This window comes from Nylanderia fulva, unplaced genomic scaffold, assembly GCF_048542155.1.
Source record: "Nylanderia fulva isolate GAGA-0341 unplaced genomic scaffold, ASM4854215v1 Scaffold184, whole genome shotgun sequence".
Classification (NCBI taxonomy): domain Eukaryota; kingdom Metazoa; phylum Arthropoda; class Insecta; order Hymenoptera; family Formicidae; genus Nylanderia; species Nylanderia fulva.
In genome coordinates this window covers 31704-175882 of record NW_028190097.1, presented here as the reverse complement: position 1 = coordinate 175882, position 144179 = coordinate 31704, and the positions used below count along the sequence as shown (strand labels likewise).

Genomic DNA, 144179 nt, shown 5'->3' with positions numbered 1-144179 from the left:
TTAAGTGAAATATTCCCATGTGATATATTTGACACATTATTATCAAGTGCATTACTATTATTACTATTTTCAGGTATACTGTTAAGTGAAATATTCTTATGTGTTATGTTGGGTTTCTTATCACAAATTTGAAGTGTTTTACAAACAGTTAGTGCAATTCTACAATAAAATTGGCGCTTACCTACAACAGGTTTCAACTTATACTTAATTTTTGCAGGCATTTTCTTTGTTTATTTTCTTCATACGATCTTGAGCATGCTTTAGCCAAACCTTTATTGCATCTTCTATTTCTTTATCGGTTGAATTGGCAACGCTTCTCTTGACTGCACCTAAGAAATATCAAGTTTCCGTAAAATTTAAATCATATTATAAATAACATTAGGATTAAAAATATCTCTATTAAATTAAATGAGTTTATTTCAAATTAAAATGTAGAATTATTAAGATTTAAATCAGTTACAATAAAGAAAATTTTTAGCAATAAAGTTCTAATTATAAATTTGTTTAAAAGTAGATTTAGATGTAATTTTATATATAAATTTATAAATTTAATTTTATTTAAGTTATATACAAATTACCTGTCATTCTTATTAATTAAAATTGATAGAACTTATATAAGGTAAATTACATCAAACTAAAGAAAAAACCAAATCCCCATCTATGCACACATACAAAAAAAAAACTTACCAACAATTAAATTTTTCAGGGATAAATCTGAGAAAGCTCTTTTCTGTGAACGTTTGCCGTAATAATTAAAATTTATTGCCACAGCATCAATCAAAATGTATTTTAAAATTCTATTTGTTTTGTTTGGTATATGATTCCCACCTAGATTAGACAAATATGCTGACTGAAAAGAAATTCAATTATCTTTATGCTATGATATTAAATACTATGGTATTAAATGCTATTATGTGTATACATACCAAAGCTATATTATCATCATTATTTGTTTTCAAGTAAACATCTAACTGATCTAATTCCTCAACTGTTTTCAATGGAAATGCAAATGGTATATCAGGCAATCCAGTTACATTGTTTACATTTATTGTTTTTTGTCTGTTCATCCATCGCAATATTTCATCATTCTGTTCCTTGACAGTACCTATCAGGGAAACAAGTTTTTCTGAAAAATATTTCATTATAAAAACTATTGACATTTTATCTACTTTTACAAATAAGCTTTTTAAACCAAAATTATTCGCCGTATGAATAAATTGACGATGTAAACGTGGAGTTGTTGAAATGTTATTATTTAGAGATGAATTACTTGCAGTACTTGCTACATTGGGGCTTATATTTTCACTTATATTGTAAGTACTCGGTAAAGGTGAATTAGAACAGGCCAAAGTAAAATCTGAAAGTAAATGTAACAAATATTTATTTCTTTAAGGTTATATAAAACAATAAAACAAACATTTGAATATATATAAAATAAGTAGATATTTTTTTCTAAATGTTTAGAAACATTAAAACTTTTTTGTTTTACTAGAAGTAGTCTGGGTAATTGTTTTTCTTGTTGTTCCTCTTGTTCATTATCTGACGATGAATATATTCTTTTATTAGGTATCCTTTTCCGTTTCTTACATATACTTTTGTTTTCTCCTTCACTTTCCAAATTTGATCTAACTTCTGACTCTTTTAATTTCTCTCTTGCTTTTACAAGATCATCTACAATTTAGAAAAAATGTAGAATAAATAAATATATATATATATATATATATATGTAGAATAAACAAATAAATATGAAAAATCTAATTTACCACTTCTGTAAAAAATACGCAAAATACTGTACAGTGTCCATTTTTCAGTATCAACCATCTTCCCTGTTCTCAAAGCTTTATCAAATATATTTTGATCTTTATAAGGAGGCCAAAAAATTTCCTTTTTCAAAGGTGTGAGCCATACACTGTTAACAGCAGCTACACCACCGCTGTGTTTCTGATCAAATTCTACAACAACATAAGCCATACTTATTTTTGAATTATTTCGCCTGTAAAGACAAAGAATAATATAATGTATATGTATATATATATATATATATATATTTATGTATTATAAGATTAAAGAAATAAGAAATTAGATAATAATTTATGTAGAATTGTAGGTTAGACTTTAATATCACAATTTGTGCATTAATATATGCACGCGTCTGCATATTAAAAACTAACCTTTTCACGCACAGAAATGATACCAATAATAAAATGATACCAATAATAAAATTCTATAATTTATATAGAAACAAATTTGTATTAAACAGTTTTATATGCAAAGGCACAAAGGTGAAAGTAAGTATACTCACCGATGATAAGTACGATCTCAAAACAAAAAGCAAATCCTTAATAATAATGGACGAAGAACCTTATCCTATTAATAACAGTGCACATGTAAGAAAAATAAGTAAGTTTGATTTGGCTAAATTATATTTTCTCCTTATTTTGTGTTTAAAAAACACAGATACAAAACTTTCAACCAGAATTACTTTTATTGCGCACGTAGTTACATTTCTCACTTTCCCGCTATTACCACAGTGTATACTGTAGGTTTGTTCGCGTCGCATGCCCCAACTTGCTTCTTTTTACTTTAATTACAATCTTCTTCAGTGTTACATAAATTATCAAGTCATATCTTAAACGCTATTACATTACATTAATATCCTATCAAATTAATAATGTTAGAAATGTGTCACGTGTCGCAATGTGTTATGTCTGATATTTCGTCTTTTGTTTAGAGATCGCTCTTAAGCTATAAAATGCTTCCCGTGAAACTTCTTTGTTTTTTTGCGAGAAATGGTTCATAACAATATGCACTGCGTACAATCAAGTCAATTAATAATCGGTCACAATTTATAAAATCTTACGTAATTGTTCAGCTTACTTTTAAATCTCTTTGTGCTGATTTCACGTTTTTTTTTTAAAATTTTTTATATAAAAACTTTATAACTGTTAGTTTGATAAAATATCTCATTTCCAACTGTATCAAGTCAACAAGCTAAGAGTGTTTATATATATTAAGTTATTATGTAAAAAATGTTGATGTCTTATTTGTCTTTTTAGTAATCTATCGTCTGTTTGTTAATATGTTTAAAACATCAAAATAAGCCTCACTGAGCAGCTCGGTATCATTGTTGGAATTAAGGCCATTTTTTGCTTTTTGATATGTAACATCTCAGAGACAAGTCTCTTATGATAATTACTTTCCTTGTCTAAAATCTTTACATTATTCCAATCAATATTATGGTGTTCTTTTACTATGTGTTCCAAAATTACCGAAAGCTTTGTCAAGTCTAATTTAATATTATTTCTATGTTCCTTCAACCGAGTATGTAATTGTCTCTTTGTTTGGCCTACATATGAGGCGTTGCAATTTTTGCAGCCGATCTTATACATAACGTTTAAATGAAATAAAGGTTGTTCATTTTTATCTTTTTGTGTCCTAATGATTTTGTCTAGTTAGTAGTATATGAACCACTATAGGCCGTCAAAACAAACCCCCACTCCTCGGCCGGCCCTCTGCTGTGCCAGACGGTTTTTTATGGTGACCTCAGCTGTGCCTGACGGTTTTTTATGGTGACCACTGCTGTGCCAGACGGTTTTTTATGGTGTGTCAGACAATGGCACCTGTTGTGGGAGTCGGTGACCCAGTTACAGGTGTCAAAACTCAGTCCGGACACGTGGTCCTGCTGTGACAGGTGTCAAAACTCAGACCAGACACGTGGTTATGACGTCTGAGGGGGTGTGGCTAGACAGAATTTTGTGATCGAAGATTGGTCTATTTTTAATAGACCAGAGCCGAGAGCATTAGTCTTCGGCGTCTGATAGGCTCTACCTATACATGCCGGCACTCCGATTGGGTGATTTTTATTTTGGAAGGGTAGAAGGAGAGTAGGTGGGTTTTGAAAAAAGCCGACAAAATGGCGAGTCGTGGTATACCGAGGCTACGTGAAGGGCGACTATGCAGCTCGCTCTTCGAACTCTCTTACGCGAGGAAGAGAGGAAGGGTCGTCGGAGTGACAGCGATGAAAAAGATTAGCAAAAAAAAATACAGACTCGCACGGATAGCTTACTAGGCGTAACAAAGGAAACAAAGGAAACAAAGAAAACAAGATATACAAAAATTACAAACGCATCAGTAAAAATAATAAGGGGGTTCTAACCCAGGTCCTCTGAGGGGGGTGCGGGGCGGGGGGGTTTTCGGTGGCGAGAGGGTATGACGTCACGCGGGCGGGGGGTCTTATCAGCAGATAAGTGGCTGATATGTTTATAAACAAAAGATAAACATTTTAGCGATATTTATTAAAAGATAAGATAAACATTCCAGCAATATCTATTACAAAAGGACTGCCGCTGCCGACAATCAGGGTGAGGGGGGGGGGGGTTGCGTTTCTTCTCCTCATACGTTATCTGTATATTTTTAAGAAATATAATCAAATTTTAAGAAGGGCCACCGCTTGGCATGCGCCGACAATCAAGGGGATTGCGTTTCTTCCCCCATACGTTATCTGTATATTTCTAAGAAATATAATTAAATTCTAAGAAGGGCTGCCGCTTGGATCCGAGCGCCGACAATCAAGGGGTTGATACATGATCTATACGTTATCTGTATAATTCTAAAAAATATCAGCGGGTAAAGTTTCAGGGCGAACAAGTTGCTGCCTGCAACTTCGCCGCTTGCGACCTCGCTGCCTGCAACCTCGCCGCTTGCGGCCTCGCTGCCTGCGACATGTTTTTGCATGGGATTGCATATCACCCTTGCGGTACCTCCCCAATAAGCGGCGGTTCTTTATTGTTTATCTTAGGAAGAAATACCAGCGCCGATAACCAGCGGCTGCAGGAATTTATAAACAAAACAAGCGCCGAAAATTTACAAGTGGGGTACAGCCTGTGGAGAGCGGGGCTGTCTCTGCAATTATAAAGTTTTGAACGGTCATCAACAAAGTGTCGGGACATTGCAACAAAAATGGTAGTGCTTTTTAAGTGCAAAAATATTAATTAATAGTGGAGGAAAAAATATATTAATATTAATATTTTTTTGTAGTTTGCCCTGTGTATTATTTGTTGTTGTTGGGTGATCAAGGACCTGGTGTACGATACATTAAGGGATGCAGAATGGGAGAATTATTCGGATGATGACTTTGAAGAATGGATAGGGGATGACGAATGGGACGGTAAGAATAAAATTTATAATATTGTATTATATTTTTAAATGAATAATTGTTATGTTTACGTTCCAATAATGGTTCCAGATATGTGTGATTGGGATTGGGACCCATATTTAAGAGACGATGACGGCGATTTATATGATTGGGGTCTGGTGTGGCTGTTCGAGCCGGATCCTGTACCTGTGTATGAAAATTGGGACGGTAAGAATAAAATTTATAATATTGTATTATATATTTAAATTAATAATTGTTATATTTTTAAATTAATAATTGTTATGTTTACAGATAAACCATACGTTCCAATAATGGTTCCAGAGATGTTCGATTGGGACGCATTTTTAAGAGGCGACGATGAGGCCGACCTGCTCGATTGGGGTCTGGTGCAGCTTTTCACTCTACCAGACCCGTACGATGTTAGGCCTCAGCTTACACCGCCGCCACACCGCCGCCGTCACCGCCGCCGTCACCGCCGCCGTCACCGCCGCAATCACCGCCGCAATCACCGTCGCAATCACCGTCGCCACCCCAATCGTCCATGATGTAAATTATTTTATTTTATATATATATATTTTATAAATTAAACTTCGGCTCGTATACAATTAAAATATGTGATATAATAAAAGGCCAACTTAACGAGCTTATATGATATTAATTGAAAAATTTTTTTTATTAATTTACGTCATAATATACAAAAGTTAAGATAAACGTTTCGACTGTACGACAGTCTTTTTCAATATCCTGCTAATATGTCAAAAAATTAATTTAGTCATATCGACCTTATTATAAATACAACATTTATGAGATTATCATATGACGAACGCAGTACAAAATTCATGTATGTTGGCATGAGTTAGAGCGTCAGATTTATGTATGTCATGCTGTTATATTATGTAACGACATTTTTTGTCACGAACATAACACTTTTTTTAAAAAATTATTTCTTTTTACTTAACATAATCACAATGTGTACTTTTTTAAAAAACAAATCGATATCTGTCCACAGATATCGATATCTGTTCACAGATATCGATTTGTTTTTTAAAAAAGTACACATTGTGATTATGTTAAGTAAAAAGAAATAATTTTTTAAAAAAAGTGTTATGTTCGTGACAAAAAATGTCGTTACATAATATAACAACATGACATACATAAATCTGACGCTCTAACTCATGCCAACATACATGAATTTTGTACTGCGTTCGTCATATAATAATCTCATAAATGTTGTATTTATAATAAGGTCGATATGACTAAATTAATTTTTTGACATATTAGCAGGATATTGAAAAAGACTGTCGTACAGTCGAAACGTTTATCTTAACTTTTGTATATTATGACGTAAATTAATAAAAAAAATTTTTCAATTAATATCATATAAGCTCGTTAAGTTGGCCTTTTATTATATCACATATTTTATTTTTTATTTTTTATTTATATCCTTATTTTTATATTTTTATATTTTTATATTTTTTAATTTTTTATTTTACATATATTATTTTTTATTTTTATATTTACACACACACAGTAGAGAGGGTTTAGAGTCAATAAATACAGCGGAAGTGACGAACCGTGGGGTCCTTATCTCTACTGTAACACATGCACAAGTACACGCACGCACACACACGCACATACACATACACATGAGGTGTAAATCCGACCGGCAACCTCCACGTGGTACACCTTGGGTAACACCAATGCCGGCAGTAATGTAAAAATTATGAATAAAATATATTTATTATACAAAAATATTTATTATTAAAAAAAAATGTTTCCCTTCTTCGATATCCTTATAGAAAAATAAGCGGTAATGTATAAAAAAAAATAAGTGTATAAAAAAATAAGTATAAAAATTAATGAATAAAATATATATTTATTCAACAAAAATATTTAATAATTTGAAAAAAAATGTTTCCCTCCTTCGCATCTCTCTCTCGCGTCTTAATTCGCCGTCTCTCTCTCGCCGCAGGCCCGAGCCGAATCTCTCTCGCCGCTTAATCCAGGCGTGGATCCCGAGCCGCCGAATCTCTCTCTCTCGCCGCAGGCCCGAGCCACCACATCCGTTTTCTCTCTCGCGCGCTGTCTCTTTCTTTTCTAGTGGTTGCTCTCTCGCAAAGTATGTAACGGGTGACACGCAAATAAAGTACACCATGATATACATATAAGTATTTATTTGTCTTATATTTAATACATAATTATATATAAAATTTTATTACATATTAAAAACTAAAGCCACCAACTCGCAATCGACAAGTTGGTGCATGTTGAAGGCGTTGCTAGCGCGTATTGCATTCGACAATTCTCTCGCATTCGTTACAGTGGATGCAATATTGGAGAATTGCGTATATTTGAAATCGACCGTTGCGATGAGCCTCGTCAATCGATCAAACATTATTTCGATGCATAAATCGAGCTCGAACATACGACGTAACGTCGATTTGATCATCATCATGCGCACGTCCGCTGATTCGAGACTTATGAGCTTGGTGTCGTTTATCTTGTGAAATCGCACTGTTAGCGGCCTGACACTTATGAAATTATACACATCGTTGTTGGGAGAGTCATTGTTCAGATAATTTTGAATAGCGTGACGTTGCTCGTAGAGTCCTTTCCACGTTTCGAGAGATAGTACTAGCTGTTTTCCTCGATGATCTCTTATGGCGATCTCCACGTAACTCGGTGGATCCACTCTGATGCCGATTTCGAGGAATTTGAATTCCGTGGTCGTCAATGCGTATCGTCTTCCTAGTATACGAACCGCACGAGACTCCAGCGAAACGCTGTAAAATTAGGAAAAAAAAATTAAAACTAAATTAGGAAAAAAGATATTATAACTCATAAAAAAATATAAAAATAGAAAATAGAAAAATATAAAATATAAAATATATAAAATTGATATAAAATAGAAAAAGTTATACTTACTCGTCGCATTTCTTCTCGCACGTTTCATCACGTCTCGGCATGTAGTAATTCATGCTGCTGCTTTTTTTGGTGCAGAATATTTTTCTCGAGGGTATTAAAAAGTGAACCACCAGTCAGAACAATCGACGAAAAACTGATCGTATAAAAGTACTAATAATCGAGTAACACTCATTTTTAAAATATTAGGAGAAGGGGTAAATCAAATTCCTAGAAATATATATCTGTAGGGAGAATAAAGAGAAATATTTAAAAGTAGTGGGGATAAACAATTAAATATTAAGAGAAAGGAATTCTTAGAAATATATATCTGGAGAGGAACAAAGAGAGTTATGTTTGCGCGAACGCGAGAAGGAGAGCGCGTATTAGAAGGCCGATAGAAATCATTCACTCTTTAATAATTAACACAGAATTTACTTTCACAATTTAACGATACAGTAATTTTACAAAGTTCCAATAGATAAGCCGAGATCGATTTCCAAGTGAGTGTGCGGTAATAATTGCGGTAATAATTGCGGTAATTTATAAGCGGTTTAATAGCGGTTGTACGTACTGAGACTCGAGAGACTAGCCGCCCAATTTTGGTGGGCGCTTCTTTTATCGGTGCGGTACTGAAGCCCCACTAATTTTTACTCCACCAATTAATTTCGGTTATTTAAAAATGTTCGAAGGTGACGCGAGGGCGCCTGTCTTTATTGGAGGCCCCGTAATTTACGCGAAACAAGCACGCACCTGACATGCGCGAAATGCTCGATAGCGAGATCGATTGGCTTTCGGAAGCCACGTGATCGAACGGCGCATGTCTATTACATTGATAATCAATGCGGTGATCGTTGCTTTCGGTTAAGCAATGTTGTTGTTATTGACAGCTTGTTAAAAATAATCCTGATTTATCGCCTACTTGTTTATATCGGGCGAGCCTTTTTTCCGCGGTTTTTTCGCATATTCATCGGAAGAAAATATCGATTTTTAGACAGAAAAATACAGACTGAAATAATTATATTAATTTCTTCTCAATTTCGAACATCCCGCCCGCTTTGTCACCCGCTGACAATAAGTCGCTATGAATGTTCGATCGCGATTGATAGTGGGGTAGGCGCGCGCCGGCGCGGCGAGATACACGTGATTATCGCGTGGAATGTCGCTCGATCAGCTGAAACGATGAACACGTGTTGACAGTGTGGTGCGATCAGCTGAGAATAGTGACACGCGGTTTCGATGTGAAATAACGCGTGTGAATGTGAACAGTGGTTACAGTGCGTATGTGATGTGTCGTGTATTTCTGTCTATGCGTTGCGTGTCGTTACGTCCGTTGTGAAGTCGGGAAGTAAAACGATTTTTACGAGCGGACGCACGAGCTCGGAGGTCGCGGTTCGAACGGTGACCACGCGTACGATCCCGTCGTCGCCGGGATGCAGTTTTGTGATCCGGGCGAGAGGCCATCGGTTTGGAGGCGAAATCTCAGAGCGCACAAGGCAGAGTGCTCCGATGTGAGGTGTGGTATCGACCTTCAACCATTTAGGTCGTGAGATGAGTCCATGGATGTACTCTCCCGACCATCTTTGCCAAAAGTGATCTCGCATCGCCTGGAGATGATGCCATCGTGATGCTGCGGATCCACTGGTGTCCTCCTGTACTGGCTCCGGGATGGCGAGAAGCGGCGCGCCGATCAGGAAGTGGCCCGGAGTCAGTGCTGTAATATCGTCTGGATCGTCAGAGAGTGCCTGTAATGGACGAGAATTTAAACAGGCCTCAATTTGTGTGAGGAGAGTGGTCAGTTCCTCAAAGGTGAGAGTGGTTTCACCTATCACCCTCCGCAAGTGATACTTAGCGGATTTGACGGCTGCCTCCCACAATCCGCCGAAGTGCGGAGCTGCTGGTGGATTAAAGTGCCACCGTATGCCATGTTCAGCAGCTACGCGTGCGATTCCACGACCCTCTGTGGATGCAGCGACGAAGAGTTCCCGTAAAGTGCGGTCAGCCCCGATGAAGGTCGTTCCACAGTCGCTATATATGTCCGTACAGAGACCTCGACGTGAGACAAAGCGACGTAAAGCGGCGATGAAGGCCTCTGAAGAGTAATCCGAGACAAGTTCGAGGTGGATGGCTCTGGACCAAAAACAGATGAATACTGCGATATAGCCCTTATAGGCGCGGTGTCCTCGTCCCTTGCTCGTTCGGATGAGGATGGGTCCTGCATAGTCCACTCCGGTGCGCAGAAATGGCCGAGTCGGAGTGACCCGATCGCGGGGTAGATTACCCATCGGTGGCTGCAGCGTCGTTGCTCGCCATCTTGTGCAGGTGATGCAGCGATGTAGTTGCTGTTTCACAACTGTGCGTCCTCGTGGAATCCAGAAGCGCAGTCGAAGCAGCCCCAGAGTAAGTTGCACTTTGCCATGCAGCGTCCGACGGTGACAGGATTCCACCAGCAGACGAGTCAGCCACGACGAGGTTGGAATGATCATCGGGTGCCTCTCATCTTGTGTCAGCAGGGCGTGCTTAAGCCGACCTCCCACTCTCAGAACACCATGGTCGTCGAGGAACGGAGTCAGCTTGACTAATGGGCTGCGTGGTGCGACGGAGCGTCCAGCTGCGACTGCGGTGATCTCGTCCGTGAAGTGCAGTGTCTGCACTTCTCGAAGCCAGCGAAAGAGTGCCATGTCGAGTTCCTCAGGACTCAACGTTAGTCCAGCGGTGTGAGTCGGCTCAGAAGCGCGCAGCCAGCGACGGCACCATGCGGATATCCGTAGCAGGCGATGCAGAGATGAGAAGCGGAGCAGGATTTCTGGCTCGACGATGACCCGGTTGACAGTCATCAGGCTCGTGGCTTTCCTTTCTGGCACGTCGTCTCCTCGGATCTCCATCACGGAATTTGGCCAGGCCGATTCGTGCTGTGACAACCAGGTAGGTCCTGTCCACCATAAAGCGTGATTGATTAGTTCGCTTGGATTAATACCCCTTGATGCACAGTCCGCAGGGTTGTCGCGACCAGCTACGTGTCTCCATTGTGCATTAGGCAGCTGCGTCTGGATGTGAGCGACTCGATTGGCGACGAAAGTCTTCCAGCGTGAGGAGTGACCGCGAATCCATTGGAGGGTCACTGTTGAATCTGACCATAAGTACGTGTCTGATGTTGCCAGGTCGAGCGTTTGTTTGACATGTCGCGTCAAATTGGTGAGTAGCGTGGCGGCGCACAACTCCAGCCTCGGCAAGGTCACTTGTTTGACGGGTGCTACCTTGCTTTTGGCCATCAATAACCTTACTGACGTTTCGTTCCTTTCAGTGATGCGGATGTATACTGCGGCTGCATATCCTCGTTCGGATGCATCGGCGAAGCCATGAAGCTGCAGCGAGGCCTTATCTGCTCCGGTCCCGAGCCAGCGTTTTATTCGCACCTGATCTAGAAGATGGAGTTCTTCTAGAAGACGTTGCCACTCTCGAGCGTCGGATGGCGGCAGCGGGGTGTCCCAGTCCAATCCTTGCAGCCACGTGGATTGAATGAGAATTTTTGCTCGAATCACGACTGGAGCGAGCCACCCCATTGGATCGAAAAGCCGTGCGGTTTCGGATAAAACCGTTCTCTTCGTGTGGTTGATGGCAGCGTGCGGATGAAACACGAAAGAGAACTGGTCGTGTTGCGGGTGCCAGCGGAGTCCTAGCGTGGAGTGACTCTCTCCTTCCCAAGCTGGCGGCAATTGCTGCAAACGATGATCGCTTGGTACTCCAGTCAGGATCCTCTCGTCGTTGGCTGCCCACTTCTTCAACGGAAATCCGCCCGCCAAGCAGAGGTTGCGAATTTCCATCTGGAGTGCGATCGCATCGTTCAGCGTATTTGAGCCGGTGACCACATCGTCGACATAACAATCTCGACGCAGAGCTACGGCGCCACGAGGAAACTGCTCTTCTTCGTCCGTTGCGAGCTGACGGAGTGTCCGTATGGCGAGAAACGGAGCACACGCCAGACCGTAGGTGACCGTTCTCAGCTGGTACTCTCGCACTTCATCATCAGTTGAATGACGCCACAGGATCGTTTGGAATCTGCAGTCATCCGGATGCACGAGTATCTGCCGATACATTTTCTCTATATCAGCAATGAAGACATACTGGTGTTGACGCCATCGGAGTAGTACGTCAGGAAGAGCTGGCAGAAGATTTGCTCCAGTCATGAGGTGTGCGTTTAAAGAGTCTCCAGTTCGCGTTCGCTGCGACCCATTGAACACGACCCTCAGCTTCGTCGTGGCACTGGACTCCTTGAGTACTCCATGATGTGGTAAGTACGTTGACTGATTGCTCGTTGTGGAGCATGTCACCAGCGTCATATGTTTCAGGTCTTCGTATTCTGTCATGAAGCTGCGATACAGATTGCCGAATCGAGGGTCCTGGACGCATCGCCTCTCCATCGTTGTGAGAAGCCGCTCGGCTGGTTTGCGGGTTTCGCGGAGTGCAGTGATTGGTGAGGAGAACGGCAGCTTCACCACGTATCGTCCTGAAGAGGTGCGAGTGTGCGTGTGCACGAAGAAGTCCTCGCATTGCTGCTCTTCGGCGGAGAGTGTCGTGACTGCGTTGGGCTCCCGTTCCTGTTCCCAGAACTGCTGCACCAGCTCGAATAGCTCGTGATCGGCAGTGCACTGGAATGTGCGACGGTGCTCTTCTGCGGATGCGACGCCGGAGCCTCCAGAGAGGATCCATCCTAGCGATGTCTTCTGCGCGATTGGCATCTGAGGTCCACCCTTGCGTAGACCCTCTTCAAGAATTAAGGAGCACACCTCCGCTCCCAGGAGTAGCTCGGCTGGATCGTTCTCGCGAAATTGAGGATCCGCCAGTTGGAGTCCTCGAATATGCGGCCAATCTTCTGGTGTGCTGGACGTGGAGCCTTGAAGAAGTGACAGGCGTGGCAGTATGAACGCAATCACGGAGAGCCGGGCGTTCGTGATGTCCGAAGTGAGGTGCAGCGTGACCTTGCCACGCGTTGATCCTGGTCGTGCGCCTCCGATCCCAAAGATGGCCATGTCGGTGCGTGATCGAGGCAGGTTCAGTCGTTGCACCAGTGCTTCAGAAACGATCGACACCTCTGATCCCTGATCGATCAGTGCTCGGACGTCGTGCGGTGCTCCATGGCGATCGGCTACGTTCACCCGAGCAGTGGCGAGGAGTACAGCCTTCTGCTCCTTGGCTTTGTGCAGTGCGGCGAGTGAAGTGGCTTCTGGTGTGTGTGCGGTGACTGTGCTGTATGCGTCGTGCAGTGAAGTGTGATGACGTGCCTTGCATGTGTAGCAGTTCTTCTTCGACTGACATTTTGTAAGTTAATGATTTCCGAGGCAGTTGAAACACAGTCTGTGCGTCTCAATGAAGGCCTTTCGATCTGTCGCGGATTTCGTCTTAAATTCGCGACACGTCATCAGATGGTGCTTCTCATGGCACAGTGCGCATTGTGGAAGGTCAGTTCCGTGCTTCGCAACGTGTGTCTTCGCCGTTCGTGAAGACTCTCCGAAGTTCTTCTTGAGAGTCTTCGGATGCACGGCGTTGAGTGTGAACATCCGTCGCGTCATGAACTCCAAAAGTGTTTCGTGCGATGGTGACTTGTTGGAGTCGGATATGGAATTTTCCCATTCCATTCGAGTGTGTGCGTCGAATTGCTCGATGATAAGATAGTTTAGGAGGTCCATTCCATGAGATTCAATGGGACGACCTATACTCTCCTGTGCGTTGACGACTGTGACGGCAGCGTTGTGGATGCGATGCAGTTCGTCAGCAGTTCCGTTCTTCATTCTCGGCACGGCGGTGAATGCGGCGAAGTTGCATCGGATGAGTTCTCTCTCATTTTCGTAGTGTTTGCACAGTATCGTCCATGCACGTTCGTAGTTGTCTCCTGTCACCGGTAATGAACTTATCAATTTTTCAGCCTGTCCGTTCAAACTCGACCGAAGATGATGCAGGCGTTCGATCTTAGAGATGGTGGCGTTATCACCGACGACAGACAGGAAGAGATCTCGGAAGGTTGGCCACTCGGAGTAAGCTCCCGAAAACTGCGGAATCCTGACTCGAGGTAATGCGGTTCGAGGAGCGGCTTCGTTTAGCTTGACGGTGTCCGAGGCTGACCGAATGCGTTCAGCGTAGCCGTCCAGGATGCTCCTTTGCTGTACGTACGTATTTTCAGTCAAATCATGGAGTCCTGAAGTAACGTAATCACTTTCTCTGAACTTATCTTTCAAGGCAATACGCAGCTGATCGTGCTGGATGACGAACTTATCCCAGGCTTGATCAAGAAGTCTGATGCGGGTAGTTACGGCACTGGATGTGATGTTAGGAGCGCCCATCTTCTTCAGGTATTCGACCGAGCGTGAGATTCGAACTTGGATCTCACGCTGACTATCTAATAATATAGCGGCATCCATGATGTGACACTTACAGTATTTCTTTTCAGGCACTTCACTCTCGTCTTCAAGAATGTTCACACGCGTGCCGGCGCGACGAACTGATAAAATATCCGGCTCGAAGGACCAAAATGTTATGTTTGCGCGAACGCGAGAAGGAGAGCGCGTATTAGAAGGCCGATAGAAATCATTCACTCTTTAATAATTAACACAGAATTTACTTTCACAATTTAACGATACAGTAATTTTACAAAGTTCCAATAGATAAGCCGAGATCGATTTCCAAGTGAGTGTGCGGTAATAATTGCGGTAATAATTGCGGTAATTTATAAGCGGTTTAATAGCGGTTGTACGTACTGAGACTCGAGAGACTAGCCGCCCAATTTTGGTGGGCGCTTCTTTTATCGGTGCGGTACTGAAGCCCCACTAATTTTTACTCCACCAATTAATTTCGGTTATTTAAAAATGTTCGAAGGTGACGCGAGGGCGCCTGTCTTTATTGGAGGCCCCGTAATTTACGCGAAACAAGCACGCACCTGACATGCGCGAAATGCTCGATAGCGAGATCGATTGGCTTTCGGAAGCCACGTGATCGAACGGCGCATGTCTATTACATTGATAATCAATGCGGTGATCGTTGCTTTCGGTTAAGCAATGTTGTTGTTATTGACAGCTTGTTAAAAATAATCCTGATTTATCGCCTACTTGTTTATATCGGGCGAGCCTTTTTTCCGCGGTTTTTTCGCATATTCATCGGAAGAAAATATCGATTTTTAGACAGAAAAATACAGACTGAAATAATTATATTAATTTCTTCTCAATTTCGAACAAAGAGAAATATTTAAAATATTAGGAGAAGGGGTAAAACAAATTCTTAGAAATATATATCTGGTGAGGGAGAGAAATAACAAAGAAAATAGTATGTAAACAATATGTTTATTCAAAAAACGGATGATCGTCGGATCCAAGCCTGGATTCTGCGGCCGACCACCAATTAAATAATTTAAATACATTTTGTAACGCGCAATTTTTTACATGTTTATTACACCGTAGAGTATATGTGAGATCTAACTTATTTAATGCAGGTACATCTTCATATATGGCATCCAAGGTCTCAATGGTGAAACCGCTGCTCGCATCGTCCATTATTTCGGCCAGCCATTCTCGCTTTTCGAGTCCTTTTACATACACGAGAGAGAACTCTTCATCGTCTTCTTGCTCATTTATGCCAACGATAGCTGCCGTAATCAAGCGCTGAGCCATGCCGTATGGAACATTTCCATCATCCCATTGTAAGCTGTGATGATGTTGAGTTAGCCACGAGGCCTGACGCCTTTCCGACTTTATGGCACAGGGCATGCGAAGAAATAATGCGACAGGATATATCCTCTTCTCAGGATTGCCGCTTTTTTCACAATAAATCGTTTATTCAGGATAAATCCTTGCAGATCGACAAACGTTGGTGCAGACATGATCTCTTCGATGTGAGTCAGTCGAGAGGTATTACGATACTCTTCAGACATCTCACATCATCTTGATTATGTATCCTCCTCCCCCTCTTTCACACGCGTATTTGTGTAAACATTTTTTAGGTGATTTTGCGCACAACGTTGGTCAACGGGTTGTACTGGATCACACAATCGTGTATAATGAGGCAGTACGCAGTGGTATTATTAGGCACGTTTTCCTTACACTCAAATTCCAATCTCACATCCACTGTTGCGCTCTTGATCGATTCGTTTTGTCGAGAACAATCGATAATCACAAACGGACCGTTTTGTAAAAACCGTGTGATGGTGAGATTGGGCTCGAGGTATTCGTATCCGTAATAGTTCTTGCAGAAACGTGTGTAGGTGTCGTACAGAATTGACCATCTGTTTTTATCAAAATTCAGATTCATGTCGTCGTACGGATAACTTTCCGAGTTCAGAAAGTTTCACGTTGGTTAATTTACAGTCGTCGAATCGACTGATATCCTCGGACATGACATTTTTACGCCCTGTCTGCAGAGCAAAAATTACATATCGCGGCTTCTCCAGTTGAGTTGCGGTCTTAATGGCCCACGAATGCTTGGTCGTACGCTGCAATAGCGGAAATTCGTATAGATCCCACGAGCGGAAACCCATGCTAAGGTAATGTCCGCTTTCCAGAGCGCGCAGCATCGACAGCTTCTTAATCTCGCTCAACAACACGTGTGGCATTCGCCATTGTATCTTGAATATGTTGATCACAGGCTCCAGTGCAGAATTTCCATACAGACAATTATTGTCGTTGCGCGATCGTATTAAGATCAACTTATGACGCGCATTAATCACGACTCGTTTGTAGTCATCACAAAATCTCAGCAACATGTAGAGCGGTACGCAGAAATTGAAGTGCCTACTCGCAGAAATCGGATCACTCCAGCCAGCGTTACTCATAACCATGCTTCTATCGAATGATATCGTTACATAGTTTTTGAGCAAACTTGTTATTCCTACATTTCTGTTGCGATCAATCTCCACACCATCGAGCTCATAGCGAATTTTGTCAAACATAAATGCGACACAATTATTTCCCAGTGTCACATTGGATCCCTCAATTGGATGGTTTATCTTTAGTTCTCCCTCGATATATAAGAAACTCTCGTACGGCAATGTATACAAATTCTGTTGTTGTATAGGTATTCTTATCTCATCGCTGTGTCTAAATGTTGTGTTGGCAAACGGGTTGTATGTGTGAGTCTCAATCTTGACGATGCGATCGTCAAAGACTGGCTCTTCCTCGATGTTGAAAATCTCAGTCATTGTTCAGATGGCACGCACCGCAAATCCCAAAGATTGTAAAAACGCAACGTTTGACGAAGTGAGTCTCTTCTTCGTGGTTGATTTGATATTAGCGAATGATGTTGCTGCTAGCCTGATTGTGTTTTTTGTGTCTTTTTTCAACACAAGCATCCCGTCGCACAAGGTGTTGCTGTCGCTCGCCGTCGTACGTGCAATCTAACTGTTATCTCTTCGCCTCGAAAATCGAGCAATCGTCCTTTCTGGTCGACAACGCGTAACACTAAATCAGTAATGCTCCGTACGAAGACCGGCAGGTAAATGATCTGCGCCGGCGTTTCCGATATCTTATATCCAGGTGGTACTCTCGGTGAAAATTCATGTACCGTGTGAACGAGCTTACCGTTGCTGTATGCACCCGCGGTCACGTTACACTCTATGCGGATAATGTTCACGTTGATAATATTAATCGGCATATCCGATTCGTACCATTTTCGTGGTTGCAGTATACGATTCGAGAATCCCAGCAGCAATCCAATGTTGTTGGGCATACTAAAATTTATTCTGTATGCACATTTAATCTCGTTTTTCATCGTATTATAATTAGCGCGGAGCACGATTGGGTAATCTTCATCGTCGACACCTTTATCACTAACAGCATTATGTTTTCGAGAAAGTGCGCGTTTCAAAAATTCATGTATCGCTTGCAGCTCGTACGATTTCTCGGGAATCGTAATTTCCGCGTCGTCTTTGCCGTAGTAAAATTTATTATTTGAGGAATTCACATTTGATATAGTGTGATAAGTTTCAAAGTCTGCCAGACCGAGCTCGTAGTCCGCATCGCTCAAATCTATGGGGGAAAAGTAGGTCGCCGCGAGGACACTACTCTTCCCAGTCAATGTTAGTGTTAGCGACATGTTGACAAAACTGAGTTAAATAACGCAATGTCAGTCTTTAAATTTGCGGCAAGAATTTAACCTCTCGGAGAAACTGCAAGCACAACTGTCCGCAGATACTCTGATCATACGTTTGATAAGAGGTGTAATTGTATTCCAATTTCGGCACATTTAAATATCGCACCAATTTTTCGGGTGGTCGAAGATTGCCAAAACTGTCGAAATAGATTGCGCGATTTCCTCTTTTTGCATACGCCACCCAATGAGTGTCAGGACCGTCTGTACTGTCTAGATTAACGATACCACTCTCATTTTCTCGCGCGCCATTTATCGGTAAATTATTGCGCATAAATACATCTCTAAAGTATGGAATGTGCATACGTTTTGCAAGTTGTAGCAATTGCACATTTGTAGTTACACCTTTCGGCATTTTTAACGTTTTTTTGACGTTTTTTTTTTCCTCGCTCCTCGTCCATATTTGTAAGGAGCGAGATACAGTCCGCGGCCTTCCATGGCGCGATTGTGGCGTAGTATCTCTTGCAACTGACGTTGCGCGGCTTTTCTGTTGTTTACCGCTTTTGCTACGCCAGCCGCTCCGCCAACTAGAGATCCGAGCGCGCCCAGCATTGGTAAAATCGGCAAAAATCCGCCTCGTTTCGCTGCCGAAAGTACTCTCCTCTTCGTTTTCTTCTTTTTCGTTTTCAAGCCCATACCGAGCTTCGTCTTGGCCTTCATCGCTGTCCAGACAACTGTGGCCGCGGCTCTCTCATCGAGTCTTTCGCGACGATGCGAGTTTTCGCTTTCTCGGCGAGTACCTTATCCGCCGCGTATCTCTCGGTGAGTTCGCTGCTCCGAGAGTACGCTATATCGTATTCACGGCACGCCGCGTCCAATGGGTTGACACTTTGATCACCTCTAGCCAATCGCTTTTCCAAACGAGTTCCCGGGCCGCAAAATTGATAGCCGGGAATATGAAGCTCGACCGGAAGTGCGTTTATCGCACGATTTAATAGACCTGTGCCTATTTTCGTTGACATCCGCTGCAATCTCTAGACATTACTGAGCAAAACGCGAGTCCGGGCAGCTATAAATAGGCGGACGTTGAAAGTCAAATCGGGAGTGAGAAAATGAAATTCGTGCAACAATCTCTGACGATACGAGTGATGAATTACGACGACAGAGTACGCTGCAGCGTGAACGAAGGTGTGCGCAAACACGGTACGATGCTACCGACAACTATACGCGCGATCGTTTGCGGCCCCTCAAACTGCGGTAAAACCAACGTGTTTATAAGCCTGCTGGAAAGTCCGCACGGTGTGCATGTCGAGAACGTGTACGTGTACTCTAAATCGCTGCAACAGCCGAAATATCGCTATTTGGAAAATTTATTGACGCCGATTGACGAAATCGGCTACTTTACATTCTCCAATAACAGTGACGTCATTCCACCGAGCAAGGCATATCCAAATTCAATTTTTGTTTTTGATGACGTGGCATGCGACAAGCAAGATACGATAAAAGAGTACTTCTCAATGGGGCGCCACTCGAACATCGACTGCTTCTATCTCTGTCAAACATACGCGAGAATACCGAAACATCTTATACGCGACAACGCGAACCTGCTAATCCTGTTTAAACAGGACGCCACCAATTTGAAGCACGTGTACAACGATCACGTGAATACCGACATGTTGTATGAGGATTTCAGTGAATTATGTCGTACTTGTTGGCAGCAAAAGTATGGATTTCTAGTGATAGACAAGGACAGCTCGCTTTCGAACGGGCGATACAGAAAAGGATTTAACGAGTTCGCGATACCGCAGAGCCATTAGTCGTCGCCAACAATCCTCCCGGTCGAGAGAAACTCTAGAGAGTGCTGCCGACATGGCTGATAATATTCGCGAGCGTGAAAAGGTTGCCATGGAGATTGCGAAGACGGCTGAATCGATCCGCAAGAAACACCGCGCTCTGAAGACCGGAAAGATCGATGATGATATTGCTGTCGAGACTCACTTTAAACCTATTATCGAGCCGCTACAAAAGACTGTCGACAACGCGACGATTTTGGTGAAAAACGAGCCTAACACCGACGACGACAACGACAACGGTGTGAAGATTGAGACATGGTATGAGAGGAAGACACCGAAAAAGAGAAAACATAAAACCATCAAGCGATATAAAGAGGAGGAGACATTGAAAAAAAGAAAATATGATATGTCGAAACCATTGGACGTTTCATTGCCGACAACATCTACACCGAAAAACGCACAACCTGTGATACCCAAAACACTCGTAGACGAAAATGTTTTCGAAATCACGCGTAACCCGCCCGAAATATCCCTTCGACACTGGTTAAGATCGTCGGAAGGTCTACAAATGATGCGAAAGGATTGGGGGCCATTAGGACAAAAGTACATGGACGCTCTCCTCGGTGCTGATGAGAAGAAAGAAATTGATAATGTATACGGAGTCTATTTCGACGAGAATAAAATGCTCATCGGAAACAAGCGATTCGCGATTGACAAAGATGACAATATAATCATAGGCGACACGCGGTACATTGGAACGCCCGGATTGTACGAATTGATCTTCAAGAAAAAACCTAATTACCAGGAGGATGATTTGCAAAAATACAAACATACGAGGTGTGTTCAAAAAGTATCGCGAATTTTGAATTTCCGCGGGTTACGTATATTCGATTTTCGATTTTTTTGTGGCGTTATGTTGGTACTCATGTTTCTCATTTATGCCGATAAGTACGGCCATTTTGAATGTTCAGTTAATTTTTGACAGCTGCTTTGCTTGCACGTGTTTTGGCTCGTCTTCGATTTTTGCCTATTCCAAAAAATGGATCAAAGAATCTGTATCAAATTTTGTGTGAAAAACAAAATTAAGTGCGCGGACGCATTCCGAATGTTGACTGTGGCATATGGTGAAGCTACTTTAGACCGAAGCAACGTTTATCGGTGGTATAAAATGTTTTCCGAGGGCCGAGAAGATGTGAACGACGAAGAGCGTGCCGGACGCCCGAGCACGTCAACAACAGACGAAAACATTGATGAAGTGAAGAAAATAGTATTGGTCAATCGTCGAATCACCGTTAGAGAAGTTGCTGAGGACCTAAACATATCGATTGGCTCGTGCCATTCGATTTTTACCAATGATTTGGGCATGACACGGGTCGCCGCGAAATTCGTACCAAAATTGCTCAATTTCGACCAAAAACAGCATCGCATTAACATTGCTCAGGAGATGTTGGACACTGTCCGCGACTACCCAAATTTGCTCCAGAGGGTCATAACTGGTGACGAATCATGGGTTCACAACACACAAAATTTGATACAGATTCTTTGATCCATTTTTTGGAATAGGCAAAAATCGAAGACGAGCCAAAACACGTGCAAGCAAAGCAGCTGTCAAAAATTAACTGAACATTCAAAATGGCCGTACTTGTCGGCATAAATGAGAAACATGAGTATCAACATAACGCCACAAAAAAATCGAAAATCGAATATACGTAACCCGCGGAAATTCAAAATTCGCGATACTTTTTAAACACACCTCGTATATTATTGGCGACAAATGCGCATAAACGCAATTTTGATGTGCAAGGCCGTGTGAAGAGTAGCAAGGAGGACAAGTACAAATATATAATCGCACCGTTGACGCGGGTGGAATCAAACGACCCAAAATCTGGCATGGGAATGCCTCGCGCTATGACGCTAACCAACAATAAGATTGATTACGTGCACTGGGACGACCCCAACGAGCTAGTGGATCGCCTACGATTGCTCGATGCTTCGCACCAAGCTGGCAACAACGCGCATGACAACGAGATCTTGTCGATTATCGAGGAACTGCGGGAAGCGGGCATTATTATAAATTAAACAAGGGTCCCGATAATCTATTCAGTTCATCGTGTGACACTTTACAAAGCATTGAAAAAATGTCTATCAATAAATTTGGATTATTCGAGAGGAGAAATGATGCAACCCCTGGCACAAACGATCAATGGTATAGATTGATTAGAAAATGCGTGCGCAAAAACGCTCTGCATCGCGTCGCTACAGATTATGACGCGAGATCGCGCAAGATTCGCCGTGTAGCGCAACCTGAGGCGGATACCGATGTCGTCAACAAATTGTACCTGGAAGAGTGCTTTAAAACATTGATGATCCAACAGAAAGAGTCAGATGAGAAGCTGGCTGCGTTAGAGAAGGATGTACGAGCGTTGGAAACTGCGATAAAAGAGCTTCTGCGTGCGCCAAACACTACCTCAGACACAGGCCTCTAATGAGCGGTTGGCTCAGAAACGTCTAGAAGGAATTCTCGAGTGGTTGCAAACAGTTGTTGAACAGCTACGAAGGATTATCAGCGTGCTACCAAACAACAATGAATGGCATCAGTGACCGACCTGGAAGCAGCAGTGAACGACCTAGAAACGGTGGTAGACGCAACCGCTACGATCGAGGTTACGAACATGTCAAGCAAGGCTGCGAACGAGGCTACGAACAAGTCCTTAAAGGTTACATACAAGGCTATCAACAACTCAGTAAGGGCTGCGAACGGGCCAAGGCGGGCTACGAACGGATCAGAAACGACTTGGGACGAGGCTGTGATTGAGTCAGGAACGATTTTCGAATGAGCCAAGGACGTGAGTGAACGAACGCGAAAGAACCCGAAAGAACGAACCCGAAATAACGAGGCACGAACCCGAAACAACGAGGCACAAACGTGAACGAACCCGAAAGAACTCGAAACAACAAGAATTTAATCCAAAAGAACGAGGCACGAACCCGAAACAACGAGAATTTAACCCGAAAAAAGGAGGCACGAACTCAAAAAAACCCGAAAGAACGAGAATCTAACCCAAAAGAACGCAAAAGAACTCGAAACAACGAGGCACGAACCCGAAACAACGAGCCACAAACCCGAAAAAACCCAAAAGAACAAGAATCTAACCCGAAAGAACGCAAAAGAACCCGAAAGAACGAGGCACAAACCCGAAAGAACGAGAATTTAACTCGAAAGAACGCTAAAGACCCGAAACAACGAGGCACGAACCCGAAAAAACCCGAAACAACGAGGCACGAACTCGAAAAAACCCAAAAGAACGAGGCACGAACGCAAAAGAACCCGAAAGAACTCGAAACAACGAGAATTTAATCCAAAAGAACGAGGCACGAACCCAAAACAACGAGAATTTAACCCGAAAGAAGGAGGCACGAACGCAAAAAAAACCCGAAACAACGAGGCACGAACCCGAAAAAACCCGAAACAACGAGAGTTTAATTCGAAAAAACCCGAAACAACGAGGCACGAACCCGAAAGAACCCAAAACAACGAGGCACAAACCCGAATAAACCCAAAACAACGAGAATCTAACCTGAAAGAACTTGAAACAACGAGGCACGAACGCAAAAGAACCCGAAACAACGAGGCACGAACCCGAAAGAACGAGAATTTAACCCGAAAGAACCCGAAAGAACGCGGCACGAACGCAAAAGAACCCGAAACAACAAGGCACGAACGCAAAAGAACCCAAAACAACAAGGCACGAACCTGAAAGAACCCAAAAGAACGAGAATGAATAGTGAAAATAACAACGAGCAATATAGTTTGAAGAAACGACAGTTGGTAAACGAGTTGCACGCGTCAGCAAGAAAAAATTTCCCTCGAAGACATGTCATAGTGCGAGGATACGATGATCTGTGGCAAGCCGACATTGTCGAGATGCGTCCGTACTCTCGTTTCAACAGAGGTTACCACTACATACTCACCATCATCGATGTGTTGAGCAAGTATGCGTGGGCTGTACCACTCAAGAGTAAAGGAGGAAGCGAGACAGCTGACGCAATCGCCGAGATAATTCGGGATAGCAAGAGATGCCCAAAAAACATGCAAACCAATAACGGAAAAAAAATTTACAACGCCAATGTGCAACGACTTATGCAAAGACATGACATTAATCACTATTCTACATATTCGATATTGAAGGCGTCGGTCGTCGAGCGATTCAATCGCACGCTAAAGAACGACATGTGGAAGATGTTTACGCTGAATGGTACTTACAAGTGATTCGACATGCTGCCACGCCTCGTATCAGATTACAATGGACGCAAGTATCGAACGATTGGTATGCGACCCGCTGACGTTACCCCCGCGATTGCCGAAAGACTCTTGGCTACCGTGTACAATCGTGTAAAAATCGCGGGCCCGGCAAAGTTCAAAGTAGGTGATCAGGTACGCGTCAGCAAGTACAAACAACTTTTCGAGAAGGGATACACGCCAAATTGGACAACCGAGGTGTTTAAGATTGTTAAAGTGCAGCATACTAATCCCGTAACATATCTACTCGAGGATTATCGCAAGACATCTATCGCTGGAGCGTTTTACGAGCATGAGCTGCATCGCGCAAATTATCCGGATGTGTACCTCGTGGAGAAAATACTGCGCAGGAGGGGTGACGAGGTTTATGTGAAATGGCTGGGATTCGACAGTTCGCACAACTCTTGGATACATAAAAACAATGTTATTTAATGTATTTTATTCAATCATTGTATAACATAATATATATATTGTATAACATATATGAAATATATAACAAAAAATATATAATTCCCATTAATACGTCCTTACAATATAATTTATTTACAACGGTATTCTATAATGTCCCCACGGCAAGGTGTCGGTCGAATCAGGTACGACATACCGCTTGTCGTCGTAGGGACTTAGAGCAATTTTTGTCTCGCTGATGATATACACTTTATGCAATTTCGATCTTATACATGACTGCTGACGCGTCATTTCAATCTCGTCATTAAGACAGCGCGTATAATCGTCGAATGTTATACTACGCGCTACGACGTTACTTTTGACACCTTTTGCCTTTTTAGTGTCCTTTTTACCATCCACCCGCAAAGCATACATTTTTGCTCTAAGCCCGACGAATTCGGTCATTATCGCGCCGTTATTCTCATCTTTCATCAGACCCGGCACCTTTTTATTCGCGAGCGGTATACCGTACACATTATTCGCGGCGTAATCGTTGGTATCGAATCGAGCGATGTCGCGTTTCAAATTTTCATAGACATCCTGACATTTAATTTGATATATTAAACTATCCGTGTCGGTGTACATTACTCTTCAATTGTCACGATAGAGCGGTGACATGTATTCGTAGTGAAGTTCATAAAGACATACTTTTGATACGTCGAGTATGCACATGCCGACGTAGATTGGTTTGTAGAATTTAACTTCGAGTTTGCGTAATTCTATGGCAACTAATTTTTTCGAAAATATGCTTGTACTATGAAAATTTGGTTTCGCGATCATTGCCTCCGCACCGTACCGTTCGTCTCATTTTGTTAATAATTTTACATCCATATGATTGCGCACATTTTCCATTGTCTGGCCGAATACCGCGTTATTCATCACTTTATATAAATTTTTTTCAAAATCGTTTTTCGCTCGTGTTCTAAACTGTGTGTTGAGTTCGATGTATTTTTGAAGCCACGCTGACTGCGTGAATTGTAGTATGCGATATATTTTTGTTATGCGTAGCCCGTGGCGCGTGCACTGCTGCAGATTACGATAGTGTATTACGTAGCGCTTCTTATCGTAAAGCGTTGCGAGGAGTTTATACTCCCGCTTGCCGGGCGGCTTATTGCGCGTCGGGCAAAACGGTAGGTCAATGTGCGCGTCATGAAGATGCTGCGGATACTCTAAATCTACTTCGAGAACATAGCTTATAGGTGAATCAAACGCGATAGATATGTCAAAATTTGATACATCGTCGACCCACAGAAAATCGGCATATGGCAATGGTTGACACATTGCCCATCCGTACAAATTATTTACATCAAAATACATGAGGTACGATGAAGGTTTCGATGGGTCGTACGATTGCATGTACTTGTTATTTGCCTGTGCGTATCGACTTGAACATTGACTAAGGCCGCCGCGTATACCTCGTTCAACAAACATTACTATGTTAATGTCTGTTAATAATTCAAATTTTATATTTGTATGTTTTAACATGGCGTCCCATGTATATCCGGGGAGAGTATAATAATACGCGGGATCGAGTTCATAACTTTTTATATAACTGTCGCGAAAATTTCCAAATATGTCTGCCAATAACAAGACATCAATTTTTAAATATAAATCGCTATATTCGCCTAGCGTTCGAAGGGAAAATCGGCTCCAGACGGTCTCAGCGTGCGCGTAATCACTCTCGGATACTGTGTCGCCGGTCAGGGAACTGTAAAATGAGAATCGCGCGGCGGTAAACGTGTGTCTTGTAATTTCTGTCCACGCAGTCTATGTATTCGTATGGAAAGACACCCTTTTGTGTCAATAAATTGAATTTTTTACTAGTTAAATTTTGATATTCCGAATGTAAAATTTTTAGTTTATCTTTATCCAAAAATGACGCTAATTTGTCAAGACTAGCACTGAGAAACTTATACAAATCGATAAAGCGTAATTTGATATAATTTTTTGCATTGTTGTCTTGTGTCAATCTAACAGTTTTCGAGAATGATATATATTTTTCCTTTGTTATCGGCAGTAATTCGATTTCCCCTTCGAACGCTGTGGCTATGTCCTCGATAATGAAATGCGCGTCGTAGTCGGACAGATTGTGAAAGACTATAGGAATACAAAATGATTCTTTGTAATTTAAGTTACAATTTGAGTGCGCGGGGCCTCTGTACCGCCCGGTGAGGTGGCAATGATCGCGAACGCGTGTATCGTCTTTGTCAAACGGTTTTTCGCATATATGACAATGTGTTGCGCTGCGAAATTTTGCCCATTCGTCAGGCGTTAAATTTATTATGGGGACATTGGTCGTTAAAATATTTTTTACGCGGATTGCTAAATTTTTAAGCTGTTTGGCGAATTACGCGACGCAATCGACACTATGGCGGGAAGTGTATGTGGACAACGAACTGTCATACGAACACTGTACGTAATACGCAATGCTGAATACTTGATGGTGTTGATCATTTTTGACATCTTCGGTCTTTGTCAAAACACACTCGAGGTCGGCGTACACCACAAACGGCAGTCGCTCCTTCCTCGTGTAGTTGTCGAAGCTGAGCCACTTGTCCTTGTCGCTCGGTAACCGAATAGCGCAGTCGTTTAGTTTTCCGCAATCTTCCGTATGCGCCTGCAACTGGTCCTCAGAATAGAAATAATGTAGGCATCTGTAAAAAATAAAAAAATTTATTTAAAATTATTTTTAATATAATTTACGTGTAATAAATATATATATACTTACCGATCGCAAATAAATTTTCTACATTTGTGTTTGCTCAGTTGTGAGCTCACGAGGCGAGACAGATTTTTTATCAAAACAAAATGCCCGACGCTGTTTTCGTCTTCTACGTACAGCAGATTAACGTGTCTGTCTTTCTTTTTTTCCGAAAGACGTAGCGGGACGATGTTCTCGTTGTCGATGATGTACACGTTTACGGAGATGTCGTTTGCCAGTTCAAAGTTTTTTATTTGATTCACAGTCACTGGAGAAACTCAATGTTTTGGACATTCAGCACTGTGGTGTAATGCGGATAAGAGGATTCCCGATTTACATGTATATCAGTGGGGTACAGAGCGGCCACCACTGACCATGCGAAACACGCATTGTCCGCTGATCGCACTTTAACAACCGCTCTTTTTACCATAATTTTTTGCGGTAATGTGATACGACATCCCGCGCGCATAGGATTATACTTGTTGATATTCACAGTCAAATCTATTATCCGCGACAATGCCCAGCCGCTATCGCGTTCCTGGAACTCTTCTAGCGATGCTAGCGTGGGCTCGATTACGCGGCGCTCGTACCACTCGCGTACATCGGACGTGCGAAAGAGTTCAAAGTTTCTTGTATTGATACTTTTATTGGCGCGCTTGTCACCGGACACAAATTCGCCGTTGAAAACAGTGTTCACTTTTATACTGACGTGTCTTTGTAGCACATTCTCCACGTTCTCGACTACAATGTCTTTGGCATTTTCCAAAAATTGACGCGGTTCGATATAATCTGCGTTAATTACTGCACCGGTAAGTATACGGCTATCGAACGCCGTATCGATTTCGCGCCAAACGAGTCTTTGCACGTTATTGCTGCCACCACTAAATCCGCCGCCGCCGCTGAATCCAGGCATGAATTCACCGACATACCGTCTCTGCAAGCGCACCTTCGCACCCTCGAGTCGCGCTATTCTTGCCACGAGAGATTGCCTATGTCCAATCGAGAGACGCGGACGCTTGGCACGGCTGCGTTCTTCCAGCTCTTCGATAAACCGTTCGCACTCTTGCAGCCATCCGAAATATTCGCTCAAGGTGGCGACTTGGCGGGAATGCTCCAATAGGTCGCGCTCAATATGTTCTGCGTTCTCCATTTTTGTAAAAAATTCACTTGTACTGCACAGAAATAACTACTTTAATTGCACACTAAACTTTTTTCTCACAGCTATTTTTCCTTGAGGAAAGCATGCGTTCGCCAGTGGTACTATGGCCCGGCAGCGGCATTGGTCCTCATTATATATTCCGATCAACCCTTTGTTCGTCAACGTATGAACGAGAAAAATTTAGATGACGTAAATTTTCGGCGCTTGTTTTGTTTATAAATTCCTGCAGCCGCTGGTTATCGGCGCTGGTATTTCTTCCTAAGATAAACAATAAAGAATCGCCGCTTATTGGGGAGGTATCGCGAGGGTGATATGCAATCCCATGCAAAAACATGTCGCAGGCAGCGAGGCCGCAAGCGGCGAGGTTGCAGGCAGCGAGGTCGTAAGCGGCGAGGTTGCAGGCAGCGAGGTCGCAAGCGGCGAGGTTGCAGGCAGCAACTTGTTCGCCCTGAAACTTTACCCGCTGATATTTTTTAGAATTATACAGATAACGTATAGATCATGTATCAACCCCTTGATTGTCGGCGCTCGGATCCAAGCGGCAGCCCTTCTTAGAATTTAATTATATTTCTTAGAAATATACAGATAACGTATGGGGGAAGAAACGCAACCCCCTTGTTTGTCGGCGCATGCCAAGCGGTGGCCCTTCTTAAAATTTGATTATATTTCTTAGAAATATACAGATAACGTATGAGGAGAAGAAACGCAACCCCCCCCCTCCCCCTGATTGTCGGCAGCGGCAGTCCTTTTGTAATAGATATTGCTGGAATGTTTATCTTATCTTTTAATAAATATCGCTGGAATGTTTATCTTTTGTTTATAAACATATAAGGTAACATGAGCTCTTTATCAGGTAACCTGAGCTGATAAGATAAGCTTATCTGCTGATAAGCCCCCCCGCCCGCGTGACATAATAACTTAATATATATAAACACTCTTAGTTTATTGACTTGATACAGTTGGAAATGAGATATTTTACCGAACTAACAGTTATAAAGTTTTTATATAAAAAATAAAAAAAAACATGAAATCAGCACAAAGAGATTTAAAAGTAAGCCAAACAATTACGTAAAATTTTATAAATTGTGACCGATTATTAATTGACTTGATTGTACGCAGTGCATATCGTTATTAATCATTTCTCGCAAAAAAACGAAGAAGTTTCACGAGAAGTATTTTATAGCTTAAGAGCGATCTCTACACAAAAGACGAAACATCAGACATGACACATTGCGACACGTGACACATTTCTAACATTATTAATTTGATAGGATATTAACGTAATGTAATAACGTTTAAGGTATGATTTGATAATTTATGTAACACTGAAGAAGACTGCATGCAGTCGAACCGTCTAGATAATTCTTTTACAGGTATGTAAGATTCGGTAAATTTACAGTTTATCCGATTCGATTGATATTTTTTCGGTTTAACAATGCTTGTAGAATATATTAAATATATTTCTGATTCTAACATTCTATTTAATGCTCCTTATATTGGCCTCTTTGACTATATTGATTTTAATTTTAAAAAAGTTAATGTAATTAGTAAGATAATATCTAAAAGTTTAAATTTTTATAAAATAAAAGACTGTATGATTTTTTATATAAAAGCATTTAATTTTATTTTATTCTTATTTCAGGTTTGCTTTTTATGTATATACATTATTATTTTTATGCATTTAATGGTCATAATAAACAATTTGTTAACAAAAATGTTCATAAATAGTATTAAATATTCTTTATATATGACTGTTAAATATATTAAACTAATATTTTATTTTAGATTGCGTAACTTGCCACTGCAATTTTTTCAATGAATTGTGTATCCTGTTTATTTTCATCTTATATTTTAGTGCAATAACCCTTTCAGAAATAAATAAAAGTACAAATTTAGTGTTATTCTTAACTTTAGTGTTATTCTCAATTTGAGAATTAATTTGAGTGTTAATTTCAACTTGAGAGTAACACTCAAATTAACTCTCAAATTGAGAATGACACTTGAGTTAAGATTCAAGTTGAGAGTAACCCTCGAAAAACTGAGTGTCACTCTCAAGTTGAATGTCACTTTCAGGTTGAGCGTTCGAAATAGTATATTAGCTAACAAGTGCAGGGAATCGTAAATCGGCCGAGAGTGAGAAAGTTTGGCGCACGAGGCGAAGCCAAGTGTGACAATCCGCACGATCGGCCGATTTATGACCCGCACATATTAGCTACGATATTTGTGTGACCGGTGCGTGGAAAGGAAGCTCTTTCTAAAATCCCATCATATGCGTAAAGAGCGATTTTTCGCGCGCCGGTTGCACAATAAGACTTAAAATAAGTGTTTTTTGAGTGTTTTTCCCCACAAATAACACTCAATTGAGTGTAATTTTCAGTGTTTTTTCCGTATCACATTATTTTGCGTATCAATTCCCTTGCTCGGCTCTTAATTAGCCCATTTTGATACATTATATTTTGCTAAGATTATAGAAAGTTACTATTATTCGATTATATTACATTAAAAATATCGAAAAAATATCAAACAAAAGGCAATAAAAGCTAATTAAATCAATCAGTAATTTATTAGTGAAAAGATGTATAACATATTAAATAACAGACAAGAATAAATTCGAACGTTTTGATCAATTTTATGGCCTTCTTCAGTGACAGCAAAATAATCTTAAATTAATAAACTAATATCTTATGTTATATTAATAAGTACAAATTCATCGTTATGATCATCGCTCATCAACAAATATAAATTCATCGCTTGATATTATTTGGTAAAAACAAAGGAATCTTAACGTCAAAACGTATAAATTTATAAATAATATCTATCCTTACAAAAATGTCAATTCAGTTCTTTAGCGTGTATAATTAAAAATAGAGGTTATTAAAATTTAACATAAATTAATTATAAAAGTCATTATACTAAAAATATACAGAGTCAAGATATTTAATTTAAAGCGAAATTTGTGAAGCATGAGCATTATTTGTATATAATCTATTCCTCAAACCGTCGTTATATGTGATTGTCGCGAAACGGATCTCTCCCTAATTGTTCTGTTAGGAAGTCGGTTGCGAATCTCGATAACTGCCATTGTTAATATGTCTATAAAATCAATACGAAAATTAACAATGCAGATAAATAAAAATAAAAAAATAGACTTACAGTTAAATCAAGTGAGAAGAAATCTTTGACGTAAAGGTTTTTTATTCTTACCGACGCTTAGTGAACAATACAGAAACATCATAAAAGACATGAATGTTGAACTCTCTTTTTACAGTCTTAACAAATTGAATAAATATATAAAAGTACACAAAGATTCTATTCCAAAATGTTCAAATACCAATGTGATATATAAAATAGATTGTAAAGATTGTAATGCGTCGTATGTTGGTCAGACTAGCAAGAAATTATCTATTAGAATATCTGAACATCAATCTAACATACACAGGAATGTAAAAAAATCTGTAATCACTGGCCATAGATTAAAATATAATTATGAATTTTGTTGGGACGATGTAAAAATACTTGATAAAGAATCACTTTATAACAAAAGATTGATTTCAGAAATGATATTTATAAAAAGACAAAATAACAGTCTCAATTTAAAAACAGACATCGAAGGTTTGCCAATAATTTATGACAATATTATACATGGACTACCTAAGATATGAAAGTTAAATAACATAAACAGCGAACTATTTTTCTCGCTTTGCGGTCGTCTTTCTAAGAGTTTAGAACCATTCGTTATAGCAAGCATGAGCAATCAACATCTGAAAAACCTTTACGTCAAAGATTTCTTCTCACATGATTTAACTGTAAGTCTATTTTTTTATTTTTATTTATCTGCATTGTTAATTTTCGTATTGATTTTATAGACATATTAACAATGGCAGTTATCGAGATTCGCAACCGACTTCCTAACAGAACAATTAGGGAGAGATCCGTTTCGCGACAATCACATATAATCTCTAAAAACTCACCTTTAAAAAAAGGTAAAAAAAGGCGACCAGTTAAGGACACGCCATTAACAAAAATTATCCATTGCAAACCCATGTAGAATCCTATCCTATTGCAAACCCATGTAGAATCCTAGGCAAAATTAACCATTGCAAACCCATGTAGAATCGTACCCATTGCAAACCTATGTAGAATCCTATGAAAAATTAACCATTGCAAACTCATGAAAAATCCTATGAAAAATTAACCATTGCAAACCCATGTAGAATTGTATTAAAAATTATCCATTGCAAACTTATGTAGAATCCTACATTGCAAACCCATGTACAATAGAATTGTATGAAAAATTATCGATTATAAACCCATGTACAATTGTAACAAAAGTAATGAAATAAAAAAAAAATTGCGCCAAGTGAAAGTAGAAACTTGTACCAGTGGAAAATTAAAGTTGCAGACATATATAGAGTCGTATAATGAATCAGTAAAAATTTAAATTTGCAAATGTAGAATCGTACCATAAAAAAACTTATCTTTTAAAAAAAAAGATAAATAAGATGCCAAGTCCATGCGCCATGTGAAAAAGAAATAAAAAAATTTTAGTTAAAAAAACTGGGAGCGCTGCTAAATAATATTCTAACAATATTAAAATTAAATTGTTACTTTTAAACTCATTACAGTTAAAATATGTTTTGTGTTTAAATTAATTAATGTTACTTTAAGGTGCATTGTAATTTTGAAACTTAGCAGCGCGCCCAGTTTTTTTAACTAAAATTTTTTTATTTCTTTTTCACATGGCGCATGGACTTGGCATCTTGTTTATCTTTTTTTTTAAAAGATAAGTTTTTTTATGGTACGATTCTACATTTGCAAATTTAAATTTTTACTGATTCATTATACGACTCTATATATGTCTGCAACTTTAATTTTCCACTGGTACAAGTTTCTACTTTCACTTGGCGCAATTTTTTTTTTATTTCATTACTTTTGTTACAATTGTACATGGGTTTATAATCGATAATTTTTCATACAATTCTATTGTACATGGGTTTGCAATGTAGGATTCTACATATATTTGCAATGGATAATTTTTAATACAATTCTACATGGGTTTGCAATGGTTAATTTTTCATAGGATTCTACATGAGTTTGCAATGGTTAATTTTTCATAGGATTCTACATAGGTTTGCAATGGGTACGATTCTACATGGGTTTGCAATGGTTAATTTTGCCTAGGATTCTACATGGGTTTGCAATAGGATAGGATTCTACATGGGTTTGCAATGGATAATTTTTGTTAATGGCGTGCCCTTAACTGGTCGCCTTTTTTTACCTTTTTTTAAAGGTGAGTTTTTAGAGATTATATGTGATTGTCGCGAAACGGATCTCTCCCTAATTGTTCTGTTAGGAAGTCGGTTGCGAATCTCGATAACTGCCATTGTTAATATGTCTATAAAATCAATACGAAAATTAACAATGCAGATAAATAAAAATAAAAAAATAGACTTACAGTTAAATCATGTGAGAAGAAATCTTTGACGTAAAGGTTTTTCAGATGTTGATTGCTCATGCTTGCTATAACGAATGGTTCTAAACTCTTAGAAAGACGACCGCAAAGCGAGAAAAATAGTTCGCTGTTTATGTTATTTAACTTTCATATCTTAGGTAGTCCATGTATAATATTGTCATAAATTATTGGCAAACCTTCGATGTCTGTTTTTAAATTGAGACTGTTATTTTGTCTTTTTATAAATATCATTTCTGAAATCAATCTTTTGTTATAAAGTGATTCTTTATCAAGTATTTTTACATCGTCCCAACAAAATTCATAATTATATTTTAATCTATGGCCAGTGATTACAGATTTTTTTACATTCCTGTGTATGTTAGATTGATGTTCAGATATTCTAATAGATAATTTCTTGCTAGTCTGACCAACATACGACGCATTACAATCTTTACAATCTATTTTATATATCACATTGGTATTTGACCATTTTGGAATAGAATCTTTGTGTACTTTTATATATTTATTCAATTTGTTAAGACTGTAAAAAGAGAGTTCAACATTCATGTCTTTTATGATGTTTCTGTATTGTTCACTAAGCGTCGGTAAGAATAAAAAACCTTTACGTCAAAGATTTCTTCTCACTTGATTTAACTGTAAGTCTATTTTTTTATTTTTATTTATCTGCATTGTTAATTTTCGTATTGATTTTATAGACATATTAACAATGGCAGTTATCGAGATTCGCAACCGACTTCCTAACAGAACAATTAGGGAGAGATCCGTTTCGCGACAATCACATATAATCTCTAAAAACTCACCTTTAAAAAAAGGTAAAAAAAGGCGACCAGTTAAGGGCACGCCATTAACAAAAATTATCCATTGCAAACCCATGTAGAATCCTATCCTATTGCAAACCCATGTAGAATCCTAGGCAAAATTAACCATTGCAAACCCATGTAGAATCGTACCCATTGCAAACCTATGTAGAATCCTATGAAAAATTAACCATTGCAAACTCATGTAAAATCCTATGAAAAATTAACCATTGCAAACCCATGTAGAATTGTATTAAAAATTATCCATTGCAAACTTATGTAGAATCCTACATTGCAAACCCATGTACAATAGAATTGTATGAAAAATTATCGATTATAAACCCATGTACAATTGTAACAAAAGTAATGAAATAAAAAAAAAATTGCGCCAAGTGAAAGTAGAAACTTGTACCAGTGGAAAATTAAAGTTGCAGACATATATAGAGTCGTATAATGAATCAGTAAAAATTTAAATTGCAAATGTAGAATCGTACCATAAAAAAACTTATCTTTTAAAAAAAAAGATAAACAAGATGCCAAGTCCATGCGCCATGTGAAAAAGAAATAAAAAAATTTTAGTTAAAAAAACTGGGAGCGCTGCTAAATAATATTCTAACAATATTAAAATTAAATTGTTACTTTTAAACTCATTACAGTTAAAATATGTTTTGTGTTTAAATTAATTAATGTTACTTTAAGGTGCATTGTAATTTTGAAACTTAGCAGCGCGCCCAGTTTTTTTAACTAAAATTTTTTTATTTCTTTTTCACATGGCGCATGGACTTGGCATCTTGTTTATCTTTTTTTTTAAAAGATAAGTTTTTTTATGGTACGATTCTACATTTGCAAATTTAAATTTTTACTGATTCATTATACGACTCTATATATGTCTGCAACTTTAATTTTCCACTGGTACAAGTTTCTACTTTCACTTGGCGCAATTTTTTTTTTATTTCATTACTTTTGTTACAATTGTACATGGGTTTATAATCGATAATTTTTCATATAATTTTATTGTACATGGGTTTGCTATGTAGGATTATACATATATTTGCAATGGATAATTTTTAATACTATTCTACATGGGTTTGCAATGGTTAATTTTTCATAGGATTCTACATGAGTTTGCAATGGTTAATTTTTCATAGGATTCTACATAGGTTTGCAATGGGTACGATTCTACATGGGTTTGCAATGGTTAATTTTGCCTAGAATTCTACATGGGTTTGCAATAGGATAGGATTCTATTGTACATGGGTTTGCAATGGATAATTTTTGTTAATGGCGTGCCCTTAACTGGTCGCCTTTTTTTACCTTTTTTTAAAGGTGAGTTTTTAGAGATTATATCATTCATTTTTGTATATTTTTATGACCGGAATAAAACAATTATTAAACATGTTTATCTAAACTTCTTTGCTTAAAATGATGTGTACAATCATATCCTAGAATCCTGATCATTCCTCCTAAAGCACCCTATTTATATAAATTTACCCATATGTGTGTGTGTGTGTGTGTATGTGTGTGTGTGTGTACTAATGTCGAGCATTTTTTATACATTTTCTATTAAATTTAGATAAAAGTTGCAGGATTTCGAAAAAGAAAAAGTTGACACAGACTTTTTCCTAAACGGCGATTTTCAAGGTTATTTAAAGGTCACTTATATTTTCAAAATAGAATTACCTTAATTTTTCTCATATAAATCGATTCCTCGCAATATTTACTATAAAAAGTTGTAAAGGTATAATTTTTATGTATCTACATAATCTTACATAAACTTCGAAATATTACAAATATTTTATTTTATGAAATATTTCAGTTTATGTAAAATTATGTTAACTATCTTTTAAATTATTCACTTTTAGCCATCTTACCCTTACAACCTTTTATAGTGAATATTGCAACAAATTGGTTTATATATATAATATATATATAACATCAGTTATTATTAATTGATGTTTACATTTATTTTTAGACTTACTAGAGCTCAAATGCTCCACATTTTTTGCAAAAACTGTTTATTCTACAGATTTCAAATATGCTTTTAAATGATGATTGAATATTTCCTTTTTTTAATTATTTTTATTATTATTTTTCAATCTCAATCAACTTTTATAACTTTATGCCAGCACGATACAAATACATGTGTCTTTATTTTTTTTATTATTTTCATTATTATTTTTCAATCTCAATCAACTTCTATAACCTTATGCCAGCAGGATACAAATACATGTATGTCTTTATTATTGTATCAACTCTTGTCTTTTCCATGTAACCATGTCTTCATAGTTTGAATTATCCCTTCATCTTCTCAATCTTTCGCAGAGATTTAATTAATTAAATACACTTCACACGAAATAAAGTTTGCTGGAAGATATACAGCAAACGATAACTGTAAAAACATGATTACGTGGAAAGAACAAGAGTTGGTACAGTAAAGGCAAGTAAGTAAGTACATGTAATGTATCGTATTGGCATAACGCTATATCCGCGGAGCAGATAATGTGGCTGTAGAGGTAGTCTGCAGTGCAGCTAATGTGGACGTAGATGTTGATTGAGATAATTGTCTAATATAAAATAGAATTTAAAAATTTAGTTTAAAAAGCTGTTGCATATATAAATAAAGTTTATTTTTTCTAAATTTAGAATATGTTTAATTAATTAATTTTTTAAGTCTATGTTTAATAAATTTTTTAAGTCTGTATTCAATAATTTTATTCATTTGATAAATACATGTATGTCTTTATTTTGATATGTTTAATATAATTAGAAATTCATTATTAATTAGATATGTAAACTATAAATTCATATATAATATTTGAAAATATATGTGAATATTTAAATTTTTATCTTCTCCTTCCTCTCCTTCAATCTCTTTAATATCAATATGTGTATGTGTGTACACGCGCGCACATTTGTACGTATTTATTTAATTATTGGATAGTTGAGAGTACTTAATTGATAAAAAATTATGACAATAATAATCCTTGTTTTTTTTTCTTATTATTTACTCAGATTTTTTTGTCTATCTTATAAGATAAACACTTTAGAGATTGAATATTTCAAGTAAATTAATTGTAAGTAAATTTCACATTAATGCATATAGATGTTTAATCATGAATGTACTAAATAAGTACACAAGACGAACAGTGAGTGAGTGAGTGAGAATGAGAGAGTGTGTGTGTGTGTGCGTGTGTGTGTGAGAAAGAGAGAGAGAGAGAGAGAGAGAGAGAGAGAGAGGGAGAGAGAGAGTTAGCCAACATAACCCCGCACGCTGCCGATCATGAATGTACTAAATAAGTACACAAGACGAACAGTGAGTGAGTGAGTGAGAATGAGAGAGTGTGTGTGTGTGTGCGTGTGTGTGTGAGAAAGAGAGAGAGAGAGAGAGAGAGAGAGAGAGAGAGAGAGAGAGTTAGCCAACATAACCCCGCACGCTGCCGATATAGCGGAGCGCCACTATCGCCATCTGTTGTAAAACGTGCAAGATGGACAAAATTACCACTACATGCATCTTGCATGTGTTGTGTACGTGTGATATATGTGTGCGCATGTGTTGTATACGTGTGAATACGTGTAGCACGATACTACTATGTATGCGTGGTCGATGATGATAATGATGATGATAATGATGATAATGATGACGGGGACGTTTCTTAATAGAAATTTTTCATATTTCGACTTTGCATTTATATATCTCTGCTTACAAATCACGTAGAGCAGAAATAAAGACACTTTTATTATATAATTCGAACTCAATCTATCGATTAAGTCTAGTATAAACTCGATTGCTTCAGCCATTATTGAGGATTCGAAATATTATAAAGACTCAAATGTCCGACTCGCGTTAAGATACACGGTGTCTCCGCTACGCCCTTAACTGGTCGCGAGACACTACCGTGTCTCTTGATAATGACGGTTTGAGGAATAGATTATATACAAATAATGCTCATGCTTCACAAATGCGTTGCTTTCGCTTTAAATTAAATATCTTGACTCTGTATATTTTTAGTATAATGACTTTTATAATTAATTTATGTTAAATTTTAATAACCTCTATTTTTAATTATACACGCTAAAGAACTGAATTGACATTTTTGTAAGGATAGATATTATTTATAAATTTATACGTTTTGACGTTCAGATTCCTTTGTTTTTACCAAATAATATCAAGCGATGAATTTATATTTGTTGATGAGCGATGATCATAACGATGAATTTGTACTTATTAATATAACATAAGATATTAGTTTATTAATTTAAGATTATTTTGCTGTCGCTGAAGAAGGTCATAAAATTGATCGAAACGTTCGAATTTATATATTCTTGTCTGTTATTTAATATGTTATACATTTTTTCACTAATAAATTACTGATTGATTTAATTAGCTCTTATTGCCTTTTAATTGTTTGATTCATTTATTAAAAAGCTTTTACAAATTATATGAAAAAATATTATTTCAAATTTTTCATGTGTAATTAAAACTTAAAAAAAAAATGTTGCAAAATTATATTAACATTTATTAAACCATTTAGAAAAAAATGATAATAATTTGTTGAAATTCTAGCATTTTCCCGATTATTAAACATTGGATTGTGTCAACGTTGGAAACATCTGAAGGTTAGAAATTTAAACTATAGCGATTTTCAATAAAATAAACAGCGCTGGTACTTTTGTCTTTGATTGTATCTTTCATTACATCCTATTACATTTTTAAGTTAATATACATATCTTTAAATTAATGTATATATCGTAACTAACAATTATACACAATGTCAAAGGAATCTAGTAGCGAAAGGAATTATTAAGAAAAATTTTAAATTAATAAGAAAATATAAAATATTTTTAAAAAATTGCGGGTAATTAAGGATTTTATAATTAATATTTTATAAGAACTTTATTAATAGTTCCTTGAATATGCAAAAACCAACTCCGAATAACACATTAAAATATGTAATATAATAATATGTAATGTATAATATAATATAATATTATGTATTGTAATATTAAAATATATTACATTGTGATTAATTGTACATTCTATTTTAATAGTTTTTAAATTATTATATATTACTAAAATATTTATGAAAACAGAAGGAATAATTATATCTAAGTATTTTATATAAATTTATATATATAAACTACAAAAATGATTATGTGTAACAATTATAAGAAAGAATGATGTAATGTATGTAAAATTAATTTTATATCTATAATATTAATTTTATATTCTAATTATAGAAGAAACAAAATAAATATGCAAACATTGATGAAGAAATATGCAATTATTTTTTCTTCCTACGATATAAAAACATGTCATATAATCTTAAAACCTATGACTGGTGCTATTTTTTCAAATCTATATTGAATTTCAATTATATTTCTATGAAGATTTTTCTTCTAATCCAATTGTGTTATATTCTTTTACTAAAAAATAAAGACCTTCTTTAGAATTTTGTAATATATTATACAGGGTGATTCACGTAACGGTCGCCACGATTTTTGAGACATTTCCGCCAGTTTAAAAAAAAATTCATACAGTGAAACTTAATCTGCTTTACGCAAGCTATAACATGCAATAAGAAAATTAAAAAAAAATTTTTTTTTATAAACAAATTAATGTCACGTTGAATTTTTTAAATGAACCATCATATTTTTTACACAAATTGATTCCTCACAATATTCTGCATAAAAAATTATAAGGATAGGATGGTCAAAAAGTGAATAGTTTACGATATATTTTATATTTTAATGTTATAAAGGTAGTCCTCGTAACGATCGCCACGATTTTTAGGGAATTTACAATAATCTCATAAAAAATGTCATTAATCAGAAATTTATCAATTTATAACCGTCAACAAATTTAACAATAATTTAATTATTGCATACAATGTTACTTTATGTTACATTTTAATTCAAAATTAACAATTTTAAAGCTTCTACAGCGTAATTCTTTGCTATCAAGGAAGTTCTTTAAAAACATAAATAGTAAACAGACTCGACTTTGTCCTTATGTTACCATGTAGCTTAGCTATTAATTTGATCAAGAAATTTTTAGTATCAGTTTATCTAGTATCAATTTAGTGTGTCTAAAACCTGATATAATGAATCACTATTGTAATACGGAAAAAGTAGATATGTTACTAGTATTTGGCGAGTGTAGAAGAAATGCACGCAATGCAGTGGCTTTGTACAGAGAATGATATCTGGATAAAGTTCATCCTTCTGCAAAAAGTTTTTATAATACTGAGTGTTCTTTACGTTTACATGGCACGTTTCCATCTGGAAAACGTGTCAATCGTACTAGGCCAGTTACTAATGATAACAACGCTGTGTTAGTTCTGGCGAATTTTGAAGTTAATCCGCATATTTTTACTCGAGCAGTCGCTGCAGAAATGAATATATCACATTGTTAATTTTGAATTAAAATGTAACATAAAGTAACATTGTATGCAATCATTAAATTATTATTAAATTTAATGACGGTTACAAATTGATTTTCTGATTAATGACATTTTTTATCAGATTATTGTAAGTGCTCTAAAAATCGTGGCAATTGTTACGAGAATCACCTTTATAAGATTAAAATAAAATATCTCGTAAACTATTCACTTTTTAACCACCCTACCCTTATAATTTTTTATGGAGAATATTATGAGGAATCAATTTGTGTAAAAAATATGATGGTTCCATTTAAAAAATTTAAAGTAATATTAATTTATTTATAAAAAATTATTTTTATTTTTTATTGTATGTTATAGCTTGCGTAAAGCAGATTAAGTTTCACTGTATAAACTTTCTATTAAACTGGCAGAAATGTCCCAAAAATCGTGGCAACCGTTACGTGAATCACCCTGTATATAGATATATACTCTACAGAACAATTAGCATATATATATTTGTCATCTGTGTTTTATGTGTGACATGTGTTTATATTTATATTTATACGTATACATAATTATAATTATAATTGTATATAACAGTTGAGAATTTAATTTCTATATAATTATATATACATGTCATTAATTTGAGAAATTTTAATTATTATTATATTAAAATTTAAGAATTTTTATTGTATAAAAATAATGATTCAAAATATATTATTTTTAAAATATATATTATATACATAGATGATATAAAAAGTATAATTTTATCATTATTAGAAAAAAATATTTTTATCGGCTCTCAATATTAAGAATATAAATATGATGTTTTTTAAATCGGCCAACAGAACCAAAACACGAAAAATTAATTATTCGGAACTGTATCTCTTTGTTTGAGATCACTAAATTCCATATATAAATTAATCTCGCAACTTACATATGGAGAAATAGGCGCGAAAAATATAGGTCCGAAAAGTCGCTGAAGCGGGAATCGAACCCGCGTCTTTCACTTTCCGGGCGACTGCTCTTATACCAACTAAGCTATTCAGACCCTTTCGATCCTATATTTTTCATTTGCCTTTTAGTAGATGTTAGTAAATAACGCCGTTATTAGGCTAAGGCGTGAATAAAATCAGAAAAAAATCATCGTAAACCGTTTATCATTATTGTTAAAGTTATATATTTTATTATCAATTTTTCTTATTGTTAAAAATCTATCATTATTTAATTTCTTTATTTATTTCTTAAAAATATTTTTAATAATTAAACGCATATAATTATGTTTATATAATGAATATAATTTTACATGAACACGTATCAAATGATGCAAAAATATCTAATTTTTGTAGAATATATTTATATAATTATTTATTTTAATTATTTATATTTATGTAATATATATATTGGTATGTTTATATAATATTATAAAATAAATTCTTAAAGATGTACTTTTAAATAAAGACGGTATAAAATTTAGTTAAAAGAAATGCCATTAAAGAAATGTGACATTTGAAATATGACTAACAAAATAAGAATCAGAAGTGGGATCATGAATGTGTCATGAATTCTAAATATCTACTTTATGTGTTTACGCAATTTTTTGTGCATTAAGGAAACAAATTCCATACTTCTTCGCCAATCTTTACATTTTATTTTGTTTTTGGTAAGAATATAATTAATAATTATTATATTATATTAATTTTGCATAAATTATTACATTAATTAGAACATATATTTTTCAAATTTGTTTTTATGATTATTTTATTACTTCATACAATTAAATAAAACATTTATCAGTAGTGTATGAAATTATTTTCAATGTTTTGCAAAATTATTTTAATAATTATTATTGTACTTTTTATTTTACAATGCTTCGTTAATAAATGATGCTATTTTTTCATTGTTTATTATTGTCTCATGAGTGCCTTCTACGTAATATATTTGTACTGCACTTTCCGTAACCTAAACAGAATATCTCTTATAAGAAATATCTTAAAAATGATAAAATGATTAAATATATTCAAATTTACCTTATATAGACCATAATCTTCTTCTATAAAAGTAATAGTCGCAAGTGTAGGTTTTAATAATATTATAGATGATTTAAGGCGTGGTAATGTAGATATATTATAATTTTGTATAGCAATTATATGATCGTAAACCGTTGAGCATAATATTTTTTTATTTTTAGCAGTTAACATATTGATCTCTTTCGAAAACTGAATAAATACTTCTAACTTTTCCTCCCATGCATTGCACTTATTCAGCTCTAATGCAAGCTATAAACAATAATAATATTATGTACAAAAATAGCGAAATTATCTGCATTTTAAATTAAAACAATATATTTATATTGTATTCTCGCGTACTAAAAGTACTGAACGTCTTATATTCTGATTATCTAATTATTACGTCCACACTTTTTAACTAAATAAGACAATTTTTTTTAAATTTTAAATTTCGTTCGCCAGGAATGAAATACTAAGGTAGTAGATATTAAACTGACTACACTGGCTGTCTATTAGATTTGTTAAACTATATTTATTGACGTTTCGACCATACGGGCTGTGGTCCTTTTCAAAATTACAATAGAAGCATTCTAGAAATTAATGTACATGCAATCAGAATCAACATTTAAATTGAAAGCGTGAAATGTAACAAATGAGACTTACAATGAGTTACTGCATATCGTTATTGACATTTAAAAGTACGCTCCGGTGAGACTTAACTTAAGATCGGATGGTAAATTAACTGCGTTTCACTTGTGTCATCTTGCCACGACTGAACACACTGTACTAACGAATAAACACGCCGAAAATTATGTCAAAGTTAAAAGTTAACAATATTTACATTCCCGCTACATTGTGATGTACCATATGGCAAATTACTAAAATAAAATATAAAAAATATAAAAAATAAAATATAAAAAGTATAAGATAATAAAAAGAATAAGATAATAAAAAGATAAATAAATAAATAAATAGATATATTCGGTTCGCTTATGTCATCCTGCCTTAACATACCAATATTAAACTACTAATAATAGCTCCCAACAATGTATGTTAAAAATTTTTTACTTCAATTTCTAAACAAACTGTCATATATCGTACTAAAGCTTTCAGTGTCTTTCTGTAAATTGATAGTGGAATTCAATTTCTTGATAAAGTACATTTCGGCTATTTCTCTTTTTCTTCTATTGTTTTCTTTATGCAGAATTAAAGGATTCGACCAATCAAATTCATGTCCTTGATTAATTCTGTGCTCACTAACAACAGAAAAATTGCTCGCTGAATTTTTAATATTACGTCGGTGTTCGTTAATCCTAGTACTAAGATGTCTTTTTGTCTGCCCTACATAATTAGAATCACAATTGTTACAATTAATACAATAGACTACGCCGGTTTGCTTATTAATATCTAAATTATCTTTCCCCGATTTTATTAAACAGTTCAGTTTTTTGGGGATGGTAAAAATTACGTTCAGGTTCTTTTTGTTTAGAAATCTATATATGTCATTAGTGAACCGATTACAATATGGAATGACGATGAAATTTTCCCTCGAAACATCCGTCGAATCTACTTTTATAATTTTTTTATCCTCATTGTTTATAGGTTGTGACAGCTTGTGGGTTCTATCATTGACATATTTATTAATGAGATTTTCCGGGAAGCAATTATTTTTCAAAATATTCTTTACAATTTTTAAATTAGAGTCATGAAACCGTTTATTAGATAAATTTATTGCATGGTCAACTAAATTGGTAATGGTGTTAATTTTATATTTCGTCGGATGATTAGAGAAAAAATTGATGTATCTTCCTGAGAATGTTGGTTTTCTGTACCAGTTAGTTATGAGCTTATTATCATCCCTGTGGACAATTGTATTCAAAAAGCTGAGTGAATTATTAGTTTCAATCTCATAAGTAAAAGTTAGTCTTGGGTGATAGCTATTAAACACCTCGCTCACCTCTAACAGTTTATCGTTAGGAAGGATCATGAATATGTCATCTACATATCTATAGAAACAAGATGTTTCGAATCCAAGCAAGGACAAACAATCTGTTTCAAGATCCTCCATCACGATATTTGCGAGTATGGGGGAGAGAGGTGACCCCATTGGACTCCCGTAAATTTGTTCATAAGCTATCACATTAAACATGAAACTAGTTGAACACAATATTGCATCAATCGCATGCCTGAACTGTTGAAAACTAAAATTAGTATGTCCCGATATCTCATTCCATCTCTTTTCTATACCTTTTATGACTAGTTCCTTCGGAATATTAGTGTAGAGTGAAGAGACATCCAACGACACCATTATATCGGTTGACTCTATGGTTTTATTATTTATTGATTTGACGAACTCCCAACTATCTTTGATGAACGATCGAGGTTTTTGAATTGAATTTAGTAAGATAGAGTGTAAATAATTTGCCATCATATACGTTGGACTCCCAATAGAAGAGATGATAATTCTTAAGGGGGTTCCCGCTTTGTGAATCTTCGGCAATCCATATGCTCTCGGAGTGTTCCCGTTCGTGCATTTTAAATTATTAAGAGTACGTTCGTCAATTAAGTTGTTCTTTTGCCAAGATTTTAATAAGTCGTTAATTCTTTGAGATACATTGTTTATCGGGTCTTTTTTCATGATTTTATATGTCGATGTGTCACTCAACAATTCAGTCATCCGACGCACGTATTTGTCCTTGTTCATAATGACAGTGACTTGTCCCTTATCCGCTCGCGTTACAAAAATATCTTTGTTGTCATTTAAAAACTTTTTACATTTTGAGAATTCGTACTTTTAAATGTCAATAACGATATGCAGTAACTCATTGTAAGTCTCATTTGTTACATTTCACGCTTTCAATTTAAATGTTGATTCTGATTGCATGTACATTAATTTCTAGAATGCTTCTATTGTAATTTTGAAAAGGACCACAGCCCGTATGGTCGAAACGTCAATAAATATAGTTTAACAAATCTAATAGACAGCCAGTGTAGTCAGTTTAATATCTACTACCTTACAATTTTTTTTTTTTTAGAAATTTAACAAGAATTTATTATTTTAAAACAGTTATAATCCTTATTATATTCAATTTATATGTATATTATGTATACAGAATGTCCTATTTTAAAGTTTACAGTGTTATATCGCAAACTAATAATTTTATTGAGAAATATTTCAAACAAAAGTTATATGGCTTTAACGTAAGACAGTTGCAAAGAGTAGACCTTGGATAATTATTTGAAGATTCACGAAGGTCACATTTAATTTCTTAAACAAACCTGCCTTTTCATCGCATTTTTATACCAGTTTATTTCGAGAGCTCTCCAAATCACTTTTCAGCAATCTTACCCTAATACTTTTATGCACGGAATAATAAGATCAATCAATTGGTGTAAAAAATACATAGTTGCTTTTAAGAAAAAGTACAAAACTACATGTTACAAATTACAATGCTTTTTTTAAAACAATTATCTGTTTTTTTTTACACCAATTGATTGGTCTCATTATTCTATAAAAATGTAAAAAATAATAAGATAAGATTATCGAAAACTAAATATTTTACAAGATTTTACGTTTTAAGATCAAAAGATTGTTAACTTCAAACTCAAAATAGTACTTAAGAGAAAAATACTTCATTATGGTGTTTTGGTAAGCTCTCGAGATAAGCTACAAGAATATGCAACGAAAAGTAGTAAGTTTCACTTAAAAAATTGAAAGTGATCTTCATATGACTTTCAAACGACTATCCAAGTTCAAATCTTTTGCCACGTCCCGGTTGATGCCATATAATTTTTGTTTAAAACATTTTTCAGTAAAATCATTGGTTTGCAGATATAACATTGTAAACTTTAAAATAGAACGTCCTGTATATATATATATATATATATATATTAAAAATTTACAATATTTTTGTATAAATTTCGTGAAAACTGGTCTACAAATGTGGAAGTAGTTTGCGATTATATAGACAGAACAACTAATTTTCTGTGTTAAACCAGGTTTTATAAAGGCTTTGAGGACCGCGCAAAACGCGGTCTAAAAAGCTAGTTTATATATACATATATATGTATATATATATATATATATATATATATATATATATATAATACATACTCTATTATTATTATAAATTGTGCTTATTCAACGAAACGTTATACTTCAAAACTTCTGTAATCTGTGAGATTACATAAAATAAAACAATTTATCTATTTTATCATTGTAACGAGTATATTTTAACTAGCATATTCTAATAAGTTAATTTACATGTTCTTTTCTCATGTTATCTGTATGTAAACACAATTACGTAAATTATTTTTGCAGTAAAAAGTGCAGTAAATAATATATTTTTGATATTTGACTAACCATTTCATTGGAAGATTCAATGTATAATTTTAACACGCGACGTAAAACGTCATTTTGTAGTTCTTGTTGCGAACTATTATTAAAAAATTTTTCAATCAAAATTCTCATTAGATTAGGAGCTCCATCTATAAGTATTAAACGTCCAGAAAAATTCCTCGCTTCTAATAATCTTGCTAATTCGATGGCAATTAAAGATCCAAATGAATAACCAACAATTAGAAATTCTTTTTGATTTTTCATTTTTCTCAGTACATGCTAAAAAATAACATATACATATATGAAATAATATGCAAAAAGGGACAAGCGTGCGTGAGCGCGCGTGTGTATAATGTATAATCAAATATTATTTATTATTTAAATACACACAGCAATTTAAATGAATATTTAAAATAGATTATCTAATAATTTCGTACAGGCAGAAGATATGCAGCTGATTCCATTATTGAATGAGTAACACCTGGCATATTAAGTACAGTGTGTTGCAAGCATATCGTTGGAAATTTAATTTTCGATTCTATACGTTTATATACGCTTGCAGTGCCATCGATTCCTGGTATAAGAAATATTTCACTTTCAAGAATTTCTTTTTTTGTAGTGAGTTCTACATAAATATCTGAACTTAAATCTGAATCATTAAGTTTTCGCGTCACTGCTTTTAAACTCAAATTATTAGTATCGGCTTCAGTGCCATTGTATGTCTTTTCTCGCTCGACTGTATTTGTCAGTTTTCCAAGTTTAGCAAGATTGAGATTTCGAATATCTTGTACTGTCAATAAAATATCGAATTCTCTCTGCAACATCTGTTGAATTTCCACTGCCATCATTGAATCCATTCCTAGTTCAGCCAGCGATATATTTAGCGCTATTATGTTTAGATCTTTCAATCCTATTTTAGAAATTAAATATTAAAAGAGAGAAAGAATTAAATATAAAGAATTAAGATATGAGTTTAACCGGACCTTATACACTTAATCTTGAAACAACAAAAAAACTATTAAAAAATATAAGTATTAAAGTTATTTCATGTTATCTTCAATGCAATTCAATTATTTCAATGTATCCTTAATAACATTGTTAAATAAAAAAAATTTTACTTTATGTATGAACGTTTTGTTATAAATTTTTTAATTATAACGAATCATTTCTTTATTGTTATCATCATAAGAGTCCTTAGTTCAAAGACTAGTTGGACCCATATTTTTATTCCTTCTTATCTTGAGCGAATTTACGTATTTCTAAAGTAGGTCCTAGACGATATTATTGCACAATATTATTGATCATTTGTAGATTATATAACTTTCAAGTTTGCGCAATATAGTATTGTATCAATCAAAAGTTTGTTGAAATATATTGTGCAATCTGAAAATATTGTATGGTCTGCAGGTATTATTGCGCAATATCGCTGCTAATGCATTGTTTAGACCTGATGTCATTAATATTAGTGTATAATATTATTGTGTAATAATATTGAGAGTCTGCTTCAATATTATTGTACAATTCTAGTTTTGAGACTTTCGCGGCCATTGAAATCATCAATGCAAAAGGCTTTTGCATGGATGCCGCGTGATTGAACAGCGTAACGTTTTGCAAACATTGCAGTTTGCATGTCCTGGCTGAGAGCTCCGATACTGAGTCTTCTTGGGTTGTGGTCCTTATATATATTGTGGGAGTATTCCGTAGATAAAAGTATTCCGTAGATGAAGATAGCACACTGGCCTTAATATACACTCACACCATTAAGGGGCGTCACAACTGAATACTTTTCCGTTATGATAGATGAAAAACCTCCCACAATATAAGGATCACAACTCAAGAAGGCTCAGTATCGGAGATCTCAATCCTGAATATGCAAACTGCAACGTTTGCAAAACGTCGGCATTACGCTGTTCAATCACGCGGCATCCATCCGGAAGCCTTTTACATTGATTATTGTACAATATTATTGTTCAATAATATTGACCGTCTAAGACATGCTTAAAGATGAAGCAGTCGATGTCTTCGACCAGTAATCTAGTATGGGCCTGCTGCAACAAATCATTTATTTAGCACAAATATATAATTGCTTGTTAACTCACCCATTATTTTTGCAACCGCTTCAAGTGGATTTGTTGCTCGGTCAGAATCTTTCTTTTTCTCTGCAACAATCATGCTACTTACGATTGGCCGATCTTGTAGCAAGAATACTTCTAATGTATTTAAGCAAGAGGATATTTCTTGTTGCAATGTACCCCCAATAACAAGTTCCTTGTCATCTTTTTGCAAATCTGCGACAAGCCCAACATCACCAATAGCGCCCCATTGAATAGCCAAACTATGTAAACCTTCTTTCATTCTTCTTTCACAAATCCTTTCCATTACGGAATTAGCCATTCCGTAATTTGATTGGCCTGCATTACCTCTTCCACATGAAACAGAAGAGAAAACGACAAAATGTCGAAGTTGAGGGCAAATTTTTCTTGATAATTCATCCATTTTTTTTGTTGTCCATGCCTTTGACACGAAAGAATCTTCGAATGTTTGAGGCATTTGATGTATAAATATACTATCTTTTAACACAACTGCGAGATTAAATATAGCATCTACAGGACCTTGTTCTTCAGCAAATTTTAATATAGATGTACAATCTTCGTTTTTCGAAGAATCATTAGCTATAATGATTTGTATATTTACACCGCAAGATTGCCACAACGTTACTCTTGATCGCTGATAACCATTTTTTATCCCAGTTCGCGAAGTCAGTACTAGATTTCTTGCACCATGTTGAATTAACCAATCAATTAATTCTAGACCAAAACCACCTAAGCCACCTAAAACGATGTAGCATTTGTGTTCCAAACAATAGTAGCGAGGATGTGCGAGTATAGGTGCATCCAACGATTCATCTTCTTTACGAATTTTTATCATTATCTGTAAATATTAATTTAAAATATATATATATATATATATATATACATTTATATATATATATATATATATATATATATATATATATATATACATTGATATTGTAGATATTGTATACATTACTATATATATGTATATACATATACAGAGTGTTAAATTTTAAACGTAATAGGTGGAATATTTCGTAAACAATGCATTTTAGAAAAAAATGTTTTCTACAAAAGTTGTAGGGTTTCAAAGAAAACATAACATAATAATATTAATATGACCTTGAATAGCACTATCAAAAACACATAAAAATTACTTTAAATTTTTTTAATAAAACTTCCTATTTTTTAAAAAAGGTAAAAATCCTCTCCCGTCTGGCGATTCTCAAATATCTACGTTCTTATTCCTATTTTTTATTATACATATATGCTTGTAGTTTACCTCGAGAGCTTTTCAAAACACTATAATAACATTATTTTCCATTAAGTATTATCCGAATTATGAGACTTGAAGTTTACAGTATTTTGACAAAATATAAAATATCATGTGAAAATCTAATTTTCGACAATCTTACCTTAATACTTTTATGCACAGAATAATGAGAACAATCAATTAGTGTAAAGAAAACATACATATAATTGATTTTTAAAGAAAATGTTGCTAATTACATACTTTTTTTAAAAGTAACTGTGTTTTCTTCACAGTAATTGATTGTTCTCATTATTCTATGCAAAGAAGTATTAAGATAAGATTACAGAAAACTAAATTTTTACATGATATATTTTATATTTTATGTCAAAATACTGTAAACTTCAAGTCTCATAACTCGGATAGTACTTAATGGAAAATAATTTTACAATATTATAGTGTTTTGAAAAGCTCTCGAGGTAATCTGTAAGAAAAAATAGAGGGTTTCATTTAAAAAATTTGAAGTAATTTTTATGTGTCCTTTGTATTGTGTCTTGATGGTGCTATGTAAGATCATATATTAATCTTAATATATAAACTTGGCAAAATTGATTTCGACGTAACTAGCAATTTTATTCAATACTTTCACGACGTTTCGACCATTTGGTTGTGGTCCTTATCAAGTGAGAATTCCATCAATTAAAATGAGATTAAAGCAACATAAAACCAATCTTATTTAAAATTAATAGTTAAAAGAGGAACACGTCCCATCGCTATGATGTTTCGTCAACGACCCGTTGAGTATACGACTCATTTTAATTGATGGAATTCTCACTTGATAAGGACACCAACCAAATGGTCGAAACGTCGTGAAAGTATTGAATAAAATTGCTAGTTACGTCGAAATCAATTTTGCCAAGTTTATTTTCACCACTAGCGTCCAATATTAATTTTGATTGATCTTAATATATAAAACCAAGCGTGTGTATGTGTGTGTGTGTGTGTGTCCTGACTGACTCACTTATCAATGCCCAACCCAAACCTTTGGACCTAAAAAGTTGAAATTTGGGGGGTGTATACCTTGCATGGCGTAGGGACACTAACAATGGATTTTGCTCCAATCAATCCCTAAGGGGGTAAAAAGGGGGAAATGTGTTTTTTACGGATTTCCTAATATCTCCGAAGCCTGATAAGATATAGAGTTTGCTTTTGCTTACAAAAGTTACCCATGCAAATACCTAAAAATCAATTTCTGCATTTTATCTCAATCATTCCCCAAGGGATGAAAAGGGGAAAAATGTCTTTTTACAAATTTCTCAATATTTCCAAAGTCTGATGAGATATAGAGTTAGTTATTGCTTACAAAAGTTACTCATACAAATATCTGAAAGTAAATTTTTGCATTTTACCCCAATCATCTCTTATGGGGATAAAAAGAGAAAATTAGTTTTTAAGAATTTCTCAATATTTCCGAAACCTCATAAAATATAGATTTCATAATTGCTTACAAAGGTTATCCATACAAATACCACAAAATCTAAATCAGTGTGCTCGGAATTAGTTGTCCTTATTGAGCCAATATCAGAAACGACGCCTTCGATTGACGACCGAGCCGCCGATCACTCGGGCAACGCTATGTCTCAGGACAACGCTATGTCTTCTTATACAAAAAGTATGTTAGGATTGTATCTTTCGCCAAATAGTTATTATTTTGTTAATATATGTTTAAAATAGATTACATTTATAATTATATTAATAATAGAAGTTTTAATATTTAATTGTTATTTAATAAAAATAAAAATTATGTAACAAAAAAATAACGATTTGGCGAAAGGTACAATCCCAGCATACTTTTTGTATAGCGTCACTCAAGCTTGTAGCTTGACAATTGAGCCTTGAATGGTAGTGGGAGGAGGGGGGAGGCAAAGGCGTTGCTTCTGATATCGGCTCGAAAAGAGCAACAAATTCCGAGCTGATCTAAATAAATTCAATACACGCGCGCTATACTTGAATTTAAACGAATTGATTTTTTTCCGAATATAATGACTGTGGTAATCGTTTATTCGACTAAATGTAATGCCTGTGGCAATCGATCATTATATATTGGCTAATACATCACATAGTAAGAATAAATCTTATATTAGTTCTCCCGTCATGGCTTCGCCTGAACTCTTCATGTATAGAATTCGAAATTTATAAAAGTTTATTTACGATAATACGTAATATCATACAATGATCTACTTAAAAACTTCTTTGTAGACTATGTTGGTATGTAGTTTTACCCTCAGGTATCAAGATTACCAGACTACTGGGTGAATTAACTCAAGAACAGGCCATGTAGAATTATCTATGTGACAAGCAACTCTGTCTTAAATTAATTCCTGCCACTTTTAGCGACTGTCCTTGAGACTTATTTATTGTCATAGCAAAGCAAATTTTTAATGGGAACTGCAGCCTTTTAAATTCAAACGGGTAGTCTGATAGTGTGAGTGGTATACGTGGTATGAACACTGACTCTCCCATGGCACAACCGGTAAACAATGTTGCTTCAATTACGTTTCTTTGGAGGATTTTCACTTGAGAAATTTCGAATTCTATATATAAAGAGTTTTGGCGAAGCCGTGACGAGGAAACTCTAGTATTATGTTTTCTTTGAAACTCTACAACTTTTGTAGGAAACATTTTTTTTTCTAAAATTCACTGTTTACAAAATGTTCCACCTGTTACGTTTGAAATTTAACACCTTGTATATAGTGTGCGCATGTGCAACGCATGGTCAATAGCAACGTAGTTAAATGCGACGCATGGTCAATATCAACATGGTCAATAGCAACGTAATCGAAGGTATCTGTGGTCAATAAAAACGTAGTCAAAAGAGACTGTTGCATGATTCAAGGTCCATATATTAAAAACGTCTTATTGAAGTCATTTAGAGTTGAAATTGTCTAATAAATATACGTATATCCGAAAATGTTTCCTAACAGAACTACAACCATTGAAAGCTGAATATTTCTTCTTTGTTCGTGAATATTTTTCAAAAAGAAAGTAAAAGAATATTATTTTAACAAGGATAGAGAATCTATTGCTATGAGAGCCAATATATAATGCTTAGCAAATTTGCCAAGATGAGGAACAATCTCAAATCAAGATTTATAAGTTCCTCTTTTCTCCTAATAAACCTCCTAAAATTTCCTAAAATTAAGGAAGAGCAGTCGCCCGGCAAGCGGAAGGTCTCGGGTTCGATTCCCGATTCAGCCGACTTTTTCGGACCGATATATTTTTCTCGTCTTTATTAATTTTAGGAAATTTTAGGAGGTTAGTTAAGAGGAAAGAGAAACTTATAAATCTCTATTTGAGATTGTTTCTCATCTTGGCAAATTTGCTAAGCATTATATATTGGCTCTCATAGCAATAGATTCTCTATCCTTGTTATTTACAATAAGAGCGATCTAGCCATATCATTCGTTAGTTACACACGCTGGCTTTAATATGCGTGTTTTCATTAGTTTACATTGAGACAAGAGAGGTATAGCGGTTTGTTAAGGTGTCTGAATAGCTCAGTTGGAAGAGCAGTCGCCCGGCAAGCGGAAGGTCTCGGATTCGATTCCCGATTCAGCCGACTTTTTCGGACCGATATATTTTTCTCGTCTTTATTAATTTTAGGAAATTTTAGGAGGTTTGTTAGGAGGAAAGAGGAACTTATAAATCTCGATTTGAGATTGTTCCTTATCTTGGCAAAGCATTATATATTTTGCTATGAGAGCCAATATATTTGCTAAGCATTATATATTGGCTCTCATAGCAATAGATTCTCTATCCTTGTTATTTACAATAAGAGCGATCTAGCCATATCATTCGATATTATTTTAACTTATTTATTTAGTAAAAAATTAAAAATTATAAATGTGTTACAAATTCTGTTCAAAATTATTTCCTATAAATGCAAAACTCTACTCTTTATAAAAATATGCAAAAGCTCATTTTGCCATACCAGAATTTTTTATTTGCGTTGCCGCATACATAATTCTGTTCAAGTTTATCTCTATTGAAAACTATTAAATGACAAAAAGTGTAAACAATATCAGATTGACAGAAAATATTTTAAATAGTCACATCAATTAGATTTCCGTTTCCGGTGCACGGGTATTAAGCATGTAAAGAGTGAGTGTGATTTTCCGGAGGTTTTCAGAGGTGGTTAGAGAGTGAAAAAGAGTGAAAGTAGAGTAAAAGTAGAGTGAGGAGAGAAAAGAGGTAAAAGAGAGAGTGAAAGCGTGGAGAGTGCGAGAATAGGAAGAGTGAAAGAGGTGAAAGGAGGCAAAAATAGAGGTAATAGTAACAGTTGGATAGGGAGTAGAGAGGCACGCGGTAGTGAGAACGGGCGGACAGCAACAGCGCGCAGAGAGTAGCGAGAGCGAGTATATAAAGGAGAATAAGAGCAGGAGAAAGGAAAAGGCATTGAATAGGAAGAATACATATAGGTGAGAGGAATAGGTAGGCAAAATGAATAGCGGAAAGAAGAAAAAATAGAAAATGAAGGAGGAGAAGCAAAAGAGTAAAGAGAAAAAGAGAGAAGTGGTAATCTGGGAAATATAGAGAAGCTATGCGAAAGAAAGAGGGAGACAGTGGAAATGAGCGGAGAGAAAGAGATGGAGGCCTTTAAATGGAGAATTAAGGAAAATGATACATGAAATAAGGAGGAAAGTGAGAGACATGAGAAAGAGTAAAGAGGTAAGAGAACAGGGAGACAGAATAAAAGCGGAAATGAAGGAATTAACGAAAGATTATAGAAAGCAAATAGAAGAATGGAGAGAAGAGAAGAAGGTGTTAAGTAAAAAATGGAGGGAATGAAGAAGAGACTGGAGGGATTAGAGAAGATGGTGGAAGAGTGGAAAGAGAGAAGAGGATGGGGGTATAGGAAAGGAGATGGAAAAGAGAATAGTGGATATGGAAAAAAATATAGTGATAAGAGGACTAGAGGTAAAGGGAGGGAAGAAAAGGGAGGGAACAGAGAAGTTGCTAGAAAAGACAAAAGCAAGAATAAAGATAGTAAAAATAAGGAAAATATTTCCTAAGATACTAAAAAGATAGTAAAAATAAGGAAAATATTTCCTAAGATACTAAAAAGATAGTAAAAATAAGAAAAATATTTCCTAGGAGAAGAGAAGAAGAAAGGAAGCAGGATAGTGGTGGTACAGCTAGAAAAGGTAAAACAGAAATGGGAGGTGATGGAAAAGAAAAAGACATTAAAAGGCAAAAAGGAAGGAATTGATGCAAACCTAACGTGGAAAGAAAGAAAGACAAGGTGGAAGTTGGGAGAAATAACAAGGATAGAGGAGAGAAAAGGGAAAGGACGTGAATAAGAAAGATACGAAGAATAGATAAAAAATGGTGGAGATAGAATGAGGAGAAAGAGGTATTAAAGGATGAAAGAGGTATCATAAAGAAAATTGAAGCGGGGGAAGAAGTCGGACAGAAGGGGAAACTTGTGAAATAGAGAAAAGTAAGAAGAGGAAGAGAGATGAAGGGAGAGGAGGATGGAAGATGGCGTTCTGGAATATAGCAAGATTAGGAAACAAAGATAGGAATTTTTTGAGAGAATGGGAAGTAATGGTCTTTTTTTTATCAAAAATATAGATGGAGGAAAAGAAATGGAAGAAGATTAAAAGAAACTTGCCGAAAGAATACATTTGGGAAACGCAATGGGCGAGCAGAAAGGACAAAAAGGAAGAACAATAGGAGGCATAATGGAAATTGGAGGAAAGAAATAGTAGAGAAAGAAATAAAGATAAAAACAGACAAAGAAGGATTTATGGTAGAAAAGATCAAGAGAGGCAAGAAGAGATGAAAGGAGTGTATGTAAAAGAAGGAATGGAGAAAGCGGTAAAAGAAATAGAACATTGGATGGAGGACAAGGAAGAAGGAGTATACACAACCAGTGAGAAATGATTGGTCAAATCGTCATCGATTCGATGTCGATTCAACGAATTTGACATCGATTCGATATTGATTCGACGAATTTGACATCGATTCGATAACGAATCGACGTCGATTCGACCATTATTTCTCACTGGGAATGATAGAAGAAGATTTCAATGCAAGGATAGGAGGAGAAAGAGGAAGAGTGGGTTGGTAAAAGATGGATGAGGAGGAAAAAAAAGGAAGAAAAAAATCGAAGAATGAGATAATAAATACGGAAGAAAGGAAATTGTCAAATTTTCTAGGAGAAAAGAGATGGAGTATACTAAATGAGAATACAAAGGAAAGGGAAATGGACATTTATAGGAGAGAGGGAAAACACGACGATAAGATTACGTAACAGGAAATGAAAAGAGCAAAGAAAGGGTGAGAAGGCTCGGGATAGGGGACAAAGTGGATTCAGATCACCATCCATTAGAAATAGGAGGGAAGCAGAAAGGAAAGAGGATAAAGAGGAAGGAGGGAATGAGAAGAGGGATATGGAACAAAAAAGGACAAATGATATTCGGGGAGAAAATTGGAGAAATGGAGAAGGAATAAAAGGAATGGGAGAGAGTGGAGGAGAAATTGAAAGAGGCGATGACAGAGACAGAGAAGGAGATGAGGATGGGAAAGATGGAGAAGAGAGGATGGTGGAATGAGGAATGTGGAGAGGAGAAGAGAAAGATGAGGAGGGAGCTGAGGAAGTGAATGACGGAAGGAAGAGAGGGAAAAAAGTACAAAAACAAAAGAGAGTAGAATACAAGAAATTATGCGAGATGAAGAAGATGGAGAAAAGCGAGAGATAGGAAAAAAAGGCAGCAGAGATGAAAAGGAAAAAGGACGTATGGGAAATAGTGAACAAGGAGAGAAAGGGAAGAAAACAAATAAACAAGGAGATTGAAATGAGAAAATAGAGAGAGTATTTTATGAGGTTATTAGAAAGGTGAGTAGGAAGGGAACGGGAGAGAGAGAGAGAGAGAAGAGGGGAGAAAGGGGGGAGGGGGAGGGAGGGAAAAAGGGAGGAAGGGAGGGAGAGAGAGGAGGAGGGAGAGGGAGAAAGAAAGAGAGAGAGGAGGGGGCTTAGAGTTCTGGGCGAACAGGACTGGCGACCCCGACTGTAAGATCAGGTATAGAAGGGAGATCTAAATCCATCCGACCTGTAGAGATCTGCCGAATTATATCATTTGTGATTGTTGACCTGAAGAACGGCCGGGGAAGATAGTACCGTCATGTTCATGTGCACGACCTTTCGTCGGTACATGAGGAAGTGAAGAAGGCGGATCCAAAGTTGTGAGACTGACGCCGTTGTCCACCACGAGCGTCCCCTCACGACATCGAACTGCCGACCCTCTGTCTTGGTCAGTAACAAAGTACCGACAGATTGTTGCGTGTAACGCGACACTTCACCGCTAGGACATGCATAACAGTCCTGGTTTCCCGAGAGTGGGAAACGTCCACGACAGTATGTAAGCACGACGGGTCATTGATGCGGCTCATTCAGCCGGGATAAGCCAGAAGGCATTAGTCGAGGTGCTTTTTGGAGAAATCTTTTCCGATGAGGACGACAGGCGGGTCGCCAAACCATCCGGAGTCCGACGCACAGTGGTTTGAAACATAATGCGATTAAAACGTTTTTATTAACTAATATTAACATATTAGTTTTTTTATTTATATTAACATATTAGTATTTTTTATTTATTGTTATTGTGAGTAAATATATTTAAGTTAAATAACTTCTAAATTTTGTTTTGTCAAAAAAAGAAAAAAAGAAAAATTAATAATGACATCTGAAATTTTGAGTTTGTTGCAAAGCTTTGCAAAGCTTGCTATCTTATAATCTTGTACTATGTAACTATTAATTAAACCTATGTCATTTTCAGAAAGCTTTTAAAAATTTTTATGTTACAATTTTGGGTATTAAGTTGCAATAAAAATAAATAGTCTAAATTTGTGTGCATCTTTTTTGAATAATAACATTATTGAATAATAACATTTTTTTTTATAATAATAATATTTCGCACTATTTATTCTTGTAATTTACTATTAATTTGGTTTACTATTACGAATCTACTCGTGAGCTGTGGTAAGATTCTACAATAAGAAATTAAAATAAGTTCTTTTTTCCATAATTTTGACTTTGATCTTATCCAATTTGAAATCTAATCCTAAAGTTAATTGTAAGATTCCATAAACGCGTGCGGTAGGGTGAACTAATCACTTTGCTGTTTTACTGTAAACTTCAGCTTGGTCCACAATGCACATACGTTGCCGCAACTCAGCGCTCAGCGCGTCTATAAATCAATTGAGCGTCAATTCTAGACATATTCGAGTTTTTTCATTGTTAAACCTAGCGAATTAGTTTTGTGTTCTTGTTTTTTATAGCAGACTTCAATTCTGTATTACCAAAGTTTAAAATATTAGTGTTAAAAGTGATTCATGTCAGAAACAAAAATAAAACCCGTTTAATGTTACATAACAATATCATAAATTATTTTGATATAAAAGAGAAGAAAAGTCGTGTACATAATTTCTTAAAAGAAAAATTTTACATTGATAAAGCTGAACAAGCGGCGCGCATACTTATAGAATACAAAAAATTTTTGTCCTTTCAGATTTTGGAGAAAATGTTATTGGTATAATAATGGATTTTTGAACAAGTATCAATTTTGACTTTCACAAGACTTTTGTCCTTTGATAATTTTCGCTGTTTTCCAACAACATCTTTTGTAAGCTGAAAATGTCTACAAAATCGTCCATCAAAAAATTTTGACGAGTGTAGTGAAGTGGTTAAGCGGAAAAAAGACAGAACATCTTCGATAATCTTTTCCTACATTTGAGCTAACATATGCTACTGCTATAAAATTACGTACAGGTGATACTGCGTCTGCAAAATTACTTATGGAAAGTACATCAACTTCTCTTACAAGATCCAAACGAATCTTAGTAAAGTGGAAAACTTCTGAAAAGAATTTGTGTCTCTTATCGCTTGAGAGAGAAAGCTCTTTTTTAATAATATTATTAAATTTACCTAAATATTCCTATCAAGTTTTGAGATCTGCTATTACTCATGGATATAATTTATATTCATCATATTGTAAAATTATGCATTTTGAAGGACAATTTTATCCTGAAAATATTATCATTACACAAAATAATTGTGAAGTTCCATTGCAAAATTTACTCGATAAAACTAGTGAAAGTATTGTACAAACAATATTATTCAACAAAAATAGTATTTCTGACAGTTTCAACAAAAATTATATTTCTGACAATTTCAACAAAAATTGTATTTTTGACAACTTTTTATCACATTGTAAATAGGAATTTGATGAAAGCTCTGATTATTCGATCCATAAATAAAAATCCAAAGTATTACAAGGTAAGACTATATTCGTAACTTCTGTTGTTTTTCTTCAAATAGTTAATTGCATTACTAATCATGTCATCTGAAAGAATCCTAGACCCTCCTCTACCCGATTTTATAGATCAATACGAATTCAATGGATACAAAAGTCTACAGAAGTTTCTAAAAATGAACAGCAATATATTAACAAACAAATTAAAAATTTAACTTTATATAATTCAAAATTAGGAGTGATTAATTTTTTATTATTTTTTACTATGATAAATGGAAAGGTGTGTAATACATTATCAGGCACTTCTGAAATGCGTTATTACATTTGTCGCGCAACAATTTCACAAATAAATTATATAAAATATATCCAGAAAAAGACTGGAAATTCAGAAATATATAGAATGTATTTAGTTTATCAGTGCTTCGCGCTTATATTCATTTTTTAAAATATTTTTTGTATATTTCATATAGATTAGAAATAAAATCGTGGAAGGTAACTAAAAATAATAGGCAAGCTTTAGAATATCAAAAGAAACTAATACAAGATAAATTTCGTAACAAAATGGGTCTTATTGTCGATGTTCTTAAGCCAGGATATGCTACAACTAATGATAGTAACACTGCAAGAAGATTTTTTGCTAACTCATCCTTATCAGCAGAAATTATCGAGATAGTACCGTGATTTTAAAAGTTATTAATTCTGGTTATAATATAAAAGTTGATAAATTCGAACATTATTGTTTGGAGACAGCTAAAAAATATGTCGCACTTTATAATTGATATTATATGGCTGTTTCCATACACAAAATTCTTATTCATGGATCTATGAAGATTCAGAGATTTTATTATTCTCATTGCAGAACTTTCGGAGAAAACTCAAGAAGTCAAAAACAAAGATATCTGATATTATCACGACATCATACAAGAAAATATTCTTATTTGAAAACAAACAAAGATTTGTTTCGTAGGTTAATACTTATTAGTTCTGATCTATATTTAAGTACATTTGGCCACGTAAAAAGGAATACAAAAAAATTAGATGCAGAAGCTATTAAATTAATTAATATACCTAAAGAAATAAAAAAATATCAATTAGAAGAAAAATCAGAATATTAAGAAGAATACGAAAGCGAAAGCTTATAAGACTTTTAAAGATTGTATTTGTGTTGTATTATTAATAAATTAAAATTATAAAGGATAAAATAAAAAAATCAATTAGATTTAAAATATTAATTAGAAGAAAAATCAGAATATTAAGAAGAATACGAAAGCAAAAGCTCATAAGACTTTTAAATATTGTATTTGTGTTGTATTATTAATAAATTAAAATTATAAAAGATAAAATAAAAAAAAATTATAATAATAAAAATAAAAATATAAAAAATAATATAGTATTTTATATATTATTTATATGTATAGTTTATATAGTTAGTTATATATATAGTAATTTATATAATTAGTTTTGTAGTTTACATAATTAAAAGCATATATTGTGTTTCGAACCACTGTGCGACTACTTGGTTCCTACGGCCAGGGGTCACGGTGCAGCGGTCGGACGCTCAGCAGCGCCGCAAAGCGATACTGACCACGCCGCTGAGATCTCGGCCGAGGGGACTACGGGCGGGGCCATCATGACCCCCTATTGCACCTCAAGCACCACAATTGTCTCGGGAGCTTTCCAAGCCCCCCCGGGGGCAGGGATGAGTGCTGTTACAGCCGCGACGATGTCCAGCCCTAAACCACCGACTTGTGGCGAGGTTCCTGGACCGCCTCCTGCGTCGTCCGCCACGTGGTAGCGGTTTCATGGCACTGCGCTTGAATAACTCAGAAGTTTCGGGCCACCCCCCCCCCCCCACGGTGAATCATCCGGTTCGACCGTTACGGTCGACCACGCATAATCCGCTGTTTAGAAAAGGGAGGAGGAAAGTGTAACTATTGTATATAATCGTTACTACCATCTTGCGGATCGATTATCCACCCGCCATTGAATCTCTGGCGCCTGAAACGCCCCTAACCATCATACACGGGCTATCCCACCACTGGGACTGCCCCACTACTGAACCGCCACACTATTGGTGCTACTCCGGCGCGTGGTAGGGGAGCCGGCCGACCGGGTATACAAGCCGGCTAGACAGATGAACCGGCACCAGTCCCGCTCCAAATCCTATACCAGGAAGTGGGCTTCCCGCTATTAGGCTGAGTTTCTCAGTTACTGGTTCCTTCCCTTTAGCGGGCAACAGGCTTCCCGTTGTTAGGCCGGATTTCCCGGTTTCCGGTATACCTGCGACGCTCTGGACAACGGACTTCCCATTGTTAAGCCGGGCTTCCCGGTTTCCGGCGCACCTGCGGCGTTTCGTAGTATTGTAAGTCTTTTCCGGACACCGTCTTAGGCTATACGCCTCCGTTACATTGTATTCCCCGGATAATCCGTAAGTCCTTTCCGAACACCGTCTTAAGCTATACGCCTTTGTTGCATTGTACATATCGGGTGAACTGCAAGTCTCGTCTGAACAACTCATTAGATTATTCGCAACATTGTATTGTGTATATAGGGTAATAGGTTGTAATATTAAGTAAGTTATTATTGTGTTTATATAGGGTGAATTATAAGTCTACACAACTCATTATCCGTGAGATTGTCTTAGATATTTAGTCTTGCATTGTATATCGGGTAGTCTGTAACTCCCTTCTGGACAACATTTTAGTTTTAGTTGCTTTGTATAACACCGGCCTAAGTTATAAGTTTTAATTACATTGTAGTCTCAGCTTCACTAAACCTACTGGGTGACCTGTAAGTCCCTTCTGGACAATATACTTTGATTTGCAATAAAAAAACTATTTCGTAAAGGAATAAGCGAGTTTGTTTCTCCCCTTCCCCCGAATCCTGGAACCGGCGAGCCGATCCGCGGCGTCGGGAAAGGAGCTCCATTACAAGCTGTTAGTAAAAATAAATATTACAGACCGAGAGTTATAATAATAAACAGACTGTCAAAGAAAGTATGGCTATACAATAATGAAATAATAAGAAATTTTAAAAAAGTTGACAAAAAAATAGTTTGAAAAGAAATTTCATCAAACAAATAAAAAACATAATGAATATTTTGCTTATACATATACTATAATTAAGAGAATATAACACAAAAATATTAATTTGTTTTATCTCAAAGTCTTTGATAAAGTCAACAGAGTAAAAGACCTTGAAAAAAGAAAATTAAATACCTATTTGAAAGAAAATAAAAATGAAAAGACATGTATATTTTCATATATTAATATTTCAATTAATTACTCTTTATTATGCATATAATGAAAAATGATCATACCTTGCCAATATGTTTTCCAGCAGCCATATATCTGAATGCAGCTTCTATTTCATCTTTTTCAAAGATCTTTTTGCATAATGGTTTGATAGCACCATTCTTTAAACCTTCTGTTATTTTGTTCTGCATTATTGCCTTACTCTCTAGTTTTGCAGAAAATAATTTATCTAATAAAATGCCGTGGAAAGTAATGCCTTTTGAGAATGAAATTATTTCTAAAGGACTATTGGCAAACATATCGAACTTTCCAATTTCGAGGAAACGACCGTCCTTTGCTAAGCAACGAATAGATGCTTGCAGTTTTTCTTCGGCTAAAGAATTCAATACGATATCCACTCCGCGACCTCCCGTTTCCTGGATAATCATTTGTTCAAAACTTGTATCTCGAGAATTCCCGATATGATCCTCAAGTATAGAAGGAAACGTTTCTCTTATAAACTGTCGTTTTTCGACACTGCCGACCGTTGTAAACACTTCACATCCTTCATAAAGCGCAAGATAAATTGCAGCTTGACCAACACCACCCGTACCAGAGTGAATTAACACTTTGTCGCCTTTCTTCATTTTACCTTTTAAATATAAAGCATAATAGCACGTACTATACACGCATGGAATTGTCGCGGCGTCTTCCATTGTCCATTTTTCAGGTATGATCCAACTGAGATATTTATCAGCTACACGAATATTTGTCATCCCTCTAAAAATAATGATTTAGCAAATTATATAAATATATCATTTACTAAATTAAAATTACATTAATGTTGACTGCTCAGCATTATGGTGTATACCTTATTGAATACTCAAAAAGAGCATTTTTCTTATTATGTAAATATATAATGATAAAATATTAAATTAAAATTTTTTATTATATTTTTGCCATTAATATTATTCAATTATAATATTTATATTATTTAATTGATCTTATAAACATAACTTTTTATATTATAATATCAAATAATTAATATTAAAATGTGTAATTATTAATTTAATATGAATATTAATATTAATATTAAATTTAATGTTAATATTGATATTCAATAAATATAATATTAACATTAATATTATACTTATACATATTAAAGTTAATTAATCATATTATGTGTAAAGATTCTTTTATTGTGTTAATATTATTGTTATTCAATTATAATATTTTATCTTGTATTTTATAATGGCATCTATTTGTCGCACAATATTTAAAAAAAATTTGACAGAATCCTAACGCCGTTTTGTTTATCGGTAAAACATTTTTGTGCACCCTTTTCTTTTTGTTGGTTGAATAAAATAATAAATGCTTTTTCATGATTAAAGTATATATGGAAACAAAGCTTACCGATTTTATGTTAAAAACAAAAAAATTTTTATTTTTTAATTTAAAAACATTTTTTGTTTTTAATATAAAATCGACAGGTTCACGCTTTGTTTCCATGTGCAGTTTAATCGTGGAAAAGCGTTTATTATTTTATTCAACCAATAAAAAAATGGATGCATAAAATGTTTTATCGATAAAACAGGACGGCGTTTAAGATTCTCTTTTAACAGTTATAAACGCTCATGATCACTGGCAGTTAAAGTTAAAGAGATAAATAATTTTTTTTTATTTTAAATGATGATATATATATATATATATATATAGGGTGTCCCATAATTCGCGAATCACCTTTCATGGGCAGATAGAGCGTGTTAAACTGAATAGAAAAGTCCTGTATCATTTTGCGATATTTACAATAATTATTGAGTTATTAACTAAAATATCTAAACGAATGAGCGGGTAGAAAGCGGTAGGCCGGACTCGGTGTGCATGTCGGATGACTTATTTGTTATATGCCGCTTAGTATCAAAAGTATCATCTTACTTTTCGGCGCCACTACATTGGTCACCGCTCGCTGCATGATGCCGCCTCTAGATCAAATAATGCTTATTCGTTCTACCTGCTTATTTGTTTAGATATTTTAATAAATAACTCAATAATTATTGCAAATATCGCAAAATGATACATGAATTTTCTATTCAGTTTAACACGCTCTATCTGCCCATAAAAGGTGATTCGCGAATTATGGAACACCCTGTATATACACATATATATATTGTGTATACACACACACACACACACACACACACACACACACACACACACACACATATATATATATATATAAATGTAAAGTATAAAAGATATCAAAAAGAAGCATATAAAAGTAAGAATTCTTCATTTTCTACTTCATCACAAAAATTTCTAATTTAAATATAAGAAATTTATTTTAACAATTTAAATATTAAAAAAAAAATACATTAATTAAAATTAACTTTATGTACATATATTATTAACATACCCGGATGAACACAGTCCCATAATTCTTTGTCCATTTTTATTAAAACCAACAAATTCCATTCCAATTAAAGAATTATTATTTGGTTTGTCTGAGATAGATTCAAGATTGAGTCTACCACTGGCTATCATGATATCTCTAAAATTGATAGATGCATACACTATCCTTATTAAATTTTTTTCATCCTCATCATTGACAAAAGATAATTTGTTTTGCATCCAACAAAGAGTACTCAGATCACCCGGCACCTAACAAATAAATACAACCATTTTTTAATTCAGTTAAAGTTACAGCAAATTATTATTTAATTTATGAATGAAGAAGCAATATTAATTATTTTGATTTTTCTTAAATAAGGGATTTTCTGATCATACCATCTGAGTAACATAGGCACTTTCTACAAGTTTTGGTTCTAATTGTGGGAAGGAAAAATGCCTATATGATCCCCAAATTTTACCAGAACGTATAACATTAATAGGCAATTCCAGCTGTAGCTGTTCCATGTACAACGATTCTTCTAATGAAAAAGATGGTACATCTTTATCTTGAATAAATACACCTCTAATCATTTCACCGCCCGGTTCTTTTCGTAGACAATTAATAAGGCCGATTAATCCGCATTCAAAGTCTTCTTCTGCGACGACTATTATATTTATTTTTTCTTTTTCTATATCCATAAATGATTTAAGCTTGTTTACCCATGAGAATTCATAATTGTTTACATGCACTATCTGTTGAATATTGCAAATATATTGTATTTTCCTTAATAATATAAGCGTCTTATCAGTGGTGCGTTTCTCTAAAATTACTTTCAATCCATATTTATCTAGACATGAGTAATCATAGATAGCATCCAGTTTTTCTACTGTTAGAAGAAATCCCTTTGGCATTATGACAGACAACAATTGTTCATATAATTCGTTTTTATTTTTTGTTAAAAGTCCGAAACCTATGATCATCAAACTATTTTCGTTTCTCGTCAATTTATCAAATTCTATTGTAGAAACATTGTCAGGTAGAGCAATGTCTTTGAAACGTTTGTGTGTTGCTACCAGTTTGATATTAGATTGAATTTGCGGTAAATCATCTAAAACTTTATTTACAAATAAACAATTTAAATTCTCTGACATTACTTGATCGCTATCCTCGACGAATTCGATGATTTTTACATTTATCATGTTGTAACATTCAAGCGCAATGTGCACCGACATTCTTATTGCGTCTTGCAAAGACAACACACTTAGGTCTCGATGAGCAACAAATTTGTACTCTTCAAGAACGATATTGGCTGTTCTTTGTCGACGAGATATAGGTGTAGTCACGGTGCCGGATATTTCTATTCCTCCAGCTATCAAAACGTCTAAATTTTTATAATTTTGAACAAGGATCTCTGCAATGTAATATATATACAATGATATATTAGATATATATTTTTCAAAAAAGACTAACATTTGACTAAATGGTAACCTTATTTAATATTTATACTGAAAAACCTACGTTTCTCATTATTTAAAAGTTTTTCAATCCATTGTATGTGAGATTTTGGATCAATTACTGCTTTACGTATTTTTGTTGGTATAAGAAGACTTCTCGAATTCTGTCCTAAAATCATCAATTGTAACATGTTATCCATAAATGTTACCCAGTTATTAGTCCAGATAATATGACCATTTTTTCCTGTGATTGACGCGCTTTTTAGTCCACAAAATTCGCCGGTGTATTGATAACCACGAAGTTTCAATTCTTTATAAATATCCTTCATACTCATTTCCTCTTCATCATTGTCATTTCGATCAATAAATGTAGTATATATTTTCTCATTTTCAATCTTAACTGGAATCCGTACTGTTCCAGTAACGACAAGATTGTCTCCTTCGATTATTTCGAATTTCTTACTACCTATAACAATATTGGTGTTGATTTTTTATAAATATAATATAATTTAGCAAAAAATATTCTGTATTATGTTTTACAATGACATTTTAAAGGATAAATTAGCGAAATACAAAAAATATTAAACACAAGGAATATAAATATTATAGATTAATTACACTTGTATTCCAATTTTAAATAAATTACAAAATAAATTTTTTTTTCATAATAAAAGCGTCTCCCTCGTTATTATTGATGTCCACTAAATTTTGATTACATTTTTTAATATTTTACTTCATGTTATGTCTATGTCAAGTTTTATAATGATTGGTTTTGCACCACAAAATTTCTCAATTTGGTATATTTTTTCTACTTTGTATTCTACATTTAAAATACACTTTTTCAAAAACTAGTTGACATTTCTATTTAAAATAGTTTTTCTATTTTAATATCGCAATGATGATTCATTGGTACCACGTCGTCATTCTAGCACCAATGATTCTAATTATCCTAATTATAATTCTATTATTCTAATATTGTAGAATAAAAATAGTAAATATCCTCTTTGGAAAATTTGTTTCTTTGAAAGTATATTCCACATCTAAAAACAATTGTAACCAAAATGTTATTTTATATAATAAATAATTGAATGTTTCTGTAAACAATATATAACATTTTTTGCAATTGTATAAATGTTTTTACTAAATTAAATTTTATAATAATTAAATTAAAATTTATTTTAAGTAATTAAATATTAAAAAAAATTAAAAATTAAGTATAATAAATAATATAAATTTAAAGTGTAAGACATGCAATAAGAGCCAACTCGCGGATGACAGTACGTTATCCCAACGAAACTAAATTTTTTTCCATTAGAATTAAATACCTGTGCACAAGGCACCAAATTTTATTTGGTCACGGCCAAGATTTAAAATTGGAATAATCTCTACAAGAAATCTAATTCCATACATCCCTTCTTCCCCCCTAAGGAATGCGAGAGAAAAATATAGATCCGAAAGTCGCTGAATCGGGAATCGAACCCGAGACCTTTCGCTTGCCGGGCGACTGCTCTTCTAACGGAAAAAAATTTAGTTTCGTTGGGATAACGTACTGTCATCCGCGAGTTGGCTCTTATTGCCTGTCTTACACTTTAAATTTATATTTATATTACAGAGCCTTGTTAAACTCTTAATAATAAATAATAATAAGAAACATAAAAAATAAAAATGTCAAAATAAATATTAAAATATTAATATTAATTAAATTATTTCTATTTTATAAAATTATTTTTAAAATTGCCTATTTTTTATTCCTACTTTATAGGTGTCTAAAAAGAAATTTATATTTTACATTTTTAAATGGAACAATTACAATTGTTTTGCATTTTCTATTTTAAATAGGTTTGAAATAAGATATTCATTTTGCTCATCTTTGAAGCAATATATAAGAGATCGATTTAGTTGTGATACGTATTTCTAAGTCGAAATTTCTCAAGTGTCTTCAAATATTGCTTTGAGCGTTTTCTAAAACTACTCGACAGTTGCTTTGCAAAACAACAAAACCACTTTTATGTATATCCATTAAAGCAGATCTCTCACATGCACGCACGCGCAGGATCCAATTATCTCAATTTTAATATGTAAATAGTAATTTCACACTTACAAATTCTTTATAATTTTAAATATTAAATCCATCAGATGATAAAATTAGTTTGCATTTTAATATTTATATTGTTTTACCTTTAAGAACTAAAATTTTGCAAAATATTTATTACATTATAAATTTTTATAGATTAAATAAAAAATTGTAATAAAAAATGATAAAATGACATAAATATGACATAATAAATTAACAAACTGTTATAATTTTAAATAGCTAAACTACTTCAATTACATCCACTTAACAACGAGCGTCAACTACGCGAAAACGCATACGCAGCGAAGCACGCACGATCATCCGAAGGTTGCGAAAATGCAAGCGAAGGCGATTTTGAACTTTTTAGCTTGCATCCGGGACTTCGACCGAGAGGGCCTGTTACCAGGCATCCACTCCAATCAAATGATTCTAAAATTCAGCTATAAAAACCGAACAAGAAACACGCTCGAGGCAGTCGCTAATCAAGAGTAGCCAAATACATTTTAACTGATCTAAATCTAGATCGCAGATTCTAGATTTTGAGAAAAATTACTATAAAAGATTAATTTCAGAAACAATACATATTAAAGCCACAATCTCCACTTGATTCCTCTCGACCAATAGAGCCAAACGCGATGTTATTGCGACAATTATGAAAGAAAGAACATTTTGAAAAGGAATTTGAATCCTATGGTTAGGATCTCAAAAATTCCCCCTGTTTCTTCTCTTAACATCCCCTGTAAAGAAATAGGCGAGAAAAATACTATTGGTCCAAAAGTCGGCTGAATCGGGACCATAGGATTCAAATTCCTTTTCAAAATGTTCTTTCTTTCATAATTGTCGCAATAACATCGCGTTTGGCTCTATTGGTCGAGATGAATCAAGTGGAGATTGTGGCTTTAAAAATTAAAAGAGCTGACTCAATAAGTATTTTCATTATAATACATATTAAGTTACAGAAAAATGGGTTAAACGCTACAGAGGACAGTGAATATCTAGATATATTCCCTTGATTAATTGTATACGCGAATGTCAAATGTAATGTTGATATCAGATCTTAGACAGTTTATATAGTTATATAAATGTGACCTAGCTAACGAATAAACTTTATTTTAAGTAATACCTCGATAGAGTCGTTATACCCATGCTTTGACATAAGTGAATAATATTTTTATATATTGAACGACATGTACACCAATTGTGTTTTTAATTGTCATGACTAATAACTGACTAATGACTGATTTGTCGTGTTATGTACGTATTTATGGAGTTATTATACATATTTTCATGTTATTTTTTAACGTAATATATATACAAAAATTTTTTTATAAAGTAATGTATCGTCGAAATTATAACAATAATTGTTCATAATTAAATTTGTAGTATTTCGTAAGGATTAGCGGCTGAAGATGACATAAGTAAATGTTCGAAACGTTCCGCAGTGTATGATTTTTCAATAATAAATTAATTGTCAAAAAATTTGCTCGAAAAAAAGGCCTTTGTTCAATTATTTTGATTATATATATTACAGATTAATTACGCCAAAATAAAGGTATAATTCAAAACGAAGCTACACTCTTTGTTAATCACGGCACCATATCTGTAACGCCTAGGATTCCCATTTTTAAATTTGGCGCAACCTTAGTGCCGTTTTCCGCGGCATACAACATAACACGATAACTCGAATAATAGAAATAAAAATAAAATGTAAATTAAACAATATTAAAAGACAAAATTCTTATTCGCTCGTGTATTATTCCAAACAAATTAATATATTTAAAAGGCCAATTTATCGAGCTAATTCTTTAAGGTGTTGTAATAACAAACTAAATTTTATTCAGTGTATAATACAAAACATACTAATATATAATGCGAATACTTATTTAGTCAGCTCTTTTAATTTTTAAAGCCACAATCTCCACTTGATTCCTCTCGACCAATAGAACCAAACGCGATGTTATTGCGACAATTATGAAAGAAAGAACATTTTTGGAAAGGAATTTGAATCCTATGGTTGGGATCTCAAAAATTCCCCCTGTTCCTTCTCTTAACATCCCCTGTAAAGAAATAGGCGAGAAAAATATTGGTCCGAAAGTCGGCTGAATCGGGACTCGAACCCGAGACCTTTCGCTTGCCGGGCGACTGCTCTTCCAACTGAGCTATTCAGACACTTACGAATAAATACTTTTCTCAATGTTTAGGGGGTGGGGGGTATAAACATTGAGAAAAGTATTTATTCGTAAGTGTCTGAATAGCTCAGTGGATTTAGAGCAGTCGCCCGGAAAGCGAAAGGTCTCAGGTTCGAGTCCCGATTCAGCCGACTTTCGGACCAATATTTTTCTCGCCTATTTCTTTACAGGGGATGTTAAGAGAAGGAACAGAGGGAATTTTTGAGATCTCAACCATAGGATTCAAATTCCTTTCCAAAAATGTTCTTTCCTTCATAATTGTCGCAATAACATCGCGTTTGGCTCTATTGGTCGAGAGGAATCAAGTGGAGATTGTGGCTTTAAAAATTAAAAGAGCTGACTAAATAAGTATTCGCATTATTGTTTGTCGCGTCTGGACCTAATTACGACGCTTTGGGGGGTGGGGGGTATAAACATTGAGAAAAGTATTTATTCGTAAGTGTCTGAATAGCTCAGTGGATTTAGAGCAGTCGCCCGGAAAGCGAAAGGTCTCAGGTTCGAGTCCCGATTCAGCCGACTTTCGGACCAATATTTTTCTCGCCTATTTCTTTACAGGGGATGTTAAGAGAAGGAACAGGGGGAATTTTTGAGATCCCAACCATAGGATTCAAATTCCTTTCCAAAAATGTTCTTTCCTTCATAATTGTCGCAATAACATCGCGTTTGGCTCTATTGGTCGAGAGGAATCAAGTGGAGATTGTGGCTTTAAAAATACTAATATATATTCATACAATAAATATCTTAATCTTAAAAATTATTATAGTATTTCGTTACTTTAAGTCGAAGATTTTGATAATGAGGAATTTATATGTATTACAATGTGTTAAATCCAAAATGTTGTTAGTGTATTTGTTCTGATGTGATTGTTTGTTTGAGATGTCAAATAAATCCCGAAAAATTTCGTCGTTTATATGCGAGAAATTGTTAATTCTGATAGGCACTGTGAATGATGAATAAAGATTAATAATATTTTGAGTGTTATAAAAGATATCCTTACATAATTCGTACGCTTACTTGTGTGTCGTTCTTCTTGATAGTTTATTAAAAAATGGACGGTATGATGAGACCTTTTATTTCTATTTTTTATATCAATTCGTCTTACGACAATTACCATTTAAAGTATATTTCATCGATTAAATCTATCTATGTATTTTGAATTTATTTGGGTCTTTAAATTTATTGATTTTCTACGAAGGCCGTGCAGCGGCTGTTTCTTCTATGTGTTTATATTTTTTCGTCCCTCGCGCGTTTTATCGTGCGCCGCGCCGAGCCTCGCAACGTTCAAATCAGCTGACGGATCCTTCGTTTCAATGTTCGGTAAAACGACACAGTTAGCTATCGACCGTTCGAGCTGATTTTTCTTGTCGCTATTGCATACGAATTACTCAATCGCGAGTTACTATGTATCTCTTGTTTTCAGTTAATTATATTGTAATAAACTTCCTGAACTTCAATGAAAGTGTTGCATTACTTTAACACGCGCATTCTCGCTAATTCTCGTAACAATATGTAATCTCAAAATATGTGTGTTTATATATTGTATACGGTTAGTATGCCTAGAATGTTGATGACCTTTTTGTCTTGTATATTTTCCTATTTAATGTTTGTTAATTTTTCCAAAATATCATAATAAGATTCGCTGAATAACTCAGTATCTTTATTTAAATTTAACCCGTTTTTTTTTGTTCCTTGTATAGCATCTCAGAAATGAGTTTTTTATAATAATTAATTTCCTCATCCAAAATCTTCACATTCTCTCAGTCGAATGTATGGTCTTCTTTTATTATGTGTTCTAAAATTACTGAGTATCTCGTCGAATCGAATCTGATATTATTTATGTGTTCTCTCATTCTAGCATGTAATCGTCTCTTTGTTTGACTACGTAGGATGCATTGTATTCATTGGAATTGATCTTATACACTACATTTGAAGTAAATGGGCGTTCATTTTTATCTTTATGTATCTTAATAATTCTATCAAGTTAAGACATCTATAGCTTACTAAAAAGTCTGTATTTTTTATCGAGAAGACAATTATTTCTGAGATCTTATTGATATACGGAATGACAAACAGTTTTTTAGTTGATGAGTTAGTTTTTTAGCTCTTTTTCAACAATTTTTTTTGTTTGTCTTATGTTCATTTTTTTGTAATGCTTTTTGTGGAAATAAGATGTCCTATCCAATGATTAATTTTATTAAAAGTGAGGTCTGCGGGGTAACTGTTGCTTATTAATATGTTAATAATTAATTTCAAATTTTTATTGAAAATTGTGGGTGTGATAGTAATAAACGTCTATCCACTAAGTTGTAGATTATTCCGATTTTGTGACATTGTGAATAACTAGAGAAAAATGATCTTCCTGAAAACGTATCTTTCTGGTACTAATTAAACAAATTTACAATACAATTTATTATAAATTTAGTAAAAATCAAATAGATTATAATTATATTATTTTTACTAACTTTGTCAATAGAATGCTTATAAGCTTAATACAGTTAGTGTCAATATAATGCAATTTCTGTTTAAATCTGCTATAAATTTATTGGTAAACAGCTAATGGTTTATTGAATGCAAATTTTTTCTAAATTTATCTAGCTCAACTCATTTTCTTTTTTATCATATTTTATGTAAAATTATTTAATTTTTGTTTACAGTTATATTTACAAAAATAATTTAGTTGCATAAGTTACCTTTCTGGATCATAAGAGTTAAATTGACTGGACTTTGTGGTGATAAAATCGTAGAGCGTAGAAAATAGACATCTTCAAATACAACTGGTATATTGAAATGATGTTGTTTTTTTAACCAGCCGATCATTTGCCATATAAGTAAAAGATATCCTGTAGCCGGAAATAAATTTTTTCCATTAATGACATGACCGGTCATATATATCAATTCTTCATCTGTTATATTTATAGTAACAATTGCTTCTCTTTCGTTAAGTTTCCTTTGTCCAGTATGATGATAAGTATACCAATCTTCGGAATGATCCCATCTTCAATGCATGTTATTAATTCAACAATATATAAAACAAAATAATGAAAAACAAAATGTTCGAAACATAAAAAATAAATGATATTAATAACTTGGCCCTTATTCTAATAATAAGATAGAAAATTCGTTGTGAGAGCCTGATTCTTAGCAATTTGCTAAGATAAGTCGCTAAGATAAGAGATTGTTCCTCGATTTATCTTAGCGACTTATCTTAGCGAATTGCTAAGAATCAGGCTCTCACAGCGAATTTTCTATCTTAAAAATAAATAAAAACGAAGAAAAAGCAATAAGAACAAACGTATTTATACAAATCACAAATGAATTCATTATAATCTAAATTAGGTTAGGAATAAAAATATATGTAATATAAAAATATAAAATATAAAAAATATAAAAATATATAAAAAATATATATGTTTTAATTCCATTTTTGAGATATCTTCTAAAACGATAAATGTAAATAATGTAAGTAAAAGTGAAAGCAGCCAACGAGTAAAATTATAAACCCATCAAATTAAAAATTATTAAAAATGATTATTAGTGTAAATTAGGGATGTGTATTTCTGAACTAATGGCTTATCAAAGCAATGACGAAATCAATAACAAATACTGTTAAATGTAGCGCTTAAAATGTTCACACATAAAAGCCGCGTGTAACAGAGGTAAACAGTCCATTCAAAGAGTTAGTCGATAGGCGCTTTAATACAATTTTTTTCTCTTCCGGTTCGTGCTTTTACATTACTTGCGTCATTGAAATATTGCGTAATTATTCTTGTATATTAGTTACATTCTAATAAAAATATAGCTCTTTTTCAAGTTTATCTGTGCATATTTAACCATCAATAAATAACTCTGCGCAACAGATTATGGACCCAGGGTGTATTTTTGAGTGTTGATTACGTTAGAGATTAGATTCGTGTCTCGAGTAATATTCGAGTAATATTGCATACTCTTTTGATAATCCATTGGTAAAAACTAACAAAGAATAATAGAAAATCGACTCTCAAAGATCTGCGTGTTCCTGTTTTGACGAAAGCATCGTACAACGATGGAAGTTATCATCTCCTTCAAGATTGTTGGTGTATATGAGATCGTGAACAGTATTGAGATATATCCGATAAGCGGAAAACCAAAAGAAATAAAAGAATGACAAAAAAACGCAAAGGCAGTGCGTATTTTGTCGGGCGGCTTAAGTGACGATGATCATTCGGAGATACGAAAATGTAATTCTTCAAAAGCGATATTCACAAAATTAAAATCACTTTAGGAGATGAACACGAAGCAAATAAATATTTATTGAATCAGGCACTGCATGCCATAAAGTTTAAGGATAGACAATCTTTTCAAAGTTACTGTTCTAAATTAGTGGTCATTGTTTAACAACTCGAAGGTATAGTTGAGAGAGAATCTGTAACGCAACACTGGTAGCAAAGCTAATCAACAATTTATTTGCGAATTTGATACATTTCGTGAAACGTATTACATACAAGCAGCAAATAATAGAACGATAAAGTTTGATGACATTTGTTAACAATTGGTACTGAATTGAATCACGAAGAGAAGAATCCAGCAGCAAGTAAGACAGCGGCGATGTGTTGCTCACAAAATCACAAAAACCAGATAATGATACGAAGCCAAACACTGACAAAAAATCACGAAGCAAAAGTAAATGCTTTGAATGTTAAGCCTGGACATTTTTGAAAGGATTGTCGCAAATATAAAACCTGAATTACGAAAAAGCAATTCACAAAGTAAATCGACTGAAATAAATCAAACGTACAGCAAGTTGCTAATACTTGCATATTGGTCAGCTTATACAGCAGTTAAAGGTCAAAATTCATGAAACATCAGAATCGAACAATAGTTGAGATGGCTAAAGCGATGCTTACAGGTGCAGACTTACCACGTGGATTATGGGCAGAGGCAGTAACGGTAGCTGCGAAAATTCGTAACTGCATTCCATTGAAATGACTAAACAATAAGGCTTCACAAGAAGCTTTTACTAGACGTAAGCCAGATATTAAACATTTACGGATTTACAGCAGCACAATCTATGCTCTAATCAATGAAGAAAAAAGATCAAAGTTTGATCTAAAATCTGAAGAAATGCGAATTATTGGCTATGAATACAAGACATATCAACTATGGCAATCAGGCACTCGACATGTTATAGTCCGGAAAGATATCATTATAGTTGAACCTCAATCATAGTAAATGGTAAAAATTGTCATGCCAGATGACAAAAATGACTCAGACTTGACATATAAAGATGACAAAGACGACTTAGAAACGACACGGGAAGACGTTGAATCCGAAAATAAGTGCAATGAAAAGAAAGCAGATGAGAAATCGTGCAAGAAATATAAAAAGCTCGTGGTCAAAATTAAAGCCGACAGTATTGCAAATTAATCGCGTAGTAAAACGCAGTTTTTTTATCAATGGCTAGCATACATATTATGCACAAATGCATTCATTGCAAATATTGAACTGCCAACAACAGTTGAAGAAGCGAAGAGATCACCAGATCCGAAGAAGTAAGAGACAGCAATGGCAGATAAACTCAACTCGTTTGAATGCAATGGACGCTTGTGGAATCATCAAAAGATCACAAGCTAATTCGTAATGAATGGGTCTTTTATTTGAAAACCAAATCAGACGGAAGTGTTCATCGGCACAAGGAAACTTGTTGTCAAAAGCTGTTTTCAAGAAACCAGGTATTGAGTTCTCAGAAACATTTTCACCAGTAGCACGATTCGATTTAGTACATATATTATAGTTGTGGCAGCGATGAAGAATTTTGAAATCGTTCAACTTAATGTCAAGACATTTTATATGGTAACCTTACCGACAATCTATATGGAGCAACCAGATGGATTTAACAATGGTACAAATCGTGTGTCTTCTAAACAAGATCTTTCATGATTTTCGACAAGTGCCATGTCAATAGCATGCAAAATTTGACAGCTTTATGAGAGAATTTGGTCTCAAACAGACAAATGTAGATTCCTGTGTGTACGCTTCAAATAATGGTGAACTGTTAGTTGCACTATATGTCGACGATGGTATTTGAAAAAAGCAAAATTGAAAATCAATAAGTTAATGAAGGCAATGCAACAACAATTTGAGAATAATTTTGGTTTGATCAATTTAAACTCATAACCTTGAATTTTAGTTTGGTTAATGCAACATTATTTAGATGTGGAAATCATTCGCAATCGTGAAAAGGACACCATTTGTTTGATGCAGACTGCATATGCAAAAGCCATACTTGAGATGTTTGGAATAACAAACTGTAATATATTCAGTAGCTACTCCTGTAGATACATTGAAGACTAACATGAATGAAAATTCTACATATCGACAGTTGGTTGGGTCTTTAATGTACTTGGAGGTCGTGATACGGCCAGATTTAGCATATTCAGTGACAACTCTTTCAAAATTTCTGGACTCACCAACTAATAAATATTGGAACGCTGGTAAGCGTGCATTGAGATATCTAGCTAGAACAACGGACATCGGAATCATTATTCAGACACAGATTGGGCTAATTGTGTCAATACGTGAAGAAGTACTAGCGGCGTTGTGCTGCTACTCAAAGATGGCTCAATCACTTGGTTCTCACGCAAACAAGATATCGTAGGTATCGTTGCAACGTCCACTACGGATGCTGAGTATGTAGCGGCACATGATGCAGGAAAAGAAATTGTATGGATCAGACGACTACTAAAGGAGTTGGAATCAAAATGAACCAACTAATTTATATTATGACAACGCAGCAGCTGAAAAACTCATTAAAAATCCGACCTACCGCAAAACCAAGTACATCGACGTAAAAATTTTTTTATACGCGCGAGTTACTTAAGAATGAAATAGTCGATGTCGAGCATATAAGCAGCAACAAACAACTTGCAGATATATTTACAAAATCGCAATAAAAGAAGCTTTTTGAGGATAATCGGAAGTCAGTTGCAGTAAACATATCAGCGAGTGGGAGTATTGAATATGGCGCTTGAAAGCACTTTAAGGATCTTCTATGTTCGAACATGCAAGCCACATGTAATAAAGGAAAACGGACCGCTCAGAGACTAGCCGAGAAAGACGCTGTAATATAATGTTCTTTCTTTCTTCCGGTTCGTTCTATCACATCACGTGCATCATTGTAATATCGCGTAATTATTTTTGTATTTTAGTTACATTCTACTAAAGATACAGCTCTTTTTCAAGTATATCTGTACAAGGTGTTTTTGATACATACACATCATTATGTCGGGTTGCTTATCTGTTTACTGACAGGAGTATGCTTTATGAGAAAAGGAAGAAGTCGACTTTATCACTCTATACATACTCTATACATCTGAACACTTGTGAAAATGGATAATATAAATAAAATATATATTTAATAATATAGATAAAATAACAAGTAAAATTTTACTAAAAAGTATGTTTTAATTTATCTTTAATATATACAGGGTTTGTCCGGAAAGTAATGCGTCGCATTTTTTTAAAAAAGAATTTATTGATCGCATAGGTAAAACAACTTAAAATTGTTCGAAGTATGACCCTTCTGCGTCAATACATTTTTGCCAACGCGATTTCCATGCGTCATAAGATTTCTGGAACTCCTTGACTGGGATGCTGTTCAGGGAGGCCGTCGAAGTAGCTTGTACGTTGTCAACCGACTCGAGCTGTTGTCCTTTGAGCTCCCTTTTCAGCCGAGGAAATAAAAAAAAGTCCGCCGGGGCCAAGTCGGGACTGTAGGGCGGCTGCGGCACCGTTGCCACACCGATCCGGGTCAGGTAGGCCGTAATAACAAACTTTATCGCATAGCGTTGCTCTATCGTTCTCTCCATCACAAGTTCGACGCGACCACTAAGCAGAGGTTCACAGAATAAGCCGCCCTAACCCTCCAAGCGCATGGAAACAATTGAGCGACCTACCGTTGGAAAGCTAAGGGTACCCCCCTTCCTCCCCAACCGGTCCCATCGCTCTGCGATGTATAGTCGCGTCACAAAAAAATGCGACGCATTACTTTCCGGACAAACCCTGTATATATTTATATAATATATATTTATATAATATATATATATTTATATAATATTTATTATTAATATATATTATTATATATTAATTTTAATATATATTTTTTATCTATATCTATATATAATAAGTCATATAATAAATTTATATTAAATATAGTAAGTCATATAATAAATTTTTAAATATAATAATTTTATAATAAATGTCCGATGTTACCACTATTTTTCTCTAAACATAGGGCAATTCTACGCATGAAATTTTCTCTCGCTTATTTTAGCATAAGAGGAGTGATCTCTGCACACGCGTTACAAATTCTATTTTTAAGAATTTCCGCATTTTCTGACAGGGTGTCATAAATCCGAAAATCTTTCAGTGTAAAGTGCAACTGCTTGCCTTTGGTTCTTCTGACCCTCGTTATAAATAAGAATCATTTCCGTTAATCCTTCAAACGGATAACGAGGTTCCGTCTTAATCTCTCTATGACTTTTACGCTAATAACTTCTCTTAAACAAAAAACAATTTTTCTTGCAATCGTTTTCTGCTTTATTGTTTTTGTTTACAAGCAAAAAACGATCAGAAGAAAAATTGTTTTATATATAAGAAAAGTTATTGGCGTGAAAGTTATAGAAAGATTAAGATGGAACCTCGTTATTTGTTTGAAGAATTAACGGATTTGATTTGAAGGATTAACAAATATGATTCTTATTTATGACGAGTGTCCGAAGAACCAAAGGCAAGCGTATCAATGTTTTGCAAAAGAAGCAGGAGATAGTTAATGCCGTTCAAGAGACTCTTACGGCAAATCCTCATACAAGCACAAGAGCAATTGTCAAAGTTTTAAATATAAACCATATTACCGTTCATAAAATTAATAAACACCTTTCTTGGATTGGTATCCATTTAAACAACATACAATACAAAAGCTTATACCTGATGATATGAAGCGACGTTTAAATTTTTGTGAATAGATTATTAAACATGTAAGTTTATTTAAAAAAATTTCTTGCAACACATACCAAATGTTGTGTTCATTTACAGTTCTGTCGTAATATTAACTTACTTAATTTAAGCAGGTGAATTTCAATAATGCTGGAAGTAATATATTTTAAAAAAATATATTCTGTGGTCTGATGAAGCAATTTTCAGAAGCAATGGATGCATAAACAGACATATTGAACATCATTATGCAGAGCACAATCCACATTGCACAAAAAACATTTAAGGCAGATGAACTGTGAATATGTGGCTGGGAATGATAGGGGATTTCATTATTGGTCTTGAATTTATTCAGGGCAATGTGACTGCACATTATTATGCGGATTTTCTGCTCTATCGGCTCAATGAATTTCTAGAAGATGTGCCACTGGCCAATAAAATAGAAATGATGTTCCAACAAGATGGACATACTGCCCACACTTCTCTTTTGGCCCTCACGTCAATAGATTTTTTGTGTGGAACTTCTCAAAAAATAAAATTTATGAAACCCTGCCGGAAAATGCAGAAACTCTTAAATACAGAATTTGTAACGCGTATCCAGAAATCACTCATCTTATGCTAAAAGAAAATTTCATGCCTAGAATTGCTCTATATTTAAAGGAAAATGGTGATAACATTTATTATAACTTATTATATTTAATATAAATTTATTATATGACTTGTTATATTAATAGATAAAATTTATTATATAACTTATTATATTTATAGATAAAATTTATTACATGACTTATTATATTTATAGATAAAAATGATATTAAGGGACTGACCATGACTGTTTTACCGACTTTGAGTTCAAGGGCTTTTCTTTTTATTGACTATACAGATTGAAAAATTCTCCACAATTAAAGTACTGATAAGAATGAACGGGGAGCGTTGTAATTTTGTATAAAAACCAATAAAAGTGAATAAATTACAAAATATTAAAACCGTGTATTCGGTCGTCAATTAATTAAAACAATATTTAGTATATAAAAAAGCCAACTAATCGAGCATTATTAGATAATATAAACTAAGTATTTATTCTATATAAGATAATACAGTACAAACGTTTCGACCGCACGCAGTCTTCTTCACTATAGGAATTAAAAGTAGATGATCATAAGTGATTGTAAGTCGCAATTTTATCGTCGAATTAGTGCATGTCGTGTTGAGTCAAATTACAAAACGTCAGTATAAGATCGGCATAATTTATAACTTAGTTGATAGATGTTTACTATTATCACATCCACAACTTTTTAATAAAAACTTGATATTAATTATTGACATATTAAGAAGCAACGGTTATCCCCTGGATCTCATTTTTAATAAAATCAACCATTGGATACGGCATCTTATTTCCAAAAAAAGTATCTTAAATAGACACAGTAAAAGACAAATAGGCAATTCAGAAAAAGAATCAGTACCAAAAAAATTCTTTGTTATCCCATATATCAATAAAATTTCAGAAATAATTGTCTCTTTGGTAAAAAATACGGAACTCATAACAGGATACAGATGTATCAATAAACTCGATAAAATTATTAAGTCGCAAAAAGATAAAAATGAACACCCATGTACGTCAAATGTAGTCTATAAGATCAATTGTAAAGATTGCAACGCTTCTTATGTGGGCCAAACGAAGAGACAATTGCAGACTAGAATGAAAGAACACGTTAACAACATGAAGTTAAATTCGACAAGATATTCGGTAATCTCTGATCACATATCAAATGAACATCATTCTTTTGATTGGGACAACGTTAAAATTTTAGACAGTGAAACTAATTATCATAGAAGACTCCCGAGATGTTACACATTAAGGAACAAAAAACTGGGTTAAACCTAAATAAAGATACCGAGTTGCTTAGCAAATCTTATTATGATATATTGAAAAAACTAGCAAACATGTATTAATAAATTACAGTTTTTATATCGGTTTCTTGCATTAGCTCATAACAATACTTATTTAATACAAAAGTTCTGCAGTTTATTTATGCACAAAATATGACGCTCTTAATAGAGATGACATAAAAGAATAATACATAAGTAATAAAAATGAGATTAAAAGTCTGTATCAAAAGATTCGTATTTGAATTAATTATGTATGTATATTTGCATGCAAAATCGATGTCGAGGCATAAAACAGCAAAAATTAGTGCCGGACAGCGCTCCCTATTCATTATTATCAGTATTTTTATTGTGAAGAATTTTTCAATCTGTATATTCAATAAAAAGTGAACCTAATCTAATTTAATGTCAGTAAAACAGAACAATGGCAGCATCCCCTTAAAGATAAATAAAAAATTAGAATTTAATAAATGAGTTTTATTTGAGATCTCATTTCAATTTATTAATTTTGTGCATGACATCCGCACAGGCTTCATTTTTATTGTAACACAATAATTTGAGCCGAGATCAAAAGTTTTTATTTAAATAAAAAATATTTTTTAGTAAAATTTTAGTAAAAAAAGTGATGGCAAAAGACCTGTTTTTTCACCCATTTTATAGGATCGTATTTTAAGACCTCAAATTTTAAACTTTTTTTATGCCAAATAGTACTATATGATGAGACATTAATCCTAGAGTTTCAAGATGAACAGGCTCGGTTCCTTAGATATGAAGAAGTGAAAGTGATAATTTCTCATATAACTGGCTAAAAATCATCACTTTCCTCCTTGTGTCTCCGGAACCATGTCTATGCTCATCTTGAAATTTTACTGGGATTAATGTTTTATCTAATAGTACTATTTGCCATGAAAAAAAGTTTGAAATTTCAGGTCCCAAAAATGGGCAAAATTTGCTATCTCTTTTTAGTTTTTACTTACATTTTTTATCTATATTATTAAATATAAATTTTGTCTATATTAGACAACACAACGCGCGTTTCGCGCGCGCTATTGATATTGTTTTTCTTTTTATTTTAATTGTCAAATTATTAATCTCGCGATGACAGTTGCTTGATACTTTCAGTTTAACAACAAAGCGACTCGAGAAACAATCAGCACCGCAGAAAAGCGGCAACAATATTTGCGGGAATACTCTTTTTAAAAAGGGATATAATTTTAATTCCCGAATTTTTATTATGTATTACATTAACGCTATATATAATCTTAATATATATAATTATTATATATATATATATATATAATTTTAATTTGTTGAATTTCTAATATGTACAAAATTTTAATTCTCGAATTTCTATTATGTACATAATTTTAGTTACCGAATTTCTATTATGAGCATTATTTTAATTCGTCGGATTTCTATTATGTACATAATGGGATAAATAATTTTTACGGTACTGGCTAATAAATATTTAATAATCACCACAACATTTCGACCATGGGTTTTGGTCATTATCAAGTGTACTTAAAATTAAAAACCGTATATACATATTATACAAACAAAACTTCTTATCATCGATTATCATAGTGTGACAAGAAGTTTCGTTCGCATCCCAGATAGTACAAGCTATTCGAAAATAATTCATTTGTATGTCACCAATTTTGAGTACCTTTTCAAATACACATAGAATTCATTTTACAAAATGAATTCTATATGTATTTGAAAAGGAACTCAAAATTGGTGACATACAAATGAGTTCTTTTGAATAGCTTGTGCTATCTGGGATAATATGTATACGGTTTTTAATTTTAAATATACTTGATAAGGACCAAAACCCATGGTCGAAACGTGGTGGTGATTATTAAATATTGTATTTATTAGCCAATATCGGTCGTAAAAATTATTTATCCTTTTAAATATATTGACTGGCAACATCAAGAATTTGATTATTTATGTACATAATATTAATTTGCCGAATATTTATTATGTATATAATAAAAATACAGGAATTATAATTATATATACATAATAGATATTCGGTGAATTAAAATTATGTACTTAAATAATAGAAATTCGAGAATTAATATTCTGTACATAATAGAAATTCGATGAATTAAAATCATATTATATGTATATGATAGAATGCGATGATTTAAATATATGTACGTTTGTACATATAAGAGAAATTCGATAACTAATATTATACATATACATAATAGAAATTCGGGAATTAGTATTATGCACATAATAGAAATACGGTGAATTAAAATTATGTATGATATAAAAATTCGGCGAATTAAAATTATGTATATAATGGAAATTCGCTTACTTACATTCAGCTCTGCTGTTTTCTTGACAATATAAGTTGAATGACAGCACATACAGCATTATATGAAATTAAATATGATCTTCTGAATGTATACGAATACGCACGAATGCAGAACAAAAAATAATTAATATCTTAATATATTTATATAAAATTTATATATAAATTTTATTTTGACAACTGTCAAACTGTTAACCCGCTCAACTGCTGCTCGATTCTATGAATCTAATGCATAACAACGGCAAATCGAGACAGCCAATCAGCATTGCGGAAAAGCGACGACAATGTCAATAACATGCCTTTTTTAGAAAGGGGATTATCCAATTTCACAAGTGTTTACTGTATGTAATATAGAATGATAAAATCGACTTCTTCCTTTTCTCATAAAGCATGCCCCTGTCGGTAACCAGATAGACAACCCAATATAATGATGTGTATGTATATCGGAAACACCCTGTATATACTTAACGAATAAAAGACCTGAATAACTCTGCGCAACAAATATAATATTTAAAATATTAGTTTCAGCTTGTTTATCATGTTAAATCGTTAAAAATAATAAAATTTAATTTTCGATATTTTGAAATTTTACTATCTTTGCTATTTTATAATAAAAAGAATTTATGCTACTTATTCACACAAAATTTACCTTACAAGGTGAGAAATCATCGGTGTTCCACGACTTACAGGAAACTTTACTTCTGGATATAAATTAAATATTTGCGGTTGTAATCCTGTATTATAAAGTTTTCCAATTCTATCTAAAAATATTTCAATATTTGGTTTTTCACAGAATTTGTATAACGCAATATTTGTCACTGTTGTTTTTAAGGAATCATTAAAAATGTATTGTAACGTGTTGTGCGGCGCTATCTCAATCGTTACTGCGTTATTTGGAATAAAACGCATAGCTTCTGAAAATAACACTGAGTCTACCAGAGAATTTGCATAATATTTTGCTAGACATAATTCTGTAGATATGCTGAACACATTCCATTTTGAAGTCGGAGACACTTTCTCTGGCAATATTTGATTCAAATATTCCAAAAGTTTAAGTTTTGCGGGCCTGACATAACGACTATGAAATGGTATTCCTCCAGAGGAAACTTCTTTTACAAGAACATTATTATTCTAAATAACAATAAATTTTACTATTTATTAAATTCTATATAATTATATATAAACATGATAAATATTATGTATACTATTTTCAAACCTGTAGCTTAGCGAGAAATGCTCTTACAGAGTTTGTTGGTCCACTCACAATACAATTATGGGAACTATTATAACAGGCTACATCAATATCCAATGGACACATATTTTTCATAGTCTCGAAATCGAGATTAATTTCAGCCATTAAGCCATCTATTATTTCTGACTTAAGAAATGCTAAACCGACATAATATGCCAACATGATAGTTTCTTCCGCCGTCAAACATCCATCAGTATATCCACAAATCAACTCGCCAATAGATTGACCTATTATAATATCAGGAGTGATACCAATGCTTGTTAAAAGATCAACTATTCCAATCTGCAATACATATAAACCATCTAATTTTCTATTTTTATCGAATAAAATGTTATAAAATATTACGTATTTAACACTATTTCTGCATACAATTATCTATATGTAACAGGATTTATAAATTTCAGTTTTCTTATAAAAAGCTTTACCTTGTTATGAAATACTAATTTTTAAAGATATTTTTAGTTTTATAAAGTTTTATAAAAAGTATGTAATACAAAAAATCCTGCAACATATTACAATCTATTTTATTTATACATATATGTTTATACCTGTAATCCAATAAGGCCTACGATTAAATTGACTACGTTGTCGAGAACATTTTTATGTTCACTTACTAAAATATCTGTGACACATATACCGTGAGATTTCAAAACAATATCACATTTTTGAATTGATTTAATAAATGGTGGAAATTTCATTAAAGCTCGACCTACCAATATTTTAAAAGAATATAATGATATTAAAATTATTAATTATTATAATGATATTGTTACGTAATGTTGTTGAATCACACACACAAATGATTTAATTTTTACATAATTGATCTAAACATACATAAATACTAGATATTATTTATTTTTATTTTGTACGTTATTCTTACATTATTATTATACAATATTTTAGTTTAGTTTATATAAAAATTTAATTGTTATATTTAATAAATGTAACTCAAAGAATTACAAAATTTGCAAATTAGAAATATTATAACTGGTAATTTTCTTATGTTTTAATATTTACAAGAATATTAACATTTGTATATAATTCAAAAGTTATTAAATGTTAATATCCAACAAATATGTTGCATCTTATCAATTATACGTATTGTAATAGAATATTTTATTTACTAACCCATATTAAGACATTGAAATCCAATTCCAGAAAATATGAAGCAAATTGGTCTTTTACACAAATTGTGTTCTATTTTAACTATTTTTTTATCTGATATTTTAGAGCCAGCAATTATATATCCTCTGTAGGAATGACCTTCTATATTGCTGCTATGAATATGATGTAGCAGAGAAATATATTCTACATCTATCGATCGACTCTGTACCTATAGAAATATTATAATATAATATTGTTATATATGGCCATTAAAAAATTAAAGTTGCAAATTCATATAAAAATGTACTTAAAAAATTATGATATCACAACCGTAGCATCAAGTAAAAGTAGAAATTTGTATCAATAAAAAATTAAAGTTGCAAACCCATATAGTAAAATTAGACTTAAAAAGAGCAAAACTTCATAAAAATTACGACCAAGCTGAATTTTTGTGGAGATCTTTATTTTGATGTTCTAATGAAATCCTGGAAAGTATCCTTAATTTCATCTAGGGCATTTTTTTATGGAGGGGGGGGGGTAAAAGGGGGTAAATTTTAGTTTTTTGTCATTATCTCAAAAACTATCAATTTTTCGAGAAAAATAGTTATTTTCAAAATTATAACTCATAAAATTCTCTACAAAAAAGGCCATTCTACTTTTTTTTCGTGCAACTAATCGTTTTGAGTAAAACGTGCGGTAAAATTGAAATGTTTTTATTCGTAAAAAATACGTATACTCCTTTCCATACCGCGAGGATAGAGTATTATATTTAGCTTTTAGTTTCTCTGTAGATACTTAAAAAATCTTTTTCGACAACAAAATATTTCTAGTATAATTTTTTTGCACCTCTTAATCACATATAATATTATAGGTGTCCACATTTTCTCTTTCAGACTTAATTCGCTCTATATCTTCGAAATGGTTAATTCCACGAAAAAAAGTATGACCTTTTTTGTAAGAAATTTTATGAGTTATAATTTTGATAATAACTATTTTTCTCTAAAAATTGATAGTTTTCGAGATAATGGCAAAAAACTAAAACTTACCCTCATTTATCCCCATAAAAAAGCGTCCTGGATGAAATTAAGGGTACTTTTCAGGATTTTATTTAGAACATCGAAATAAAAGTTTCCACAAAAATTCAACTTGGTTGTAATTTTTATGAAGTCAAAGTCTAATTTTACTGGACTAATATAGAATTGTATAATTAGATTTCGCTTCCAAAGCACCAGGTAATATGAGCTGAATTTCAATTTGCGCTTGAAGTTGTAAATACATATAGAATCGTATAAGAACTAAAAATTAATATAAATAAAAAATAGAATAATTTTACAATATTAAGAATATATAATTCGGCTCATCACATAAATACAACATATATATTTGTACATATATCCAACAAATATGTTGCATCTTATCAATTATACGTATTGTAATAGAATATTTTATTTACTAACCCATATTAAGTATATATATTTGTACATATATCGGCTACGAGTCATACCGTGATGTCTTTTGCATCAACAAAAATTAATTTTTTGTTAATTAGGAATAGTAACATTGGTTTGGATCTCTAATTCCTGTGTTACCCCATTTTTTAACCGCCTGTAAAGTTATAGACGAGAAAAATACTGGCCCGAAAAATAATTTTAGTTAAAACAAAACTTGGCGTTAATACATTTTGAAACTAACTTTAGAATATTGTTTAATTTATAGCATATTGTTTATAGAATATTGTTTAATTTATACACACATTTATAAAATATTGTTTAATTTATAATAAATTACTACTTTTACTTGGTGGTAATTTTTTTATCATTTTTTAATACAATTTCACATGAATTTGCAACTTTAATTTTTCACTAGCGCGCGTGTATTTGGCGCCTTTTTTTACCTTTTTAAAAAGTAAATTTTTGAAGATTATGTCATTCTTTTTGTAATATACATCTATTAGTTTTATATATTTGTATTTATTTTTAATGTTATATTAATTTACTGTATATAATATATAAAGTACATGCTGTATATGAACTTCCGTTTCCGGTGCAAACGCGTGTACACGTGGATTGTGAGTGTGAGTAATTGAAGAGGGTTAGAGAATATAGAGTACAGGTGAGAAAGGAGAGGATAGTGTGGGAAGGTAGCAGAGGAGTAGTGAAAGGGTGTGAGAATAGTTGAGGAGAAAATAGATAGAAGAAAGAGGTAAGAAAGAGAGAAATAGGTGGCTGGATGACAGCTGACAGTAGGCAGGGAGTGAAGAAAGTATAGAGAGGAAACAGAGTAAGGAGAGAAAGGAGAGTAAGCGCCAGGGAATCTCTAGGGAACTTCTAGGGAATAAAGAAAGTAAGAAACAAGGAGTAGTGAAAACACAGAGGGGCAAATAATTAGATAGAAGGAAAACAAGGGAAAAAGAGAATATAGAGAGGAAAGTGGTTAGGAAAAGAATATAAGAGTGTAGATAGCAGAATGAGCGGAAAGAAGGAAGGAATTAAGGGAAAGGAAAGAAGTGGAAGCTTAGGAAACATAGAAGAATTATTGAAGAGAAAAAAAAGAGAGTTAGAAGGAAAAAATGGAGAAGAGGAAGCGGAGATATTTAAAAGAAGTAACAAAATAACGAGATCTCCAGAGAAGGAGGGTGGAAAGGAAGGAGAGAGAGGGGAAATTAAAAAAATGCTGCAAGAGATGTGGCAGGAGATGAGGGAGATGAGAGAAGAAATGAAGGAGCAGGGAGAGAAGATAAGAGAAGAGATGGAGGAGTTAAGAAGAGATTACAAGGAACAGATTGAAAAATGGAAAGAAGAGAAGGAAGAAATGAGAGAGAACATGGAAAGTATGAAGAGGAGGATAGAAGGATTAGAGAGGAGAATAAATGAAAGGGGGGGGGAAGAGAGAGAGAAAAGGAAGAGTTCACGGGAGGCGAAATGCAAAAAAGAGTAGGGGAGATGGAAAGGAAATGGGAGTTACTAGAAAAAGAGGAAAAAAAGAAAAACATAGTGATAAGAAATCTGGAGGTCAAGGAGGGGAAAAGAAGGGAGGGAGCAGAGAAGTTAATGGAGGAGATTGGGGCGAAAGCGAAAATAGTGAAAATAAGAAGGATAGGAGAAGATAGAGAGAAAGACAGAGAGATGGTGGTAATAGAATTAGAGAAGGAAGAGCAGAAATGGGAAGTGATGGAGAAGAAGAAGAAACTGAGAGGCAGAAAAGAAAAGATAGGTATGGACCTAACATGGAAAGAAAGGGAGGTAAGAAGGAAGTTGGGAGAAATAGCATGGAGAGAAGAGAGAAGAGGAGAGAGGACATGGATAAACAACGGCAGGATAAAAATAGGAGAAAAATGTTGGAGATGGGATGAGGTAAAAGAGGTATTGAAGGACGAGAGAGGAAACATAAGGGAAGAAGTAACGGGGGAAGAGGAGAGGAGGAAAGAAGACCTGAAGAGATAGAGAAGGAGGAAAGGAAGAAGGGGACAGATGAAGAAGGATGGAAGATAGGATTCTGGAATGTGGCGGGAGTAGGGAGCAAGGATAAGGACTTTTGGAAAGGATTAGAGGAATGGGAGGTGATTGAGTGAGGGAGTGTTGACAGAAACATGGATGGAAGAGAAGAGTTGGAAGAAGGTCAGAAGAATGTTGCCGAAAGGATACATATGGGGAGTACAAGGAGCTAGCAGAAAGAATGAGAGGGGAAGAGCGATAGGGGGCATGATTATGGGGATGAGAAAGGAGATAGCAGAGAAAGGAGAGGAGATGGAAATGGAAAAGGAAGGCTTTGCGATAGGAAGAGTAAAGGTGGGGGGAGAAAGATGGAGGGTGACAGGAATATATGCAGGGCAAGGAATAGAGAAGGCATGTAAAGAAATGGAGCAGTGGACAGAGGAGAAAGAGAATGAGGTATACACGATAATAGGAGGGGATTTTAATGCAAGAACCGGAGAGGAAGGAGGAAGAGTGAGAGGAGAAGAAAATGTAGAAGAGGAGGGGTTAGGGGAAAGTAAAAGGAAGTCAAAGGACAGAGTAATCAACGCAGAGGGAAGAAAACTGTTAGAATTCTTGGGAGAAAGAGGATGGAGCATATTGAATGGGAACACAGAAGGAGACGAGGAGGGAGAATGGACATTTACAGGAGGGAGAGGGAACACAGTAATAGATTACGTATTGGGAGACGAGGATAGTAGAGAAAAGGTAAAAAAGTTAAGAGTAAAAGATAAAGTAGATTCAGATCATCAGCCAGTGGAGGTGGAGATAAAAGGGAAACAGAGAGAGGAGAGGAGAAAGAATCGAGGAGGGAGAAGAGGAGGAACTTGGAATGAAGAAAGGTGCAGGAGGTTCAAGGAGATGGTAGGAGAACTAGAAGGAGGAGAAGAAGAGATAGAGGGTGAGTGGAAAAAAATGGAGGAGAGGGTAAAGGAAGCAATGAAGGTAACAGAAGAGGAAGAGAGGAAGATAAAGAAGGAGAGAAGGGGATGGTGGGATGAGGAATGTGGAGAAAGAAAAAGGAAAGTAAGAAAGGAGCTAAGGAGGTGGAGAAGGGAAGGAGGAGAGGGAGAAGAATACAGGAGGAAAAAAGGAGAATACAGGAGGTTGTGTGAGAGGAAGAAAAAAGAAGAAAACGAGAAATGGGAAAGGAGAGCAGCGGGGGCAAAAAAAGAAGCGGAAGTATGGGAAATAGTTAACAAGGAGAGAGGGAGAGAGAAGGGAATTAACGAGGAAATTGAGATGAGAGAGTGGAGAGATTATTTCATGAAGTTGCTAGGAGGAGTGGAGGAGAGGAGAGTAAGAGAGGAAAGAAAGGACAGAGGAGATAGAGAGGAAGAGGAGGAGGAAGAGGAGATAAGCAGGACAGAATTGATAGAGGCGATAAAGAAGCTGAAGAAAGGAAAAGCATCGGGGATAGATGAGATTCCAAATGAGGTATGGAAATATGGAGGAGGGAATATGGAAAATTGGGCACTGGATTTTTGTAACAGAGTATGGAAAGGGGAAGGATGGCCGGAGAGATGGAAGGAGGGGGTGATAGTCCCGATAAAGAAGAAAGGAGAGGGAAAGGTGGTTGAGGATTATAGGGGAATAACGCTGATGCCGACACTGTATAAGGTATATACAATGATATTAACAGAAAGATTGAGGAAAGAGGTGGAGGAGAAAAGGATTATAAAAGAGAACCAGATGGGATTTAGGAGAGGAATGGGGACGATGGACAACATCTATGTGATGAACTATTTGATTAATAGACAACTAGAAAAGAAAGGGGGAAGGATGACAGCATTATTCGTAGATTTGAAGGCAGCGTTTGACTCGGTGGACAGGGAGAAAGTAATGGAGGCGATGGAGGAGAGCGGAATAAGGAAGGGATTGAGAAAAAGGGTGGAGGAAGTGATGAGGGAAACGGTATGCAGAATAAAGATAGGAGAAGAAATAGGAGAGAAGTTTTGGATAGAGAAAGGGGTAAGACAGGGATGTCCTCTGAGTCCGCTGCTATTCAATATCTTGATAGCGGACTTAGAGGAAAAGATGGGGAAGGTGAAAAGGGGAGGAATGAGATTAGGGGAGAGAAGAATTTACACACTGGCATACGCAGACGATATGGTGTTGCTGGTAGAGGAGGAGGAGGAACTAAGGAGCATGTTAGAGAGACTGGAAGAATATTTAGATCAAAAAAGGTTGGAACTAAATGCGAAGAAATCGAAAGTGATGAGATTTAGGAGAAAAGGAGGGAGGTGGAAAAAAAGGGAGTGGAGATGGAAAGGGGAGAGAATGGAGGAAGTGAAGGAATTCACGTATTTGGGGTATAGACTACAAAGGAACGGAGGACAAGAAGGACAGGTCAGGGAAAGGTTGAGGAAAGCGGCGTCGATTATGGGACAGGTGTGGGGGATAGGGAAAAGAAGATTCGGAAAGGACTGGGGAAGAAGGATGTGGTTGTTCGATAAACTGGTGTGGACAGTGATGAGCTATGGGGTGGAAATATGGGGGTGGAAGGAGAGAGAGGGGATGGAAAGATTAGAGGAAAGGTACCTGAGATGGACACTAGGGGTGGATAGGAGGACGCCAGGATACATGGTGAGAGAGGAACTGAAAAGAGAAAAGCTGAGAACAAGAGCGGGGAAGAGAGCATGGAGCTTTGAGAAAAGAATGGAGAAAGGAAGAGGAAGTAAGCTGGCAAGAGAATGCTGGGAAGAAATGAGAGAAAGGGCGAAGGAAGGGAAGGTGGGCTCAGAATGGGAAAAGGAAAGGGAAGAATACTTTAGGAAAAGAGGGAAGAAGATAGAAGAGGTAGAAAAGAGGAGAGAGGAGGAAGAGGGATGGTTCGGAGAATTGTTGAAGAAGGATTGGGAGGAACAGAGGAAAGGAAGGGAAGAAAGAATGGAAAAGTCGGAATATAATAAATGGTATAAGGAGATTAGAGTAGTAGGAATTCCGGAATATTTGAAAAAAGGTTGGGGGGAGAGTAGGTGGAGGAGGGTGGCGAGGTTTAGGTTGGGAAATGAGATGTTAGAAAGTAGGTACTGGGAGGAGGAGGAAAAGAGAAAATGCAGGTTATGTGGGGGAGAGGAGGAATCATGGGAGCATACATGGGAAAGATGCAGAATAAGTAGAGAAAGGGAGAGGAGCTGGCAGGAGGTAGTCAAAGAAATTTTAGGAGGGAGGAGAGGGAGAAGGATGGATGATAGGGATTGAGGAAGAGAGAGAGAGGGAAGGAGAAAAGAATAGGGGGAATGGAACGAGAGAATAAGAAAGGGAGAAGAAATGTAAAGAGTGGAAAGCAATAGGAAACGGAAGTCCCGCGCGGCGAGATGTGTGTGTGTGTACTGGGGGGTTGAGCGGAAGCTAAGGGGAGAAGGCCATAAGGGCGACCCGAAGTAGAAGCTCAACCCCTTAGAAGCGTTTAGGTTAAGTAGGTTAAGTTAGATTAAGAGGATAATATAAGCGTTTTTTGTTTTATGTTGTGTTTGTTTTTTAAATTGTAATCCTACGGGGAATCAATAAAGTTTATCTATCTATCTATCTATCTATCTACATGCTGTATATAATATATCATATATAATAGAAGAGGCAAAAGTTCCGGAACGGCAAAAATCTCAGAAAATATTGATTTAATAAAAAAATGTTTCAAACAAAAAGAATAGGACTTAAAAAACTATTTGGTAATATTTGTTTGACCTTGAAAAGCCTAATCAAGGTCAACATAAAAATCTTAAATAAAACCCCTATTTTTTTACATATTCTTGTAGCTGATGTCAAAACTTTTCCAAAACACTATAAAATATTTTATCATTAAGCACTTTTTGAGATATAAGACGGAAGTTATAGTATTGCCGACATTAGTGCTACCCAATTTTTATCTAATTTATTTTTTGACATAATTATACACTCACACACATTCATACATATAGCAAAAAAGTTTGAAGTAAAAAATATTACGAAAGTGATGAACCATGGAATCATTAATTTTGCTGTGACACACTGACTTACACCCAACGCATCCGCACACATACACAGACACAAGATGTGTAAATCTGACTGAGAAACCTTCACATAATACATCTTGAGTAATGCTTAATGTCAATGATATCATAAATTTCAGGTCTTATAACTTGAAAATTGTTTACTAAAGAAATATTTTATTATAGTGTTTGGAAGGATCGCATTTATTTAGCCGACAATGATTTGACCGATAATTTATTCGACCGACACCATTTGGTCAACAATACACTTGATCGACAATATCACTTAATCGACACGGTTATTTGACATACAGTTCACATGACCGACAAGTACACTTAATCTCGACACGTGTTTCTTAAGTGATGGGCAAAATTTCAGGATTCATTATGCTTAGAAAAGAAAAAAAAGTTATATCAACATAGGACCGGAAAAGATTAGTTTTTGTTATTAAGATTTTTGTACCACAAAATTTTTGTCTTATTTCTCATCTTAGAAGTCCGTTTAAAGACATCAATAATATTTTTCAAGTTTGCCGGCCTATATTTACAGGAGGTGGACTTTATTGAATATTTTCTTTAATTATAAAACGAGAAATAAAACAAAAATTTTGTATTACAAAAATTTTAATAACTCAAAAGTTAATCATTTCAGGAATGGATTCCTCATGCTTAGAGAAGAAAAAAAAGTTATATCAATGTTGGTCCGGAAATGATTAGATTTTGAGTGATTAAGATTTTTGTAATACAAAATTTTTGTCTCATTTTTTGTCTTATAATTACAGGAAATGTTCGATATGTCCATCTGTAAACATAGGCCGGCAAACTTGAAAAACATCGTCGATTCCTCTAAACGAATTTTCACAAACGAATTTTCTAACACAATTTGTGGAACAAGGTTTTTTGTTTTGTTTAGGAATCTTCCACTTTTTCCGTGAAGCTAATAAGTTTTACATCCCTCGTGCTTATGGTTCGAAATGAAGTGTATAATTGTATCAAGGTCGTACATGTGAATGATTCCATAGTTATACGCAAAAAATATTGACAATTGTGAAAATTTGTTTCTACAAATGCATCAAATTTCAATTTTAAATCAGAAATAGATTTGTTAGGTTATGTCCTCCGGAAGTGAAGCCTCCCGTAGAGGGAACGGAACCCGCTGTGTTCACGCATGTATTTTTCAACGCAATGCGAAGTTCAATCCGAACAATAAAGCCTCATCGCATTTCTCGTGTTTTTGAACAAATGGGCCAGTTATGTAAATTGAAAATTATCTCTAAAGTATCAAAGAACAACAAAACTGTAAACGTTCAAATAAATAATTATTTTATACTGTTGATTTATGTCTATTATATTTCGATAATGAAGCGTTTGCGACCAAATGTTCATATGAAAATGTATTATTCGTTTTTATCCATAAACACGCTCACACTTTTTAAATCGTACTTTTCACTCACCCTGTATAGATATTTTATTTTTAATTATAAACTTCCATTTGCACTCAATTTTTGAACTCATTAATGATTAACTGTCAATGCATATTTCTTTTACACAATTTATTGTAACATGCCTTTGATCTATTCAAAAATAATACTCCATTTTTTCGTTCTTTTGCTAGCTTAAAATCAACTTGAATCTATTTCTAATTTTTAAATAGATTCCATCATAGATCCCATTTCATTAAAATGTAATTTAATATTAATATATTTTAATTAAATATTATTAGTAATAATTTAGTATTATTATATTTTAATTAAATACATTTTTAATTACAATAACTCTTCTTAAATAACTACTTTATACATATTTTATACACATTTAAAAAATCTTTTTTATTTTAATTTGGTAATCATTTATTATTTTATTTTTGGATTAATTACACTTATCGAACACTTATTGAACACATAAAATTAAATGTAGATTATAAATGATAAAGTTATAAGGGTAGAATGACAAAATAGTGAATAATTTACGAGATATTTTAGACTTTAGGTTGACATAATTTTTAAAACTAAGTTTATGTAATTTATAAAATTAACATTAGTAGTTATAAAAAAATAATTTTAAAAAATGTTTCTAAACCCTGCTTTATTAGAGTGCTTTGTTAATGTGAAAAAAATAATGTTGTAAATCAAAGATATTTTGTAATGATACCCCATCGTTCCCGTCCGAACAACGGAAAGCTGCGCCCGACGATCATCGGCCGGGCAGGGCAGCAGGCGCAGAATGCCCTATCTTATTTTTATTAATTTATTTTTGGGCTTATTATTGTCGGTCGGAACGATACGTCGTTGTATGACTCGGCAATACAGGCACACGGCTGGGAGCCGAGCGAGTCCGACGGCCGACGAAAACAGCCGAACGCTGTCGCGCGAATATATCGCGACCGTATAAAAAGGAGAACAAGATCCAAGACAAAATTATTCCGTCTCCTGATCTGAACTCCGCCGGGTCTTCTGACCGGTATCCAGAATACGAGATAGAAGTTTACTGTGCCACTGCAGCGCCATCGCCGCACTCTGAGGATGTTCCAGGAACCCGGAAAATCTGTCTGAGTTGACATCGAAGCCAAAAGCGTACTTCGCCCCCCCCCCCTCTCTCTCCCCCTCTCTCTCGTTTTCGCGACAGACGGTGCATCTTGAAAATCCGCAGGTCGATGGCGGCACGCCGATCTTGCACCGATAACCGCATTTCGGAATTCCGCTCGCGACTCTCGCGACGCGCCGTCCACACTCTATCGTACCTGACGCCTCGCATGGGGGTACGCGTCTTACTTAAACGTAGGATTCCAAAATCTGTTGTGCCCCGCTACGCACTCGCGACCAGGGTTCCGATTAGGGACCGGCTGTACGCGCATGCGCGAACACGCGGCCACAGTGAAGTATCTCGTATTAGGAAAAAGAGGCACCGTTAGCCGGCTACATTGAAAATATTTTTAAAAAATTTTCAACATATTAAAAAATAAAATATATATACATATATATTTAAAAAATATTTAAAAGTTAATTATTTAATATATATAAATTAAAATAAAGAATAGAAAAGAAGAGGATAAAGATGATCCTAAAAAAATCATAAAAATGAAAAAGTCAGGCCATGTTCAAAAGAAGGTACTCAAAAATTTAAACGATCTAATAATAAATTATCACGAAAAGTAACTGATATGTTATTCAAGGTGCCAGTTCAAAGTGAACATACGTAAAGTGTATAGTAGTAGTAGTAGTAGTAAATTTTATTGGTCCCCTTGGGGTTTCAATTCCCTTACAATTTAACAATACAGCAGCCGCATATACAAAGGTACTAATTCAAACAAAAACAAAAAAAAAACAAAAAATATAAAACGCACGCTACCATGACCTCTTCGCTATTAACCTCTTAACCTATCTTATTGCTAACTTAACCTATCTGTCCTAAGGGGTTGGACTTCCGCTTTGGGTCGCCCGTTGTCCAGGCCATCTCCCCTTGGCTTCTGCCCAACCCCATGTACACACACACACGCTTCTTGGACTTCCGTTTTCTCTTGCTTTCTTTTCTTAAACATTCTTCCCCTTTGCCCCCCTCACGTCATTCTCTCCTCCATCATCCTCCTTCCCTCCTACTCTCTCCACACTTCTCTCTCCTCTCCCCTTTCTTATCTCCCTTTCTCTCTCTATCTCTCTCATCCATCCTTCCCCTTCTCCTTTTTCTCCTAGTATCTCCCTCACTACTTCCTGCCAACTCTCTTTCCTCTCCCCCCTCACTTCACACCTCTCCCATACATGCTCCCACGATTCTACCTCCTCTCCACATATCCTACATTTCCTCTTTTCTGCTTCCTCCCAATACCTGCTTTCTAAAATCTCACTTCCTAATCTGAATCTTGCTATCCTCCTCCATCTACTCTCTCCCCAATCCTTTCTTAAGTATTCTGGCACTCCTTCTCCTCTAACCTCCTTGTACCATCTGTTAAATTCCGATCCCTTTATTCTCTCCTCCCTCTCCCTCCTCTGCTCCTCCAGATCCCTCTTTATTAACTCCCCAAACCATCCCTCCTCCATACCTCTTCTCTCCTCCACCTCCTCTATCCTCCTACCTCTTTTCCTGAAATATTCTTCCCTTTCCCTTTCTCACTCCGATCCCACTCTTCCTATTTTTGCCCTTTCTCTCATTTCCTCCCAGCATTTCCTCGCTAGCTCGCTTCCTCTTCCTTCCTCCATTCTCTTCTCGAAATTCCATGCCCTTTTTCCGGCTCTTATCCTCAGCTTCTCTCTTCTCAGTTCCTCCCTCACCATATAACCTGGCGTTCCCCTCTCTACTCCTAATATCCATCTCAGGTATCTTTCTTCCATCCTTTCCATTCCCTCTCTCTCCTTCCACCCCCATATTTCCACCCCGTAGCTCATCACTGTCCACACCAATTTGTCGAAAAGCCATAATCTTCTCCCCCAATCTTTTCCAAACTTTCTCTTTCCTATTCCCCATACTTGCCCCATAATAGCCGCCGCTCTCCTCATCCTATCTTTCACTTGTCCTTCTTGTCCTCCATTCCTCTGTAGTCTATATCCCAGATACGTAAACTCCTTCACTTCCTCCATTTTCTCTCCTTTCCATCTCCACTCCCTCTTCTTCCATCTTCCTCCCTTTCTCCTAAACCTCATTATCTTCGTCTTCTTTGCGTTCAGCTCCAATCTCTTGTTGTCTAGATATTCTTCTAACCTTTCTACCATACTTCTTAGTTCCTCTTCCTCTTCTACCAACAACACCATATCATCCGCGTATGCCAATGTATAAATCCTGTCCAAATGTTGTAGTAATTATTCTGTAAGAGCTTTGACATTATTTCTAAATGGACATCAAGAAACATCATAGTTTTTTGAGAGCAGGCCGCCATGTTATTTTTCTGAGTCATTAACAAATTGGTACTCTGGCATTACGAGCAATTATTTTTCATTGTACGGGCTAGTATGAATTTCAAATCAAATCTCTATAAACGACTATTATATTTTGTGCACTAAGAATAACATATCGCACTTATTTTCTAGAATCAAATTGTAATCAGTTTTACTTATATGTATGTATATTCAATGTGAACTTGCACCTTGAATAAAATATCACAGTTACTTTTCATGGTAATATATTATTACTAAATTTAGATAATATACACTTTACGTATGTTTACTTTGAACTGGCACCTTGAATAACATATCAGTTACTTTTCGTGATAATTTATTATTAGATCGTTTAAATTTTTGAGTACCTTCTTTTGAGCATGGCCTGACCTTTTCATTTTTATGATTTTTTTAGGATATCACTTACTTTTTAAAGTACAGATATATAGAGCAGCTTTCTAGTAATTCAAGTATCACAAATATATGTATTTTCGATTCTTATCACATAACTTTGTATAAGTAACAATTTATGCAATACAGTTCAAAATAATTGAAATATATGGTATATATGTACATATATAAAATATATAATTATATTATAGTATACATATATATTTTATTTAATCATATATGTAAATGTTTGTATAATTGTAATAACTTTTAACGATACATTGCACATTTATTTCAATTGCAACAGAATGAATTTATATTCTTGTATGAATATTGAAAATAAAGAATGGGCCCCTCCATCGCCCATTCTCGTGAGAACGCAACCATATATTTTTCTTCGTCTCTCCGATTTTAACACGACATACATATTTCTGTCTGAAAATTTTTTTCTTGATGATACTTTTTGAAATGTCATGAAGCCTAGGTCAAATTAGAAACTTATTGCACTCGTTTTAATGCAGCGCTTACAGCAGCTTTTATAAAGCGCCAGAGCAGCCGATATTTTATTTTGGCGCTTACGGCAACTTTTATACAGCGCTAGAACAGTTGATGTTTTAATGTAGCGTTTACGGCAGCCTTTATACAGCGCCATTATTTAATCTGTTATAAGAACAATATTTCTGCCCCTTGTGCTCCTTTGGGCCATTTTTTCTTGAACACTTCCATATCATTAGAGTAATACCATTCCGATTTTGTGTCAGCTCTCAACATACACGTGTAGTGACCACGATTCATTTCTTCACCTTCGTGAAATATAGCGCTTATTAGCTTGTACTTTTTTTTATTAATCGTGATATTACTCGTCGGCACGGCGGTCATTCGATTGTTGATAATTTTTTTAGAAGCACCGTTTATAAAAGTATATAAATTGAGCTGTATTACTACGACGGATAAAGTTGATTCGATTACGGTTTTCTTTTTCAACACGGTGCCCTTACATTCGTTACAATTGCCGTTTATCGTTTCCCATTTAGAAAATTCTACATTAATCAAACTTTGTAGAGTGACACCTTTTTTCCTTTTTAATGTCGAATGTATAGGTAATATTAACAAACTACTGCTTTCCAGCTTAGTTACATTGTAATTACATTTGACATTCGAGCAACATGTTACGTGCTTTAATTCGAGTTTTAATACATCATTGATGTCGGAATACGTCGACATTAGAGCCGTAAAAAATTCCGAAACATCTTGTTGTGTTCGTTCTTCGAAGCGTTTTCCGACAGATCTTCTAACCGCTTGAATGTTGCAATATTTACGTTCACCATACGCGCAGATAGCATCAGTCAATGCATTCGATGCTTTATTTTTCAGTATTTGTTGCCTAATACGTACGCAATGAAACGCACATTGTAATATTACATTAGCGTAACACGAAACAACATCGTTATTGCAAAGGCCATATATTTTCCACGTAACTATACTTTCTGGTTCCTCACAATCATAATTCTGCATATCATCAATGATATTAGGGATATCCCATCGACGATCGTACATTTTCACAACCTTTTTCTCGGACGGATTGATTTGTGGCAGTTCAGATTTGAACATAGATCTCAGTCGATTATATTCTACAATGGCTCTCGAGTTTGCTTTAACTGATGCTGGATTGAAATTTATCAAATGTAGGCTTTCCAATTTACTTATTCGTGACAAACCTACATAGGCTTGACCATCACTGAATACAGTCGTTCCTAAATCCATCATTGCATTGTTACATGTAATTCCTTCGATTATAAATAATTCGACATTCTTTAATTTAATATAAGTATGCTGTCTTCTAAGCTGGGCAATAGAGCCAAGGAAACGAAACGAAAAATTAATTAAACGGAACTGTATCTCAATTTGAGATCCCAAAGTTTCACATATAAATTAATTTCGAAACTTACATATGGAGAAATAAGCGAGAAAAATATAGGTCCGAAAAGTCGCTGAAGCGGGAATCGAACCCGCGTCTTTCACTTTCCGGGCGACTGCTCTTACCAACTAAGCTATTCAGACCCTTTCGATCCTATATTTTTCATTTGCCTTTTTAGTAGATGTTAGTAAATACCGCCGTGATTAGCCCAAGGCGTGAATAAACTCAGAAATAAATATTTTTATCGGCTCTCAATATAAATAATATAAGTATGCTGTCTTCTAAGCTGGGCAATAGAGCCAAGGAAACGAAACGAAAAATTAATTAAACGGAACTGTATCTCAATTTGAGATCCCAAAGTTCCACATATAAATTAATTTCGAAACTTACATATGGAGAAATAAGCGAGAAAAATATAGGTCCGAAAAGTCGCTGAAGCGGGAATCGAACCCGCGTCTTTCACTTTCCGGGCGACTGCTCTTACCAACTAAGCTATTCAGACCCTTTCGATCCTATATTTTTCATTTGCCTTTTTAGTAGATGTTAGTAAGTTTATTCACGCCTTGGGCTAATCACGGCGGTTCCTAAACAGAGTTCGATTATATAAGTTTCTTGATTTAAAATGTGCTATATTTAAATCATTTAATTATTTTTTTCGTTCAAGTACAATTAACAGCAAAAATTGCATATACGTAGGTATGTATTTGACTCTACTGCCATTACTTGAAACAAATACATTATTCGATATTAACAAATTGGAACTCTGAAATTACGAGTAATTATTTTTCATTGTACAGACTAGGTTTAAATTTTTGAGGACCTTCTTTTGAACATGGCTTGACCTTTTCATTTTTATGATTTTTTGAAGATAGGGTGAGAGAGGACGAATGAGGGTAAGAGAAGACGAGATAGGCGAAAGAGGGTGAAAGAGAATGAAAGAGGGTGAGAAAGGACGTACGAGTGTGAAAAAGGTGAGAGAGGGTGAGAGAGGACGAAAGAGGGTAAAAGAGGACGAAAGAGGTCGAAAGAGGGTGAGAGAGAACGAAAGAGGGTGAAAGAGGACGAAAGAGGATGAGAGAGGACGAAAGAGTGTAAAAGAGGTCGAAAGAGGATGAGAGAGGGCAAAAGAGGGTGAGAAAGAATGAAAGAGGGTGAGAGAGGACGAAAGAGAGTGAAAAAAGGTGAAAGAGGACGAAAGAGGGTAAAAGAGAGTGAGAAAGAATGAAAGAGGGTGAGAGAGGACAAAAGAGGGCGAAAGAGGGTGAAAGAGGATGAGAGAGGACGAAAGAGGGTGAGAGAGGACGAAAGAGGGTGAAAGAGGACGAAAGGGGGTGAGAGGGAATGAAAGAGGGTGAAAGAGGGTGAGAGAGAATGAAAGAGAGTGAAAGAGGACGAAAGAGGGTGAGAGAGGGCGAAAGAAGGTGAGAGAGGACGAAAGAGGGTGAAAGAGGCGAAAGAGGGGTGGGAGTGGGAGTGGGGGTGGGATTGGGGTGGGAGTGGGGGTGGGGGTGGGGGCGGGATGTGGGAGGGAAAGGGGTGGGTGGAAGTTGAGGGAGGTGTGAGTGAAAGGTGAGAAGAGATTTATACGCGGACAGAGAAGAAGAAGAAGAAGAAGAAGAAGAAGAAGAAGAAGAAGACGACGTTACTTCATTTTTCATGAAAAACGTCAATTTTTGACCGCTTGTATCTCCAGAACGGCTTGACCGATTTTATTTTTTCTTAGCTCAAATTACTCGTGGCGATGCCGCCTTTCAGGTTATATTACGTGCAATTCAAAATTTTTTATATTTTAGTAGTTCTACACCCCCAAAAAATGGACTTTGATGGTGCAGGATAAGAAGACTTGTAGTGTCTTTTAAGGTCTTTTAGGGTTTGAACATGACCGGAGACACTACCGCGTCTCCTGATATAAAATAAAACACTTTATACCTAAATAAAATAAAAATTTTTAATTTGGCAGAAATTTCAAAGAATACCAACATTTATTGCAAGGAAAAAGGAAACGGCCAAAAATCTTACCAGTATTCATTAACAATAATAAAATTAATAAATTATAAAAGAATTGAAATAATTAAAAGTTATAATTATTAATTATAAAATTATATATATTATATTTTATCTTAAATTTAATTATAATTTTTTTCGTTAAATTATAAAAACCGAAATAATATTGTACAGTATTTAATAATTATAAAAAATAAAATTGTACAGCACTTATTAATTAGAAAAAAAATTGCATATTTCTTCTTAAATTAAAATGATTAATAAAAAAATAATAATGCATAATATTACTTATGTATCACAGATATATTAAATGAGATATATATATAATATTCTGCTATAATACCCTATCGTTCATCGTTCACGATCCTGCCAAACTGCGTATATGTGCGTCATTGTATCTCTCTAGCCGCGCATGCGCAAAAGCGTGCATGTGCGTCAGCCGGTCCCTAATCGGAACACTGCCCGCGACCAGCTTCTCGTGATTTCTTATCAACGCGAAACCGTAACTATCCCCGGAAGTGGCCGGCTGCCATCATTCCGGTAACCCCTATCCGCGCCGGAATACCGATTCGCCTCGGCCGTATTAATAGCGTGAACCCGAGTAAATATATATAAACATCTACATATACGCGAATTCGCGTATCTCGTACGTAATCTCGTTGGCGCGCTATAATTTAGCACCCGATTGATCGTATTTTATATTCTCGCGCGGCTAATCATTCCTTATCGATTAATCCGTTGTATATTTTCGTGCGTCGGTCATTACTGTATATGTTTTCCATACGTCGTCTAATTATTCCTTTGTATATTGTTCATGCGTCGATTACTACTTTGTATGTTTTCCGTGCGTCGCCTAATTATTATTTTGTATATTTTCCGTGCGTCAATTATTACTCTGTATATCCTCCGTACGTTATCTAATTGATTATAGCGATACATAGTCACTTTCTATTTTTATTATTATCTTGTATGTGCTCCATGAAATTAATAAACCTATTAATTTAAATCAAATTAATCGCGAGTTCTGTGAAACCCTTTCACGAGCCCTGATTGCAACTGAGCCGCCCGACGCTCGCGAAAAGCTATCGTTACAATTTATTAAAAAATTTTAAAGGTTCCTTGATATCAAAAATATATATTTGAAAATAAACCGCTGTAGGAGTATGAACGCAGATGTCTTTTGCGTTGATTGTATTAAAAATTAATTATTTGCTACAATTAAACATTGTTTACGAGATACAAATTTTTACTTCATATACTGTCAAGAAAACTACAAACTTCTAAAGGAGACTGCGCAAGCGGATTTGCGATATCTTAAAAATTGACAGTTAGCTCTTTTACGTATAAACAATTGTTTATAACGTTCGACTACAAACGAAAGGAAAATCACTACAAACAACTACAAACGATTTTAAAGTAAACTGCGCAAGCGAATTTACGATATCTTAATGTTGGGTGCGAGTCATTTAAAAAATTCTTTTTCATTCATTTATAAAAATACAAACAAAATTATTGTTCAATTGATACAAAGATTCGTTCGTATATTGAAATACAAAATTGATAAATGAAAGACCATCTTATCGAGCAATTATTAGAGTTGTTCGGTCCAATAGCATTTATTTCATGTATAAATTATTAAGCTACAATCATTCAATATGACAACTTACGCAAAATATACAGTCATTCTATAATAATAAAATAAACGTTTCGACCGCACGCGGTTTTCTTCAGTATAATTACAAAATCATAAAAAAATTCACATAATGTCGAATTTAATTTTAGTTATTCAGAGTCGAGAGTTTATGAGCAGTTACGCGTGTTCTAATCCGTCATGTCCAACAATGTTCGCCTCAATATGATCTTTGATTTTACTCAGATCTCGAATAGTTTTATCGTTAATATGCGAGAAATTAAAACGTTCCGTAGGCGCTGCGATTAATAAAAAATTAACGATTAACGTATGTCAAAATTATAACATATATCCCCAACAATTAGTAATATGCTTACTTGACATCGTCCTTCTTGACAATTTCAACCACGTCTTTTTTTTAAAAAAGTTATTGAAAATAACACAAGACAAACCAACAATATAAAAAGACACCTCATTTTAAACTTCTACTTGATCGAAGAGTGTGCGTGTTTATATATGATCTAATACCTATGTTTAAACCGTTAATGTCCTATTTGTCTTATTATTATTTATTATTCGCTAATTTATCCAAAATATCAAAATACGACTCGCTGAGTAACTCAGTATCTTTGTTTAAATTTAGCCCATTTTTTTGTTCTTTAATATGTAGCATCTCAGAAATGAGTCTTTTATAATAATTATTTTCGTTGTCCAGAATCTTTACGTTATCCTAATTAAATGTATGGTGTTCATTTCTTACGTGTTCAGAAATTACCGAATATTTCGTTGAGTCCAACCTGATATTATTTTTATGTTTATTTAGTCTTGTTTGTAATTGTCTCTTTGTTTGGCCTACATAAGATGCATTACAATTATTGCAACTGATCTTATAAACCACATTCGAATTGCATGGATGTTTAGTTTTATCTTTCTGTGCTTTAATATTATCAAGTTTGTTGAGACATCTATATCCTATTAGATTAAGAGAAAACAACATTATAAGTATATCAACAGCATCAAACCCAAATAAAATGATAAAGTCCTTCCTAAAAAGGTTACTTTTTGATACCAGTCAATGTATATCGTGTTATTAATAATTTTAAGTGATAAATCTAAGAAATTCAAGCTACGATTAATCTCTTGTTCCACCGTGAATTTAAGTCTATCATGATAGTTATTAAAATTATTAACTATCTGAGTCATATTAATCATAGAAGTGGCCAATATTATGTCATCTACATAACGGAAATAGAACAAACATTTTAAATTTAACGCTTTAAGAATTGTATCCTCAAGATCTTGCATCACCAAGTCAGCTATAATTGGTGATAACGGAGACCCCATGGAGTCCCAAAAGTCTGTTTGTAAATTATGTCATTAAAAGTAAAATAAGTAGAGGTCAATATGAATTTTATCCCACATAAAAATTCGCTTTTCGGTATTCTAGTTTTTGTTTCAATGTGATCCCATCTATCGTTAATACCGTTAATCGCAAGATCTAGAGGTACGTTTGTAAATAAAGAAATCACATCTAAAGAAAACATCCTATCGTTCTTATCAATCTTTTTACCAGACAACATGCTGTACAAATCAAAACTATTATTGATATGACTTTTTGCTTTAGGTAGACTAGTTTGTAAGATGTTTTGTAAAAACGAAGCCAGCGAGTATAAAGCTGTATCAACCGATGAAACTGTGATTCTAACTGAATAGTTTTCCTTATGGATTTTTGGTAATCCGTACGCTTTTGGAAGGAGAGAATCAGTACAACGTAATTTATAATATTCATTTTTTGAAATATAATCCTCTTTAAGCCATTTCTTCAACAAATCATTCAATTCATTCTCTATTATTTTGCACGGATTTTTTTTAACAATAGTGTATGTATTAACATCTTTTAATACGTTTTCCATTTTACTAATATAATAAGATCTTTCCATTGCAACCGTAGCGTTACCCTTGTCCGCGCGTGTGAATAGAATATTTGGATTGAAATTTTATTGAATCTCTGTGTGAACTAAGTAATTTTTGTTGAATTAAGTCATTTTTATCATTAGTGTTGAGAAGTTGTGCAAATTTCGGAACCGCGATATTTCTAATAGTTGTGAGATTATTAATATTATTCCGTTTATGATTACTCTCTATGTCCTTAATAAATTCATGTATCGCTATTTTTTTATTAATGTTTGAGAGGCAGAAATTATCACCCATTTGCAAAAGATTAGAAACATTAGAAGGAATATCTATATTGGACAGATTGATAAACCATTTTTTATTCGTGTTTTCTAAAGGATGAATACTATTATTGAGAAATTTATTAGCTTCTATGTGTATACTAATCTCCTTAGCATCATTAGTGATTGCCCTAAAACAATTTTTTGATATTTTTGTTGGTTGTGAGGTTTCATAGTGTAAAAGACAATGTATATCTATGGGTTTGATGCTGTTGATATACTTATAATGTTGTTTTCTCTTAATCTAATAGGATATAGATGTCTCAACAAACTTGATAATATTATTAAAGCACAGAAAGATAAAACTAAACATCCATGCAATTCGAATGTGGTTTATAAGATCAGTTGCAATAATTGTAATGCATATTATATAGGCCAAACGAAGAGGCAATTACAGACAAGACTAAAAGAACATAAAAATAATAATATTAGGTTGGACTCAACGAAATATTCGGTAATTTCTGAACACGTAAGAAATGAACATCATACAATTAATTGGGATAACGTAAAGATTTTGGACAACGAAAATAATTATTATAAAAGACTCATTTCTGAGATGCTACATATTAAAGAACAAAAAAATGGGCTAAATTTAAACAAAGATACTGAGTTACTCAGCGAGTCGTATTTTGATATTTTGGATAAATTAGCGAACAATAAATAATAATGAGACAAATAGGACATTAACGGTTTAAACATAGGTATTAGATCATATATAAACACGCACACTCTTCGATCAAGTAGAGTTTAAAATGAAGTGTCTTTTTATATTGTTGGTTTGTCTTGTGTTATTTTCAATAACTTTTTAAAAAAAAGACGTGGTTGAAATTGTCAAGAAGGACGATGTCAAGTAAGCATATTACTAATTGTTGGGGATATATGTTATAATTTCGACATACGTTAATCGTTAATTTTTTATTAATCGCAGCGCCTACGAAACGTTTTAATTTCTCGCATATTAACGATGAAACTATTCGAAATCTGAGTAAAATCAAAGATCATATCGAGGCAAACATTGTTGGACATGACGGATTAGAACACGCGTAATTGCTCATAAACTCTCGACTCTGAATAACTAAAATTAAATTCGATATTATGTGAATTTTTTTATGATTTTGTAATTATACTGAAGAAGACCGCGTGCGGTCGAAACGTTTATTTTATTATTTTAGAATGACTGTATATTTTGCGTAAGTTGTCATATTGAATGATTGTAGCTTAATAACTTATACATGACATAAATGCTATTGGACTGAACAACTCTAATAATTGCTCGATAAGTTGGCCTTTTATTTATCAAAATTATTGTTACTACAAATAATTATAAATAAAATGCTATCAATTTTTATATTAAAAAATTAATTATTAAAAAGTCGAGTGCTAAGTTTACATAGGTCCCCAATAATGTAAAGTTTCATTAAAATCACAATTGTCCAGTTTCTTTAAAAAAAACGGATATAGACAATTAATCAAATAATGCTAAAATTCTACTAAATGGCCATATAAAAATGGCTATATAAAAAAAACTAGCCATTTTCAAGCTTTTTGTCTAAAGAAACTTCTGAACAGTGACTTAAGTAAGTACTATACACACTACAGTTTTAGCCAATTTTACTGAAAGCTAAAATCTGTATGTTTTGTGCGAGATTCTTTCAAATCAAAAGTTAAAATAGAATATTCTATATAAGTACAAGGTACTTCACCCGGAACAAATTGTTTGATTTTTCAAAATTCGTTGCAGGCGTAGTATTGCAGATAAATTTTTAATATCATAGTTCATTGGATTCATTTTTTTGAGACTTATCGATTGAGGTTATTCTTGTAGGGGATTTCTATTTAAAAATTACTCTCCTCCTCCGCAAAATCCAAAGTAAAAGGATATGGTTCCATCATACTAGAAATAATCTTCTAATTCTAGAAATTAATGTAGAAATTAACTTTCTATATTATTTTTTTTAAAGAAACTGGAAAATTAAGATAAAGATAAATTCCAATAAAACTAAAAGTAATACCATTGAAGAGACTTTTTGAAATTTTTGTTTAATTTTGATAATTTTTGAAATATCGGCATGCACAAATTAAATTGAACACTCTGCATATTATGTATACAGATACACTTTCAGTTATATTGCCTTTTTCACAAAGGATTAATTTTGTAAGTAAATTAAAATGACAATACATACATAATAATAATATACGAAATAAAAATAAAACTATTATAAATTATTTATCTGTAAAACTAATTGTAAATACTTACATCATTTAATATAATTTTAACTGCTTCTTCGGTACGTCCAGATATAGCTACAAGCCTAGGTAAATTATTATCTGTTCTACTGATTTTAGTTTTCGGATTTGATTTTAGTAATATGTGGCAATTAGCACCACCAAATCCGAAAGAATTAACCCCGACATAACCACCATCCCATTTTGTCGGTTCAGTTACTATTTTTACTCTTCCTTCAATAATAGCAGTCATATTTTTTCGTGGACATTTAAAATGTATATTAGGGGCAATTATACCAGTTTCCATGGCTATTAAAACCTTTAAGAGATAAATATATTTCTTATGGCAATAATATCTTTAATAATAATAATAATATGTAACTAAAAACGACTGACAAATAAAAAATACTGCACAAATTTATACATATGTAGTATTACATTATATATTTGTAGCTTTATTTATTAGCTTTATTTATTGTGAACTCACTTTTGCAATTTGACAGTGACCGCTAACAGGTTCGGGGTGTCCAATATTTGATTTCACTGAACCCATTAACAGAGGAAAGTTTCGTTTGGTGCATAAAGTTTCATCAATAGCTTGAAGTTCTATCGGATCGCCGGCTAAAGTACCAGTTGCATGAGCCTCCATATAAGATAACTTAAGAGGCGAGATACCACATTCTTCGTAAAATTCTTTCAATAACATTTTTTGTTTGTCATATGATGGAAAAGTAATACCTTCTTTTTTAAAACCATCACAGTTGGTTTTACCATAAATATAGGTTGCATAGATTCTCCTTGCATCTCTTGCTTTTTGTAGATACAATACTACAGCTGCATCACTACGCATGTAACCAGTTCCTTTCTCGTCGTAAGGTTTACAATAACCATCAGCAGATAGAACTCCTAAAATAATATCAGTAGTTCATTTATTCTATATAAAAGAAATCAATATAAAAGATATAATTTTCTTTCTTATTTTTAAAATGTTTTGATTAATATACCAATAAAATAAACAAAATAATTAGAATTTTGAAAAATAAATAGACGAATTAATCAAAAACAAAAACTATTGGATTTAGAGAAACGTAAAATATATAAACGTAAATAAACAAACATTGATTAAATGCTATACAAACATTGATTATATATAATATTATATATAAACATTGATTAAATAGGTTGTTCCATATGGAATGTCCGATGTCCGATGAATGTTTTGCAATGTAAACTTTTTAAAACTTTCTTTGTTATACTTCCTCTTTTTATACTTGTACATGTTTTATATATTATTTTAAAACTCAAAAGGAAGAGGGCCAATAAGCCCAATTTTTGGGCTAAAGCGTCGCACATTTTTGATCGCATATTTGTATAGTTGAGGTCGAAAGCTTTCCAAAACACCCTATGAAAAGCTTTTTACGTTGGGGAAAGTGAAAGTTATAAGTCCTCAAAGTTAAAGAAACACATATGCATGAAGTAGAATGTCTTAATTTTATGTGTATGTGTGTGTCTGTGTGTGACAGATTGAAAATATATACATGTATTTTTTATTTTATCCTCCTCTTTTTAAATACGGGCTTGGAACTGTCAATGGCAGAATTACTTTTTTTGGTTTTTTAAAATAATTTTTAATTTTTTTGTTTTTTGTATATAACATCGGCCTTATTGGCCTTCCTTCCCTTTTTATATCTGATTTTATTTTATTTAATTGATTTTGAATGTATTTTCTTCAACATTCTTTTCAATATGAATAAACGTAATTTTTGTGTTCTTCTTTTGTATGAGTAGAAAAGTGGCCGTAATGTTGCAGCAGCCGCTTAAAACATTTATTTCAAATGTATTTTTTTATCATACTTTTTAATATGAATAAATGTGATTTGTGTACTTTCTTGTATGAGTAGAAAAGTGACTCTAATGTTTAGCAGCCGCTCGAAATATTAATTTGGCGGCAACTCTGTCGACAAACGCAATAGTATAAAAAATTAAAATTTGGAAATAAAAGCCTTATAAATGATAATCGTGGATCTGAGACTATTGTTCATGATTGAAGGTGAAGCATTAATCTTTAGAGAACGGGCGTATTTTTTCGTAAATTTTTGTAATTTAAAGTAAGAATTTTTATATCTTTATTATAATGTTGTATTATGAAAAATAAGTGACCCTTATAGAGCCAAAATATTGGCTTCCCGTCCTATAAAGGTTAAAAGTTGAAGTGGATCCAAATTTTATACTGGTGCGTTTATTAAAAGTTTTTACACCGAATGCAGTATTAATGATTCGACCGGCGCGCGCGCGCGCGCGTGTGTGTGTGTGTGTGTGTGTGTGTGCGTGTGCCTGTGCTACTGCAACATTATGGCCACTTTTTATTCATACAAAAAAGCAGGCGAAAATCACGTTTATTCATACTGAAAAGGATGGTGAAAAATATACATTTAAAATCAATTAAATCGAAGAATAAAATCAGATATAAAAAGACAAATTTCGAGCTTTAACATGATATACAAAACATGTACAAATATAAAAATTTGAAGAACTAACTAAAAAATGTAAACATTAAACAAACTAAATTTCTAAAAAATATAATCGTTTATATCAAAATAAAAATTCAAACATGTATAATCAAGCCAACTGACGAGCATTAAAATTATTAAAAATAATCTAATTTTTATTAATTTAAAAGATCACGTAAAAAGAAAGAAATAATTAACCACATAGTCAAAATTATTTAATTGATCTTAAGAACAAACTTATAATTAAAAGGTATCTCAAAGTACTTTATCCTAGGATAAGGTACTTTGAGATAAGATGGTATGGAACAATTAAGTGAGAGGTGTTAAAAATTACATTATTATTTCATTTATTATAATGGGATCTCGGATAATTAGATTATTAATAATTCCACGCTTTTCACTGATGGAATCAGAAGAGAATTCTTTTCTACACATATTGTTTTCCCTAAGCTTTGAAAGCGGTGAAAGGATTTAGAGATGGGAATTAAAGATGTAATAGAATAATGATTGTCATAGTTTATCTATATGGTTAATCGACTACACATTGTTATGGTTCTTAATGATTTTATTCGCATTGTATTAGATACTCACGGATTAATTTTAATTTTAATTTAATTATTTTATTACACTGAAGAAGGCTGTGTACAGCCAAAACGTTTGGGATTCTTCTCTAATTTTATTATATTTTCTATGTTAATTTTAATAATAAATATGTCAAATATATTGTATTTTAATTATAAATTTGTTCTTAAGATTAATTAAATAATTTTGACTATATGGTTAATTATTTCTTTTTTTTATGTGATTTTTTAAATTAATAAAAATTAGATTATTTTCAATAATTTTAATACTCGTCAGTTGGCCTGGTTATACATGTTTGAATTTTTATAAAGATTTGTATTGACAAGAACACTTAAAATGTTTACATTGCAAAATTGGACATTTCATATAAAACAATGTAATATTAAAAAAATTTTTTCAAATAAATAGACAATAATATTTTAATAAATTTGATAAAAGGCTGTTAAGAGCAGTAAATATAAAAATTCAAATTATGTTGGACAGAAAGTCATATATATTGATAAAAAAAAAAAATATTGTCTAATATAATGTTTACTAATAAATTACGATAAAAGGTGACAAAAAAGAATTAAAACATAAGTACTCTTTAAATATAAATATAAAGCGAACGTTTCGGTCAATATTTTGACCATTATCAACGCTGATTAAATTCTGAATTTAACAAATAATAAACGGTGTCATAACGGTAATATATAAATCAAGTATAGTAAAAAACGTCATAAAGTATGTAACGCATTGAAATACAATAATGATTAACAATTATTATCGTAAGAGAAAAAGAGAACATGATGTAAAAATGCAGAAAAGCGATATTCCTCCAACATAGTAATAATGTGATGGGTAAAAATCTTAGATTGTGTTTCTACTCCGGTTATTAGACCCGATAATGAAATAATATTTTATTTTTCGCGGACGCGTGGTATAAGGAACATTGGCGCGTGATATACTGACGAGGGAACATTTTCAAGTATAAATAATCGATCTTGATGAAATTTTGGCAGATATGTGGAGGGGTCAAAACTAAGTTTAACGTAAATTTAAAGTGTAAGACAATAAGAGCCGATCGCGGAAGACAGTGCGTTATCCCAACAAAACTAAATTTTTTCGTTAGAATTAAATATCTGTGCACAAGGCACCAAATTTTACTTGGTCACTGTCAAGATTTTAAAATATGAAATAATCTCATATCTTTGAGATTTAATTTCAATAATCCTTTAACCCCCCTACGGAAATAAATAAATGCAAGAGAAAAATATAGATCCGAAAGTCGCTGAATCGGGAATCGAACCCGAGACCTTTCGCTTGCCGGGCGACTGCTCTTCCAACTGAGCTATTCAGATCCTTTCGATTCTATACTTTTCTCTGATATATATAATAATGTTGATAAACAAACGCCTTTAAGCCAGCGTGTATAAGTTAAGAGTTTAACAAGGCTCTGTCATATAAATATAAATTTAAAGTATAAGACAGGCAATAAGAGCCGATCGCGGAAGACAGTGCGTTATCCCAACAAAACTAAATTTTTTTTTTTTTTTTTTTTATACTTTAAATTTATATTTATATGACAGAGCCTTGTTAAACTCTTAAGTTTGACGTTTTTTTGCCCAAACTGTCTTTCTTGGCCGCTAGAGGGCGCTGAACTTGTAATGAGTATTAATCAATACGCGTTAAATGCTTCCTAAAAAAACTAAAAGTGTGTATGTATGTATGTGTGCACATGCACACGCACGCACACACGCGCACACACACACACACACACACTCACTCACACACGCACTCACTCACTCACTCACTCACTCACACGCGCACTCACGCACGCACGCACACGCACACATACATACACACTTTTAGTTTTTTATACCATTTGACAATGCTTTGAACATAAAATTATGTTTTACATACCCAGACGAAAAAACTGAAGAGTTGTAAAAGGATGGAGGCACATATTAACACTAGCGACAATCGCCGCTTCGCAAACGCCAGCTCGAATCATCTTATAAGCCTCCACCATAGCGAAATGACTCGAGCTGCATGCAGTATCGATGTTATATGAGGGTCCAGTAACGCCAAGCCAATAAGAAATTTGATTTGCTACCAAGGCTTTACTATTTCCAAGAATGGGTAATCCAGCAAATTGATCCATCTAATTGATATGAAAAATATATAAATATATTTTCTATATATTTAACAATATCTTTATCTAAATATTTTAGAAAACGGGTTAATAAGAGCAAGGCGCAAAAAGTAGGTGCAACAAACTTGTTCTTAAATTTTTTTCTAATTTAAGCGTTTCAATCTTTATTTTAGAACATCTTTAGCAAATCAATTAACAAAAAGGTTTCCGAGTCGATATTGACAGTACATCGCTGAAGTCAAGACGTTTATTCCTTGTTGTTTATCTCGTTTTCAATCGCTTTGAGGATTTACTAGGGATATAAAACAGCAATATGAATCAGAATGCGGAAACATTTTGTTAATTAATCTGCTGAAGACAAGAAGAACTAAAACATTCAAATTAAATACAAAATAATTTAAAAATCAAATTAGTTGCGCTTAATTTCTGCGCCTGGATTTAATTAGCTCGTCTCTTAGCTCTATCTCAATTTTTATTTATATAGCAAAGCCTTTTTATTTTATCTTTTTATACATATAAATACGTTTATATAATTTTAAAAGTTCTTTTATCGATTTTTGTTATTTAAATAAATGAATAATCAAGATAGGAATCACATACGTGAGACTTATCGTATATTAAATCTTGAAATGTATCACAAAGACTTATTGCTGTGATAACGCTTGTGTTTGTTCCTCGTAATTCTGCAGGATTTACACCCGCATCAATGATTGCTTCGTAAGTATGCTCGAGTAATATTCTGATTCCAGGATCAAGTACATGAACTTCTGAAGCTGGTAAATCAAAGAATCCTGCATCAAACTTGTGTATATTGTTTATTTTTCCTATTCGAGGAGGTATTTGATAAATATCTGTCAGGACTTAAAATAATATTATGTTGTTAAACTATGTATAATAATTGCATATGTATACACATATAGAAGGTATTTTAGAAATACTTCAACAACTTCGGGAATGAGTTTTCCACATAAAAACAGAAAGAAAATAACAATGTTAATCATATACCATAATAATGTTTGGAAATGCCTGATTTTTTATAAGTTATGCGCGAATCGAAAGATTACGTATCATACTTGGATTTTGAGGTACAATTCAACAACTTGTTGATCTCATTCAATGCATATTATCAGTAAGATTTTAATTCTGACCTGAATTTATTAAATTTTTATCTGTTATCGGAAACACTTAAAAACTCTAGTTTATGCAATTAAAATCGCAAATGAAGAGATGCTTTATCAACGTAGGAGGAGTTTCCTTAACGCCGGACGGCACCTAATACCGGACATACAGGTATATCATGTCTATGTAAGTAAAAACGCGATCAAATGGTTATATCGGTGATAGGGATCACTATTTCCTCCACTGCCCTATCACTGATATAACCGTTTGATCGCGTTTTTATTTACATAGACATGATATATGTCCGGTATTAGGTGCTGTCCGGCGTTAAGGGAACTCCCCCTATCGTATGCCTGCGAAATTATACGCAACAGTCATAGGATCTTTGAAAAAGTGCGATAAACCATGATTCAACATGTTTATGCGTGCATTGAATCGGACGGTGGAAATTTGTTTTTTGTTTGAATACAATCTTCCGATTATAACTCATAAACCAGGCATTCCCGGATATATATTTATATGACATTTTTTTCTTGCTTTTATGTGAAGAACTCATCCCCAAAATTTGTTTAAGTATTTCTAAAACACCTTCTATTTACAATAAGTATCTTTCTATTAAAAACCAGCATATTCTTAATTTTAAGAAAGAAATATTATTACAATTAGTCCAGCGTTGATGATCGTTTGAACCAAGATCCATCTTATTAAAAATATTTTCCTGAAATTCTTTTATATTGTTACAGTTAGGAAATCGCCCGGCAATACCAGAGATAACAATTTCTTCTTCAACATCGACGCTGACATATGGATTGAATCGTTTATTATCCATTTTTTACAAATTCTAATAATTCTGGAAAAAACATCAAAGTTATATTTCAGTGATACATGTATAGAGCCACTCGAATCTGGTTCATTTGAGCGCAGTTGACGAAAAACAACATTCCAGTGATGGAACATCCACCGTACTCGCCGGATCTAGCACCGTGCAACTTTTTTCTCTTCCCGAAAGTCAAATCTGCACTCAAATGAACCAGATTCGAGTCCGTGGATGCAGTGAAAAAAAAAAGCAACGCAATTCTTGAACAGCATAACACAAGAAGACCTGCAGCACTGCTTCCAAAAATGGAAAATTTGCATGGAGCGGTGTAGGGATCGGGAAGGGGACTACATTGAAGGGGACAACATTTCAATTGTCTGATTTTTTTTTAATAAAGGATTAGAGCATGAATCCGGTTTCTTTATTGCCACACCTCGTATTTTGGATTCAATGAAATACCAAGAGACTTGAAAAAAACATTTTCAGAAACACTCCAATATGGCAAAATAAAATAATGGATAGGTAATTATGATCTTATGTGGTAATAAATGTACAAAAGTACAAACTAAAAATTATACATGAACTCGGTACAAAATTAATATTTAGCGACTATAGAATTACTCTTTTACAAAGAAAGATAGAATAGCAACCTGAAAATTTAAAAATTCTGAAACATTGTGTAAAAATAGAATAGTTAATTCGTAACACAAAACTTTTTTGTTCGTGCGGACTTACAATTTCAAAGAGTGCAGTCACATCTTAAAGGAAATATAGATTTTTTTTAGGAATAACTGCCAAAATAGGGTAAAGTGGGGTATTGTGTGCCATGGGGTGTCGTGTGCCACTCAGTTTACCGCCATGTCGGATTAGTATGACGTCATCTACGTAATGTCAGCTTAGTTTCTAGACCTACTCTCACTTTTCATGAGCATCCGACGCTTGTGCACGCGTCCCATAAGTTTTACGAATTGTTCTCGTTTCGTTGTGCTCCGTAAAGTTTTCTAGACGATTCTTCTTCACGCAATTTTGCAGGCAAGTGAAGCGACAGGTAAATCTTCAGATATTTAAAAGTATCTATGGACTATTGCCTTCAAAATCGTTAAAGTGATTTTGTGCTAATGTAGCATGTGACGAGGTTATGGTGGCTATTTCGAAATGTAGCATATGGGGTGTTGTGTGCCACTCCATTTTCGACATTTTACCAACGCAGCATACATGTGTCATACATTTTAGACATTTTTAACGCATTCTTTGCATTTTTCATGCAAATGTAAAGTAATTGCAGTAATTTTTGAAGTGGAATTTTATTACTTTTTTTTAATTTTTGTTTCTTTTTCACAGGATTTTCATAGTCACTATGCCTCGCAATGCTTACAAAAGTATGTCGAAGCCAGAGACCAATATTTCTGAGTTACTTGCTGCGATAAAAGAAATTGCAATTGAAAATAAATCTATCCGGACAGTGAGCAAATCATATAATATCTGTAGAATGAAATTGTCTCGGTGTATAGAAAAAATGACGGTGGCAAATTTGGATATAGAAACTGAGTCAGATGATAAATTAGTCGATTTTCTTACAAAGCAAAGTAGCAAAATTGGCGGCAAAACGGTAAATTGTATTATTTCGCTTCGTTTGTTCAACATTTTGCAACAGGATATTTCACTTGTTCTCAATGCAAAGCGGCTGAAACTGATTAAACTTTTTTTCTATTATAATTATGAACGTATATTTTCATTTTTTCAAAGTTTAATAAAGAACATTTATCAAAAAATGCTATTTTCTACTATTTACAGTCGTGGCACACAACACCCCACAAATTTTCAAAATCCCAAATTTACACTTTTTTTCAGAATTCGAAAACAATTTCAAAATTTGCGAAATTCAAAAAACTGCTATTACAGGTTCTTCGGCAATAAGATAAGCTAAAAATAGAATGTTTAACATTACAACAATATGCATTGTTGAGAAAGTTATGGTCCAAAAACAAAACCCGGCACACAACACCCCACTTTACCTTACTAATCGGTAAGAGATACCGAAAAAAGTTTAAACAAAAGTCGCACGTCTTTTTTCTTTTTTATTTTCACAAAACTGCGTATAAATAAGTATCGAAAAATTTATGTTGAATTTATTTAAACTTTAATTTAAATTTTTCGATACTTATCTATACGCAACTTTAAAAAAATAAAAAAAAATAATAGAGATTGCACTTTTAAACGTTTATTTAAACTTTTTTCTTATATTTCTCATCGTTCAGTAGTTATTTCGAGAAAAAGATCCACATTTTCTTTAAGTGATGATTTCACTCTTTTAAATCGTAATTTCGCACGAACCAAAAACGTTTTGTATTCCGGATGAACTATTCTATTTGTATGTACAGAATATACACAATGTTTCAGAATTTTCAAAATTTTTGGGTTGCCTAATCTTTCTTGTTAAAAAATAAATCAAATTTCTAATATTGTTGTTTGTGCAATATATTTAATAATATATGTACTTTGTTTTATGTCCTCAGTTTATATCAATTATTTTTATATCTATATGTATAACATTTATTTATATGTCAAATTACTTTTTTGAGCGTCAAAAAGGTAACGCTTCAGTCAGATTCTAGTTTCTCTTGTCATTACGTGCACGGACAATGTTGTACGGTGTTCGTTACATGAATAAAGAATTTAAACAAAGGTACACGTGTTAATTATACTATCAATACGTGCCGAGCACCGGTCTTCACTTGAGGACACTAACATATTTGGTCCTTCGAGCCGGATCCGCCCACAAGGACAGCGTAAGTCCGTGCTTAACCTCGAAGCATCGAGTCGGCATCGAAAGTACAAGGAGTCCTTTGCGCATGCGTGGCGACACAAGCCAAGAAGCAACGGCCATTATCGTCGTCATTGCGAAGTACGCAAATGAGGTTATATATCGAGTACGATCAATTTTACGTGCAACAGCCTCGGCAATTATTAGACATTTTTCAAGTACTAGACATTATGAAGAAAGTAACAATTTCTGTTTAATTCACAATGACCAACGTAACAATGAGGCTTAAAATATTTAAAAGCAAACGCAGGCAAATAAAGAGAAGTCTTACGCGATGCGACACATACTTAATCGATCTAAGCGTTCGAGACGTGTCAATCATTGAACTACATCAATGTTTACAAAAGGTGAGTGAGCTGTGCGAGACTTTCAATGAGATACAATCAGCAATCAAAGATCTTGAACCTGAAGAAGTAAACGAGCCGATTCACCTCGAGGAGAGAAAAACGTTTGAGAGAAGATATTTTGCAATCATCTGGAAACCTTGATCGACAGGAAGATCGCTGCAGCACGACCTCCTCAGTCATCTCGTCACAGTAATAGTACGTCAAACGTGCCGAATTACCAAAAGGGAATGCTTGCATCTCAGGGAAGTAATTTTCCAAATGAACATTTAAAACTACCACGTGTTACGTTGCCTACTTTTTCAGGAAGTTATGAACAATGGATTTCATTTAGAAATATGTTCTTGAGTATGATCTATGAAAATCCGACGTTTCCAAACGTACAGAAAATGCAATATCTTATGTCCGCCCTGGTGAATGAAGCTAAAGATGTTATCAGCTTTCTGAAAGCATTCGATTAGAATTACCCTAAGGCATGGAAGATGCTTAAAGAAAGGTACGACGATGACAGCTTAATAATTCAGAAACATGTTAAGGCATTGTTCGAGCAGCCTGTTGAGCTCAAGGAAAATCATATTGAGTTGCGGCAGTTGTTAGCCAATGTATTAAAGCATATACGAGCACTCAAAACTCTGGAAAGGCCTACATAGCAGTGGGATGATCTCTTAATCCATCTAGTAACGAGTAGATTGGATCACATCACAAATAAGGAATGGGAGACTACCATAAAAAGAGGTGAGATACCTACATTCACTCAATTGACAGATTTTCTAGCGTAGCAATGCAGAGCTTTGGAAGCTTCAGCTGAGCACTGTCAATATGCAGAAGGTGGTCAAATCAGAAAAAATTAAGGGCACAGCATCTCACGTGTCTACAACAAATGTCATGTGTTCTTATTGCGGAAAGGCTGACCATCTTATCTATTGTATAAATGCTCTAATTATTTAGAGCTAGAAGTAGATCAGCGTATAAAAGAAGCAAAGTCGCGTAAATTGTGTCTAAATTGTCTGAAGGCTGCATCTTATCATGCAAAGCAGTGTGCATCAGGATCTTGTCAAAAATGTAATAAGCGTTATAACACGTTACTTCATTTATTAGATCAAGTGGCCAAGCAGCCTGAATCTGACATACCGAAGACGTTTGCTCCTCAGGAAAAGGAACACGTAATAACTACAAGTGTAAATCATGCAACGTTCAATCAAAATAGACAGGTAATCTTAGCTACAGATAAATTAATGTTTTAAATACAAAAGGCGTTCTGAAGTCCTGTCGAGCATTGTTAAATAACGAATCACAATTGTGTTAAATAACAATCACAATCCTGTTTCATCACTTCTACGTGTGTCAAGAAATTAGGTATCAAACAATACGCTACAAACATCTTTGGCGTGGGTGAGTTGTCAACACAAACCTGTAGACTTGCAAAAGTGACAATGCATTCGAAGATTAATGGATTTTAAGCTAAACTTGATTGTCTGATAATCGAAAAAATAACTCAAGCTCTTCCAGATCTTCAATTATGTTAATATGCACAATTTACAAATTCCAGAAGGCATTACTTTAGCAGACCCTGAATTTAACCGTCTATCCGACATAGATTTATTACTCGGTGCAAAAATATTCCTGGATCTATTGTGCATTGGAAAAATTAAACTATCAAGCGATCAACTAGTCTGGCAGAAAACCTTACTTGGATGGATCGTTTCTGGTAATCTTATAATACAAGAAATACCAAGAAATGCTATAATATGTAATTTATTAATCAATGAACAACTCAACTCAAACCTCGCCCGCTTCTGACAAATTGAGCGTGCAGAGCATCAAAGCACACGAACACCTGAAGAACGCATATGTAAGGGACACTGCGCAAAACTACAAGCGCAATACTGAAGGTCGATTTATAGTGACTCTGCCAAAAAAAGAAGAAATACTACGAAATGTGAGCAAATCAAAGGACATCGCACTCAGCAGATTCCATATTCTAGAACGCAAGTTGAATCGAGATGCTAAGTTGAAAAAAGGATATACAAATTTTATACACGAATATCTGAATTTAAGGTACATGAAAAAGCTTCCATTGAACACATCACTAATGAAGGATACAAGCTTACATTATTATTTACCGCATCACTGCGTGCTAAAGGATACAAATACCACTACAAGACTCAGAGTTGTTTTTGACGCATCAAGTCAAACAACAAGCGGAATTTCATTGAACGATGCCCTAATGGTTGGTCCGGTTTTGCAGCAATAATTATTCTGCATATTTCTTTGATTTAGAAGTTTCAAATATGCCCTGACCTCAGACATTGCTAAAATGTATAGGCAAGTGTTATTAAGGGGATGCCGGATGATGTTTTTACCGATCGAATGCGAGAATATTTAGTTTTTTTTATATAACTTTTTATTGAGTATACTGATCAATAAATCTTTTTCCACGCTTAAAGTACTTATAAAAACGGACCGCGCTAGCTATGTTTGCATATATAAATCATATAAAAATCAAAAATTACAGTTTTATTATCGGCTGCTTTGTGTCAGTTCGTAATAATACTTATTTAATAAAAAAGTTCTGCAGTTTGTCTGTGCATAAAATATAGTATACGCGGTAAGGATAATATAAAGAATTATTAGTAAACGATTAAAACTGAGATTGCAAGTCTAATAAAAAAGTTATATATTAAAAACATTTTTACGCGTATGTGTTGTATACGTGCATATGTTTAGATATGTGTAGTGCTAACCTATCATGTGTATATGTGTATACGTGCATGTGTTTAGATATGTGTGGTGCTAATCTATCGGAGTTCGGCCGTCGCTCCGGCATCCCCTTAAATAAGACTTAAATTTCGCTACAGTGCATTTTATGGAGAAATTGATCAACAGAAGATATCAAGACTTACGAGCTAATAACCTTTATCCATGGAACAGCACCGACTTTATTTTTAGCTACCAAGGTCATACATTAGTTTGCAAATCTAGAAGATCATTATCCCGTCGGATCTAAGATAGCGACTTTTATGTCGACGATTTAATAACGCGAGCAAATTCCAAGGAAGAAGCATTAACAATTCGCGATCAAATAACAGCATTACTCGAAAGTGGAGGTTTCACACTTAGAAAATGGACCTCAAATAGCAAAGATCTGTTGAGAGGACTCCTTGAATCATTGGTTAGCAATGCAATACTAAAACTGGACAAAAACGCAACTTTAAAAACTCTGGGAGTCTTATGAAACCCGTCAAGAAGATCCACTATAATACAATACAATAAAATAGAATTACTATGTTCCTAGCGCTGAGATTGCTGATACAGCAACGGGCCGGAAACCGCGGAGACGCAAACTAAGAGCTTCGTCTTCTGAGCTACTTCGCGCTCAAAATCTAGCCGCGTATGTAAAAGTTATTCACCAATCAGATGTCTGTCGCCCCTCCCGAACAAAATAACAAAAAACCAAGTATACGTAAAAACTCGGGAGTGAACAAAGAATGAGAATAAATCCAGAGTCGCGTCAAGCAAGTCCTAAAAAAGGAAGAAAGGAGTCTTATAAATCAAAGTTATAGATATTGAACTGACGACACTGGCTACAATTAGAGTTGTTAATATATATTTATTTTAACGTTTCGACCATACGGGCTGTGGTCCTTTTCAAAAATACAGTGGAAACATCCTAAAAAATTGATATAAATGCAATCAGAATCACCAATTAAAACGAACCATAAACAGCAATTTAGAGACTTACAATGAGTTACAGCATATCGTCTTTAAGATGTAAGAGTAAACTTATGCTTCGAAGAGATATAACTTATGACAAGAAAATAATTTATCCGTTTTGCTTATGTCATCTTGTCTTGAACACACAATACTAACAATAATAATCACGCCAATACATGTCAAGGTTACATCAATTTCTAAACAAACAATCATACATCGTGCTAAAACTTTCTGTGTCTTTTTGTAAATTAATTGTAGAATTTAATTTCTTAATAAAGTACATTTCGTCAATTTCTCTTTTTCTTCTATTATTTTCTTTATGCATGATTGAAGGATTAGACCAGTCGAATTCATGGCCCATATTAATTCTGTGCTCGCTAACAACAGAAAAATTACTCGCTGAATTCTTAATATTGCGTCGATATTCGTTAATCCTTGTACCAAGATGTCTTTTTGTCTGCCCTACATAATTAGAGTCACAATCTTTACACGTGATACGATAAACTACGCCGGTTTGTTTATTAGTATTTAAATTATCTTTCCCGGTTTTTTTTAAACAATTTAGTTTTTTGGGGATTGTAAAAATTACGTCAGTTCAATATCTATAACCTTGATTTTTCATTCCTGGCGAACAAAATTAAATTTTAAAGTCTTATAAAGTCTGAAAAGTAACCACACTCAGTGTCATATCGAGTACTTTTTTAATAAAAAACATATATATATATATATTAGGTGTGTTCAAAAAGTATCGCGAATTTTGAATTTCCGCGGGTTACGTATATTCGATTTTCGATTTTTTTGTGGCGTTATGTTGGTACTCATGTTTCTCATTTATGCCGACAAGTACGGCCATTTTGAATGTTCAGTTAATTTTTGACAGCTGCTTTGCTTGCACGTGTTTTGGCTCGTCTTCGATTTTTGCCTATTCCAAAAAATGGATCAAAGAATCTGTATCAAATTTTGTGTGAAAAACAAAATTAAGTGCGCGGACGCATTCCGAATGTTGACTGTGGCATATGGTGAAGCTACCTTGGACCGAAGCAACGTTTATCGGTGGTACAAAATGTTTTCCGAGGGCCGAGAAGATGTGAACGACGAAGAGCGTGCCGGACGCCCGAGCACGTCAACAACAGACGATTTTTCGATTGCAGGGGCGTGGTGCATCATGAGTTCTTGCCACAGGGTAGAACGGTCAATAAGGAATATTACCTGCAAGTTATGCGCAAATTGCGCGAAGCAATCCGCCAGAAACGCCCGGATTTGTGGAAGAACAAAAATTGGCTTTTGCACCATGATAACGCCCCTGCTCACACATCGTTGCTTGTGCGCGAATTTTTGGCCAAAAACAACACACTAATAATGCCGCAGCCACCGTATTCCCCAGATCTGGCCCCCTGTGATTTTTTCTTGTTCCCGAAACTGAAGAGGCCCATGAAAGGACGACGCTACGCTACGATTGAGGAGATAAAGACGGCATCGAAGGAGGAGCTGAACAAGATCACAAAAAATGATTTTTTGAAGTGCTTCAAGGATTGGAAAAAACGTTGGCACAAGTGTATAATATCTGGTGGGGATTACTTTGAAGGGGACAAAATAGATATTCATGAATAAATAAATAATTTTTGAAAAAACACAAAATTCGCGATACTTTTTGAACACACTATATATTTTATAAAATAAAAAGTGTTAACTACTCAAAGCTACAAATTATTTGGTGAAAACCCCGACACTTCTGAAAACCACTTCTTAATCCGGCAGACATCCCCTCAGTGCCTTACCCGAGGCACAACAAAGATGATCTTGCTCTAACTTTGGCATCGTCATCTATGGTCAAACTGATAAAACTAATAAATAGATATTTTTAAACGCTACAACTTTTGTTTAATACATTTTTTCAAACTGCTTAATATATAAAATATTCAATCGTTCCAGGCTTTTGGCACACTCAGTAATGTAAATTAAGTAAATTGAAACATTAAATTTTCTACATATATTACTTATTTTTTAGAATATAAGTATACAGTTTATTTTATTTTAGAGATATATCAAGGGTTTAGCTTAAAAATCTTTATGTGACTAGTGACTATTCCAAAATAATCAATAATAAATTGATTTTTATAACTTTCCCTGGACCTGGTGGACAAGTAATTGTTATTTTCTGCTTTTGAAAAATTCTAAAAACAGTTCTCAATAGTTGATTTAGGTTTAGCTTTAACCGCTTTTGAGCCAAAAATAATTTATTTTTAACATTTTCCTTTGTTAGAGAGAATAAAATAGTTGTATAGTATAGTTTTAAATTTATAATTTTTCATGTAAGTATTGTATACATATATAAAATAAAATACAAATAAGTAGAAGAAAGTTGGGTAAAACCAGATAGGCGGATTAAACCAGGTACCTCTATTTCCTTGTGATAAGTATTGTCATCTGTGTCTAATTCGTGTTATTAATTATTATAAATTAATGCCATTATTATTCTGAGATAAATCGTGTTCACGTGTACATACACATATGATACGCCTTTTTAGAGAAAAGTTTAAAGCTCGAATAAAAAAAAAACAGAATAACGGAGAAGCAATCAAGTCGTCTGAATTTTTTCTATATAATATCTATATCTATTTTAATAAATGCAGCACTGAATTCTATACGTATTGAACAGTATAGATATATGGCAATAATTTTTATCGTTTCTTAGTCGAAATATATGTGTAGCCGCCATGTTTATTATTTTCTTCATTTTTGGCAAAATCGGATATTAATGTGTGGAGCAAAATCATACAAAAATATAGGCTTAAATATAGGATTAAAAACTTGAATTATAAAAAATATTTAAAAAAAGAACTTTTTGACTGCTGCTAACAAAATTGTAATATTTAAATAATAAAAAAATATAAAAAACCAAGTTTAACAAGGATAATAAAAACAAAAAATAATTTTAAAAAATTGTTCAGAAAAATGCATAATAAATTATAAGTGCTTTAAAGGAGAACTTTTTCCCCGCGCCTTCACCGAACGACGTGCTGCTTACCGCGCATACGATCTCGAAGCACGCATCTCGATCGAGAAACGTGCGGGCTGCGGCCGTTCGAAAGGATACACAATAGACAACAATAATTATATACGATAATAGATTAAACGGATATTTTAATAATTTACTAAACAACAATATTTTACAAAAATCCAGATTATTCTGAAATTCTCGATTGCTTAAAAATACCTGACAGAATTGAGAAAAGTAAGACAGGGAGGGAGAGTGGAGAAAGGTAAGGAAGGAATGGTGGAAAGAAGAACGGCAGAAGGAGAATATGGGAAGGGTATGAGAAAGGATATGATTAGGGGCAGGGAAGTAAAAATAAAAAGAAAAAAAGGGAAAGAGGATATGAAGAGAAAAAGAAAAGAAAAGAAGAAAGAAGAGGTGGATAGAAATGAGAGAGAAAAGAAAAGATGGAAGAAGAGGTTAGAAGGAATATGTAAGGAATAGGGAAAGAATAAGTCATGGTGCATTTACGTATGTAAATAATATTACGTTATTAAAGTGGTGAGAGAAGAGAGATAACTGTTACATAGTGGTATTAAGGTGTATTGTGGCATACTAACAATAAGATGTGTGGAGGATAAGTATGGGGAGAACGGAAAAAGCGAGGGAATTGAGTGAGATCAAGGAGACTTCAAAAAAGACATGGATGGTGTTATGTGAATTGGCAGGAAGAGAAGGACTGGTGACGGGAGAGATGAATGGAAAGATAGAGAGGTTAGAGAGAAGGAGAAAAGTAGAAGATCCAAGTATTGGAGGTGCGGATAAGGAATGAGAGGAGAGTGTTGAAAGAGAGGATAGGAAGGAGGAAGAAGGAAACGAAGAGAGAAAGGAGGAAAGAAAGAACGAGAGGGAAGCGAGAGTTAAGGGAGGAGAAGTAGGAGATGGTGTGACGGAAAGGAAAAGAAAATATGAAAGAGTTGAAGAGGATTTTGAACCAAAAAAGAGCAGGAAAAAGAGTAGGGGGGAGTGGTAGACCTGGAAAAAGGAAAGGGGGTAAGGAAAAAAAGTGAAAAAAGAGACAGAAAGAGAAGAGAGAAAGGAAAAAGGAAAATCGGCAGAAAGTGAGAAAGCAGAAAAAGGAGATAAAAGGAGAGGTGACGTTGGGAGAAAGAGCGCGGCAAGTGGGAAAGGAAAGGAGGAAGGGAGGATACAATGAGTTGGTAATAAAGAAACAAAAAGGAAGAAGTAGCGAGGAGGAGTCAAAAGCAAAAATGAGGCGAGAGGACGAGACGGAGGAGAGCGTAGAAGAGAGAAAAGAGGAAGGAAGAGGAGACGATAAATGGGGGATATATTAGAAGAGGTGGAAAAAAAGAAACGGATGAATAGGAGTTTGAAAAAAGAAGAGACGATGTTGAGGGGGGCGTGGCAAGCAAGATAAGCATGGAGGGAAAGGAGAGGAAGAAAGGAAGATACAATAGGAGGAATTGAAGGACCAGCAAGGAAGAAATAACGAGGAGAAATTGGAAGCGAGTTGTTAAAAATAAGCCGTTTTTAACCCACTTGCGAAACTTAAACAAATGAACTGAAAACTGTTTTTGGAATATTCTAGAAGTAGAATATAACAATTATTTGTTCACCAGATCCAGAAAGTTACAAAAATCAAGATTTAGTATCGATTATTAGAACAGTCATATGTAGTGTCTTTAAACTGTGTATCTTTGTTATATCTACGAAATAAAATCATTTGCACATTTATATATTGAAAAATAAATAGTAAATGTAGAAAATTTAATGATTTAGTACATAAGATTTTACATAATATACGGAGTGTCCCATTTTAAACGACCACTTATCATGATTTTCTTTTTTTTTTTGATTTTAGAAAAAAATGTTTTAGACAAAAGTTCTGTGTTTTAAGCACAGACAAATAATGGTAAAATCAATTTTTGGAAAATATTATTTTTTAAACTTTTAAGAACATTTTTATGTAATATTATTTAAAAAAATTTTAAGAACAATTTAAAGTAAAATCAAATTAAATACTTAAAACGTCGCTAGTGGTATTTAAAATAGAAACGATATATTTAATTCGACCCAAACTAGCCAAGAAAATTTTTATTTTATTTCCACAACGTTTCGACCATCTGTTTTTGGTCCTTTTCAAGTAAAAACTAGAATGGTACAATTAATTAAAATTAATAAACATTTTTTATGTTAAACTCAAAAATTAAAAATTTTTTACATACTTCCTTGATAAAAGCGCAGTTAGTTGACACTGTCATAATTATTAAACACTATTATTATCGGACTTTTTTAAAAACATTTGAAATAACTTTTAAAAGAACTTTTGAAAGAAAGTAACCGCATCTTATCGTTATGATGGATCGTCAAAAAACTGAGTATATAAAATTTTATACAATCTTTATAATTTTGTCATAGATGTTGTTTAAATTCTCTGTGTCTTTATGTAGGTTAACTGTATTATTAACTTTTTTGATAAAAAACATCTCTGCGATTTCTTTCTTTCTAACATGTTTTTCATTATGTAATATAACGGGTGATACCCAATCAAATTCATGTCTCAACTCTTGTCTATGTTTGCTTATGACCGAATGATTTGTTACTTGTAATTTTATATTGGTAGAATGTTCTTTCATACGAGTACGCAAATGTCTTTTTGTTTGACCGATATATGAGGAATCATAATTTTACAGTCAAATAATAATAGTAATAATGTTACAAATGAGACTTATGAAGTGCGAGTAAACAAGTCTCTTTATATTTCATTGCCGTATGTCAAAAATGTGAGCGAGAATATCGGTCGTTCATTGAAAAATGCTGGCTTTAGTGTTGTGTATAAAATTGATTGTAAAAATTGTGATTCCTCATATATCGGCCAAACAAAAAGACATTTGCGTACTCGTATGAAAGAACATTCTAACAATGTAAAATTACATGTAACAAATCATTCGATCATAAGCAAACATAGAGTTGGGACATAAATTTGATTGGGTATCACCCGTTATATTACATAATGAAAAACATGTTAGAAAGAGAGAAATCGCAGAGATGTTTTTTATCAAAAAAGTTAATAATACAGTTAACCTACATAAAGACACAGAGAATTTAAACAACATCTATGACAAAATTATAAAGAATATAAGTATGCTGTCTTCTTTTAAAATTATAAAGGTTGTATAAAATTTTATATACTCAGTTTTTTGACGATCCATCATAACGATAAGATGCTGTTACTTTCTTTCAAAAGTTTTTTTAAAAGTTATTTCAAATGTTTTTAATAAAGTCCGATAATAATATTGTTTAATAATCATGACAACAGTGTCAACTAACTGCGCTTTTATCAAGAAAATATGTAAAAAATTTTTAATTCTTGCGTTTAACATCAAAAATGTTTATTAATTTTAATTAATAGTACCATTCTAGTTTTTCACTTGAAAAGGACCAAAAACAGATGGTCGAAACATTGTGGAAATAAAATAAAAATTTTCTTGGCTAGTTTGGGTCGAATTAAATATATCGTTCCTTTTTTAAAGTAATTTTTAAAGATACTATAAATTTTTTGTGCTGAAAGATGAATAGTAAACTGTAGATATAAGTTTGTTTCTTTTTGATTACACAATGTTTATACATGTGTTATATATACAGAGGTACCCAAAAGAAAAAAATCTACCGTTTACATTCTTAATTAACTTTTTTGATTAAAATATTTTGAGAGTTAAACGAAAATAAAAAATAGAGAACCAAAGCGAAAAGAAAATAAGTATTATCAAAGTGTATGCATATCTATCGCTTTGATTTTAATCAACTCTGGCAAATAACTGACTTTTGATGTTGGAAAATGCGATTGCTTTGTAGCACGAGTCGATTGATATGTTGCCGAAACGTCGTGTAATGGCAATAAGAATTAGGAAGCACGTTATTTTTTTTCTCGGCATCAAAAACAATCGCATGATAATGTCGATTTTTAATATAGCGTATAAAAGAATCAAAATCAGAAGCAATCAATTATTTCCTTGAGATGATTAAAATCAAAATAAGTAATATGCACGCTAATAATTCTTAAATCTTTTTTTTTATCCTCTCTATTTTTTTAACTTTTCCATTACCTTCCAAAGCAGAGAAAAACCTGAGAGGGCCAATTTACGAAACTTGTTAAATGTTTTCCGGTAACGAATCAAAAAATTGAGACCATTATAGACGCAATAGAAAATAAATATCTAGCGTTAATGTCCAAACCCGAAAAAATCATTAGCAATAACGGAGGTCAGTTTCTGACGGACAGATGACCGAATTACGCGGATAGAGCAGGTTTTAACGTAAGACGAACGTCACCATACAATTCTCAATCCAACCCGGTAGAACATGTAATGAAAAAACTCGAAAAAGTAATTAGGGTATATTTCCCGACGATTTTCTTACGATAGTTTTTTGGTCCCATACAGCAGCGCCTTTACGTCCATTTTACCGCTTGAAACTACAAGATTACATCTACATCCACAATTGTAGATGTAGCTCGGACATATAGGAGTAATTAATTATAGATTTATTAATATAATTGTGTTTTAAGTCAACTTTCTTAATAATTCGTATTAATTAAACATAATGTAGAAGATACTTATTGTATAATTAATTAATTGCTTTTACGTTATACACGTTTTTTTATATTTCTTATATAAGAATAACATGCATTTTAAAAATATTATATTGTGCTCTTAATTTATTTAGCTTTATATTCTTAATTGATTCTTTTATTATTATTTAATTAACTTTTCAATTTATTAAATAACATTTATTTATTACATTCGTTGAATAGACCTGTTTGTTATACATGTAATGTGTACCGATACACAACAGAATGTAATTAAACAAAGGCATACAAAGCACACCATTAAATATAGAACAATAAACTAAATTGAAAATTCCTAAGCCATTTTTTAATTTGAGCTTTATTCTTAACGCTATAAATTGTTAATGTTTGCCAATTAGCGCGTGGCTCCAACGGAAAACAGCATAATCAACGCCTTAATAGGCGTATTGAGGCATGTTAGATGGAGAGCGTGGGCTTTAATATAATAATTAATATAACAAGGTTTCAATAAATGTAAATAGTTTAATATAAATAATAATATTATTAATATGAATAATACATGGAAGTGATCAGATGCAGAAATAAGAACGAAAAATCATATTTTGACAAATAGTTCATTTCAATATGTTTTAAACGTTTTGGTTATTATTTTGATCATTTTTAGCACAATTAAATGCAAAAATTAAATAAAATTAATTAAAATAAATGAAAAATAAAATTGTAAACGGTTATAATTTTATTTTTAATTTTTACCGATTTTAATGTAATTTTTTGCATTTAATTTTGCTGAAAATGGTCAAAATATTGACTGAAACGTTCAAAGAATATTGCAATAAACTATTTGTCAAAATATTATTTTACGTTCTTATTTTTGCGCTTGCTTATGTCTACTGATTTTCATTAATTATTTATATTATTATTTAATAATTATTATTATAATAATTATTATAACAAAACTTAATATTTTAATTATTAATAAAATTATTTAAGATTTGCATGTTTGATTTATAAGATTTATAACATTTATAATTTGTTAATATTAGATTATTTTAATGTATAATGTGTAAGTGGAAGATAGGAATATACGTAAGTCGGTGGGATCGATAATGTCCATTGATTCGGCGAAAAGCGAAATATCGGAAAAATTAGGAATTATTTCGGAGTAAGGATAAGGGTGCCATAATCGTTTATGACTGGCGAAAATCGAAATACGTAGGATATAAAAAGAGTACTGAGAATGAGAGCGAGAATCGAGCTCTGACTATGCAAGGCACGAGATTAGACTGATCTAGTTTTTTGTGAGAAACAAAAACGAGAAATTGTTAAATTGAGTGATCGAATGAGATAATTTATTTTTGTATTATTTTGTTAATCGAGAGATATAACGATTTTCCTCTTCTTAAAGCCAAATAAACTATTTGTTTTTTTATTTTGTTAAATTGTTGGTGAACTTTAGTTTTACTTTACTTCTAGCTTACAGATGTATGTATATACACGTACAATTATTGATATGAAACGTATGTTTTTACTCATATGTATTTATCTTTCGATTTATTCGATAATAAAGTCTTCATAGCAGATTCAGCTACTTCTATAAGTTCTAGCGGCGTGGAAGGTTTTAAACACTCATTTTTTTATCCATTTTATCATTTTTGAATAATGAAGGTTATAACGAATTGATGTTTTGTCTTGCGTGAATTTCATTACGTTCAAGTTTGTTATGTCAGTCGAGAAATAGTAAAATAAATTAAATTGTAGTAAGTCAAGGCTCTTATTAAATTATAATAAATTTGATAAAAGGCTGTTAAGAGCAGTAAATATAAAAATTCAAATTATGTTTAAAAGTGAAGTCATATATAAAATATATATATTATAAATTAAACTTCGGCTCGTATACAATTAAAATATGTGATACAATAAAAGGCCAACTTAACGAGCTTATAAGATATTAATTAAAAAAATTTTTTATTATTTTACGTCATAATATAATGTTACAAAAGATAAACGTTTCGACTGTACGACAGTCTTTTTCAATATCATTATCACTATGCTAATATGTCAAAGAATTAGATCATTTAGTCATATCGAACTTATTATAAATACAACATTTATGGAATTATAATGTGAAGAACGCAGTACAAAATTCATGTTTTGTTGGCTTGAGTTAAAGCGTCAGATTTCTGTATTTCATGCTGTTATATTATGTAGCAACGCTGTAAACCAATTAATATATCAGCTCAAATATTACATATTAGATTTTTAATAAATAGTGTTAACTTACTTCTGTGTCACGACCATAACACTTTTTTTAAAAAATTATTTCTTTTTAAATGACATAATTACAATGTGTACTTTTTAAGAAACAAATCGATATCTGTATCTCGCAATGTCGGCGCGCTGTATATATACCCAACTCCTAAGATAACGTAAACAATTTTTCTAAAATATCAAAATAAGAACCATCAAGACGCTCAGTGTCCTTTTTTAGGTTGATACTGTTTTTTTCTTCTATAATGTGTATCATTTCTGATATCAACCTTTTGTAATAATTCTTTTCGTGATCTAGGATTTTTGCGTCGTTCCAAAGGGAAAAGTCATGTTAATAATAGTTTTGAATTGTGTAACACATTGTCTGATCTTAAATTAAATAATAACAAAACAATCGTATCATTGGATGTAATATCGTTGTTCACAAATGTTCCTTTGGACCTTGCAATAGACAGCATAAATAACAGGTGGCATTACATTGAAAACCACACATCAATTGGCAAAAATAAATTTGTTAATGTAATTAAATTTATTTTAACTTCAACGTTCTTCACATTCAATGATACGATCTATAAACAAATACATGGAACTCCTATGGGATTGCCTTTATCTCCAATCATTGCGGATATTGTCATGAAAGATGTAGAAACTAGAATTCTTGATACCATAAATGTAAATTTAAAATTTTACTATCGCTATGTCGATGACATCTTGGTTTGCATGCCGGATGATCAGGTCGCATATTTAGTAGAAAAATTTAATGATTGTCACGATAGATTAAAATTCACAATAGAAAGAGAGGACAACCGTTGCATAAAATTTTTAGATATTTCACTCAAAATTATAAATAACATAATATATATAAATTGGTTTCAGAAAAAAACATTTTCAGGTAGAACACTCTCATATCATTCAAATCATCCTATGTGCCACAAAAAAAGTGTAATATATAATTTAGTAGACCGATCAATATTATTATCACATCCTAGTTTTCATAGTAAGGATTTAACATTAATCATAGAGATTTTATTGAGCAATAGTTATCTTCTTGATCTCATTTTCTCAGAAATTAATAAAAGACTGAAGTTCCTTATTGGTAATAGATTAAACAAAGAGATGACTCAAGACACAAATAACAAAGACATAAATAACGACAGAAAGAAAAAATTCATAGCGATACCATATATTGAAAGAATCTCGGAATTAGTAGCATCAGAATTAAAGAAATCGAATATAATAGTAGGATACAGATGTCTAAAAAAATTAAATAGAGTCATAAAAACACAAAAAGACAGAGATAAGCTTCAAAATAATTCGGGGGTCATATATAAGATATCGTGTAATAATTGTGATGCTACATATGTAGGACAAACAAAAAGACAATTAGACACAAGAGTAAATGAACATAAAAATAATATTAAATTGGATTCTGCAAGACACTCGGTGGTTTCTGATCATATTGTAAAGTTTACACACAATTTCAATTGGAACGACACAAAAATCCTAGATTACGAAAAGAATTATTACAAAAGGTTGATATCAGAAATGATACACATTATAGAAGAAAAAAACAGTATCAACCTAAAAAAGGACACCGAGCATCTTGACGGTTCTTATTTTGATATTTTAGAAAAATTGTCTACGTCATCTTAGGAATTGGGTATATATACAACGCGCCGACATTGCGAGATACAGATATCGATTTGTTTCTTAAAAAGTAAACATTGTGATTATGTCATTTAAAAAGAAATAATTTTTTAAAAAAAGTGTTATGGTCGTGACACAGAAGTAAGTTAATACTATTTATTAAAAATCTAATATGTAATATTTGAGCTGATATATTAATTGGTTCACAGCGTTGCTACATAATATAACAGCATGAAATACAGAAATCTGACACTTTAACTCAAGCCAACAAAACATGAATTTTGTACTGCGTTCTTTACATTATAATTCCATAAATGTTGTATTTATAATAAGTTCGATATAATTAAATGATTTAATTCTTTGACATATTAGCATAGTGATAATGATATTGAAAAAGACTGTCGTACAGTCGAAACGTTTATCTTTTGTAAAATTATATTATGACGTAAAATAATAAAAAATTTTTTTAATTAATATCTTATAAGCTCGTTAAGTTGACCTTTTATTGTATCACATATCATATATAAAAATAATATTCTTTAATCTAATGTCTAATAATGAATTACAATAAAAGATGACAAAAAAGAATGAAACATAAGTTCTCTTTAAATACAAATACAAAGCGAACGTTTTGGTTAATATTTTGACCATTATCAACGCTGATTAAATTCTGAATTTGAAAAATAAACGGTGTCATAACGGTAACATATACATAAAGCATAATCAAAAACGTCATAAAGTATGTAACGCATTAAAAATACAATGATAGATATAATAATTAACAAATATTATGGTAAGAAAAAAAGAGAACATGATGTAAAAATGAAAAGCGATATTCCTCCAACATAGTCATAATGTGATAATTAAAATTCGTAAATTGTGTTTCTACTTCGGTTATTAGACCCGATAGACACATGATGATTTTAATCCTATAACGTTATTAAATAGTTATTGATTTATTTAAACTTAATAGGTTGTACGAAAACAAAGATGTTTATAGACTTACATATGACTAGATTGCAACGTAAAACAGTAGTGTAGGAGGAACATCGATTACTGAGATCCGCACACTTACAATGTCACAGACAAAGTGATCGAAAGGTGAAAATGAGCGGTGTTACTTATTATCTTTGTGTATCTATTTTCAGAGTTTATCAATACTGTCTATATATGTATCAGGTAAACATTCTGTGTCCGTTTGCAAGTTCAAACTATTTGTTTGTCTTTTAATATAAATCATCTCGGAGATTAATCTTTTTCCGAGGAAATTTTCTTTATCAAGAATTTTTACTTTATTCCATTTAAATTCGTGGTTGAAATTGAGCCTATGGTTAGTTATAACAGATTTGTTCGTTGTATTCTTATTAATGTCAAGTTTATGTTCCGAAATCCTAGTACTTAATTTACGTTCCGTTTTGGCCCACATATGATGCATTACAATCTGCACATTCAATTCTATAAACAACATTGGTATTGGAAAAAATTGGAACTTTATCTTTATGCACTTTAATGTGTTTGTTTAACTTATTTAAACTGAAGTAGGAGAGTTTCGTATTAAAATCCTTTGTGATATTTTTAAATTGTTCAGATATGGTTGGTAAATATGGAATGGTAAAGTATGAATTAGATGATTTTAGAGTAAAAATACTATTGTTAATAATATTGTTGTTTTTATTGATTAGTAATTTTAAACGATGGTTTATGGTTTGAAAAATTAATTTAGTAGGATAGCCATTATTAATTAAGATATCAATTATCAACTTTAAGTTCTTGGTATGGAAAATTGAGTGCGATAATAAAAATGCTTTGTCAACCAATCCAATTATTGTTCCTCAAGATATAAATAACGAAATCATAAATAATGACAATAATAAAAAATTCATAGCGATACCTTATATTGAAAGAATCTCGGAACTAGTAGCATCAGAATTAAAGAAATCAAATATCCTAAAAAAATCATAAAAATGAAAAGGTCAGGCCATGTTCAAAAGATGGTACTCAAAAATTTAAACGATCTAATAATAAATTATCACGAAAAGTAACTGATCTGTTATTCAAGGTGCCAGTTCAAAGTGAACATACGTAAAGTGTATATTATCTAAATTTAGTAATAATATATTACCATGAAAAGTAACTGTGATATTTTATTCAAGGTGCAAGTTCACATTGAATATACATACATATAAGTAAAACTGATTACAATTTGATTCTAGAAAATAAGTGCGATATGTTATTCTTAGTGCACAAAATATAATAGTCGTTTATAGAGATTTGATTTGAAATTCATACTAGCCCGTACAATGAAAAATAATTGCTCGTAATTCCAGAGTACCAATTTGTTAATGACTCAGAAAAATAACATGGCGACCTGCTTTCAAAAAACTATGATGTTTCTCGATGTCCATTTAGAAATAATGTCAAAGCTCTTACAGAATAATTACTACAACATTTGAGATACGAAAAGTATTACATTAGAAGAAGATTAGATTAGAATAAGGATTCAACGTATTTTTAAAAGCTCTACACACAACAAAGTGAATATACAAAACTATATACAAATACCTTTTTCTTCTGTGTTTCTGAAGAAAATTGTAAGTCAAATGAAACCTTGCACTTTGAGAACCATGTCACTTACTTTTCAGAGTCAAATTGATAAATTTTTTTTGTATATTTTAATGATATTTATTTCTCACTTGTATCTTGAATAATTAATATGTAATTTTTTATTGTATATTACGACAAATAATCAGTAAACTTTTTAAGCGTATAACTTTATTGTAGTTGACCTGAGAACTGTACATTTATAAATTTTACTTAATATACACCCGTTTACTACCGTTTTACTTACCGTTTTACTAAAGAAAGATTGGAGGTTTTTAATTTATACAATTTTCACAACTCTTATTTCAATTATTTATTCTACGCATCGAAAGTTTTTTGAGAGCAAACCGCCATGTTATTTTTCTGAGTCATTAACAAATTGGTACTCTGGAATTACGAGCAATTATTTTTCATTGTACGGGCTAGTATGAATTTCAAATCAAATCTCTATAAACGACTATTATATTTTGTGCACTAAGAATAACATATCGCACTTATTTTCTAGAATCAAATTGTAATCAGTTTTACTTATATGTATGTATATTCAATGTGAACTTGCACCTTGAATAAAATATCACAGTTACTTTTCATGGTAATATATTATTACTAAATTTAGATAATATACACTTTACGTATGTTCACTTTGAACTGGCACCTTGAATAACATATCAGTTACTTTTCGTGATAATTTATTATTAGATCGTTTAAATTTTTGAGTACCATCTTTTGAACATGGCCTGACCTTTTCATTTTTATGATTTTTTTAGGATATCACTTACTTTTTAAAGTACAGATATATAGAGCAGCTTTTTAGTAATTCAAGTATTACAAATATATGTATTTTCGATTCTTATCACATAACTTTGTATAAGTAACAATTTATGCAATACAGTTCAAAATAATTGAAATATATGGTATATATGTACATATATAAAATATATAATTATATTATAGTATACATATATATTTTATTTAATCATATATGTAAATGTTTGTATAATTGTAATAACTTTTAACGATACATTGCACATTTATTTCAATTGCAACAGAATGAATTTATATTCTTGTATGAATATTGAAAATAAAGAATAGGCCCCTCCATCGCCCATTCTCGTGAGAACGCAACCATATATTTTTCTTCGTCTCTCCGATTTTAACACGACATACATATTTCTGTCTGATAATTTTTTTCTTGATGATACTTTTTGAAATGTCATGAAGCCTAGGTCAAATTAGAAACTTATTGCACTCGTTTTAATGCAGCGCTTACAGCAGCTTTTATAAAGCGCCAGAGCAGCCGATATTTTATTTTGGCGCTTACGGCAACTTTTATACAGCGCTAGAACAGTTGATGTTTTAATGTAGCGTTTACGGCAGCCTATATACAGCGCCGTTATTTAATCTGTTCTAAGAACAATATGTATGCCCCTTGTGCTTCTTTGGGCCATTTTTTCTTGAACACTTCCATATCATTAGAGTAATACCATTCCGATTTTGTGTCAGCTCTCAACATACACGTGTAGTGACCACGATTCATTTCTTCACCTTCGTGAAATATAGCGCTTATTAGCTTGTACTTTTTTTTATTAATCGTGATATTACTCGTCGGCACGGCGTTAATCCAATTGTTGATAATTTTTTTAGAAGCACCGTTTACAAAAGTATATAAATTGAGCTGTATTACTACGACGAATAAAGTTGATTCGATTACGATTTTCTTTTTCAACACGGTGCCCTTACATTCGTTACAATTGCCGTTTATCGTTTCCCATTTAGAAAATTCTACATTAATCAAACTTTGTAGAGTGACACCTTTTTTCCTTTTTAATATCGAATGTATAGGTAATATTAACAAACTACTGCTTTCCAGCTTAGTTACATTGTAATTACATTTGACATTCGAGCAACATGTTACGTGCTTTAATTCGAGTTTTAATACATCAATGATGTCGGAATACGTCGACATTAGAGCCGTAAAAAATTCCAAAACATCTTGTTGTGTTCGTTCTTCGAAGCGTTTTCCGACAGATCTTCTAACCGCTTGAATGTTGCAATATTTACGTTTACCATACGCGCAGATAGCATCAGTCAATGCATTCGATGCTTTATTTTTCAGTATTTGTTGCCTAATACGTACGCAATGAAACGCACATTGTAATATTACATTAGCGTAACACGAAACAGCATCGTTATTGCAAAGGCCATATATTTTCCACGTAACTATACTTTCTGGTTCCTCACAATCATAATTCTGCACATCATCAATGATATTAGGGATAGCCCATCGACGATCGTACATTTTCACAACCTTTTTCTCGGACAGATTGATTTGTGGCAGTTCAGATTTGAATATAGATCTCAGTCGATTATATTCTACAATGGCTCTCGAGTTTGCTTTAACTGATGCTGGATTGAAATTTATCAAATGTAGGCCTTCCAATTTACTTACTCGTGACAAACCTACATAGGCTTGACCATCATTGAATACAGTCGTTCCTAAATCCATCATTGCATTGTTACATGTAATTCCTTCGATTATAAATAATTCGACATTCTTTAATTTGTCTCTCAAAGTTTTCAAGACCATGTCTGACAATTGCGTATATTTTGGTGTAGATTCATGACTAACCGGTAGTTGAAACATTCTATGGATTGTCAAGCCATCGATATTGAATGCTGCGATACCCGTGGGAGCAGATATGGCAGTCGTTTTTTCCAAATTTATTCTGATCCAATGTTTAATCGTTTCAATTAGAAAACTTTTCCCTGTACCACCCTCGCCACTTACGTACAGTCGCAGAATCTGATTCTTATCTTGTAAAACTTGGCATACTCCATCAAAGACTCTTTTCTGGTCTTTGTTCAATTGCGACATCATTTGCGATAAATCAATCGGGTCGTCAATCTTACCAAAATCTTCCAGATCTTTCATCGCGTCGTCAGCTTCTATCGGATTACAATCCAGTTCATCGTCGGATTTGTCTCTGTCTGCTGTTTTCAGATCATTTTCGCGCTTCTCGATTAATTCAGCAACGTTCTCAAAAGCTTTCTGTATTTCTTCGAGCCTTTCGTGATATTTCATTACTTTCGGTAAAACAGACTGAATTCTTAAAGGCATCCGTGTAAGTCTCGAATGTACCTTTGAGTTTACTCAAATCTCTCCATGGTTTGAACAGAAGAAGCAGCGAGTAAAAGTATTTTTCGGGCTCAGTTTTTATATTAAATCGTTAATGGTTAATTAAATAACCCTTTTTTCGTCTTTTTTAAAATAAACCCGATGCCAGTTTGTAACACTTGACTCCGTCATTATTTGACATCTGTTTCGTAATTTCCCAGAATCTGGCAAAATCGTACAAATTCAATGATTCTAATTCCTGAGGTCTATTTGGATAGTAATCATCGATGAGTGACGAACAGTAAATATTCGTAGAATTTTCATCAAGAGCTTAAATTTCATTAAATGTTTTAACTTTTCTATTTCTCACCTCATTAACATCGATCCATTTGACCATGGTATCATTATCCGTACCGTACAAGGGATTCCCTAATAGTGTATCCGCAGCTTCTAAAGCACCGCATTCTCTGTTATTTAATGAACGCATTGCAAAATTCCACAGTTTCGATGCCAAGGACTTATTCGAATCTATCACTTCAAAGTCTGTATTGCATTTTTCCGACTTTGTCGTGTATTTTGTTAAATATGAGTTTATAAACTCTGATTTTTCTCTAATAAATTGTATGTCCATATTTCCCTTCCAGGCTAATTTGATAGCCGGATTATAATTATTTATAAACCTTTCCGACTCCTTGCGAGGAAGATCGTACAATCTGCTCTTACTGCGTAAATTTTTTCTACCGACTATCGAAGTGATAACGTCTCTTAAAACGAAATTCTCAGTAACTGGCCGAGGAAAATCGAACCGACACTTTCTGTATATATTAGTTTCCGTTTTTTTCGTACGCATGCAATACGAGTTATGTTTATGATTCTGATCACTTATTACCGTATCGTACAACGTTGGCGAAACATTTTCATCTGGAATTTCACACGTTACGTACTTTTGAATAAACGTAGCAACTTCTTCATCTTTTATCCAAATTATACAATGCATGTGCTGGATACTTCTACGTTGATATTCCAGTCGCCAGAAGTAATGAATAACCTTTCCTATAGGATTATCGGACGAACAAATAAAATCAATCATGGCTTTGAATTTTATGCACATGAATCTAGAAGTACTTACAGGATCGTATGCGATTAGTTCGTTGATGCCTAACTTCTCTTTATCGGGATTCATATCTCGTAAATATTCACCCAAATCGGACCATTTCCATTCACTAGGACTCAAAGTCAAAAACCACGTCGCTGGACCGTAATGCAAAGTCATGCATTTTACATTATTGGACGGTTGTCGCCAAAATTGATCCGTATTTCTCAATTTTGCGAAAATACTCATTAAATTCGATTCTAATTCGTAACCTTTCAATTCGTTCAAGTATCTACCAGCAGTGTATCTCTCTCGTGGGTTAGTAACCATCATCGTATAATAGATACCACTTTTCAACTGTCGGTAGTTAGCATCATTGAGAAGGAAAAACAGATACTGCAGATTCAACCTGAATCTACTATGTTTCGACATCAATCGTGTTCTAATAAATAAATATTCCGGCAATGCAAAGTTTCTATCTTCTCGTTGTCCATTGACACCATCAGGATATAAATCAGGGAAACACATGACATCCAGATATTTATAACGATTATCCATTGGAAAATCTTCAATTTTCACCATTTGATAAAGCTTCAATGCAGATTCGTTATCGATTCTTTTCGCGTGTATTGGGTATATTGTATACTGATCGTTAATATCCGAATGTTCAGTGATTTGTGTGAGAAAAGCCGTACGTTTTAAAACGGTTTGATCATCATTATTTTTGTTTTGCTGTACATTGTACAAATTCAATGCTGGTAATTCCTCAACCATCTCATTTATTTCGTCATTGTCGCTTTCCTCATCGACAATCCTATATTCTGTTTCCTGCAATTTATCCTTTAATAGATCATCAGATGACGCTGGAAGACGAATTTTTGAGTAATGAGGATTATTTTCTTTCAACCATTGTAAAGCTTATACATTTTATTAATATCTACTAAATTTTCCAAAACCACTTTAGATTTCTTGGGTATACCTCGAACGAGAATGTGCAACTCAGTGATTCAAATTTATAGGATCTTCCGGAGGACATACCTTATCCAATGTTTCTTGTAAAGGCAGAGGCAAATGAAATGTTCTACCTTTTCCTAAACAGAGTTCGATTATATAAGTTTCTTGATTTAAAATGTGCTATATTTAAATCATTCAATTATTTTTTTCGTTCAAGTACAATTAACAGCAAAAACTGCATATACGTAGGTATGTATTTGACTCTACTGCCATTACTTGAAACAAATACATTATTCGATATTAACAAATTGGAACTCTGGAATTACGAGTAATTATTTTTCATTGTACAGACTAGGTTTAAATTTTTGAGGACCTTCTTTTGAACATGGCTTGACCTTTTCATTTTTATGATTTTTTGAAGATAGGGTGAGAGAGGACGAATGAGGGTAAGAGAAGACGAGATAGGCGAAAAGAGGGTGAAAGAGAACGAAAGAGGGTGAGAAAGGACGTACGAGGGTGAAAGAGGTAAGAGAGGGTGAGAGAGGACGAAAGAGGGTGAAAGAGGACGAAAGAGGTCGAAAGAGGGTGAGAGAGGACGAAAGAGGGTGAAAGAGGACGAAAGAGAGTGAGAGAGGACAAAAGAGTGTGAAAGAGGTCGAAAGAGGATGAGAGAGGGCAAAAGAGGGTGAGAAAGAATGAAAGAGGGTGAGAGAGGACGAAAGAGAGTGAAAAAAGGTGAAAGAGGACGAAAGAGGGTAAAAGAGGGTGAGAAAGAATGAAAGAGGGTGAGAGAGGACGAAAGAGAGTGAAAGAGGACGAAAGAGGGTGAAAGAGGACGAAAGAGGGTGAGAGGGAATGAAAGAGGATGAGAGGGAATGAAAGAGAGTGAAAGAGGGTGAGAGAGAATGAAAGAGGGTAAAAGAGGACGAAAGAGGGTGAAAGAGAACGAAAGAGGGTGAGAGGGAATGAAAGAGGGTGAAAGAGGACGAAGAGGGTGAAAGAGGGTGAGAGAGGACGAAAGAGGGTGAAGTAGGACGAAAGAGGGTGTGATGACAGAGGACAAAAGAGGGTTGAGAGGACGAAAGAGGGTGAAAGATGGACGAAAGAGGGTGAGAGGGAATGAAAGAG

At 33.9% G+C, this 144179-nt stretch overlaps 4 protein-coding genes and 1 non-coding gene across 7 annotated transcripts; all 5 read right to left on the bottom strand.

Moving 5' to 3' along the window:
* Window positions 1-176: 176 nt before the first annotated feature.
* LOC146723587 (uncharacterized) lies at window positions 177-1971 on the bottom strand. The gene is made up of 6 exons (XM_085481600.1): window positions 1764-1971; window positions 1449-1671; window positions 1193-1359; window positions 927-1126; window positions 688-850; window positions 177-329 (listed from the first exon to the last, which is right to left on the bottom strand). The coding sequence occupies exons 1-6, from the start codon at window positions 1969-1971 to the stop codon at window positions 205-207; spliced, it is 1086 nt and encodes a 361-aa protein (XP_085337726.1). The 3' UTR covers window positions 177-204.
* A 7392-nt stretch (window positions 1972-9363) lies between these two features.
* Window positions 9364-15974, bottom strand: LOC114936742 (uncharacterized). The gene is made up of 4 exons (XM_085481605.1): window positions 15910-15974; window positions 15498-15856; window positions 13409-14450; window positions 9364-13303 (listed from the first exon to the last, which is right to left on the bottom strand). The coding sequence occupies exons 1-4, from the start codon at window positions 15972-15974 to the stop codon at window positions 9364-9366; spliced, it is 5406 nt and encodes a 1801-aa protein (XP_085337731.1).
* A 9335-nt stretch (window positions 15975-25309) lies between these two features.
* Window positions 25310-31156, bottom strand: LOC146723586 (uncharacterized). Its single transcript, XM_085481604.1, has 2 exons — window positions 27393-31156; window positions 25310-27318 (listed from the first exon to the last, which is right to left on the bottom strand). The coding sequence occupies exon 1, from the start codon at window positions 28513-28515 to the stop codon at window positions 27631-27633; it is 885 nt and encodes a 294-aa protein (XP_085337730.1). The 5' UTR covers window positions 28516-31156; the 3' UTR covers window positions 25310-27318; window positions 27393-27630.
* An 11761-nt stretch (window positions 31157-42917) lies between these two features.
* LOC114936736 (fatty acid synthase-like) lies at window positions 42918-117397 on the bottom strand. Of its 3 annotated transcripts, XM_085481601.1 has the most exons (19): window positions 116749-117397; window positions 115570-115829; window positions 114738-114978; window positions 110231-110649; window positions 109775-110062; window positions 87057-87261; window positions 86477-86637; window positions 85893-86210; window positions 85326-85807; window positions 74190-74494; window positions 67301-67702; window positions 66178-67193; window positions 65807-66051; window positions 63480-64173; window positions 49622-50453; window positions 47960-48432; window positions 47547-47801; window positions 43205-43453; window positions 42918-43136 (listed from the first exon to the last, which is right to left on the bottom strand). In XM_085481601.1, exons 1-19 carry the CDS (start codon window positions 116915-116917, stop codon window positions 43038-43040), a joined length of 7113 nt encoding a protein of 2370 aa, XP_085337727.1. In that variant the 5' UTR covers window positions 116918-117397; the 3' UTR covers window positions 42918-43037. The 3 variants fall into 3 exon arrangements, with proteins under 3 accessions (XP_085337727.1, XP_085337728.1, XP_085337729.1); XM_085481602.1 differs by lacking the exons at window positions 86477-86637; window positions 87057-87261 and having other exon boundaries at window positions 116749-117396; XM_085481603.1 differs by lacking the exons at window positions 114738-114978; window positions 115570-115829; window positions 116749-117397 and having other exon boundaries at window positions 110231-110401; window positions 110482-110621.
* On the bottom strand, window positions 71407-71479 carry TRNAA-GGC (transfer RNA alanine (anticodon GGC)). Its single transcript has one exon. It is a non-coding gene; the product is annotated as a tRNA-Ala (tRNA).
* Window positions 117398-144179: the final 26782 nt, after the last annotated feature.

Bases quoted from the DNA above. Each gene is read 5' to 3' on its own strand.
- LOC146723587 (XM_085481600.1), bottom strand. From the start codon at position 1,971: ATGGCTTATGTTGTTGTAGAATTTGATCAGAAACACAGCGGTGGTGTA. The intron at 1,360-1,448 runs AAATATCTACTT...ACATTTACTTTC, and splicing joins GTTTCTAAACATTTAGAAAA to AGATTTTACTTTGGCCTGTT. The intron at 1,127-1,192 runs GTTTAAAAAGCT...AATATTTTTCAG, and splicing joins TCATACGGCGAATAATTTTG to AAAAACTTGTTTCCCTGATA.
- LOC114936742 (XM_085481605.1), bottom strand. From the start codon at position 15,974: ATGTCTGAAGAGTATCGTAATACCTCTCGACTGACTCACATCGAAGAG. The intron at 14,451-15,497 runs GTAATAAACATG...CTATATTATTAG, and splicing joins TCTCACATATACTCTACGGT to ATAGTCAGCGTGAGATCCAA. The intron at 13,304-13,408 runs GTGTTTCAACTG...CGACGCATACAG, and splicing joins TTCATTGAGACGCACAGACT to CACAGTCACCGCACACACAC.
- LOC146723586 (XM_085481604.1), bottom strand. From the start codon at position 28,515: ATGGAGAACGCAGAACATATTGAGCGCGACCTATTGGAGCATTCCCGC.
- LOC114936736 (XM_085481601.1), bottom strand. From the start codon at position 116,917: ATGGATAATAAACGATTCAATCCATATGTCAGCGTCGATGTTGAAGAA. The intron at 48,433-49,621 runs GTGAGTTAACAA...TTTCTAAAATAG, and splicing joins AGCGGTTGCAAAAATAATGG to GATTGAAAGATCTAAACATA. The intron at 43,137-43,204 runs GTAAATTTGAAT...TATTCTGTTTAG, and splicing joins AAGATTATGGTCTATATAAG to GTTACGGAAAGTGCAGTACA.